Source organism: Staurois parvus, unplaced genomic scaffold (assembly GCF_062004578.1).
Source record: "Staurois parvus isolate SC_StPar_1 unplaced genomic scaffold, SC_StPar_1.0 ptg000292l, whole genome shotgun sequence".
NCBI classification, from domain to species: Eukaryota; Metazoa; Chordata; class Amphibia; order Anura; family Ranidae; genus Staurois; species Staurois parvus.
The window spans coordinates 1,719,044-1,863,222 of NW_028318088.1; the positions used below are offsets into that span (position 1 = coordinate 1,719,044).

At 41.9% G+C, this 144,179-nt stretch overlaps 1 protein-coding gene across 2 annotated transcripts; it reads right to left on the reverse strand.

Moving 5' to 3' along the window:
• Positions 1-46,939: 46,939 nt before the first annotated feature.
• MTAP (methylthioadenosine phosphorylase) lies at positions 46,940-112,197 on the reverse strand. 2 transcript variants are annotated; one of them, XM_089682600.1, is made up of 8 exons: positions 112,101-112,197; positions 100,088-100,174; positions 89,249-89,307; positions 86,533-86,700; positions 60,331-60,433; positions 58,370-58,609; positions 56,388-56,510; positions 46,940-48,677 (listed from the first exon to the last, which is right to left on the reverse strand). In XM_089682600.1, the coding sequence occupies exons 1-8, from the start codon at positions 112,119-112,121 to the stop codon at positions 48,639-48,641; spliced, it is 840 nt and encodes a 279-aa protein (XP_089538726.1). In that variant the 5' UTR covers positions 112,122-112,197; the 3' UTR covers positions 46,940-48,638. The 2 variants fall into 2 exon arrangements, 1 of the variants encoding a protein (XP_089538726.1); XR_016313493.1 differs by lacking the exons at positions 46,940-48,677; positions 56,388-56,510; positions 86,533-86,700; ... (1 more) ...; positions 100,088-100,174; positions 112,101-112,197 and adding an exon at positions 66,565-69,901 and having other exon boundaries at positions 58,590-58,609.
• Between the last annotated feature and the right edge of the window lie 31,982 nt (positions 112,198-144,179).

Below are 144,179 nucleotides of genomic sequence, written 5' to 3' on the forward strand. Positions count from 1 at the left end.
CAGCCCCAGTGTCATCAGACCAACGCTACCAGCAACAGTGTTCCTGATCACCACCACACCAGCCCCAGTGTCATCAGACCAACGCTACCAGCAGCAATGTTCCTGATCACCACCACACCAGCCCCAGTGTCATCAGACCAACGCTACCAGCAACAATGTTCCTGATCACCACCACAGCAGTGCAGTGTTGCCTCTGCCTGGTGCCTCTACTGACCTTGGCCTGTTTATTGACCATGTTTCTTCCTGCTGCCTGAATCACAACTCTGCCTGCCGCCTGAACTGATCCATTTGCACATTCTACTGACTATGTTTCTGTGAGACACAAGTCCCTGCCATCCTCTTCAGACAACCACACTTCTGGAACCACAGGTACTCCTTTGTTCACCCTTTACCAGTAGGCTAGGCGTGCTTGGCTTATAGGTATAGGGACTGCTACAGGTGATACAACATGTGTGAGACTTTTTCACTATTTGGACTGATTGTCTGATATTGTATCACATAAATCAGCCAACATTGTATCAAAAACAGATAGATCAACTTGTTTACAACCAGCCTGCACATACATGGATAGAAATTTAGCAGGGAGCTATCAAATTTCGATCCATGTATGGCTGGCTGGCTTTAGTGTTGCATCTCCTTACTCAGGGGGAGTAGCAGAACGTGTTTTGGTGTGTAATTCTATATATTCCTATATTGTGTGTGAGAAATATCTGATTAAATTCATGACTTTGTGTGAAAAACACATTTTTTCCCCACATTTTGCAAAAATGTATGGCAAAACAATGAAATCGGCAAAAGACTTACCAAGTCTCTTAAAACTACCTTGAAGTGTTTACTCTCTAAAATGTGGCCATTTTGTGGGTTTGTCAGCTGTCCTGGCCCCCAGTGCCTCCAAAAATGTGATAGGTAGCCAGGAAATCTCCTTTGATTGTGGGCCCCTCTCACATATGTGCTATCTCCATCTTAGGAAAAGTAGCAGAGAGTGTTGTGGGTATAATTGTTAGCATTATTCATTCTGTGTGTGAGAAAATCCTATTGACAGTTGTGTGTAAAAAAATGCACTTTCTTTTTCTTTCTTCATTTTTCAAAAACTTGTGGCAAAAAATGTGATCCTTAAAAGACTGACCACACCTCTAATTAAATACATGGGAGGTTCTGCTTTGCAACATGGGGTCATTTTGTGGGTGTTTCTCCTGTTATGTATGCTCATTGAAAGTCAGAAGGTGCTTCTTGGATTTTGGGCCCCTCAAATTTCACACATGGTTTTTGTAAATAATTGTAAATATGCCTATGCTGTGTGTGAGAAAAAACTTGTTAAAATGACAACTTTGTGAAATAAATTCTAATTTTATTTACTTTATTTTCCAAAAGATTGTGGAAAAAAATTACAACTTCAAAAAACTCATCATGCTTCTTATTAAATACCTTGGACTGTCTACTTTCCAAAAGTATGTAATTTAGTATTTGTACTGTTCTGCCATTTTAGGCTTTAAGAAATTATATAAGCAGTCTGTACATTGGGGTTGATAAATTTCAAATATATATATATATATATATATATATATACAGTGGGGATTGAAAGTTTGGGCATCCCAGCTAAAAATTGTATTAATGTGCATAAAGAAGCCAAGGAAAGATGGAAAAATCTCCAAAAGGCATCAAATTACAGATTAGACATTCTTATAATATGTCAACAAAAGTTAGATTTTATTTCCATCATTTACACTTTCAAAATAACAGAAAACAAAAAAATGGCATCTGCAAAAGTTTGGGCACCCTGCAGAATTTATAGCATGCACTGCCCCCTTTGCCAAGCTGAGACCTGCCAGTGTCATGGATTGTTCTCAATCATTGTCTGGGAAGACCAGGTGATGTCAATCTCAAAGCTTTTAAATGCCCAGACTCATCTGACCTTGCCCCAACAATCAGCACCATGGGTTCTTCTAAGCAGTTGTGTAGAAAACTGAAACTGAAAATAGTTGACGCTCACAAAGCTGGAGAAGGCTATAAGAAGATAGCAAAGCGTTTTCAGATGTCAATATCCTCTGTTCGAAATGTAATTAAGAAATGGTAGTCATCAGGAACAGTGGAAGATAAAGCAAGATCTGGAAGACCAAGAAAAATATCAGACAGAACAGCTCGCAGGATTGTGAGAAAAACAATTCAAAACCCACGTTTGACTGCACGATCCCTCCAGAAAGATCTGGCAGACACTGGAGTTGTGGTACACTATTCCACTATAAAGAGATACTTGTACAAATATGGTCTTCATGGAAGAGTCATCAGAAGAAAACCTCTTCTACGTCCTCACCACAAAAATCATCGTTTGAACTTTGCAAATGAACATATAGACAAGCCTGATGCATTTTGGAAACAAGTTCTGTGGACCGATGAGGTTAAAATTGAACTTTTTGGCCGGAATGAGCAAAGGTACGTTTGGAGAAGAAGGGGCACAGAATTTAATGAAAAGAACCTCTGTCCAACTGTTAAGCATGGAGTTGGATCAATCATGTTTTGGGGTTGTGTTGCAGCCAGTGGCACAGGGAACATCTCACGAGTAGAAGGAAAAATGGATTCAATAAAATTTCAGCAAATTTTGGATGGTAACTTGATGCCATCTGTGAAAAAGCTGAAGTTAAAGAGAGGATGGCTTCTACAAATGGATAATGATCCTAAACACACCTCGAAATCCACGGGGGATTACATCAAGAGGTGTAAACTGAAAGTTTTGCCATGGCCTTCACAATCTCCTGACCTCAACATAATTGAAAATCTATGGATAGACCTTAAAAGAGCAGTGCGTGACAGACAGCCCAGAAATCTCAAAGAACTGGAAGACTTTTGTAAGGAAGAATGGGCAAAGATACCTCAAACAAGAATTGAAAGACTCTTGGCTGGCTACAAAAAGCGTTTACAAGCTGTGATACTTGGCAAAGGGGGCAGTACAAGATATTAACTCTGCAGGGTGCCCAAACCTTTGCAGACGCCATTTTTTTGTTTTCTGTTATTTTGAAAGTGTAAATGATGGAAATAAAATCTAACTTTTGTTGACATATTATAAGAATGTCTAATCTGTAATTTGATGCCTTTTGGAGATTTTTCCATCTTTCCTTGGCTTCTTTATGCACATTAATACAAATTTTTAGCTGGGGTGCCCAAACTTTCGATCCCCACTGTATATATATATATATATATATATATATATATATATATATCATAGTTTGTAGACTCTATAACTTTCACACGGACTAAATAATATGCACTGATTTTTTTTATAACCAAAGAAATGTAGTAGAATACATTTTGGACTAAATTTATGAAGAAGGATATTTTTATTTGTAAAGTTTTATAGCAGAAACTGAGGGAAAGTGTATTTTCAAATTGTCCAGACTTTTTTCCTTCATTTAATAAAAAAATAACCCAGTGATGATTAAGTATTACCAAAATAAATCTCTGTCTCAAAAATTGATATAAAATTAATTTGGGTACAATGTTGCATGATTGGGTAATTGTCATTCAGTTCCGGTTTACATATATGTGGATTGTATGCGGTTTGAACTGCATCCAATCCCCATGACGTGTAAAATAACATTGCTTCCTATGGTGCCTGTTCACATATGTCTGGTGCAGTGGCAGTCTCAGTGCGGATTGAAAAAGAGTCATGTCAGATTTCTGAGCAGTGCGGTCTGGTGCGGATTACAAGCTATTGACTTCTATTGGACCCATTTCTAAACTGCACATGCCATCAGTTGTGAACAGGATAAAATCCTGTCCTGAACCTGATCTAAACCTGTCACACAGGTGTAAATCAGCACTCAAAGTGTTAAAATGCTGAAAACTGGAAAATGTCCTGTGCAGGAAGGGGGTTTAACATGCCGGTTTACAAGTGGTTAAAGTATAACTAAAGGCAAAACTTTTTTTTACTTAGTGTTGGGTAGAGTGGAGAGCGATTAGAATACCTGTCAGTTTCTTATTGCTGTCTTTGCCCCCAGTAATCAGAGTCACCCTCTCTATGTGTCCTGTTGTCCGTTATCACCAAAAGTTAAAGTGATACTAATCAGAGAAGTCTTGATTACCATAATTCATTCACATAAATCATATAAATGTGTATTTTTCTTTTCAGTTTTGAAATCCTTTAAGTACCTTATTCCTGCAGCACTGTCAGGCTCCACCCAACGGGATCTCTAGTGGTCCACGGCACGGGGTTTCCCAGGGCGCGGAGTCTAAGTCCCAGTCTGCCTTTTCACCAGGGCCCCTGATGGTGGGGATGGACTTGGTGCAAGACTGAAACCAGGTCGCGTTCCTGGGCACCCCCGGCGGTGGCAGAGGGGTCCCGCTGGGGGTATGTGCCCGGGTTGAGCCTGCTGTGAAGGGGATGACAGGTCCTGATCTGAGCGGGATGGATGGGATGACAGATCCCGATCCGAGCGGGATGGATGGGCAACTGTCAGGAGTGGACGAGGTCAGACTAGCCGGGTCGGAATTGTGCGGGCAGCGTGGTACAGGGGGAGTAAGCGGAGAATAGTCGGGGTCACAAGCCAGGTTCAACAGGTAGCGGGCAACGAGGTACCGAGGGTCAGGCAGAAGGATGGTCAGGGACAAGCCGGGGTCAGAGCAGGAGAAGGTAAGCATAAGTCAGAACAGGCAGAGTTTGGCAACTAGGAAGCGTACTTACAGGACTGGAACAAGACCTTGCGGCAACTTGGAGATGCACAGGCAGCTTTAAATAGGGTGCCCTGCTCTCCCATTGGTGCGGCCGCGATCGCTACTGCGCATGCGCGGCCGCCGCGATCGCCGAGGATTCTGCGCTCGCCGGCTGGGACGGATCGGCGGTCTGCGCATGCGCGCGCCGCCGAGGACCCGGGATCCCTGACATTGCCCCCCCCCTACGGGCAACCTCCGGATGCCCAACCGACCCCCACTCAACGGCTGGTTCCGAAAAAATTCCCGCACAAGCCTTGGGGCGTGCACATTTTGGGCCGGCTCCCATGAATTCTCCTCCGCCCCATATCCTTTCCATTTAACCAGAAACTGAGTTTGGCCTCCCCTCTTCCTGCAATCTAAGATAGCTTCAACTTCAAATTCCTCCTCCCCATCCACGTCTACTGCCTCCGGTGGCTTAGACCTTCGATCCGGGAAGGGGTCTGGAGTTGCCGGTTTCAACAGGGACACATGGAAGACCGGATGAACCTTCATAGAGTCGGGCAGTGCCAGCTCGTATGCCACCTCGTTGACCTTACGTTTGACCCGGAAAGGCCCCAAGAACTTGGGAGCCAATTTCTTTGAAGGGCAGGACATTTTTAAATTTGCGGTGGACAACCAAACCTGGTCCTCTGGCCGCAAACTCAATTCCCCTCTTCTCTTCCTATCAAACGCCCTCTTGTTGTCATCCTGGGCCTTTGCCATTGCTTCCTGCAATACCTTGCTATTGGTTGACAGAAAGGTCAACATATCCTGCGTGGCTGGGACTGCGACCTCTGGGATTAGATCTGGCAGGAATACAGGGTGGAACCCATAGTTTGCGAAAAACGGGGACTGTCTAGTAGCAGAGTGACTCGCATTATTATATGCGAATTCCGCAAGCGGCAGGAGAGTAACCCAGTCATCTTGGAGGAAGGTGGTATAGCACCTGAGGTACTGCTCTAGGGTCTGGTTTGTACGCTCCGTCTGGCCATTGGTCTGTGGGTGATAAGCAGAAGAGAACGATAACTTAATCCCCAGGGTTTCACATAGAGCTTTCCAGAACCTGGACGTAAACTGAACCCCTCTGTCAGATACAATGTCCCTGGGAATTCCGTGGAGTCTTACTACTTCCTTAATAAACACACGTGCTGTTTCAAGGGCCGTAGGTGTGTCCTTTAAGGGTACAAAATGGGCCATCTTGGACAGGCGGTCCACAATCACGAAGATTGCTGTGTGGTCCTGAGAGGGTGGAAGTTCCACGATAAAATCAATGGAAATCATGGTCCATGGCCTGTCGGGTATGGGTAATGGGCGCAGGAGACCCCAAGCTTTGTTCCTGGTGGGTTTGTTTCTCTGACAAACGGGACAAGTCTTTATGTAGGTTTCGCACTCTCTGGCCATATTAGGCCACCAGAAAGTACGCTGCAGCAGTTCCAAGGTCTTACGTACCCCAAAGTGCCCGGCCAGCGGGTGATCGTGGCAGTATCCTAATACCAAGGTACGGGCCTCCTCAGGGACCACAATCAGATCCTCCTTCCAGAAAAGTCCTTCCCTATTTAATAAGGGGACACCGGGTGGGCCTTGCATCCCTACGGACGCGGTCTGCAGTTGCGAATGGAGCTCCGATTGGAGGGCTAGGAAATTCCCTGGGGTCAGGATAGTGTCTGGCCTGGGATTCTCCTCGGGATCCCCAAACATGCGGGAGAGTGCGTCTGGTTTTGTGTTCTTAGACCCTGGCCGATAGGTTATGTGGAAAAAGAACCGTGAAAAGAACAGCGCCCACCTGGCTTGACGTGGCCTCAAACGTTTAGCTGTCCTCAGATATTCTAAGTTTTTATGATCCGTAAAAATCAATATTGGGTGTACCGCTCCCTCTAACAAGTATCTCCATTCCTCTAGTGCCACCTTGATTGCCAAGAGCTCCCGATCCCCGATATCGTAATTCCTTTCCGCAGGAGTTAGTTTCCTGGAGAAGAAAGCCACCGGGTGCATGAGCTCTTTGATGCCCTTCCTCTGGGACAGGATCGCCCCGACCGCATTCTCGGATGCGTCCACCTCCAAGACATATGGCAAGGACGAATCAGGGTGGCTCAAAATAGGAGCTGCCGTAAACAACTCCTTTAAGGCTTCGAAAGCCCTTTGTGCCTCAGGTGTCCATTGGAAGCGAACCCCCTGCCTGGTCAGCTGGGTGATCGGGGACACTAGGCCTGAAAAGTTCTTAATGAACTTTCTGTAAAAGTTAGCAAAGCCGATGAAACGTTGGACCGCTTTCTTGTCGGTGGGCGCTGGCCAATCTAAAATGGCCGAAACCTTTTGGGGATCCATGGCTATTCCCGTGGGAGAGATGGTTAGACCCAGAAACGAAATACTACTTTGTTCAAAGCAGCATTTGTCTGCCTTGGCATATAAGCTGTGTTGGCGGAGCCGTTCCAACACGCGCCTCACGTGACCTCTATGGTCCTCCAAGGTTGGGGAAAAAACAAGGATATCGTCTAGGTATACGATGACGAAGATATCTAGGTAGTCCCTGAACACATCGTTTATGAAATGCTGGAAGGTGGCAGGGGCGTTGCATAGGCCAAAGGGCATAACCAAATATTCATAGTGCCCGAATCTGGTACGGAATGCTGTCTTCCACTCGTCCCCCTCTCTGATACGGACTAAATTGTAGGCACCTCTCAAGTCTAGTTTAGTGAAGACAGATGCAGACTTCAGCCTCTGAAAAAGTTCGGGGACCAGTGGTAGCGGGTAACGGTTTTTTACTGTGACCTTATTCAAGTCCCGGTAATCTACGCAGGGCCGGAGGGACTTGTCCTTTTTCTCCACAAAGAAAATGCCCGCCCCGGCTGGCGACGTGGAGGGTCTAATAAACCCCTTATGGAGGTTTTCATCTATATATTCCTTTAGCACCCCTAACTCCCGTTCGGACAAGGGGAATATCCGCCCAAATGGGATTTCCGACCCTGGGAGGAGATCAATTGGGCAGTCATAAGCTCGGTGCGGGGGGAGAGAGTCCGCCCCCCGCTTGCTAAACACATCCAGAAAATTATGGTAGACTGAAGGAATGACTCGCGCCAGCTCCGCATCTGTCTCTAGACACAACACGGTCGGCGGTATCGGGGAGATCTTAGGGAGGCAGTGCTGCTGGCAGTATGTGGAGAGGAACTGGATAGAACCCGCTTTCCAGTCCACCTGGGGATTATGGGCACGTAACCACGGGAGCCCCAAAATAATGGGAAATAATGGGGATGCTATGGCGTCCAACCGAAGGAGTTCCTCGTGATGGGTCGATACGGTAGTACGGATAGGTGGGGTCTCGTGGTCCACCACCCCTGACTTAATGCGTGACCCATCGGCTAGAAAAATATTCAATCCCACCTCCTTGGTTTGTAGAGGAATTTGTTGCTGAACTGCAAAGTCTAAATCTATGAAGCAACTACACGCCCCAGAATCCACAATAGCCGTGGTCACTACTGTTCTCCCTGGTAGCTGAAGTGACACAGGTACCGCTAGGTAACTAGTGTTGCCCACACTGTTAGAAGATACCGTAGAGAAAATAGCGGAGCACTTACCCCTCTTGGCTGGACAGGTACATACCATATGGCCTGCTCCCCCACAGTAGAGGCAGAGATGGTAGGCAAGACGCCTCTGGCGTTCCTCGGGTGTTAGTGTCGGCCGGATTCTTCCCGATGGACCGGTTTCGGGTGTATCCATAGCATCCTGATTCTGGCTTGCCGGCTGGAACAGGGTTGAAGCCTGAGGAGGTGTTCCCGTTGGGCCTCGTCCTTGGTTGCCCCTTTCCTGCCTGCGCTCCCGCAACCGGCGGTCAATTTGTATAGTCAAAGCTATTAAGGCCTCCAAAGTGCTAGGTATGTCTATTCGGGCCAATTCGTCCTTCAGGGATTCAGCTAACCCTACGCGGAACTGGTGGTGCAGAGCCGCCTCGTTCCATTGGCAGTCACTACGCCAACGCCTGAAGTCGGCGGCATATTCCTCCACTGTCCGGTGACCCTGCCTGAGCGTATATAGGGCCCTCTCGGCCGTTGCGGTGCACAGGGGGTCGTCATACAAGAGGGCCATAGCCTCAAAAAATACCGTTACCGACTTTAACAGGGTGTCTCGATTCTCTTGGAGCCGGTGGGCCCAGTCCTGGGGTCCTCCCTGTAGTAGGGAAATAATGAACCCTACCCTCACCGATTCGGAGGAAAAGGTCCGGGGCTGGAGGTCAAAGTATAACTGACAGGAGTTACAAAAGGCCCTGAATCTCCCTTGGTCTCCAGAAAAACGTTCCGGTGTGGGGACACGGGGTTCTGGTGCGGGTTCCCCAGGCCCCCTGGTAGAGGTAGCTAAAGTCTGCATGCAACTCTCCAATTCCGTATAACCCTCCTGTAGGCCCCTAATTCCCAGTGTAAGGGTCTCCATCCGTTGGCAGATGTCGTCCAGAGGGGAAGTTCCCCTTCCAGGCTCAGTCATGGCCGCAAGGTACTGTCAGGCTCCACCCAACGGGATCTCTAGTGGTCCACGGCACGGGGTTTCCCAGGGCGCGGAGTCTAAGTCCCAGTCTGCCTTTTCACCAGGGCCCCTGATGGTGGGGATGGACTTGGTGCAAGACTGAAACCAGGTCGCGTTCCTGGGCACCCCCGGCGGTGGCAGAGGGGTCCCGCTGGGGGTATGTGCCCGGGTTGAGCCTGCTGTGAAGGGGATGACAGGTCCTGATCTGAGCGGGATGGATGGGATGACAGATCCCGATCCGAGCGGGATGGATGGGCAACTGTCAGGAGTGGACGAGGTCAGACTAGCCGGGTCGGAATTGTGTGGGCAGCGTGGTACAGGGGGAGTAAGCGGAGAATAGTCGGGGTCACAAGCCAGGTTCAACAGGTAGCGGGCAACGAGGTACCGAGGGTCAGGCAGAAGGATGGTCAGGGACAAGCCGGGGTCAGAGCAGGAGAAGGTAAGCATAAGTCAGAACAGGCAGAGTTTGGCAACTAGGAAGCGTACTTACAGGACTGGAACAAGACCTTGCGGCAACTTGGAGATGCACAGGCAGCTTTAAATAGGGCGCCCTGCTCTCCCATTGGTGCGGCCGCGATCGCTACTGCGCATGCGCGGCCGCCGCGATCGCCGAGGATTCTGCGCTCGCCGGCTGGGACGGATCGGCGGTCTGCGCATGCGCGCGCCGCCAAGGACCCGGGATCCCTGACAAGCACTGTTGTGTGGTCACATGATCTTTCCCTGTTCTTTGGCATCTGCAGGGAAAGATCTTTGGGAGGGGCTTCTATTACTCTTCTGATATACGCTCCCCTCCCTTCAGTATGAGTCTGTTTGGCCAGCACTAATTGGTGCTGTGCCAATCTCCTGATAAAAAACAGTTTCAGAAGAGCAATTCAGATTAGATGGCAAATACTGTATAAAAAACTGTTTTACAGCTCCCAATAAATCTTTATTGAACATCAAATGTGTATTGATTGTGCATTAATATAGTGTAGGCCATAGGTGTCAAACTGGTGGCCCTCCAGCTGTTGCCAAACTACTATCCCATGAGGCACTGTAAGATTGACAATTACAAGCATGACTCCCGAAGGTAGAGGCATGATGGGGCTTTTAGTTTGGCAACAGCTGGAGGGCCACCAGTTTGACACCCCTGGTGTAGGCAGAATCAGAGATGACTGACACTAGCTTCCGTTGAATTCAGAAAACATTTGCATCCAAGGCCTTTTTTAATTTACAGGTATTAGTGATAACATTTGATACATTTAATACTAATTTTCATTAAAACTAAGCTTTTATGTGAGTTTCTTAGTGAATGTAATCAATCAGCATATTATATCTTTCCCCCACAGTGTTTAGCAATAGGAGGACACGAGGGAGAGAAGTGTAATTTACCATTGTGTATAGGCCCACAAGTGTGACTGTATAGTCATGTGGGCTGTATAGATAAGAAAAAAGGAAATGAAGAGCTCAGAAAGGAATTGAAATTGAGCATGCTCAGTAGATGACACCAGCTGGTCTACACAATCTCAGCCTGCAGTACGAGGGAAAGCTGAAGGCAGGATCAGCCAGGTATATTACATTCTACACATGCAAAATGATTTAGTGGCTTTGTGAGTATGAACACTGTGTTTTATAGCATGTAATGAGAGTTTTTCATAGCCTGGGTTTAATGACACTTTAAGGTAAAAGAGAATCTCAAATAATGGGTTGTCACCAGAACAAGAATAGAAGGTGAATCTTCCAATGGGGAAACTAGTTCTGGTGACTCTGGTGACAGCAAGGGATTTCTGCACTTTTGATGTCTCATGGAACCCATGATTTCAATGAAAAAAATGGCCCCTTTAAATGATGATCTTTGAAAGAATTGGTGATGTCAACAGTGACACAGGACCTGGCAATGGCAATCTTTCACAGAACCAGTGATGCTCTGATAGCTTTGACCTCAACGTAGATGTGGCAGGTCAGTCCCTTACTGTCTCCTATGCCGCAGCAAAAACTGCCGTAGGCAGCTCTCCAACACAGCAACCTATTCAACCTTTCCCCATGTGACTGCCTGAGCTCTAGCTTCTGCTTCCTTCATCTCCTCTCTCCAGCACATGGCTTCTGGGCTTTGTATTCCCACATAGATCTAAACATTTAATCCAGTCTCTCGGGGCACTACTTCCTGTCACGATTGCGGCGTCAGACCTCAGCCCCTGTCACCAAACTCGTGACCGAAGGACTAGCCGATCTAAAACTGCGATGTCACGTGTGTAACAATGCCACACCCAGCTGCACCCTGCACAACGATTTTCCAGCTAATTGGACCACAATCAATGTACCGGCAGCCTGAGCGATTAGTACTGGGTCAGGTTAATTACACAATTAACCCTTCACACTGCACCACCTCCTTTTTGTACAGAGAAAGAGGAAACTCGGCGATATCAGTTATAACATAATGGTTGAGGTAATCGTCTGTATAACATGGGTTTACAGAGGGTTAAACAAACACAGTAGCGTTCTCTTTAGAGGCAGGAATTCGTAAATTGCAATAAAGCGCTATAGAAACAATTCAACAGTTTCAGAAGGAAAGATTTATTACTAAAAGGTCAAACGGGTGCAATAAAAATATTTAGAGAAAAGATGTAACTAAGATATATACAGTATATAAACATACAGAGACCAACAGTACAGCAAAGAGATATCAGAGAGAGATGAAAGGGTTAAGGTACTTGCCAAAGTCTTGGGTTAGCAGATCCAAGTTTCAGAGCAAAAGGGCACGGGTCTCCCCAGGTGGTATTGATGTTAAACTGGGAGACGTCTTCAACTTAACTTTCTCTTAGGCCTGACAGCCTAATTTGTAGTTCCCCAGCAGGGGGTGTCTCTGAAGTCAAGGACCAATAGCCCGTTTAGGGCGTGGAGGTCTGGGCGTGGACCTAAACTAGAGCCAAAATCTCCCATACCATATATTATGGCCCATAACTTTCCATCTGCACAAGTGACATTCCACCCGTGGGTAGATTATTATGCAGACACGTCTGAGGATTGATTAGATATGAATGATGAAATTATACACTGAACGGTTCACGAGATCTATTTTTCGGCTTTCTTATGTATTTGAGACAAGGCGAGTAACCCATCAAATTGTTCGTCTTCTCTTAGCCAATCTGACGATATGTCTGGTTTTTATGTAAGTGTCTCATATTCCAGGATATGAGACATAGGGGAAAATTTGATTTTTAAAAAAGTTAGCTGGTCCCGCCTTCCTTGGAATGTCTTGAACTCCAGGGAAAGCTTGCCTTATCTTATATGAGGTGTTACATTTTACAGGTTCTTTGGACAGCTAGGCCCCAGCTCCCTTGGGGACTTTATAGCTCCTAGCACCCTGCTGGGATCTGGCCTCCTGTGCCATTTCTAACACACATACACACTGGCCAAATGTCGCTGTGACTCTCAGAAAGAGAGGGGGAGAATGAGGGGGAAATATGTTTGTCAGGATGGTTAATCCCTTTGCCAAGATGGAGGTTGAAGACAAAATGGTTGAACCGCGTCCATCTCTGTGTGTACGCAGTTATACCTCCCAACAAGTTTTTGCTCTTCTCAACTATCCTCAGGCAAGGGGTGTGTATGCAGCCCTGTCACAGTGCCTATATTTTTTTTCTCCTCCTCTCTAGCCATCGAACCATTCCACGCACCTCCTTTAGGGCCAAGAAGAGGGGAGAGATAGGTGCAGTACGAGGGCAATGGTGACCGTATGGTCCATGCAGCTGTAGTCCAGGGAGTGCCATGGATTGGGGCTGCATAAATATACCATATGATGGGAAGAGGGCCATTTTAATGTGGTTTAGAAACATCATAGAAAAAACACCAGGCCTTTAATCCTTTTCCTGCCAGACACATTTTCGCATTTTTAGCACACATGTTTAAAAAATCATTTTAGGCCTGAAGATTATGTAAATCTCCAAACATTATACTCTTTCTGAGAGCAGGCACCCTCGAAAATAAGAGTGGTAGTTCTAATTATTTTATGCGACACAGTATTATTACAACTGTTTATTAAATGCAAAATTTCAGTAAAAAATACATTAAAGTTAATTTTAGGGTACATATATGCAATATATTATCATGTTGCATGATGAGGTTGTGCTGAGTAAATAGATACTCAACATGTTAAGCCTTACCATTGCATGCGCCTGTGAAATGGAAACAAACTTTGGTACCCTATTTTCCATAGGAAATGTTTAAGTCCCTACAGGTCATCAGTTCAAAGTTAAAGCAGAGATACAGTCAAAATGTAAAAAAATAAAAGTGAGCAGTTACAAAAACTGTAGCTGCTGACTTTTAAAAGACACTAACCTGTCCCTTGATCCAGCGGTGTACTCACTGCAGCCAGTTTCACCAGCTGTCCTCTCTGCCCGGCGCTGACATCTTGAGTGTGAGCACTGTGATAGCTTGCAACTTCACAGCCGGGTGCTCACTGTACATATGTGCGAGTAGCACTGCACCTTGTGAATGGTCCCATAGTCTTCTGGGACCTGTCACATGTCCCAGAAGACTACAGGGAGGGAGGATAACTTCCACTTCTGACCGCCTAGACGATTGCTGTGGAAGTGGGAGCAGATACAAGTCAAAATAGGGTACCTGCGCCCCCCCCTGTTCCCCAAAGATGCCAATCCTTAACAGGGAGCGGGGGATGAGGCCTTAAAGTGGAACTTCCCCTTTTGGGTGGAGCTCCACTTTAACTGTGAAAACTGGCTCTAGAATTATTGCTCTCAGTCTGGTGTGCATATCTAACATGTGTAGCACAATCGATGTTTCATGTGTAGGCAACCCCAGTGGAGGGCTCAAAAATCTTTTTTTTGGGGGGGGGGGTTAAGTGCTTGGGTGTAACGTCAGTTTTTACACTTTTTACAAATTGTTTTTACTAAACTTTTTTTTTTCTTCACATAAAAAATAAAAAGTCCCATATTTGATTGGAGACTTTATTCAGTGACAGGTTCTCTTTAAGGAAGCTAATGGAATTCAGAGCTGGCCAGTGGCACAGCAGTTTCAAAGTATAGTTTGTTGGGATTTTTTTTTTTTCTTTCAGTACCACGCTACACAGTCTTAAACGTTTTTTAAAATGTTAAAGCAACATACACAAAAGCATTTTAAAACCATTACCCCACAATGACTGTACAACTCCTATCCCTGTATCCCTAACTATGAAAATATAGACTTGAGGTGTTAGGACCTGGATTCCCTGCTGGTGGCACTGTGGTTCCCAGAGCTGAAGGATGCAGTCCTAGTCAGAGTCATAGTCTTTTGACTAAAATGCCATTTTAATTTTAGCCTCATTTTAGTCATCTGCAATTCTTTTAGTTGTATTTAGTCGCATTTAGTCATCTAAATACTCCAGTACAATTTAGTTGACTAAAATCTAAAGGGTTTAGTTAAATTGCAATGCATTATTTAAGCATTTCTCTAGAATTTCCAAACTCATTATATACACCTGGAGTAAAAAATAACTAACATCATCTTATTATTTATGATATTAAGGTTTGAACAAACTACACAGACACAGATTTAGCCATTAACATCCCTACTCTTTGTAAGTAAAACCAAGTTTCGTTTCAAGAATATTGCTTTTTTGACAGTAGTGAATCATTAAAAAAAGTGTGCTACCATGCACAGTTACATGAACTTTGACAGTTCAAGTAAATGAACACAACAAAACATTTCAGCAGCTACAAGCACAGACACTGCCACTGGCATAGCATAATAAACCAATACTAGTGGGTAATGCTTATTTCTACCATAAGACTCAGTTTACTGTTTACAGATTATTACTTCAACAGTTCTATTTCTCAGATACATTCAGTGTATGGATTACAACATTCACCACTTTTTTTCAACTCCCTCTCTCTCTCTCTTCCTCTCTCTCAGCGTTGATAAAAGAGATAAATATCACAATAAGACTGTGCTGGACAGGCATTGTATAGGGCAGGCTTAGGCTGACATGCATGGTGTCCTGTCAATGTCGTCTATGGAGGGCGCTTAAGCATGTGTCTACTCTGCCTAATTATAAATCCAACCCTGCATATAGGCTTAGGAAGTAGTAAATACGTTTCACTGTATTCATTGTGTAGCACTACCCCCTTAGGAGTCGCTAAATTTTGGTTCCCCCTGAAGCTCTGCACAGCCAAGCAATACAGATTTTTCACACTTTGGAGTCAAAGAACAGTCGTTGAGCTTGGTTTTTGTAATTTTATTAAGGAGTTAAGAACTTGGATGGGGTCTAGGGGTAAATGGGATGTTCGAGGCACTGTAGAACTTGAAGACAAAAATGTAATTTTGATAGAATTGACTCTGTCAAACAAAGATAAGGAATAGTTCACCCAATGACGAAGGTCTTCCTAAAGCCTTTGAAACAATGGAGGATAGTTGAATCTATAGAAGGTCCCAACTGAAGGAGTCAGTTTAATACCTAGGTATGGAGGAGGGTGTTGTACCCATTGAAAATTGTATGTTGTTTGAAGGGCCTGTACCAGGGAGGGTGCCAGGGAGACATTAAGTCCAGTTGTCTTTTGGAAATTCAGGGATAACCCAGAAAGGTGAAAAAATTGGCGCAGCAAATTGGGCAACGTGTCTTGAGGGGCAGTGACGTACATGAGGATGCCATCAGCAAATATTGCACATTTATGTTCCTGTGGTACACAGCGAATTCCATGAATTGCAGGGTGGGCTTGGATCGCCAAGGCTAGTGGCTCAATAGCTATAGCAAATAGCAGCGGGGACAGCGGGCAACCCCGTCTCGTACCTCATCGGCTAGAAAAAGATGTAGACCAATAGCCTCAGATGGAAACTTGAGCTAGGGGGTTGCTATATAGAGTTTTCTCAAGTGGTAAATGCAGGACCAAGGCCTTACTGTTTTAAATGACTGCCTCACACACTGGTCAAATAATACATTCAACATGATTGCAAGTCTCCTCAAACTGAAAGCGTTGTTCTGCCAAATCGCAAACAACATGGGATGGGACAGCTTTCTCCCTAGTGAATGGCAAAAGCTCATATCATTGCATGACCTACTGCTGCCTTTTGTGGAACATACTAAAACCATCCTGAATGACACCGTATCCCTGGCTGTCCATGCCCTCTTTGATAGCCACCTTGAGGACTTTAAACACTAGTTACCAAGACCTTACCACAATTGCACATAAATAAATGAAAGGGAATGTGAACCAGATTTTTGCTTCATTCATTCTTAGATCCAGCTGATGAAATGTTCTTGCCACTTGCAGCAGCTGCTTGTCTTGTCAACCCTACTGTCTTTAAACCCTGGTTGATGTGCTGATGATAATATCCAGGAATTGCTTAAGAAGACAGAGGAGCAGGGGCGGACTGACCATTTGGAAACTCGGGCACTGCCCGAGGGCCCGGGGTCAGTAGGGGGCCCCATGAGATGCCCCTGGTACCTTTTTCATAGGCTTTTTTGAGTTTGGGCAAGGACACAGGGGCCCCATGATCCCCTATTGCCTGGGGGCCCCATGAATTGTCAGTCCGCCCCTGCAGAGGAGTATGCCTGTGCTGTAAAAAAATCTGCATTGTCCCACACACAACATGATCACAAGTCTCCTCAAACTGAAAGCATCGTTCTGTCAAATCACAAACAACATGGGATTGGATCTGTCTGACTCTGAAGATGATGTGGAAGAGGAGAATATTGAAAAATCACAGAAAGTGGAAGAAGCAGAAGCAACCATCCATATCAAAGCAGCCAGTCGTTTGGTTTCTTTCAAAATGCTGCAGAAGACCCAGGCAGAGGATCTCCCCAAACAGCATAGAGCAGCAGGTCAGTCTGATTGGTAATCTGGCATGCACAATCCATTTTGCAATGTCCTCCTCCCTGGCCTCAGTGGCTGGTTGTTCCTTAGAGTCAGTTATGTATTTTGAAGCACTTAAAAGAGCAGTACAAATAGTTTGCTGTGGTGCACTGGCTTGACTTGGTCCATCATTGGTGGTTTCCTGTATCTGTGGGTTGAATTAGGGGGAACTTGGAAGGCTTGGAACTTTGCTTTGTTCATGATCTGTTGGTGTTGCATAGGTATTATGTGCATTTAAAAAAAACTTTATTTTAATCTTGCTCAGTCTGATTATAGTTTTCTGAAGTGTAGCCCACAGATCTGGTCATCCCTGGTGTCACTGGATAATTGCATTTGGTATGCCTAACATAACACTAAAGTCCATAATGACCAGATCAGCTGCATTTAGGAACTGAGAGGTATCTGCTCATAGTATTTGCTGTCCTTTAACATTTTCCTGCCCAGCCTATAGCAGATTGACGGCCGGGTGGGACATTCGCCGTTGTGACTGGGCATCATATGACGTCCTGTCAAAACGAGCCGCTTACGCAGCCGCGGGGCGGCGCAGCGGCATGATCTGTCACCGACTGTGTACATGGGACACAGCCGATGACATATCGCTACACCGACCCGTTTCCAGTGTCATATGACCGCTGTGACCAATCACGGCAGATCACATGACAGTTGTATACAATGGATGGCTTCCTGTCATGCCATCCATTGTATACAATTATGTTGTTAGCTGTGACTGGTCAAGGCAGTCACATGATACAGACCGGGCCAATCACAGCCCATCTGTATCATGTGATCAGCTTTGCCCAATCATAGCTAATCACAACAAAAGACTGAATCAGTTTCATTCAGTAACAATGATTGCAAATATCAATGAAATACATTGGTATTAGCAATCATAATGTGTAAAAAAAAAATCCTGATCACTTGCCCAGAGTAGTTCAATGTTACTATGGTAGCATTGTATTGCTTTGGTCACAGGGTGCTGAAAAATAAAAAAATTAAAAATGTAATGAAAAATAAAAAAAATAATAGAAACATTTGAAAAAAAAATACAAATTCAATTATTATTATTATTTTCACCAAAGAAATGTAGCAGAATACATTTTGACCTAAATTTATGAAGAAATGTTATTTATTTGCAAAATTTTTTAACAGAAACGAAGAAAAGTGCATTTTTGTTCAAAAGTTTCAGGTTTTTATTTTATTTAGCAAAAAAATAAAAAAATTCAGTGGGGATTAAATATCACCAAAAGATAGCTCTATTTGTGTGAAAAAAAATGATAATAATTTCATATGGGTACAGTGTTGCATGACCGCACAATTGGTATTCAAAGTGTGACAGCGCTGAAAGATGAAAATTGGCCTGGGCAGGAAGGGGGTATAAGTGCCCGGTATTGAAGTGAATAATGTAAAGATGCTAGGGGGTAATGATTGTTGCCACATGTTTTTCCAGGATTGCAGTAGTGAAAAGCTGCTGGAATACAATCAGGTTGTGGGGAACAGTTTTTGTCAGGTAACTTCTTATATACAGTCCTGTGAAAAGGTGCTCTAGTGCTCATAGGGTAGTAATACCTGAGTATCAGTAAAGAGCCCTTAGAAATTCATTAAAGGCTAAGTTCGCCTTTTCAATAAAAATAATAAATGCACATTTTTTGCAAGTTACAGACAGTTACTGAAAGACAGGAGGAATCAATGGACTGCTGGAGTACTTGCCAAACACCTTTGTAGTCCATTGAGAACTGCAAGCTGTCAGTTGTAAAGGCTGTCGGTACTTGTAGTTCATTCATTCACAGAAATCTGTGAATGAAAGACTCTGCAATGTGGACAGAGCCCTCCTCAGCCATGTTCTTTTCAAATTATTACAGCACATGAAAGGGGAAGATCCCCGGCCCACTTTCATGGGGGACAGAGGATCGGGGAGAGCTTTAGGAGTGGGAACATGTTACACCCTAAAAATGGGTTGAACATGTAACATGTTCCCAAAGGTGAACTTAGTCATACTTAGGCAAGTAATCCAAAAACGTGGCAAGAATCCATATAGTCCATAGTTGGCAGCAATCCATAAAAGGCAACCAGTCCCTATTAGGTACCAAAAAGTGCAGCAAGTCTCCAGGTTCCCATCCCCTCATGGAACCCTGGCTAGACCCAGACTGGTGCTTAGCCCAGCAGCATAACAGCCTACATTTTGGCAGTATTTTTAGTAAGCATTCCTCCAGGGGATACCCCTGGAGCACAGAAAAAAGCCACTATTCATATGGGACGACATGTAGGGGTCAGTGGATCTCAGGATTGTGGTGGTAAAACATGGCCTGCAACATTAACCCCTTCCTCTGGTACACTTCCACCTAGCAGGTCATCCGGAGGACTCAAAACAGCATTGTTACAGTTTCATAGGAAAGACAGCAGACGTAACCCACATAACTGAGAAACTTGAGTCAACATAGAAAAACACATTAACCCCATGGTGCACTACTTAATCAATAAGGACAGGTTTCTGTTTAGTGAAGTACAGCTTTTGATTCAAATTTGTTCTGAGCTAACTTTTTCTGGTATTCCTCAAGACCATGATGGATTTTTTACCTCCCTTTATTATGTCTATGAAAGATAACAAGGCTTACTTTCTTGAGCAATAAAAAGATAGATTTTTTTTGCAAAGGACTCTGTTAGATTGTATTGCTGCTGTGCAATTTTCAGACAAGGAAAATGCAGACTGGCCTTAGTATGGCCCATCATTGCACCAACTATAGGTCAGCACTCTGGCCTTCCTCTACAGCATATGTATCAAACACAAGGCCCGCAGGCCAAATCCAGCCTGCAAGGCCATTTCATGCAGTTCTCCCACCCAGGGGGAGAGGTGGAAGTAAGAAGTGGACAGCCTGTAAAAAAGAGCTGAACCCTACATACTGTGCATAGCACACCCCTAAACCCTGCTTTCTGTGTGTAGTGCACTCCTCAACACTGCACTCTATACACACCCCTGAATTCTGCATTCTGTACATAGTGCACCCCTGAAACCTGCACTTGGTATGTAGCGCTTCTGTGAAATCTGCACTTTGTACGTAGTGCACCCCTGAACTCTGCAATCTGTATGTAGCGCACCCCTGCACTCTGTACATAGCACATCCCTGAACTCTGTACATAACACAATCCTGGTATTTATTGCCTATTTAAGATTCTCCCACTGTTGCAATGCAATTTGGCCACACCCACCGTTCAAAACCATTCAGGGGGGGGCATGCTTGAGTTCCTGCACCTGTTCACTGAGGAAAAAGCCCTGCATACATTTACATAGTCTTACAGATACAACCAACCCTTTGAGGACAACCATATTGCTGATTCGGCCCAAAATGAATTTTGATTCTCAGGACTTAGATCACCTGCTGGTGGCACTGTGGTTCCTGAAACAGAATGGCACAGTTCTGGTGGCCACCAGCGGGTGTCTCCCACAACTAGCAGATCCCAGTAATTAGGCCTGTTAGCCATATACCTGCTGAGCGTAACTCCGTTTTTACATGCATTACAGGCAGGTTGCTGGTTTGGTTTAGCTTCGCTGTCAACGTAATTTTTCACTTTTGCTTTGTTTATGGTCTGTTGGTGTTGGATAGGTGTTGTGTGCATTAATAAACTTTATTTTAATCATACTCAGTCTGATTCCAGTTTCCTGCAGTGTAGTCCATTGATCTGGTATCTCTTACATTAGGTATAATTTGGCAGGAATTGGTCAGCATCAGGATGGTATGTGAGCACTTAAAGTGGAGTTCCACTCACACTGCAAAAAATAAAAGTCAGCAGCTACAAAAACTGTAGCTGCTGACTTTAAAAAACAGCCACTTACCTGTCCCATGTTCCCGCGGTAGCCTCTCCTCAGCCTGTTTCATCAGCCGTCTGGTGTTCCAGGTGCCGGCATTTTCAGTGTGGGCACCTTGCTGTGACAGCTTGCGGCCTCACAGCTCTGTGCACACTGTGCTGTGCATCCTGAATGGCCCCGTAGTCTTATGGGACCTGTCACGTGTCCCAGAACACTACGGGGAGGGAGGGTAGGAGGACAACTTCCGCTTCAGGTCACCTAGGCGATCGCAGTGGAAGTGGGAGCGGGTACCTGTCAATTTCGCCGCTCCCCCCGCTCCCCAAAGGTGCCAATCCTTAATGGGGAGAAGGGGACCAGTCTTTAAAGCTGAACTCCCCCTTTTGGGTGGAGCTCCGCTTTAAATAGGCTAGAACCAGAGCACCTGAAGAGGGGAAAAAATTGAGACACAAAGCAAGTGATACTCTGTAGCAAAAATTTTAAATTTTGCTGCCAAGACTTAACTACGCAAACATTGTACAGTATCTTTAGAGTGCCTGAGCATCTGAATAAGTCACAAACTTTAAGACATAATACAGGTGTTACCACACACCAAAATTTACAAATTTTGCCACGAAGGCCAAGATAAAGAAATGTGTGGTGCCTCTACAGTGTCAGAGGTGCCAGGGGCTGGTACTGTTGACAAATTCTTCTTTTTTTTCTGTAGGATTACATTTTAAACTAGTCTGTAGTATCAGCAGCCAGAACTTTGGCATTAGTTTTTTTAAGCCAGTCCACACTGTCAAGTGTGTGTTGAAGGCCATCTCTGGGTTAAAGCAGAACTATACTGCATCTGAGCACCACAAACTAAAAATGCTATTAATTCATTTTTAATATTCAAAGCAAACTCCCCCATCAATCCATGTCTGCATGCTTTATTTTGTTGAGAAGTCACTTTGATAAACACTCCCATAGCATTCTGGCAGTGGTCATCTTGAGTAAGGGTAGATAATTCATATAGCATTTACTTCCTGATGTCCATCTTCTCTTAGCCCAGGCATGCAGGCAAGAGGATGTGCTTAGCTGAGAACCCCACCCCTCCTGAAGACTCCTGGGATGTATGACATCATTTGCCTAGGCATGGAAACCAGGAAGTAACTGAAGTTATGTAAAAAAAAATATATGATATCATTTTCTATCTATTTACTAATGATAGCAGCATGATAATTAAAAATAATCGATGTTGGATAGGAAAGTGAAGTTCTGCTTTAAGAACATCAGAGATACATTGCTCTTCAAAGGGAGCTCTGCCACCAACAGAATGAGGCTTTTTACACAGCATATCCTCAAACATTCTCATTTTGCACTCCCTATGGGATGGCATCAGGGAACTGACAGGGATGGTGTCAGGGATCATTTTGCCCTTCTGTCAGGGATCTCCCATAGGCTAGTTGCCCACTGGTCGTCCCTCTCTTTGATCGCCCAAATCTGAGGTCCTTTGCAAGCATTGTAGCATAAAGGACCCCTTCTGTCACAAATTGCCTGCAGCAGAGGACCAGAAGTCCTTGTGTCACTGAGGCAACATTATCCTCCAAAATCTCACTCCACCCATGTTTAACATCTGGGGTTACACCTGGAAGTCTGACTGATTTCCTCTTCCCCTCCAGCACCCCAACATTCCAACTCATATTCTTCTCCAACCTTATGTTGCTTCTGCTTTACAGGGATGTAGGTAGTGGGAAAAGGCTACTGTTAGCCCCAGGGGCGGACTGACCATTTGGAAACCGGGGCACTGCCTGAGGGCCCAGGGTCAGAAGGGGGCCCCATGAGATACCCCTGGTACCTTTCTTAGGCTTTTTTTGCTGTGCTTTGAGTGTGGGCAAGGACACAGGGGCCCGATGATCCCCTATTGCCCGGGGGCCCCATGAGTTGTCAGTCCGCCCCTGGTTAGCCCTAGGAAAGCAGCATCCTCCTGCTGTTGTACCTCCAATGCAAAAACTATTATGCAAAATAGTTTGTGCTCCAAAAGGAACACAAGAGGAATTGTGCCACAAAACACCTGCATTATCAGGACCATTGTAGTTGCCATCACAAGAGAGGCCTAAAAAGATAAAGTTATCTTGAATGATGAGACATTTTTGTAATAAAAATATCCCCAGCTTTCCAGTGACTGTTCTTATGCCATAACTGCAGAAGTACTCATTAATGGCACATTGTTTCTGATGCAGCCTCTGCAGCACGGTCAGCATAGAGCACCGGCAGCTAGGGATGCCACAGATGAAATGGTTGGCAGGCAGCTGATGTTGGCACTGTATTTTTACCAGACAACCCATGGCTGGATATGACCACCAAATTGAAATGCTGCTTTACTAGTCTATTGACATGCTACAGGCAAGGAACATGTGTTAGTCTACCCTTGTAAAGGATGAACAGCAGATTGGTGCTGTTGTCACACAAAATCATGCCTGGCTAAAGATGGTGTGTGGTCGGCCCCCTTTCAATCAAGGCCTGGAGAGCTGTACTGGTCCAGTGTGGCTATTGTCAGCCATGCATACTGTACAGTCTGCAACATACAATAGGTCTGGACATTGCATATGTTCTGGGACATTTTGGGAGCCAAGTTGGTCTTGAGGAGCCAGAGGATCAGGAGGTCAGTGAGGGCAAGGGGTACATGACCATGTTTTGACCATCTGACATAACATGCCGTTGCACAACTAGCTCCAGTGGTATGCCCTGTCCTGTATCTATACCAGCACCAAGTGTGCAGTGAAATACTGTATTTGTAGCATTTTGTTCTATGTGTCACATGTGACTTGCCACTGTGATGTAGCACAGGCCATTAGCTAGCAGAAGGGGGATTATTCCACCAGCTGGAATTAGAGGAACAACATTGGTAGCAGCTTTGTCAAACTGGCATTAAGACACCGGACATGGATATTGTATGTTTGATTGCTGTACTATGTACTTTATGAAGCTATGTAAGCATACCAATTTTTCACTGTTGTTTTTATAAAGCAGTTTACTAAAGCATTTATTTGAAAAAAAGATACTGGGCATGTGAATGGTTTAGAGACTTTGTTCTTCCTCTGCAGTAACTGTCAAAGAGAAACCTGCCATATTAAGGAAGCTGCTGAGGATAGTGAGATGGCTGTTGAAAAATGCTGTTGAGGTTCCAGCCTATACTTTACCCTGCTCAGCATGGCTCTTTGATCCTCTCAACTGCTTGATATTGAGTAAAGGAAGCCTCTGAGCCCCCAGAAGTAAATTTAGCTGCTGGAACATTACTTGCCTCTTTCTGCTCCCTGCCTGATGTACCCAGACAGCTGTGTGGCAGAACCCTCCTCTCATTTTCCAATTTTGCAGTCTTCCTCAGTATCAGAAAGGAGAAACACTTGTGATTCACTCTTTCTCCTTATGAAAGTCACAAACCATATGACCAAAAAATTCTGCTGACTTCCTATAGCCAGCTTGTGGAGGAAGAAGACGGTCGATTAGCAGTGTTGGTAGACAGTTATGTGTGTGGAAAGATGAAGAAGGTTTTTCAGCCACTCAGCTACTGCTGCATTGTACTATGGCTGTATAGCTTGGCTATTTTGTTAAAGAAAAGGCCGGTGTGCCTTCTGGATGGTGCAGCATTGGCCTGTAGAACCTATGCTCCCCCTACTACCTCCTCAAAATGCACCTCTGCTTCCCAATGTAGGCCTGTACACCTCTGCCTAAACAGTAATTTATACATCATAGCATCATTTAGCACCATATAGCACAATACTACTCCCACTTCTTAGACCATTATCTCCCCAACACTGCTCCAACACGCAATGACAAATTGCTGCTTGGAAATTACCCTTTTATAGTGGGGTTGCTGGTCCATAACACAGCCCCTGTTATTAGCAATTCTAACTCTGATGACCATAGTTAAGGTCGGGTAGGGCATTGTGGCTCCTTTAAAATTTGGTCTGGTAAATTCTCCCATAAATTCACTAGTGCTTGGAACCTCAAACCCAAAGGATTAGCAGTGAACCTGAATATTATTCCTAGTGGCTAGCACCATAACTGTGTAATGGTGTCTTTGGATCAATTTTTAATGAAGGTATAATCTCAGTGGTGTTTGTAAGTTCTTGCTATATATGTATTGCTTTGCTGGTGATTCCTCCCACAATCCACACATATTTTGGAACATGAATTGGGCATATTAGATTACAAGCTCCTTTAGGACAAGGCAGATGATTGCACTGTTTGATTAGCACTATCACTATATAATAAGATACATACAATTTAAAAAAATGTATTACGAAAACAGAAAATATTTGCCTGAAGCAACACTGTTTAGCAAAAGAATATTTAACATACCGATTGATAGACCCTGACAAAGCACTAACAGAAGAAGCCTTTTAGTAAGATTTATAATACATTTAGGATTGCTTTGGATTAGTGTTTCTGAAAATTCACACTGTGACCCTTGTTTTTTTTTAAACTGTTTAATCACTTACTGAGTATGCAGCATCTTTATCTATTAATCCTTGCCTGTGCTCCAATTTAAGTCGGTGACAGGACTGCTGTCCCAAGTTTCTTCTTTCAGGGTGGCTCCATTCTCTTGCAGTGTCCTATGGAACCACCCCTGCATGCAGGAACTATAGCTGTGTCTCCCTACACTGGTTGCATCAATAGAAACACCATAGTTCCCAACTGTCCCTGATTTCGAGGGACTGTCCCTGATTTGGAACAAAGTCCCTCTATCCCTCTTTCCTCCTCATTTGTCCCTCATTTTGGTCTAATCTATATAGTTGTAGGTAAATGCACTATTTATTTATATTTCAAAGTGTTTCCCAGTGCTAAACCTTTCATCCAGCTTCTAAATTGTTGCATTTATAAATTTCAAAAGCCAGTATTAAGGAAGAGTACTGGTAAAAAAAAAAAAACATTTGTGAGTCTGTCTTTTGTATAATTATTCTTTAAGGCAGATGGCAGGGGTGTGTCCTATGCCTACATACTTTTGCTAATAGGTGTTCCTCATTCTCATCTCAAAATGTTGGAAGGTATGGAAACACAGCCCCATAGCCTAGGATGGCAAGGTACTCCCCTGGTCCTCATTCCCAAAGCTTAGAATGGCAAGGTACTCCCCTGATCCTCCCCCTCATTTTGCTAACAACTATCAGTCTGACTCAGAACTAAGCAAGTTGTCCACTGTTAACTCCTGTAAAGCCCGGAAGTCCAGGGAAGCAGCACTGAGAGTTAAAAAATGCAAGTAGTGTGATAAGAATCTCAACAAATAGTTTACTGGGTAATGTTTATTTTATTGTGCTTGTTGTGTTAAGCTACTTTTTCCAAACCACTTCTTCAGTTCCAGTGAGTGTCAGGAAGATACCTTAGCATTTATATCCATAGAGATAGCACAGACACCGTAATCCAAACACCATGGAATGTGGAGATGGTGATAATTCATGAAGAGGATGGATTGTGTGAAAATTATGGAACCACCCTGTTCTAGTTACATAACCCTATCCTTCGTGTCAGGAAGTCTGTATGGGTGTTAGTTATTTTACCTACATGGCAACTGACTCACTCACACTAGGCCGCTCAGAAAACAAGACAATTAGCTACATATTATCAGACAGTTCCCATTTGAAGAGATGGCTAAGCCAAGTCCATAGGGCATGGGTGTCAAACTGGAAGCCCTCCAGCTGTTGCCAAACTACAAGTCCAATGAGGCACTGCAAAATTGACAGTTACAAGCATGACTGCAAAAGGCAGAGGCATGATGGGACTTGTAGTTTTGCAACAGCTGGAAGGCCGCCAGTTTGACACCCCTGCCCTAGGGAGTCAATACAGGAGTCTATAGAAAAGACTGCAGTAATTAAAATATATAATTCTCATACTGTGTATCTAAGATACAATATACAGAATAAAGAAACACTGGAGCATTTTGAAAGGAGATACGATGCTGGGACCTATCCTATCAGACAGACTGTCCCTCATTTTTAACATCAAATCTACCAGATGTGGAGTGCTGCTGAAAAAGGGGCAGAGAGCTGCTCTTTGTGCAGAAAAGCGTGCGACAAAACACTTGAAAAACACTAATGTCGTGTTTGTCAAGGTATTTCCATTAAAGTGTATGGGGACAAAAACATCCAACACATCCAAGACTCACTTTTGACAAGTTGTCCTGACATCAAGAGAAAAATGGTGATGGGGAGAGCACAACCTGTGACTGACAGTCTCAGCTCTGTTACGGTGTGCTGTGTGAAGGGGGGGGGGGGTTCCTCCCATCCAATCATCTCTCCTCACTGATGTACAGCAAGCCTGCCCATACACTATACAATTTTCTGTCCAATTTCTGCCAAATTTCCTTTAGATTTACCTTCAACTATGTAGTGCAATGGCCTGCCTAATTGGATAGAAATGAAAGTGTCATTTAGGTTTTATCTCATTAAATGGTTTTTGGTAAATCTAAAGCAAAATTCTCAAGAAAATTGTATAATGTATGGCCAGCCTAACTGCAGCTCCCTGCCCCCTGCTTTTCAGAACTGAGAGATCCTGTGTAAATTCTGCACTTTGAATAGATGTAGGAGACAGACAGCTATAGATAAACTGGTACAACTTACACAGGAGGATTTGTTTCATCTCTATGTATCACCTGAGGCCAATCACTTCACTGGGTATAGGTAAGGGTTTACAACCACTTCAAGTTATAACAAAACTGATCAGGTGTGCTTATGGATTGGTGGCCCTGTAGTGATTGGGCCCTAATGTAGTTAGAGAAAAATGGGGCCTCCCTTGCTAATTGCCTTCTGAATATGCCATTTGCCTGTATTTTCAATAAATTCAATGAACCAGTAGAAGCATACAGATCAGGGAAATAGCGATGATATCTGACTTCCTGATCTTCAAGTAGAACTATAGGCAAAACAGTGTTTTTTTAAATTTTGGATAAGGAAGGGTTATAATCACTGTCAGTTTTCTGCCATCTGTGACCCCATTGGGTAGATCTCCCTCCATAACCAAAACATGGTGAGTGGAAATCCCTCAAAGTGAGGCAAACCCTGCTAGTCTCCAGGACTAGTGTCCCCATTAGAAGATTCCTTCTTGGTGACAACCCAAAATATGGGAATTTCTTTCATTTTTCATGTTTGATGATAACTATAAAGCAAGACAAATAAATTGGGTACATTTCCTTAGCAGGGGCACAGACTACAGTAAAATCCTGAAAGGTATTCTAATCCCTCTCCACCCTTTTTAAAACTTAAAAAAAAAGTTTTGCCTTTTAGTTATGCTTTCATACTAGCACTGGGTCAGTGCACTAAGGCCATTGGATCATCATGGCTGCCAGAGAACTAGTATGCTTGGAAGGGTAGGTTAACCAAGGCATCTTCCATCATATCATCCTCAATACAAGTCCCTATTAAAATGGAATTAGGCTGGCTGTAACAACTTTAAGCACAAAGCCTGCATCAATGACCTGTATTGTTAATTTTAGCAGCAAGTCAACACTTTACCATCATTTGCATCATTATTTACCTTTTTCTAAAAGCAGCACAGCAGTTCTAGAGCACACACATAAGCAGCATAGAAAGCAGAAGAAATATAACCTGATGTTACAATACCTCCTTGAATGACTGGGACTTGGAGCTTTGCCACTGGCCAACCAACGAGTGAAGACGCAGTCTGGGAGCATGATACCACCAGAGGAACAGTGGTCCCCACACTTCTGAACAGTATGTATGTTTTGTTTTCATATAAGGAGTATTCTTCCAGCGAGGTGGTATAGATTTCTTAGAATTCATATGCGCACATAGTCACCGCCTCTGCAATGTTCCAAAAATCCCCTGATGACTCAGGGAAGTCTGTAATTTTTCTGTCTATAGAAACTACAGTATGGATTCCGCAAGGTTAAATACAATGTTAGGAAAGTGGAAGTAAACTCTAAATACTAGTAAATGTCAAATAAACAGAAATAAAAAGTGCAGCACCTACATTTTCTCATTTTATTTTGAGGTTTGCATACTTGCCCTACTTGCTAGCTACCTTGCACTTGTCTGATTTTGGGGAGCTAAGCAGTGTCAGGTCTGGTCAGAAGACTGCCTTACCTTATTTGCTAGCTATATAAATATTCTCTTTTTCCCTTTTTCTCTTATTCCTTTTGAGTTTAAGCCCTGGTTTACACTGATGTGGATTGTCATTTGACCGTTCAAATCGCATGACAAAATGCATCCAATGTTCGGAAATGGAACCATTCTAATTTTTTCTAATTGAAAAGTAGCACTACTTTGGCTGATTTCAGGTGCAACTTGCATAGATGTTTGTACATGAAGTCACACAGATGTCTATCAAGTCGCACCTGAAGTCACACTGCCATCCAAAAAGTGCGACTTCTAGGGAAGTTGCACAATTTTAAAGATGGATCCAGTGTGAACCGATGCTAAATAAATAGATGGGAGTACAGCAGTACCTCTGCTCGTGTATATTGGAAAAATCAGAGTTTACACAATACAGGCAACAGTTATATTCTGATAAGTTTTCATGAGGCTATATTCTTACCTGACCTAGTTTTACTGATATAACCAATATATAGAAAGTGCAGTGCTAAAATAAGTGAATGATATTATAGTGAAAATAAAGTGCAAAGTCAATCTGACATGGCAAAAAAATAAATAAAAAAAAATTGATCAGCGGAACAGTCAATTGCAGCATATAAAAATCAAATATAAAAAATGTTCAATAAATGTGAAACAGTAAAGTGCAGCATAAAAGTGAGAATATATAAAGTCCATAAAATATCAGTGGAGTAAGAGCTATAAATTGCCCTTAAGGATACAAGTACAGCAATTACGGTGAAATATTGTGAAGTGATCCAATAGAGAATCCACCACCTCTGTCAGATGTACACTCACCAGACATCTACTGGTAAACAGCATGTAAGCACATCTCATCTGGGTACAGGTAACAGCAATGAAGCCTCTACAAGGGATGCTCAGCCAAGGGCAAAAAACACAGATGGACCCTCTCCTATGAGGAATAGCTCATCACAGGAGCCAAGATGGCCACCATTCCAACCTTCGGCAACTGCGGCGTGACATCAGCAAGTGCGGCTCCACCCAATGTGTTTCGTGTGCATTTACGTCTTCAGGGGTACGCTCAGAGTGAGCGTACCCTTTTTATGCTGTACTTTACTGTTTCACATTTATTGAATGATTTATTGAACTTTTTTTATATTTGATTTTTATATGCTGCACTTGACTGTTACGCTGATCAAGTTTTTTTTTTTTTCGCTATATGTCAGATTGACTTTGCACTTTAGTTTCACTATAATATCATTCACTTATTTTAGTGCTGCACTTTCTATATATTTATCCATAAGGAGTTGTTTCCTGTACCTTGGTGCTAGCTGCTTTATAGTTCCAGCGCTCACCTACGCTTGATATTTATATTTACTGATATTACAGATCATTCAATAAGGACAATGTAGATCCTGGATTATCAATGATAAGTATAGACAGTGAGATCTGCAGAAATTCTGGTATAAAGTACCCCAGTAAAAAGAAATTCAGACATACTTAAATTAACTAGAATTATTTAAATAAAGATATTCTGCTACAGGGAGGCACAGGATCACGTGTGTATATATATATATATATATACGTGATTTCGCATTTCCGGGTAGAGGGAGCATGTGATCACCAACAGGGAGGAGGGTTGCTTTGTTTACTAGCAGTCCTCCTCCCTGTCAGTTTGGGCACACTGCTCTGGATGGCTGAGCAGAGCCACCCAGAGCAGTGTGCTTACAGTGAAGCACACACCCCCCGCCCCCTAGTAAAACACTCCCATCACACAGTTAACCCTTTGATTGCCCTTCATGTTAACCCATTCCTGCCCAGTGCCATTAGTACAGTGTCAGTGCTTTTTTTTTTTTTTTTTAGCACTGATCACTGTATTGGTGTCACTGGGGATGTCAGTGACACCAAGTCAGTTCCCCCCAGTGTCAGAATGTCCACCGCAGTCCCGCTATAAGTCGCTGATCGCCACCATTATTAGTATAAAAAAGAAGTATCTATACCGCCATTTGTAAACGCTATAACTTTCATGTAAACCAATTAATTTACACGTATTGGGATTTTTTTTTAGCAAAGACATGTCGCAGAATACATTTTGGCCTTATGACAAAATTTAATTTTTCAATTTTTTTTACTGGACATGTTTAATAGCAAAAAGTACAAAAATATATATTTTTTTTCTCAAAATTGTAGGTTTTTTTTCTTTTTATCGCAAAAAATAAAAAAAACGCACAAGCGAACAAATACCACCAAAATAAAGCTCAATTCATGGGAAAAAAAGGACGTAAATTTCTTTTACAATGAATTTTATTATAGACAGCACAACAACAAACAGTTAGAGACAAGCCAATTGATACAAAAAAAGTAAGGTGTACAATTCTGTTAGTGAAGGACATAACAAATGCACTGAAATATTGACATGGAGAGAAGTGAAGTACAAAAACACAATCTCAAAAGGGATGGAATAAGACCCTATAAATTGCGTTAACAGCAAATAGTAACCAATGAGCTGGTGGGCATAGACCAAGGATAGTTACCAAAGTCGCATACAGATGATAGGAAAAGCTGAGCATAAAGTCTCACTGGACGCACATCAGAACTCTACACCAAGGACTTCCGAGAAAGTCCGACCGATGTATAAGACATTACAGGCACAATTCTCCAGGGGTATCGCAATCAGTGCATATAACATAAAAACTGACAGAAACAACAAAAAAAAGAAAGGGAAAGAAAAGAAAAAAGCGGAGAAAGAAAAAACATTAATAGTAAAGACAAAGAAAGGGCTCCAGGGGATCCATCAGGAGAATCTTATATCGACAGGAGAGGCTGGTCAAATCTAGATGGTTGAGCCACATCAATCCAAGGGCGCCAGATCTGCAGAAACTTAGTGTGGGTGTCTAACAGCATAACCATTATCTTCTCATTAACCATTATAAAATTCATCCGATTCTTAATGGCTTCAAAGCTAAGAAGAGAGGTTTTCCAAGCTCTCGTCAATTTGCTAGCCATAAATAGATGCAATGCTAACGGCTGCTCAGGATGGAGTAGGCCTACTAATGGTTTAAATAATAGTGCCTCATATGGGTTATGCTTAATATGTGTGTGTAGCACAGTGCGGAGAAGGGCATAGACCCTAATCCATAGTCTGCATACCTTGGGGCAAGTCCACCAAATATGGGCCAGGGTACCTATTTGTTCACAACCCTGAAATCAAGTCGGAGAATACGAGTGAGTAAAATGAGCCAGTCGGGAAGGCGTATAATACCATCTATAAAGGACCTTGTAGGCATTTTCTAATATAATAACATTCCTCTAGCATTTAGACAATGCTTGAGTCATGATCCGCCAGTCTTGCTGATCTACACAACCCCCGAGTTCTGATTGTCACTGCTGATAGGAGCAAAAAGGACGTAAATTTAATTTGGGTGCAGCATTGCATGACCATGCAACTGTCAGTTAAAGTAACGCAGCGCCGTAACGCAAACCGCTTCTTTAACTGTTACCTGACCACCCTATAGCAGAAATATTGCTACAGGGTGGTACGGCTGCGCAAAATCATGTATATATACGTAATTTGTGCTCCAGTGATTTTCACGCCCCTCCCAGATAGCGTCAGATTGCCCGTCAGTACACCAGTAATCACATTTAACCCCTTGATTTCCAGGAACAGGCTCATACACAATAAACCTCCATTGCTAGTAGTGTCTGAATGGATCAATATCATTGATCAGATCAGCACTATACCAGCGTTCACATTAGTATAGTGTCCCCAAAAACACAGCGTTAGCGGGATCAGCCCCGGCACCTGCCAGCACCCTACACTTATTGCCACAAGTTTTTGGAAAATGAAGAAAGAAAACAAAAACATTTTTTATTTTCTTTTTTTATATTTCAAAACCTTGTGAGAAAAAATGAGATCTGCAAAATACTCATCATGCCTCTTTTTAAATTCCTTTGGGTGTCCGCTTTCCAAAAATGGGTCATTGGGGGGGGGGGGGGGTGCTATCCTGGCATTTCAGGGCCTCCGAAACTGTGATAGGTAGTGAGGAAGTGAAATGAGGAAGTTACGCACCTTCAAGCTTTCAAAGTGGGGTTGTTGGACTTCCGGCTCCTGTATGTGGCTAGACTCCCAAAAAGTCTCACACATGTGGTATCTCCATATGCGGTAGAAGTAGCAGAATGTATTTTGGGGTGTAATTCCACATATACCCATGGCTTGTGTGAGAGATATAATTTAAATGACAACTGTGTGTGTTTAAAAAAAAAAAATGTTTTTATAATTTTTCCAAAAACTTGTGGACAAAAAATAAATCATCCATGGACTCAATATGCCTCTCAGCAGATAGCTTAGGGTGTCTACTTTCCAAAAAGAGGTTATTTGGGGGTGTTTGTACTATTCTGGTATTTTAGCACCTCAAGAAATGTGATGGGCAGTCAGAAAGTAGAAGCTGTGTAAATTCCATTATCTATACCATAGTTTGTAGATGCTATAACTTTCACACAAAGCAATCAATATACACTCATTGGGATTTTTTTTAACCAAAAACATGTAGCAGAATACATTTTAGCCTAAATCTATGACGAATATTGAGTTTTTTGGATATTTTTTATGACAGAAATGATAAAAGTGTTTTTGTTTCAAAAATATTTTTTTTTCAAAAGTTTTTGTTTATAGCACCAAAAATAAAAAGCGCACAGGTGATCAAATACCACCAAACGAAAGCTCTATTTGTGTGAAAAAAAGGACATAAATTTCAATTGCTTGACCTCCCAATTGTCAGTTAAATTAGTGCAGCATGTATAGCAAAAAAATGGCGTAATTTGCAGTATCTATACAATAGTTTGTAGATGTTATAACTTTCATACAAAGCAATCAATATACACTTATTGGGATTTGTTTTACCAAAAACATGTAGCAGAATACATTTTGGCCTAAATTGGTGATCAAATACCACTGAAAGAAAGCTCTATTTGTGTGAAAAAAGGACATAAATGTCATTTGGGTACAGCATTGCATGACCGCGCAATTATCACTTGAAATATTGCAGCGTCGAATAGCACAAAGAGGCCTGGTGATTAAGTGGGGTAAATCCTCAGGATGGCAAGTGGTTAAGCTATGAGGGCCTCCGTATTTAGGCAGAGGTGCCTGCTTTACCTAACCACCCCCAGGTACACTAGTCAGAAGCCTTGCTCCTATATTTGTATTGCTTCAGCATTTTAATTTGAAAATAGGAAATAGGGAAGGAGGATAGCTGAGATGCCAAACATTGCCTATATCTCTTACAGGGGGAAGCTATTGGGCCAGAATTCATACCCTGAATGGAGTATGCCAAAAGCCATGGGAGGGACCCATCAGACCTGAGATTGTAGCACGATCTTTCAAAAAAAAATATACTCTAAAATCCATGGGTAGCTTTAGGCTGACATTACCTATGGGATATGATTCGGGAAGATCTAATAAGAGATTGGAATAATGAAGACATTCTTGGTTGTGCTCTTAGCTAATAGCCCTAAATTGGACAACAGTAATTTATTTGGTACTTTGAAACCGTTACAGTAATAACTACATAATGAAAATACAAAAGGGTTTTGTTTATAGCCAAATAAAAAGGCAAAATGCATACAAAAAATTAAATACCTCTATCGCAAGATTTTGTAAAAATGAGTTGGCAATATGTAACATGTCTTTAACCGCTTCCATACAGGGCACTTTTACCCCCTTCCTGCCCAGGCCATTTTTCAGGTTTCAGCGCTCTCACACTTTGAATGACAATTGCGCGGTCATACAACATTGTACCCAAACTATCATTTTCATTCACACAACTAGAGCTTTTTTTGGTGGTATTTAATCAACACTGGGGTTTTTATTTTTTGCTAAACAAAAAAATAACGAAAATTTTGAAAAAAAAACGCAATTTTCTTTGTTTCTGTTATAAAAGTTTGCAAATAAATAATTGTTCTTCATAAATTTAGGCCGAGATGATTTCTACTACATGTCTTTGGTGAAAATAACTCAAATCAGTATTTATTATTTAGTCTGTAGGAAAGTTATAGAGTTCACAAACTATGGGATAGATCTGAATATTGATCAATCCTGAAGTACTGACGGCCAATCTAATTTCTTGAGGTCCAAGAATGTCAGAACAGTACAGATATCCACCAAATGACCACTTTTTGCAAAGTAGACAGTCCGACATATTTCATAAGAGGCATAGCGAGTTTTTTGAAGTTGTAATTTTGATGTCATAATTTTTTGGAAAATAAAAAAATGAAAAAAATGATTTTCACTATTTTTGTTTTTACATGCTGCCACTAGTGCAGTACAGCGTCATCATATAACTGGCATGGCGGTGATCAGGGACACTGACTGGTGACAGTACGAAGAAAAAAAAAGTATAATTTTTTTAAATTTTTTATTACATTGTTTTCTTTTTTTAAATTTTTTTTCATATTTCACTATGACCAAAGTAGTATAATGTTACCATAGCATTTACCTGAATGACATTGATTCATTCAGGGTTTTTTTTGTGCTTAGCTGTGATTTGGCCACGGCTAATCACATGACACAGCTGGGCTGTGATTGGCCCAGCTTGTGCATGTGATCGCTGTGACCATTCACAGCTAGACACACTAGTATACAATGGATGGCATGAAAGGAAGCCATTCATTGTATACAACTGTCATGTGACCTGCTGTGATTGGTCACAGCAGGTCACATGGTATTGGAAACAGGGCCGGTACACAGATCTGTCATGGGCCGTGTCCGAGGTAGAGGCAGAGTGGCCCTGCGGGCAGGCGTACTGCGCATTTCTGAAAGGAAGCCATATGGCATCCACCCGGAGGGACGAGGTGTTTTGCCAGCCACCTTTGTGCTATTGATATATCTATTTCTGGCAGCATTAGGATTGGGTAATATTAATCGTGGACAGGTTACTATAGGACAGGTTTTTCACAAAAAAATGTTTTCTTTTTCTATCAGATTCATTCCTGCGGAGTTGCTGTGTGCCATACAATTTCTACATTCCAGAGATGTCGCACATTGGTAAGGAACCGTTCCATCATATTTTATTGTTCTGGCTAATTGGTTCCAAACCGCGGCCTTTTTGCCCATTGGCTCAATTGCAGCCTTTATTCAGCCCTTGGTAAGTTTTCCTCCCACTGACACCAACGGTGGGGCACTATTCCTCCCACTAATACCAATGATGAGGCATTATTCCTCCCACTGACATCAACGATGGGTCATTATTCTTCCCAATGACACCAAAGATGGGTCACTATTCCTCTCACTGACACCTATGATAGGGCACTATTCCTTCCATTGAAACCAGCAATGGGCCCTATTCCTCCCACTAGTACCAATGACGAGTACTGATGATGATGGGGCACTATTCCTCCCACTGACACTAACAATGGGGCAATATTCCTCCTATTAATATCAATGATGGGTCACTATTCCTCCCACTGACACCAGTGATAGGGCCCTATTCCTTCCACTGACACCAGAAATGGACTCTATTCCTTCCACTAGTACCAATGACGGGGTATTATTTCTCCCACTAATACCAACGATGGGCTACTATTCCTTCCACTGGCACTAACAATGGGGAACTATTTATTTCACTGATACCTATTCCTACTTCCTACTATTCCTCTTCCTACTGACCACAAGTGCCATGTAATATTCAGCAGGGTAACATGGACAGTTTTTTTTCTTTTTTTGTACAACCAGCGGGTTGCACAAATAAAAAAATACAAAAAACTGACTGATTCCCACATCCACACAAAATATATGGATCCCTGTATCCGCCATACTATTGTATCCTGGCAGTGTGGTCTCCCTGCAATCAGAATACACAGGTCAACACTTCAGCCATTGGCTGCAAGTGTTGGTTGAATGCTGGCTTTCCAACTGGACTGTTTGACTGAAGCTGATCCAACGACCAGCTTCTGTTGAACAGTACACACAGCACAGAGCGAAATTCGTCCAATTCAGATTTTTGGTCTGTGCATACTAGCCTTTACTCTCGTTGACCACCAAGCCTGAAAAACTGTTTACTCCTAATGACACCAGGGGATTTCCTACTCCCACTGGCCTCCAGTGGGAGGGAGAGGGGGGAGAGGAACTTAAAAATGCCTCCCTTTTTTTTCTCGTCTCTCTTTTCTGTCACCTGTCTCTCTCTCTTCTCCCTTTCCTCTCTCTGCTCCTCGCCTTGCTTCGCTCCCTTTGTTCCCTAAACTCCTTGGGTCCCTTCCTTTGAATTATAATTTAAGGTGACCGGCGATAGATATAGACGCTCAGGGTAAGCAAAGGGGTCAGGGAGGGGGTAGTCCTGAGGAAGACAGAGATTTCAAAATTGGTGGGAGGTTGGGGAAGCGGACACGCAGCCAAATTTGTGACCCCAAGATGGGAACCAGGGGTCTGTTTGGACGGCTGTGCTTTTGAGCTCCTCCCCGTAATAGGAATCAGGGGTGGTAATACACTACGGCAGATTCCAGGGCTAGTAGTAAGCCAGAGAGTTTTTAGGGGTAGGGAAAGAGGGAGTGTAGAGAGTTGGGGAAAGTTAGGGGGGGATCACTGGGAGGGAGGGAGAAAAAGGTCACTCAGAAGACAGTTTCCTGTTCCAAAAGGTTTACACTTGCTTCCTTTTAAGTGGATATGGACGATGGAGGAGAAAGTTAGTAGTAGTGTTGTGTTGTGTTTTCGCAAGAGACATTTATCACAGGAGACAAATGTCAAATTATATTCTAAACACTACCCAGTGTGGTATTATGTGGGTTCACCAATTAATTCAATACCGGGCAATTTTACACCTTCCTGCCCAGGCCAGTTTTAAGGTTTCAGCGCTCTCACACTTTGAATGACAATTGCACGGTCATACAACATTGTACCCAAACTAAAATTGTATCATTTTCTTCACACAACTAGAGCTTTCTTTTGGTGGTATTTAATCAACACTGGGGTTTTTATTTTTTGCTAAATTAACAAAAAAAGACGAAAACGTTTGAAAAAAAAAGTTTTTCTTTGTTTCTGTTATAAAAGTTTGCAAATAAATAATTGTTCTTCATAAATTTAGGCCGAGATGTATTCTGCTACATGTCTTTGGTGAAAATAACCCAAATTAGGATGTATTTTTTAGTTTGTAGGAAAGTTATAGAGTTCAGAAACTATGGTATAGATCTGAATATTGATCAATCCTGAAGTACTGACAGCCAATCTAATTTCTTGAGGTCCAAGAATGTCAGAACAGTACAGATATCCCCCAAATGACCCCTTTTTGCAAAGTAGACAGTCCGACGTACTTCATAAGAGGCATGGCGAGTTTTTTGAAGTTGTATTTATTTTGTCATAATTTTTCGTAAAATGAAAAAATTAAAAAAATTAGTTTCACTATTTTTTTTTTTACATACTGTCACCAGTGCAGTACAGCGTCATCATATAACTGGCATGGCGGTGATCAGGGACACTGACTGGTGACAGTATGAAAAAAAATATATACGGTATTTTTCGCTCCATAAGACGCACTTTTTTTCCCCCCAAAAAAGGAGGGAAAATGTCAGTGCGTCTTATGGAGCGAATATAGAGCGGCCGGTCCGGTATTTTCACCGCCGCCGTGTCAGAATACCGGGCCGGCCGCTCAGCTCTGCAGTGGGACCTTACTTGTTCCTCTATCCAGCGGCGCGCTGTCTTCCCGGCTTCTGTAGTGTGCGTGACAGCCGGGTCCCAAGTGCGCATGCACAAGAAGCGGTGCTCTTTGTGAATGGTAAGGCGGTACCTGGGACACATGACAGATCCCAGAAGCCGCCGGACCAATCACAAAGCGCAGCGCTTCTCGCGCATGCGCACTGTGCATCGGGCTGTCCGCCGAGCGCCCACACTACAGAAGCCGGGTAGACAGCGCGCGGCTGGATAGAGGAACAGGTAAGATCAAAGAAAAACTCTCAATTTCAGGTACCCGCTCCCCCTCCCTCCCCAAAGGTCAGCAGTCATCTCCTGTACTGTCCACAGTCTCTGGTCATCCCTGTACTGTCCGCAGTCTCTGGTCATCCCTGTACTGTCCGCAGTCTCTGGTCATCCCTGTACTGTCCACAGTCACTGGTCATCCCTGTACTGTCCGCAGTCACTGGTCATCCCTGTACTGTCCACAGTCACTGGTCATCCCTGTACTGTCCGCAGTCACTGGTCATCCCTGTACTGTCCGCAGTCACTGGTCATCCCTGTACTGTCCGCAGTCACTGGTCATCCCTGTACTGTCCGCAGTCTCTGGTCATCTCCTCTACTATGTCTGCAGTCCATTAGTTCAGAATTTTTTTTTTCCTGTTTTCTGCCTCTAAAACCTAGGTGCGTCTTATGGTCAGGTGCGTCTTATGGAGCGAAAAATACGGTATATATTTTTTGGTTATTTTTATTAAATTTTTTTTCTTTTTTATTCAATTTTTTTTCTTTTTTTTAAGATTTTTTTTCATATTTCACTATGACCAAAGTAGTACAATGTTACCATAGTAACATTGTACTACTTTGGGGAAGTGATCAGTATTTTTTTATTTTTTTTTTTTACACAATTTGCTTATAGCAAAGAATTACTTTGCTATAAGCAAGCATTTACCTGAATGACATCGATTCATTCAGGATTTTTTTTTTTTGTGCTTAGCTGTGATTTGGCCACAGCTAATCACATGATATGTGCATGTGATTAGCTGTGACCATTCACAGCTAGACACTAGTATACAATGGATGGCATGAATGAAGCCATCCATTGTATACAACTGTCATGTGACCTCCTGTGATTGGTCACAGCAGGTCACATGGTACCGGCAACGGGGCCGATACTCAGATCTGTCATCGGCCGTGTCCGAGGTACACGGTCGGTGACAGATCGCGCCGCTGCGCCGCTCTGCAGGAGCGCAATCTACGCATGTGCGAGAGGATGCCATATGGTGTCCACCCGGAACGCTGATGACATTTGCCGCCCGCCATTCGGCCATAGGGCGGGCGGCAAATGGTTAAACATGCAAAAGGGGTTGCAATTGGGTTATCAAAAATATGATTCACCATGGAAGATAGATTAGTTGACCCAGAAGGTCGCTTTCTATTTCTGAAAGTAAAATTACATGGAATACAATGTACATTAGCAAATAAATATTGCCCAAATAAGAACTCAATGACTTACTTTTAAAGCCTGTTAAGAAAACCTCTAATTTTCAAGAAGGATTACCTGATAGTAGCAGGAAACTTTAATTTTTGTATGGATCCCTCGATGGATACTTCATCATGTGTTTGGAGAGAGGGAGGAAAAAATTTGAAGATGGTAAAGAAAATGTTACATAAATGCCAATTGATGGATTCATGGAGAATAAAACATCCAAGAGATAGATTATACCTTTTTCTCTCCGGTGCATGGGATGTATTCAAAATTGGATTATATAATGATAGACCACAGGCTCCTGGAGTCTCTGGTAAAATCCAAAATTGAAGTAATGTCGTTATCAGATCATGCACCTATAGTAAATCTACCCAATTTAATAAAAATGTTTAAATACTATGGAGGTCTATCAAACTTGAAAATTAACCCTACGAAGTCAGAGATTAAATGTCAATGTTTCAAAGACAGAAAAACAGATTTTACAGAAAACCTTTCCCTTCGTATGGAGGGAGAAGGAAACAAATTACTTAGGTGTAAAATTAACCACCGATGATAGGAGTATTTATCAGGCAAATTATATCCCATTAATAAATGAGCTGAAGGAAATACTGAGGAAAATAGCCATTGGATCAATTTCATGGATTAGCCGTATAAGGGTAAGCAAAGGGGTCAGGGAGGGGGTATTCCTGGGGAAGACTGAGAGATTTCAAAATCGGCGGGAGGTTGGGGAAGCGGGAAACAGTTTCCTGTTCCAAAAGGTTTACACTTGCTTCCTTTTAAGTGGATATGGAAGATGGAGGAGAAAGTTAGTAGTAGAAATGATTGTTAGTAAATTCATGACTTATAATGTGAAAGGTCCGAATACCCCAACTAAAAGGCATAAGATATTAAGGGAAATCCATCAGCACTCCACTGATGTAGTGTTTTTGCAAGAGACATATTTACAAAATGTCAGTGTTTCAAAGACAGAAAAACAGATTTTACAGAAAGCCTTTCCCTTCCTATGGAGGGAGAAGGAAACAAATTACTTAGGTGTAAAATTAACCCCCGATGATAGGAATATTTATCAGGCAAATTATATCCTATTAATAAATGAGCTGAAGGAAAAACTGAGGAAAATAGTCATTGGATCAATTTCATGGATTAGCCATATAAATTTGGTAAAAATGATAATAGTCCCGTTGGTCCTGTATAAATTTAAAATGCTTCCAATATTTTTACCAAGGTCATTCTTTGATATAATAAAAAAGATGATATTAAAGTATATATTGGCAAATAAAAGATCAAGAGTCAGTTATGAGGTATTGTGTAGGAACAAAAATAATGGGGGTCTGAACGTTCCGGATTTTAAGAGATATTATTATGTGGTGTTGCTTTCACGAATAGCAGATTGGATATATAACTCACAGGGGAAAAGTTGTGTAAAGATGGAAAGTATATTTAGTGAGACACAGTTAGATAAGATTATATGGCTCCAACAACAGTTTAGAAAATTATCGAAAAGTACAAGCACATTAACACGTAATGTTTTTAGGATACACAAAAGGGGTGGGAATATAATTCACTGTTAATACCATTGTGGAGTACAGAATTTTTCCCCCCGGGAAATGAGAATATTTCAGGTAATTGGATAAGAGACAAATGCATGTTCAAAAGATATTATGGATAAAGGGGAACAGAGCACTTACATAGAGTTAAAAAATAAGAAGGAAATATTTTATGTGTTAGACAAGTGGCGTTATTATTAACTAAGACACTTTGTCACAACTCTCCCGCAGCCACTGAGGACAAGGGAAGAGATGAATCCATTCTAACAACTTTTTACTATGGATATAATGAGAAGGCATGTGACCTCTCGCTTATATAAGACTCTTACTGTGATGTCTGGAACTCTCTCTCCATTGTTCTTAGAAAAGTGGGAAAAGGAATTAGGAACAAAATTAAATGATAAAGAAAAAAGAATATTTAATTTAATACATGGCACAGTGGATATGAATACAATAGAAGCTAATTATAAATGTTTAGTTAGGTGGTATGAGTGTGGCTCATAAACAACGGATAGAGAATTCACCCTATGTTGGAGGGGACGTGGAAAGAAAGGAACAATGGGTCATAGATGGTGGGAATGCTCTAAAATACAGCAATATTGGGAGGGAATAATACAACAAATACCAGAAATAACGTAGATTAGCGTACTGCAGGACCCCTGGGTAGGTATATTTCATAACACTGTCTTCACGGAGAAACAAAACAAGACTTCAATGACTTTTCATTTGGTTAATGCAGCAAAGGGACTGATTCCCAGGTTCTGGCAGGCTCAGGAAGCCCCTAAAATTATGGATTGGATAAATAGAGTTTATATATAGGATGGAGGAGTTGTATTATAGGGGAGAGGATAAATTCGATAAATTTAAGACTATCTGGGAGAGATGGGTAGCCTTTAAAACATCAAGGAGAGATTTAAAACTGACTAATATAATTATAGAAAGGATAAAGGAAGGGGAAAATAAGAGGTGAGGAATAGAATAGAAAAGTGGAATAAGAAAGAGGTGTAGAAATAGGGGGTGACCATCGGGAGGGGGAGGGCGAGGTTGGAGGGAGATGGGTATATGTTGATATATATGTTGATATGGAGAATGTACAATTAAATACATGGAAAATTGTTATATTTAAAAATCAAAAACAAAACAAAACATAGGAATTGGGATGCAAAAAAAAATGGCAACAGGTGCTCTGGACTGAGTCAAAATTTGAAATATTTGCCTGAAGCAGGAGGCAGTTTGTTCACCAAAGGGCTGAAGAGCAGTACAATAATGAGTGTCTACAGGCAACAGTAAAGCATTGTGGAAGTTCCTTGAAAATTTGGGTCTGCATTTCTGAAAATTAAGCTGGAGATTTGGTCAGGATCAATGGTGTCCTCAATGCTCAGAAATAGAGGCTGATACTTATCCATAATACCACACCATCAGGTAGGAGTGTGCTTGGCCCCAATATTATTCTGTAGCAGGACAACGACCCGAAACTTAAAGCCAATGTCATTAAGAACTTGTTCAGCCTGCATTTACATGTGCGATGCGTTATATCGCATGTGATTTGCACAGGAACCGCACTTGCCCTCCTGTGCAAATCACATGCGATTTGTGTGCGGTGCGATTGGAGCCATACATTTTGTATGGCTCTATTCGCACCGCAAACAGACTAAAAACATACAGGACCCTTTTTTGGGTCTGCACTAGAATCGAATTGCATGGGTATTCACACCTATGCGATCCTATTCTGCACATCGCACCGCGTTTTGCGGACCGCTTTCAAGATGTCAACATACACACCCGCAGCGGTTCACATGAACTGGGTGCGATTCTGATGCGGTGTGGAATTCGCACTGAAAATGCTGCAAATTCCGCACCGCATCAGTGTGAACCAGGGCTAAGTCATGGAAGTGATGGTTTGACCCACACAGAGCTCTGATTTCAACATCGAGTCTGTCTGTTTTACATGAAGAGACAGAAGGATTTGAGACTGCCTACATCCACAGACAATCTGTGGTTATTACTCCAAGATGTTTGGAACAACCTCGCTGCCAAGTTCCTTCAAAACCTGTGTGCAAGTGTACCTAGAAGAATTGATACTGTTTTGAAGACAAAGGGTGGCAACAACAAATATTGATTTGATTTCTCTTCTGTTCATCTACTTTCCAATTTGGTAATTGATAAAAGTAAACTATTAAAACTTGAATTTCTGAAAGTTTTTTCAAACCTGCCTAAAAATTTTGCACAGTATATACGCTATAGTGATTCACTTTCTTCATTCTTCAGGTATGCAACAGTGGCCTTAGATGTGTGTTTTGGATCATTGTCATGTTGGAAAATTGAACGACGACCAAGGGCACTATGCATTTTTCTTAGTACTCCCAAGCTTTGCAACGCCATACAGTTTTGAAGCCAACAGTTCCAAAAACATTTATCTTGGTCTCATCACTCCAGAGTCCCAGTAGTCTTGTTCTTTTCCTGCATGGGCCCTGGCAAATTCGAGGCGGGCTTTTTGTGCATGGGCTTTAGGAGAGGCTTCCTTCGCAGACGAAACCCATGCATGCCATTCCTCTGCAATGTACGCCATACTGTGTCACAGGAAACAATCACCTCAGTTTGGCTTTCTACTTCTTTAGCTAACTGCAGTGAACTGACATGGTGATTTTCTTCAACCCTTCTCATCAGAAGACGCTCCTGTCGAGGTGTTAACGTCTGGACGTCTCTGTGAGATGGTTGCAGTTCCATCTTTGTATCACTTTTCCTACAGTATTCTGACTGATAAGTAAAGCTTGAAATGGGAAGGAGTTTTCTTTGTTAAGTAACGCCCTTTTATAAATGTCTGACACCTGTTTAATGAATAATTAGACTCACTTGTAGTTGAATTCTTTTTCATTAAAATTTTGGTGTCTACAAATTTAGCTTTGCTCCTAAGACTTTCATTGGTGTGTATTCATTTTTGCAACATGGTCTCGAATGAATTTGTTATTTTTGTGTGCAAATGAACAAAACTTGTTTGCAATCAATGGATCACATTTGTGGGAGTATTTTGTAGTATAGTGTCCCATAGAAAATGTTGATTCTGAAAGGAAAGTAAAGGTTTTCTGACAAATCTATTGGGGTGTACTAATTTATGCTGAACACTGTATATGGGCCCCTTCCTGAAAATCAATAGGATGCACTTAGAAATATTTCTTACATAGCTGTACTCACCTCTCTAGTCTTACTGCAGAACAGCTCAGCCATAGGAATGTGACACACACCTGCTAAACAGTTAGGTCCTCCTGACAAATCTGTTGGAGTGTACTCATTTATGCTGAGCACTGTGTGTGTGTGTGTGTGTGTGTATATGTGTGTGTGTATATATACAGTGGATAAAAAAAGTCTACACACCCGCAGAACATTTTCCACCTTTAATGTGACCTAAAAACTGAACAGCTCAATTGAAAAACAAACTTAAATCTTTTTTTGGGGGGGGGGGGGAACATAAAAAAACTAAAATAATGCAGTTGCATAAGTGTGCACACCCTCTTATAACTCGGGATGTAGCTGTGTTCAGAATTAAGCACTCACGTTCAAAATCATGTTAAATGGGCGTCAGTACACACCTGCCATCATTTAAAGTGCCTCTGATCAACCCCAAATAAAGTTCAGCTGTTCTAGTAGGTCTTTCCTGACATTTTCTTAGTCGTATCAGCAGCAAAAGCCATGGTCCACAGAGAGCTTCTAAAGCATCAGAGGGATCTCATTAATAAAAGGTATCAGTCAGAAGAAGGGTACAAAAGAATTTCCAAGGCATTCGATATACCATGGAACACAGTGAAGACAGTCATCAAGTGGAGAAAATATGGGCCAACAGTGACACTACCAAGAACTGGACTTTCCTCTAAAGTTGATGAAAAGACAAGAAGAAAACTGGTCTGGGAGGCTGCCAAGAGGCCTACAGCAACATTGAAGGAGCTGCAGGAATATCTGGCAAGTACTGGCTATGTGGTACATGTGACAACAATCTCCCACATTCTTCATATGTCTGGGCTATGGGGGTAGAGTGGCAAGACGGAAGCCTTTCTTACGAAGAAAACCATCCAAGCCCGACTAAATTTTGCAAATACACATCTGAAATCTCCCAAAAGCATGTGGGTAAATGTGTTATGGTCTGATGAAACCAAGGTAGAACTTTTTGGCCATATTTCCAAGATTTGTTTGATGCAAAAACAACACTGCACATCACCAAAAGAACATCATACCCACAGTGAAGCATGGTGGTGGCAGAATCATGCTTTGGGGCTGTTTTTCTTCAGCTGGAACTGGGGCTTTAGTCAAGGTAGAGGGAATTAGGAATATTTCAAAATACCAGTCAATATTGGCACAAAACCTTCAGGCTTCGGCTAGAAAGCTGAACATGAAGAGGAACTTCATCTTTCAGCATGACAACGACCCAAAGCATACATCCAAATCAATAAAGGAATGGCTTCACCAGAAGATGATTAAAGTTTTGGAATGGCCCAGACAGAGCCCAGACCTGAATCCGATCAAAAGTCTGTGGGGTGATCTGAAGAGGGCTGTGCACAGGAGATGCCCTCGCAATCTGACAGATTTGAAATGTTTTTGCAAGGAAGAGTGGACAAATATTCAAGATGTGCCATGCTGATAGACTCATACCCAAAAAAGAGTGAGTGCTGTAATGAAATCAAAAAGTGCTTCAACAAAGTAATAGTTTAAGGGTGTGCACACTTATGAAACCATAATATTTTAGTTTTTTATTTTTACTTCCCTCCACCAAAAGATTTTAGGTTGTTGTTCAAATAAGTTGTACAGTTTATAGGTTACATTAAAAAAGTGGAAAAAGTTCTGAAATGATCTTTGTCTAATTTTTTTACATCACAGAAACCTGACATTTTAGCAGGGGTATGTAGACTTTTTATATCATATATATATATATATATATATATATATATATATATATATATATATTTTTTTTTTTTTTTTTTTTCTTCTGCAAAAGCTTGGCAAATGTGTATTGGAGATGCACAGTCTAAAGCTATAGCATGAATCTGGCCTAAAGAAAGCAAATAATGTGTAAAATGCAATAAATGCCAGTATTCATTCAGAGCGGTTTCTGTCAGACCATAGAAAAATGAAGTATGTTCATATGACTTACTAAAATGTAACCACCATTGTTACTTATTGTGTTGCTTTATTAGTACAAGCTGCAAACGAGTTCTCTTTCTGCCAGATACTGTGAATTGCTTATACTACCATTTAAAATGTTAGGACCCATTTGACCAGCTGAAAAATATTCACACATCCAATATGGTGAACACACTCAATGCTACAATTAGCTTTACTTGGAAAATTTAGTTGGTGAATACTCCAACACTAACCTAGACATCTAATTTGCAAACTCGCCTAATGGAATAACAGGAAACAATTAGCAAATAGTTGTTTTATTTCAGAAAAAAATATAAAAAAATGCACATAAATTTATAATTCTCTACAGAACATATTGAAGGAAACTTGTGATAAAACTAATATAAGACCTGCCTCTGCTGACTTCCTGAATGTTAGTAAATACTGAACATTTTGTCCATGTAAACAATTATTTATTGGAATTATCATTCATTTGCTAAAAGATTGAATACAGCAACATAAAATGTTTATCTTACAGGTACTGGTGCTCAGCAGATAAAAGAACACACAACAAAGTCTGAAGAGGAATCCAAATTGAGGTAGTTCAAAGAATAACCAGTAGCAATATCAAACAAGATGCATTGCAGAGGGAAGCGATATGGCTCTCTAGGACAGAAGTGCTTTGAAGATATTAGGCTAGACTAGCCCTAATGAAGTGAATGCATGTTTATAAATTCTGATGTTATATGCAGCCAGAGAATTGTAATAAGAAAGGGAGAAAAATGTTTGAGCGATCATTTGTACACATATACTAGAAGGGGTTAAAGTGTGACTGACACTTACTTTGGTATAGTATAGCATAATAGAGAGGTGTGTCTTATTATCCATGAAGAAGGATGTGAAGAACAAAGGTAAGTTTTAGTAGGTGAGTGTAATCTTGTATTTGTTTTCTCTCTGAGCCCATCAGAAACTTCCTATAACTTACATGTTTACAATCTGAGCATCAAGCAGCTTGGGTGAAACCAAAAGACAGGGTATTGTTTGAGCTGCTTAATGTCAAAATTTTAAATAATTGATTACCTCCAAGAAAACAGCTACATGAACCTGCAACATTAATTCGGCAAAAGTAAAATTGAGCAGCTGCTCGCCTACTTGTTCTGGGTCAGTGTCTCAAAACATACAAAAGGTGAACTTATCCTTTAAAACAAAACAAAACGCACATTTTTTTAAAGGTAAAAAAAATATGCTTTTTTTTTTTTTTTACTAGGAGCCTGCAAAGCATTGTACTCGTGATCTCAGGCTCCTGCAGACTGTCAGTGTATCTGTTTGCTCATAGCTCGTATGGGCAGGCAGTTACACGATGACAGGAAGCATCAATGAACCACCTAGAGTGCCAGCACCCTAGTAGATCATTGAGAACTACAAGCCATCAGCCGCAAAGGCTGCCAGTACTTGCAGTTCTCCCATTCACAGAACTCTGTGAATGAATGGTGCAGCAGGGTGGGCAGTGTACATTAAAACTGTGACAGCAGGTGCAGGGAGAGGATCCCCAGCCCATTGTCATGATGGGGAATCGGGGGGTGGGGGCAGCTGCAACAGTAACAATTTACACCCTGAATACGGGTGGAACATGTTATAAAAGGTAAACTTATCCTTCAAACTCAAAAGCGCATGGCTGCCAGGCAAAAAGCATGATCAGAAAGAGGTCAGCAGTGAAAGTCAGTGTGCTTTTTTCTTCTTGTGACAGGCCTACTTTAATTCTACTGCACTATGGAATTTAACATTACTGACATGTCAGGGTTTTCTGGTGTTACATGCTTTATTTTTACATACAAGAAAACTTTATTGAGAGTATTGCAACCCCACTATGTACATATGACTTATGCATGCTGTTGTCAAGAGTTGGAAAAAATACGTTATAGGTTATGCAGAGTACCATGAATGTATTAGTCTTCTAGAGTTGGTGTCCAGATCAGAAGTCTCTTAGCTTCTGTAAGCCATCAATGTTTCGGCAGCATGACTGACATTTCGATAGTGCTCTGGAAACACAAAGTAAAAGCTGTCAAACTACAATTCATATTTGTCAGCTATTATAGATCATTGTTAGACATATCATTAATATTATGACCTCAGGTATATCTATAAACAAATGTTGTTTACCAGAAACAGGTCAGCTAGGTGTGTTTGCTGTGCTGGTAGATGCAACAAACAATAATCACCCAATCTGTATAAAATTAACATATCAATCTGCAGCTGGCCTTTTGCAATGTAACACAGTGATGCGCACTGAGTGACTTCACAAGATACAGTAACTAATGTACTGACTCAGGCACAAAATGGCCAAGAACCGGGATGTCAGAAAAACCTATATCTTACAACTACTTGTATTCAGGACTATCTGTGCTCACTGCTCTAGATCATACGGTAGTGCAGTTCAGCAAACACAAAATAAAGAAATGCATGGCAAAAGAGATCACGGTGGATGCATATTACCAAAACTTTGTCACAAATTGGCTTTTTCTACCACCCTCTCCTCCACTAGCAGCTTATATTAGCATAGGAGGCAACTGTCTTGTCTGCCTCATCACCCCAGAAACTGCAGCCTAATCAGGATGCCACTATGGAATGAATCTGACTTCAATGGCCTCCCCAACCCACTCCTTGATGACTTCTCCAGCTGCAATACACATGGAGCAATGAAAAGAAAGGTCTTTGGATGACTAAATAACAATTTTGCTATCTTTGTCCTGGATGAGAGACTACACACACATACAGTCTCCACAGAGGTTGGTAAGCTGACAGGAATTAAGAGATGTGATAGCTCTCATAGGTGAGGGTACCGATCACTTTGAGGCACAAGTTGATCACCTTATTCAACGTGTCCATGTTTTGGAGGAGGAGAACATGTCTATTAAAATGTAATGTTTCCCAGCTGCAACTTCAGCAAGAGTACACAGGGAATGGGGACAGACGTCAAAACCTCCACATTAGAGAGGGCCCTAAATCTATCAGTGACACTGAGCTTAAGCCCAACCTATTATACAGGGTCTATAAATTGCCAACAGTTTGCACAGTGCTTTACAATATAACTTATAGGTTTTTGGCCCCTAATGTACCTGATATAGACTGACACTTGAACTGTGCATAACTCTTTCTGATTAAACCACCAGCGGGTGTGCATCTGAGGGATATAATTGAAGATAAATAGACTGTTATCTTTACTACCCGTAACAAATCTGTAGTTGAATACAAAGGTGAAATGTTGCAAATATTAAAGGACACGTTCACAATTGGGAACGTGTTACATGTTCCACCCATTTTTAGGGTGTAACATGTAGCATGTTCCCACTCCTGCAGCCTCTCCCTGATCCGCTGCCTCCCTGTGATAGCAAGTCGGGGATCGCTGCCCACACTCAGTGTCACTATTTTTAAAAAAACGTGGCCATGCTGGGCTCCACCATTCATTCACAGAGTTCTGTGAATGGAAGAACTACAACTACCATCAGCCTTTGCTGCTGATGGCTTCTAGTTCTCAATGAACTACCAGGGTGCTGGTGAGCACTCAAGGTATTTCGCAGATCCTTCCTCTCATTCAGTACCTGCATGCCCGTATGATGTATGGACAAACAGTATACTGACAGTCTGCAGGATCCAGGTATTGCATCCGTGATCTGGTAATCGCAGGTGCAATGCCTTACAGGCTGAAATGTAAAAAAATAATAAATGCACATTTTTTACCTGCAAAAAGATGTGAATTTATTATTTCTTTTACAAGGGTGAACTTATCCTTCAATCAATTTATCTCCAACCACTCTTACCAAATGTAGACTGCCTAAACCAATCACTTTCCACCTACATAAACATTAAGTTCCATACAGATGTGAGCTCACTGTGTCCAGAGATGGCTGCTAGCGTGGTATCAGAAACTGCCAAGAATGTGAAGCATCTGTCAAGAAGCTAAGCTTACCCCCATTACAAGAAGATATTGCTGGTAATGCTTCTCTCAATTAATGCAACGCATTCTCCAAATGATGCCCGTGCTGAGTGGCCAACCTCCTGTGTTCTTAATACAGTAGGACGGTCGCTCAGTGCAGGACCCAGATGCTAGTGGAGATCACTGAAGTAGCTGTATCTACTACAGTGATTTCCATCTTCTAGAGGGATCCCACAGGTACTGTATATACAGTTGTGTTCAAAATAATAGCAGTGTGTTGAAAAAAGTGAATAAAGCTCAAAATCCTTCTAATAGCTTTTATTTCCATACACACAAATGCATTGGGAACACTACACATTCTATTCCAAATCAAAACATGAAGAAAAATAGATCAAATTTGTGTTGTTCCTCTAAAAGAATTGAAGAAAAGTGAATATTAGACTGTTCAAAAAATAGCAGTGTTTGTATTCTTCTTTACAAACTCAAACAAACATTCATTATATAAACTGAAAAATGTTTGAAGATTTTGCTTTCCTTTGAATCACTTAATATTTAGTTGTATAAGCACTGTTTCTGAGAACTGCTGTACATCTGTGTTGCATGGAGTCAACCAACTTCTGGCACCTGTGATCAGGTATTCCAGCCCAGGATGATTGGACTACATTCCACAGTTCTCTATTTCTTGGTTTTGCCTCAGAAACTGCATTTTTGATGTCACCCCACAAGTTTTCTATTGGATTAAGATCCGGGGATTGGGCTGGCCACTCCATAACGTCAATCTTGTTGGTCTGGAATCAAGGTGTTACACGTTTACTGGTGTGTTTGGGGTCGTTGTCTTGTTGGAACACCCATTTCAAGGGCATTTCCTCTTCAGCATAAGGCAGCATGACCTCTTCAAGTATTCTGATGTATTCAAACTGATCCATGATCCCTGGTATGCGATAAATAGGCCCAACACCGTAGTATGAGAAACATCCCCATATCATGATGCTTGTGCAACCATGCTTCACTGTCTTCACAGTGTATTGTGGCTTGAATTCAGTGTTTGGGGGTCTTCTGACAAACTGTCTCCGGCCACTAGACCCAAAAAGAACAATCCTACTTTCATCAGTCCACAAAATGTTGTGCCATTTCTCTTTAGGCCAGTCAATGGGCTCTTTGGCAAATTGTAACCTCTTCAGCACATGTCTTTTTTTCAACAGTGGGACTTTGCGGGGACTTCTTGCAGATAGCTTGGCTTCATAATAGGCGTCTTCTAATTATAACAGTACTCACAGGTAACTTTAGACCTTCTTTGATCTTCCTGGAGCTGATTGTTGGCGGAGTCCTTGCCATTTTGGCTATTCTTCTATCCATTCGAATGGTAGTTTTTCGCTTTCTTCCACGTCTTTCAGGTTTTGGTTGCCATTTTAAAGCATTTGCCATCATTTTAGCTCAGCAGCCTATCATTTTCTGCACTTCTTTATACGTTTCCCCCTCTCCAATCAACTTTTTAATCAAGGTATGCTGTTCTTCTGAACAATGTCTGGAACAACCCATTTTCCTCAGAATTTCAGAGAGAAATGCACTGTAACCAGCATGTACAACATTTGCTGCCTTCCTTCCTTAAATAAGGGCAATAATTGCCACCTGTTTTTCAAAGAATGAATGACCTCACTAATAGAACTCCACACTGCTATTATTTTGAACATGCCCCTTTCAATTAGTGATTCAATTACACAGAATCAGCAGCATGCATGTCATGACTGTTGGGTCTGTTGGATTTCTATTACACCCACTAGAAAATTATTTGCCATGTAGAAATATCATTTCTACCAAAAAGAGTGATTGATCAGGTTAGTGATGTCTGACTGCTATTATTTTGAACACAACTGTACATTGTTACATTGGTCAAAGCAGGACCAACACAACTATGTAAACATTGCCATAGCTGGAACTCTTCTTTAATTTCTACAACATTTCTTGTTACTGATGTATAATGTATCCATTGGCCTGCAGCTATAGTCTATTGCTTACTACTGTAAGAAAGGCTAGACCACTTTCATATCTCAGTTCCAGTGGTTACACCTGTGGTACAACTAGAACTTGTCATTGGAGGTTAAACAAAACTATTCTTAAACCCTTTCGCTGCCACAGCCTTTTTTCATTTGTTTAAAAAAGCCTGAAGATTACACAAAACCCCCCAAACATTTTATATTTTCTGAAAGCAGACACCCTAGAGAATAAAATAATGGTTAGGAAACACAAAATTCAGTAAAAAAACACACTAAAGTGAATTTTAGGGTAATTAAATGCAACAAATACCCACATTTTTGGTAAAATATAAAAGACGAGGTTGCACCGAGTAGATAGATATCCAACATGACAAACCTTAAATTTGTGTGCAACCATGAAATGGTGACAAACTTCAGTACCCTATATTTTCTACAGGCGACACTTCAAAAGTCCCCTATAGGTAATCAGTTTAGTGTTACGGATGAGGTCTGGTGCTAGATTTATTGCTCTCACTCCAGGGTGAGTGGCAATATGTAACATGTATTGCAATCAAAGTTTTCGTGCATAGGCGCCCCTGACGCATGCGGTTTTTTTGTTTAACTTTTTTTTTTCATCACATAGGGGACAAAAAGTCCCCATGTGATAATTTTTGGTGACATGTTCTCTTTAATGAGACATACAGGGTTTAAAATACACTGCATATCACTTCTGGGCTCTATTCAATGCACTGCAATGCAAATTCTCAGCTGTGCTAGCCGTGAAAGTGACAGGGGTGGCCCGGAAGTGGCGTTATACACGTCGCTTTCCCGGTCAAAGGAAAAAGGGGAGGAGAGCAGACGAGTGACTGCTCTCCTTCCTCCCCTCCACCTTCTGGTACCCATCATATCGGCCCCGGGCCAGAGAATGGGCAACCAGAGCCCAGAATACATGGCAGGGGCGCTGGTACCGGGGTGTGTGAAAGCAATTGGGTGGCAGTGAAGCTGCCCGACTGCTTCCATTTGACAGGCAGGAGTCTGCCTGTCAATTTTAGACACAATCTCAGCTGCTGTAGCCACCAGATTGTGTGTAAACCCCCCCCCTTCCTCCACTGGCAGCAAAAGGGTTAAAGCAGAAATCCGGGAATTTTTTTTTTCTGCCCGTACAGTGGGGCTGTGCTAGCACTGCATGGGTTAAATGCTCATTTTGTTCCAGGGAGAGGACACCAAAGATATACTTACCTGATCTGCACAAGACTGGCCCTTTCGTTCCTACACCCCAACTCATTTTGTTGACTCTTATAGAGCCTTATCCATTCTTCCCTCCTTCGCTACCTCATTACTTTACAAGCATTGTTAGACAAATTTAGCTATATATCTGGATACAAGATAAACTTCATGAACATAGAGGCCCTACTGAAGCATAAACGCAGCAGCTTTCTCTACCTGTACTCAGAAGATAGAAAAGTTTGGAATCACAGAACTTCATTGGAAAATAATCGTTTACACCTTTCACAGGAATTTCACTTAACTTCCATAGGACTATTCATATTAATTTTCACATTGGTTTTTTTAGGCACTTATTATAGATCATTTACAATTGGTGGTTGATATTTGTATATATTATTTATGTGTGTTGAATAGCAATGATCCGTCGGGATATATTTACTGTTAGAGAGCTGCACTGATTTAGATTATTATTATTCTTATACAGGATTTATATAGCGCCAACAGTTTGCTCAGCGCTTTACAATATAAAGGGAGACAATACAGCAACAATACAGTTCAATACAAGAGAGTTAAGAGGGCCCTGCTCCTTGGAGCTTACAATCTAAGAGGGTGGGGATGGTGGTACAAAAGGTAATAACTATGGGGGATGAACTGATAGGAGGAAGAAGATTCAGTTATTGGCTGAAGGCAGGATAGGCTTCCCTGAAGAGATAGGTTTTCAGAGATCGCCTAAGAGTGGGCAGAATAGACGATAGTCGGATAGATTGGGGTAGAGAGTTCCAGAGGATGGGGGAGGCTCTGAATAAGTCCTGGAGATGAGCAAGGGAGGAGGAGACAAGGGAGCTAGAGAGCAGGAGGTCGTGCGAGGAGCGGAGAGGCCGGTGTGGGTGATATTTGGAGACAAGATTGGTGATGTAATTTGGGGCAGAGTTATAAATGGCTTTATATGGTATTGTTAATGTTTTGAATTTTATTTGTTGGGCAATGGGAAGCCAGTGGAGGGATTGGCAGAGAAGGATGGCAGATATGGAACGGTTAGTAAGGTGGATGAGTCTGGCAGCAGCATTCATGATAGACTGAAGAGGGGATAGTCTGAGATGAGGTAGGCCAATGAGGAGGGAGTTACAATAGTCAAGGCGAGAGACAACCAGGGAGTGAATAAGTTGCTTAGTGGTTGGAGAGATTAGGAACGGCATATCTTGGAGATGTTGCAGAGGTGAAGTCTACAAAATTTGGACAGTGATTGGATTTGGGACTGAAAAGACAGGTGGGAGTCCAGGATTACACCTAGTACCCTGGTATGAGGGGAGGGACTGATGGTTGTATTATTGATCTTGATGGACAAGTCAGAGGAGGGGGCACGGGCTGGGGGGAATACTAAGAGCTCAGTTTTAGAAAGATTTATTTTGAGGAAGTGGAGTGACATCCATGCTGATATGTTGCTTAGTAGGTTAGTAATACGAGAGAAGACAGAAGTGGTAAGGTGAGGAGTAGAAAGATAGATTTGTGTGTCATCAGCATAGAGAGGGTACTTAAAGCCATGGGAGTTTATCAAGTGACCAAGGGAGGAGGTGTAGATGGAGAAGAGAAGGGCTCCAAGGACAGAACCTTGAGGGACCCCTACAGAAAGAGGGAGTGGAGAGGAGTAGACAGAGTTATAGGTAACGCTGAAAGAGCGCTGCGATAGGCAGGAGGAGAACCAGGAGAGAGCAGAGTCTCGGAGGCCAAGAGAGTGGAGTTTCTTGAGGAGGAGGGGATGGTCAACAGTATCAAAAGCCGCAGAAAGGTCAAGTAGTAAGAGTATGGAGTAGTGGCCATTGGTTTTAGCAGTTAGTAAATCATTAGAGAGTTTTAGTACGGCAGTTTCAGTGGAGTGTAGAGAGCGAATGCCAGACTGTAAAGGGTCAAGAAGGTTGTTGCCAGTGAGGTAGGAGCTCAGGCGATTGTAGACTAAGCGTTTTAGGAGTTTAGAGGTAAACAGGAGCAGGGAGATGGGTCTTAAATTGTTCAGGTTGGTGGAGTCCAGGGAGGGCTTTTTAAGTATAGGGAATGATGTGTACATGCTTTAGAGGGGAGGGGAAGGCACCATTAGAGAGGGAGAAATTGAAGATGTGAGTGACGGAGCATAGGATGGAAGAAGAGGGTGACCGTAGTAGTTGAGAGGGGACCAGATACAGGGTGCATTTGGTGAGCAGCATCGAGGGAGGAATTTATATAGAGTGAATGCTTGCCGAGATTTGGTTTTACGCCACAATCGCTCCAGTGCACGACTATGTCTCAAGATTTCTGGTTTTGTCAGTCTGCCACGGTTGTAAAGGTCGGGGCCTGATACTTCATATAGTTAGAGGAGCACGTGAGTCTAGTGTGGATGAAAGCGAGCTGTAGGAGACAGCTTCTTAGAGGGATAAGTGTTTGAAGATGAGGACACTGTGAAGGTGATGAGATTGTGATCAGAGAGAGGAAAGGGGTGTTTGTGAGGTTGTAGGGAGTGCAAACATGGGAGAAAACAAGGTATAATGTATTCCCATCAGAGTGAGTAGAGAACTGTGTCCATTGTGTTAAGGCAAAAGATGAGGTTAGGTTGTTATTGCAATACATATTTTGATAAACAGTACCTTCATGCTTTGAAGAGTATCACACCAATCCATGGCTGCAATCTGAGGGATGGCAGTCAGAAGAATACTAGTTGCTTTATTTGCATTTTCTTTTAATGTTTTCAACACTCTATCAACAGACACCTGCAGACAAAAACAAAGCATTATTAACAAGATATCATCCAATATGGGGAATCCGAAATAACAACAAATCTTCCAAAACATGGATATTGTTCCTTTTTATTAAGGTTGTCAAAGCCGAACTATCCTCAAAGGGCATACGGCATATAGACAAAAAAAAGGGCATCCAGTGTAAAAAAAGCAATACAGGCATTTTTCCTCCAATATCAGTCAATAACTCAAAATTTCCTAATTGTATTCATTGATCCTTTATTCCATTTGGCCACTACTATGAAAATACTGAGATACGTGATAGCCTATAGAGGTATTTAGATTACAAATATTGCACTCAAGTGCAGTTATTGACTTCACAACCTATAAACTAGAAAGGTTTCAAAAATCAGATGTGGAGTTCACAAATGTAATACTGAGAAGGAAAACCCGAGCCACACTATTACAAAAGAGGACATAATTCAAGAAAGTTACAGTCACAATTAGACACAAATCAGACTGCCTCTCAGCAAAGTCTACAGTGTGTTTTTCACCCCTGTAATTTTGGGCAGCCATCTGCGACAAATTAGCACATTTCTGAGACAGATGTACTTCTTTGGATGAGACAGATTTTCAGAGGTACATTATGTCACAGAACTACTTCATACAACAAGCTATAACCTTTGGTATGTGTCAGAACTGATATATATATATATATATATATATCTCTCTATATCTCGTACAGGCAGATATCCATCTTAGAACTTGAAGAAAAAAAGTCTGCAGTTCCATACTGCATAGAGGTTCAAAAAACTTTGTGATCTATTTAAAATGTTTTCATACAATATTTACACAACTTTTATTCAGGATTCCTAAATTTTTCCATCTGTATTAAACTAGACAAAATCTAAATCTTGTGTGAAATCTGTGTGAAAAAATATAAATAGATCCTTTTGTGACTGAGTATGCCTTGCAGCACTGGGGTCATTGGTTCAAATCTCAACAAGGACTTTATCCGCATGAAGTTTGTATGCCCTAACTGTGCTCAAAGTGATTTTTTCTGGGTATTCTGGTTTCCTTCCACTCTCTAAAAAGTCATGCTGGTAGGCTCAAATAGGTTCTAGTACAGTATGTGTGTATAAACTGGCTTTGCATGTGTTTTCAAAATCTGCATGACAGTCATGTCATATCACAGTCATGAGCAATTGGTGAAAGTTGATGATAGACCTAGCAAGTTAACCTGTAAAAAATTTGCAAAGAAAATTTGATGGAAAAAGTCGATCAGGCATATAAGACATAGCTGGCTGGCTCATAGAACCGCCAAGCATCAAACACAATTTAATGGATTATATGCACACATACAAACTAGCAGTAAAACTTTAAAACAACCTCTTGTTGACTTCAGCAGCTGTAGGCACCATGGAGCAATTTATCCTTAATCTGTACAGAATAGCTAAAGATGTTCTCTCTCAGCAGCTCAGCTACCCCAATGTGCCCCATTCCAGCAGTGACTGTCCAGTTTTCTAATCCCCAATGAAAATACAGCGCAAGCTGCTTTTGGACAGGAAGCAGAGTGAGCCGAGACATTTATTGAACTTCAAGGATGAATTGCTTAACAAAACTTGCAGCTCAGGGTCAGTAAGGGTTTATTTTAAATTACATAAATGTCTATAGCCTAGCTGCCAGTCAACTTTAAAAAGGTGATCTTGCTCATGTGAATGCTAGGATGTCAGTGCTCAGCGCTAGCAGATCAGAGATTCTCCCTCAATGTTGGTATTGAAAAACTTTGTTTTTCTTTTGGAATTTATTAATTTTTATAAATTAATACTAGTATATAGTGTACAAATGTAACATGTATGCAGTCATGTGTATGTAGTTGAGTGCTGACATACCGCTTCTTCGTGTTCCTTCCAGCAGTCATAATCAGTCGCCATTGCAACACTGGCATAACAGATCCCAGCTTCTTTTGCAAGGACCACTTCTGGAACAGTGGTCATATTAATTACATCAGCACCCCAAAGACGAAACATGTTACTTTCTGCTTTGGAACTGAACCTTGGTCCTTCTATTGTGATCATTGTACCTTTTGTATGGCATTTAATACCAAGTTTTCTGGCAGTGTCTATCAAAACCTACAAGACAAAATGCTACAATAAATATCTGTAACAAATGTTTACAATGTGCAATTTGTTAATTTTATATATCATGTTTTCATAAATATAAGCTACATCATTTCATCCTTTTCTGTTCAATAACATATATACAGTTATCAGCATAAATTAGTAAACCCCTTTTGAAAAGTAAGATTTTAATCAACAGCTCAATGAACATAAGAACAATTTCCAAAATTTTGACAAAACTGAGTTTTATAGAACATTTGTTTAGCTCATTACATCAAAGTAAGGTTAACAATATAACTTTTACACAAATTAGTTGATGCAAAATGAATACACCCCACAACAAAAACTACTACATCTAGTATTTTCTATGACCTCCATGATTTGTAAGGGCAGCACCAAGTTTTCTCGGCATGGAATGAACAAGTTGGTGACATACTGCAACATCTATCTTTCTCCATTCTTCAAGAAAGACCTTTTAGAGCCTGGATGCTGGATGGAGAGTGATGCTCAACTTGTCTCTTTAGAATTCCCCATAGGTGTTCGATTGAGTTCAGATCAGGAGACATACTTGGCCACTGAACCACTTTCACCCTGTTCTTCTTCAGAAATGCAACAGTGGCCTTAGATGCCTGTTTTGGAAAAGTGCACGACGACCAAGGGCACGTACTGATGGTAGCATCTTCTCTTTCAATGTAGAGCAGTATATCTGTGAATTCATAACACCATCAATGAAATGCAGCTCCCCGGCACCAGCAGCACTCATGCAGCCCCACAGAAGGACACTGCCACTACCATGTTTCACTGTAGGCACCATACATTTTTCTTTGTACTCCTCACCTTTGCAACGCCATACAGTTTTGAAGCCATCAGTTCCAAAACATTTATCTTGGTCTCATCTCTCCATAGTCCAGAGTACCAGTAGTCTTCTTTTTCAGCATGGGCCTTGGCAAATTCTAGGCAGGCTTTTTTGTGCATGGGATTTAGGAAAGTCTTCCTTCGTGGATGACACCCATGCATGCCATTCCTCTTCAGTGTACGCCATATTGTGTCATGGGAAACAATCATCCCAGTTTGGCTTTCTACTTCTTTAGCTAACTGCAGTGAACTTGCATGGCAATTTTCTTCAACCCTTTTCATCAGAAGACGCTTCTGTCGAGGTGATAACTTCCGTGGTCGGCCTGGACATCTCTTGAGATGGTTGCAGTTCCATCTTCATTAAATATTTGGATCACTTTTGCTACAGTATTCTGACTGATAAGTAAAGCTTTGCTGATCTTCTTGCAGCCTTCACTTTATTTTCTTTCTCAGGCCTTTTCCATGTGGTGACAATGCTGACAGCATGAAATGGGAAGTAGTTTTCTTTAAGTAACACCCTTTTATAATTAGCTGTCTGCTGGACACCTGTTTAATGAATAGACTTACCTGTAATTGAATTCTTTTTAATTAGGATTTTGACTTTCATTGGGGTGTATTCATTTTTACAACATGGTCTTCAATTAATTTGTTAGGAAAAATACCTTTTTGTGTGTGCATATTAACAAATCTTGTTTGCAATCAATGGCCCGCAATTTTGTAGTATAGTGTCCCAAAGAAAATGTTGATTCTGAAAGGAAAGTAAAGGTTTTCTGAAAAATCTGTTGGGGTGTACTCATTTATGCGGAATATGGACCCAGCCCCTTTCCTGAAAATCAATAGGATGCACTTAGAAATATTTCTTACATAGCTGCACTCACCTCTCTAGTCTTACTGCAGAACGGCTCAGCCATAGGAATGTGACACACACCTGCCAAACAGTTAGGTCCTCCATCATAAAATGTCTGCTCTCTTTTGGTTGTCCTGTAATCAGAACGGGAATAAATTGAGCATTCTTCAAGGGCCCAGTCACTAAAGCAATTTGTTGCAGAGCAAAAACATGCTATCGCATGTGCTAACTTGTGTTGTATTAAAGCACCCCATTTATAATGAATGGGCTGCCAGCACAACACAACGAATGAAAAAACATGCATGAGTCTTCTCAAAGCCCACCACAATGCATGGAATATGTGTTGGGGTGCTCTGCGGTGCTTTGTTAGTTACTGTAAAATGCGTTGAGGTGCCATTTACAATGTATTGTACTGCAAATAGAGCAGGTGCATTGTCAAGTTTTGTCCTAAATGCATGATCGTGTGTTTTAGCATTTGTTGCCAAAAAAGTGTGAATGGACTCTTAGACATACTATCAGGGTCAAAGTCCACTAAGATTTGAACTCCATTATTTTGTCCCATAATAAAAAATGATTGCATTGCAAAAAAATATCATTTAGCTATGAAGTTTGTTAGCAACATAAAAGAATTTATTAGTGTAAGCTTTGTTTTCTCATAAGGCATTATTTTATATCAGAAAGTTTTTTATCTCCGACTTGTACTTTTCATGCTGGCTTCATTTGATTCCTCACAGTGACAAGCCACCTAAAGTAAGTATTTAACCACTTTGCTACCTAAGCACATTATTTATTGTGTGCATTCATATTGAAATCAACATCTTTGGCTAGAAAATTATTTTAAACCCCAAACAATTCTATATTTTCGGAAAGCAGAGGACTTGTAGAATTAAATGGTTATAGTTGCATAAGATTTGTGCAACTGTCCAAATATTTGGGAAAAAATACATTTAAAATTAATTTTGAGATCCAAGATGGCATCCGGAGTGGCCGCATGATCGCCAGCTCTGGCGCCCCCAAACAACCGCCGGAGGTCCTGCCAACACCCTGAAGGGGTGCTGGGCACTCTCTCCCTCCGGCGGCTTGCAGCCTACCGCAGCACCTAAAGCCGCAGTCTTTCCTGCCGGCCGCGACGTACCAAGTCGCCTCCGAGACACCTCCGCTCCAGCAAAAGGGATGAAGGGACGCAACCACCCCCCCACCCCCGTCGGTACCTACAACCACTGCAGTGACCCATGACGCCGCCGCTCTGGAGGTCCTGTTGTCACCCAGGAGGGGTACTGGGCCTACCGCGGCCTGCGAAGCTGCGGTCTTCCCTGCCGACCCAAGAAGCCACCGTCCCGCGCCAGAAAGAGGGGAACCTACCACCACCCCCACCCCACCGGTACCTACAGCCACCGCCGCTGAGGGAGCCCCTGCCTCCTACTCCTGTACCGTGAGGAGAAGCCACCACCGCCGGCACTGAGAGTGTAACCACCAGCACGGCTCCCCTGCTCCCCACAGTGCCACACAGCCGCTCCCCATGCCCCGCTCAGCCCTGAGCCCTGTCACGTGAGCCTGCCACGCGGCCTACAACACCCACAGACGCCGGGCCCTACAACACCCACAGGCTCCAGACCCTACCGCTCCCACAGACACTGGGCCCTACAGCACCGACTAGCACTGACCCACAAGTGCTGGCCCGCATCACCTACAAGCGCCGGCCCACAACACCCGCAGACGCCGGGCCTTACTGCACCTACCGACGCCTAGCCTACAGCACCTCCAGACGCCGGGCCCTACAGCACCTCCAGACGCCGGGCCCTACAACACCTCCAGATGCCGCGCCCCACAGCACCTCCAGACGCTGGCCTACAGCACCCACAGACTGCCTTGACTAGCCAGCAGCAGATCCAGCTGCCCACCACTCTCCCTCCCCTCCCACAGATGAACTCCTCCGCCACTGCGCAAAAGACTCTCCGCATCTATACGGCCTGATGTGAAACCATTCACCTCCCTCAATTGACCAGCACTCCGCCCACCCTCCTAATATGCCACCTGTACTCCTCCTCATCTTACTCCTGTCCTCCATTCACAAAATCTCCTCCCTCTACCCCCCTACTCCCCCAAAACAACTATACATTGGACCCTCACTACTCCCCACTACGGCTCTCACCACCTCCTCCTGATACTCCACTCTCCCACCGACCCACACGCCACCACTAACAGACCCTCACGCTCTTGCACATCCCGCTCCCATGCCACCTTTCTCACCCTTCTCCTCCTCCTAACCGCCAGGGATATCTCCCCGAACCCTGGCCCCTTACCACCTCACTCGGCACCCTCCTACTCCCACAAACCGCCGCAACCCCCTCAACCTTATACCTGTCCCCCTCCTCCCCGCATCCACCCCTCCACTCTCGGTTGCACTCCTGAACGCCCGATCGGTTTGCAACAAGCTCACCGCCATCCATGACCTCTTTATCTCCCACTCCCTCAACCCCCTAGCGGTTACCGAAATCTGGATCCAAGCCACTGAATCCACCTCCCCTGCGGCACTCTCCTATGGAGGTCTCGTCTGGTCCCATTCACCCAGACCGAGCGGCCGTAGAGGTGGTGGGGTCGGCATGCTCTTGTCACCGCTAAACACCTTTTAGGTCTTCCCAAACCCCCCTCTCTATCCTTCTCCTCCTTCGAGGCCCACTGCATCCAACTCTTCTCCCCCACCCCTCTGAGGATTGCAGTAATTACAGTAATTGATCTGCCTCCTGGACCCGTATCCTGCTTCCTTGACGACTTTTCCACCTGGCTACCCTTCTTCCTCTCCTCTGAGCTACCCACCATCATCCTTGGAGACTTCAATATCCCTATCAATGTCAACAACCCGGCTACATCCCAACTACTCCATTTAACCTCTTCTTTTTCACTCACACAGTGCACACAGTCCTCCACCCACACCGATGGGAACACCCTGGACCTCGTTTTCTCCCATCTCTGCACCCTCCACAACCTCACAAACACCCCTTTCCCTCTCTCTGACCACAACCTCATTACGTTCTCCATCTCCCTGTCCTCTAACCCCCCCCCGGACCTCAAACCATCACCAGCCGTAACCTCCGCAACCTGAACCCGGCCTCTCTCCACTCTCCCACTGTCATGCCCTGACCTGGCCATTTCTGCGTACAACGACTCGCTATCAGCTGCCCTAGACTCCTTAGCACCCCTGACCACACATAGCATTAGACCCCGACCGCTTCAACCCTGGCAGAACGACCACACTAAAAATCTTAAACGACGCAGTCGTGCGCTGGAGCGATTATGGCGTAAAACCAGATCCCCTCGAGCTTTCTCCCTCTACAAATCCGCCTTCCTCACCTACACCTCCTCCCTCCACGCCGCCAAACAAGCCTAGTTCGTTACCCTCATCAACACTCTCTCCACCTGTCCTCGCAGGCTCTTCTCCACTTTCAACTCCCTACTCTCCCCCACCCAGTACCTCACTCACCGCCCACAAGATTGCCACTCACTTCCAAAATAAGATCGACGCAATCCGTAAGGACATGGCTACTGCTCAACCTATCTCCCCACCTAGCCTCCCTCCCACTATAACCCCATCAACTCTCCCCTCCTCTGACCTCGCAACCACCCTGCCCCCCACCACACCTAACATCCTGCACACCTCCTCCCCAACACTCCGCTCCTTCAGCAGTGCTACCACTGAGGAGGTCACTAAGGTCTTCTCAGAAGCCCGCCTCACCACTTGCCCCCTTGACCCTGTCCCCACACAACTCCTCCAGTCACCCTCCTCCTCCATCCTACACTCCCTCACCCACATCTTCAATCTCTCCCTCTCCTCTGGCACATTACCCTCCCTCCTAAAGCACGCGCACATCACTCCCATACTCAAAAAACCCTCCCTGGACCCCACCGACCTGAACAACCTTAGACCCATCTCCCTACTGCCATTTATTTCCAAGCTCCTTGAGCGCTTAGTCTACAATCACCTAAGCGCTCACCTCACTGACAACAACCTCCTCGATCCACTACAGTTTGGCTTCCGTCCCCTACACTCCACCGAAACCGCCCTACTCAAAATCACGAATGACCTGCTAACCGCCAAAGCTAACGGCCACTACTCAATCCTTGACCTTTCCTGCGGCCTTCGACACAGTTGACCATCCGCTCCTCCTTAATAAACTACACTCCCTCGGCATCAGAGACTCCGCTCTCTCCTGGCTCTCCTCCTATCTATCCCAACGCTCCTTCAGCGTTACCTATAACACCAACACCTCCCCCTCTCTGTTGGGGTCCTCTGGCCCCTTCTCTTCTCCATCTACACCTCCTCCCTCGGCAAACTGATACACTCCCACGGCTTCAACTACCACCTCTACGCCGATGACATGCAAATTTACCTCTCCACCCCTCACCTCACCCCCTCAGTCTCCGCCCATATCACCCACCTACTGAATGACATATCAGACTGGATGTCGCTCCATTTCCTCAAATTGAACCTTTCCAAAACCGAGCTCCTAATTTTCCCCCCATCCTGTGCCCCCCCCCCACCTTCTCCATCACGACCAACAACTCCACCATCAGTCCCACCCCACAAGCCAAAGTCCTAGGTGTCATTCTTGACTCAAACCTGTCCTTCCAACCCCATGTCCAATCGTTGGCAAACTCATGCAGGCTCCATCTCCACAACATCTCCAAAATACATACGTTCCTAACCCCAGACACTACTAAACAACTCGTTCACTCCCTTATTATCTCACGACTCGACTACTGCAACTCCCTCCTCACCGGCCTACCTCATCACAGACTATCCCCGCTTCAGTCTATCCTGAACTCAGCGGCCAGACTCATCCACCTCACCAACCGCTCCGCTTCTGCCACCCCCCTCTGTCATTCCCTCCACTGGCTTCCAATTGCCCAACACATTAAATTCAAATTACTAACACTGACATACAAAGCCATTCATAACGCTGCCCCAAACTACCTCATCGACCTGATACACAAATACCACCCTACCCGTAATCTTTGCTCCTCACAAGATCTCCTACTTTCTAGCTCCCTGGTCTCCCCCTCCCACGCCCGACTGCAGGACTTCCCCCATCCTCTGGAACTCACTACCCCAGTCCATAAGACTGTCACCTTCCCTTCTCACCTTTAGACGCACCCTGAAAACCCATCTCTTCAGCGAAGCCTACCCCACCCTGACCTAACAGCCGATCTACACTACACTCCTCCTACCACTCCATCCTCCTCAGCCACTTCCTCCTGTACCACTCTCCCCTCCCTCCTAGATTGTAAGCTCAAAAGAGTAGGGCCCTTGAAACCCTCGTGTTTTGTCTAGTTACTGTATTGTCTCATGTACTGTCCCCCACTATAATGTACAGCGCTGAGCAAACCTTTTGGCGCTATATAAAGTATAATAATATAATAATTTTAGTGCACCCAAACACAATACAGATTTTTTTGGCAAAATATTAAAGATGAGGTTGTGAACAGATACCAAACAGATCAAGCTACAAAATTGCACACCCTTGAAATGGCAAAAAATACAGTACTCAAAATTGACTTTTTTTTTTTTTGTATTTCAATGGTTTTTATTAATTTTAAACAGTATAAAACAGAGGCAACAAAACACACCCATGCAGGGGCTATCAATTGCACCTATAAAAAAGGCATAATAGAGCAGACAACGCTCTAATTCCAATAAGGCAAAACGCATGCCCACGCAGGGGCTATCAATGGCACATAGGTTACAATAACATCAGTGAAACGCTGACTAATGCAACTAAAGGCAGCTGTCCACTGTCACACCAAAACAAACAAAAAAGAGAGAAGAGCAGAGAGGAAAGAAAAAAAAAAAAAAAACAACAAAAAAAAAAAAACACACACTAAAGAGCAGGGGTCCACGAACGCCAATACCAAACTTCATTACCTCCCCACACTGGCCGGGGGGAGCGTGGGAAAGGCGTATTGCAACCACGGCTCCCATATTTTCAAAAATTTATGTTGAGAGTCGTTGCATATACTCGACATCTGCTCGTTGAGCATCATAGTAGTCATACGATCCCGCACCCCCTGAAAAAGTACAAACGGACTCTTCCAGGCCTGAGCAATTGTCCTAGTGGCCGATAAAAACAAATAAGAAGCCAACCGCTGCTGAGGAGCCAAGAGGCCCGGTATGGGGCAATGAAGCAAAGCATGCCGAGCATCCCGGCGTATGGAAAGATGGAACAAAGTGAAAAGGAGGCCAAACACACGAGACCAAAAACGAACCAACCTCAGGCATGACCACCAGACATGCAGTACATCGCCACGATGGCCACAACCCCGAAAACATCGATCACTACAGGCAGGGTTAGCCTGGGCCAGACGAGCCGGAACCCAGTACCAACGAAACAATACCTTGTAGGCTGCTTCCAGCGTGGTCGTATTAAATGAATATTTAGCTATGAGTGACCAGGCCCTATTCCAGTCCTCCGGATCCACAGCCACTCCCAGGTCACGTTCCCACTGAGCAACATATGAAAGAAGTGTGCAACGAGCGTCTGTTCAAAGCTGCGTAAAGAAGGGAGATAAGGCCCGGGGCACCTGGACGCTGCTGGCAAAGCCGTTCAAAGGCAGATTTCTGATATGGGAAAGCAGAAGTGGCCCTCAGCGAGAGTAGCCAGTGCCGCAATTGAAGGTACCGAAAAAATTCCGCTGGGGGAACATCTTGAGACTCCCGAAGGACACTCCAGGTGGGAAAGGACCGAAAAATCAAAAAGTGTTGCACCTGTGAGAAACCATGAGCCACCCACCAAGAAAATGCCCTCGGGTGATCTAGACCCGGCGGGAAAAGAGGGTCGTTAATGATTGGAGGCAAGGGCAAGAAGGGTGACATCAGGCCACTGGAGTAACGTACCGAGTCCCAGACTTGTAGGCCATGGAGCAACATCGGACTCAGCGCCATAGGGCGCAGAGCAGGGGGAAGCCATAGAAGTGTCAACAGTGCGATAGGGGCACAATTAGGTAGTTCCAGCAGGACCCAGAGAGGAACATCGGAGGAAGCGTGCAACATAGACAGCGGAGCAATCTGGCTCACCTGATAATACTTTGTTACATTAGGTACCCCAAGACCACCCTGGAGTCTATGAGCAAAGAGCGTATTTCTAGAGACTCTGGGGTGTTTATTGGCCCAGATAAACCGCATAAACTTCGCCTGAAGCAACCAAAGAAAATGAGGGGGAACCCGCACTGGGAGGGTGCAAAAATAATATAACAATTTCGGCAAGATGGTCATTTTCACTGAATGGACCCGTCCTATCCAAGACAGGTGCGGAAATTGCCAGGAGTGCATAAGGGAAGATAAAGAGCTAAGCAAAGGATAGTAATTTGCACCAAAAAGGGAGTCATAGGTGGGGGGTCAAGTGAATGCCCAAGTATTCAAGAGAAGAGGAAGCCCACCGGTAAGGGAAGTGGGATTGTAGGTGCGAAACCAAGTCTGAAGCCAAAGTAATATTGAGAGCGACGGTTTTATCCAAGTTGATACATAGACCCGAGATCAAGAAGCGCTCAAGAACCCGTTGCAAGTTAGGAAGCATCGTCAGAGGATTAGTAAGGGTCAAGAGGGCATCGTCCGCAAAGAGGCTCAGCTTAAACTCCTGTCCCGCGTATGGAACCCCCGATACATTGCAATTGGTCCGGAGCGCTAAAGCCAGTGGCTCAAGCGCCAGGACAAAAAGCGCCGGGGACAGCGGGCAGCCCTGCCTCGTCCCTTGCCCAACAGGAAAGGGATCCGAGAAATACCCAGTGTATTTAACGGAGGCCGAAGGGAAGGAATACAAGGCTTGAATCCAAGAGAGAATAGAATCCCCAAAACCCCAACGAGACAGCACAAACCGCAGATAGTCCCAGAATAGAGAATCAAAAGCTTTATATATGTCCAAGGACAGTAAGAATCCTGGGATTTTCCGTTGTTGCAGAAAATGTATAAGATGGACCACCTTACGGACGTTATCACCCGCCTGCCTCCCGGGGACGAACCCTACTTGGTCCCTGTGGACCAGGCTACACAAATATTTATTGATGCGAAAACTAAGGATCTTGCCCAATATCTTCAGGTCTTCATTAAGAAGAGAAATGGGCCGGAAGGCTTGCGGTTCCTGGACATCATCGGTCGTTTTAGGAATCATAGAGATATGTGCCCTAAGTGCGTCCGGAGAAGGCAAGGAGCCCTGTCGTAACTCATTGAAATAGGCCGCTAAAAAGGGCGCCAATAGGACTGAGAATTTTTTATAATAGAGACCGGAGAAGCCGTCGGGACCTGGGGCCGCGGAGGACCGTAAAGATTTGATCGCTTGGAGCACTTCCGGTAAGGTGACACCAGCGTTGAGGGCCGCTTGTGCTGCCTCGGTTAATCCAGGAAGATGGAGGTCTTGAAAGAATGCCTCTGCCTGGGCCACAGAGAAGGGATCTGGGGCAGCATAGAGGCGCAAAAGGAAGTCCGAGAATCGGGAAACAATCTGCTGGGGATTAGAAGTACAGCCACCCGTGGAAAGTCGAAGTCGAATCGGTTTATGGGGTTTCCCCACAGAATTGAGTTTCCTGGCTAGCATGGGACCGGGCTTATTAGCACAGGAATAGAATTTATGTCTGGTGCAACGCAGGGCCCTTTCGGCCTCCGAAGAGGCGAGGAGGTCCAATTCTGTCGCCAGAGCGTCCCGAGCGCGTTTATGGGCCACGGATGGAGATGACTTCCAACGCGCATCCGCAGAGGCCAGGAGAGAATGTAGCTCCAAGAGTCGGCGTTCCCACTCCCGCTTCCGAACTGCAGCCAGCTGTATAACATGACCCCGCACCGTGGCCTTATGCGCTTCCCATAGGGGCACTGCTGAAGAGACCGATCCCGAGTTTTCCGTAAAATATGTTCGTAAAAAGAATTCTATTTGTTGGCAGGTAGCCTGAGTGGTCAGCAAAGAGTCATTGATGCGCCAATGAAAAGGGCACCGTTCTGACCCAGAAAGGGCAAGGAGGAGTACCAAAGGATCATGATCTGACCAGGGTGAGGAGGGAATAGTTATCCGCCGGACCGAGGGGAGCTGCTGTACCTGCATGAATATATGATCAATTCTACAAAAGCTGTCATGAGGATTGGAATAGAATGTAAAGTCACGTTCAGTTGGATGAAGTTCCCTCCAGACATCCGCTAGCCCCGCCGTCCGCAAAAGAGAGCGCATACGTTCCTCCAGCACTAAGTCATGAGAGGGAGTCGCTCCCCGTGCGTAGCGCCTATCCAATGTGAAATCCAAGGTAACATTCGAATCCCCCATAACAAGAAGAAGACCCTTAGAGTGTCGAGAAACAATGGTGCAAAGATGCAAAAAGAATTTATGCTGGAAACGGTTAGGCGCGTAGTAAGAGACAAAGGTAACCTCCTGATCCCAGAGGGTGCCTTGCAGAAGCAAATACCTGCCCGTGGGGTCCGCTATATGCCTAGAACAGACAAAGGGGAGATTGCGTTTAAAAGCTATCAGAACACCCCGACGCTTTTCAGGAGCCGAGGCCGTGTAAAAGATGGGATTGTGAGGTGAAAGATAACGCGGAGCGGAGGACTGGGAAAACCTGGTCTCCTGTAGACATACCACATCAATTTGTTGCGATTTGAGGTGATGAAAAACTTTAGCCCGTTTCTGAGGCGAATTGAAGCCTTGAACATTTTGTGAATGTATTTTCAAAAGGGGCGAGGCCATGGCGGTATCAACACAACACGCTCAGCAGAAAAAAGCCCAAAGCAGCCAGCAATTTCCACTCCCAATGGCGATCGGACCATGGCGTCCCGGAACCCTGCAGAAAACAAGACTTTTTTTTATTTTTTAACAGAAAACATTTTATTAACCACTTGACCTCCGGAAGATCTACCCCCCTTCCTGACAGGAAATTTTTTGCGATACAGCACTACGTTACTGTAACCAACAATTATGTGGTCATGCAATGCTATACATAAATTAAATTTATGTCCTTTTTTCACACAAATAGAGCTTTCTTTTGGTGGCATTTGATTACCTCTGCTTTTTTTTCCTTTTTGTCCTATAAACATAAATAGACCAACAATTTCTAAAAAACACAATATTTTTTGCTATAAAACATATCCAATAAAAAATTTAGAAAGTCAAATTTCTTCATAAATGTAGGCCAAAATGTATTTTGCTACATATTTTTGGTACAAAAATCCCATTAAGCGTATATTGATTAGTTTGTGCAAAAGTTATAGTGTCTACAAATGGCAATATATATATATATATACATATACTGGAATTTTTTAATTTTTATACTAGTAATGGCAGTGATCAGTGACTTATAGCAGGACTGCAATGTTGTGGCGGACATTTTTACACTAACTGACACTTTGTGGGAACCAGTGACATTAATACAGTGATCAGTGCTAAAAATATGCACTGTTCACTGTACTAATGACACTGGTTGGGAAGGGCTTAACATCTAGGGCAAAGGGTTAAGTGTGTGCCTAGCTATGTGATTTATGTACACTAGGTGGCACTGGTACTATGGGAAGTGAAAGATTGTGTTCCCAGCTTCACAGGGACACACAATCTTTCATTCCCCACATGACAGAAGATCGGGGGCTGCTGGCGAACATACGTTTGCAGTTACTCGCAGACTAGCTTTTGCTGTGAGAGTGTTCAGAGCAGGACTGAGCAGCTGGCTATGGCAGAAGTGCAAAATCACACAAACACACACAGATATACATGTATACACACAGACAAGTGATTTTGCAAAGGAGGGCTGCCCTGTAGCAGTAAAAGTGCTATAGGGCGGTCCTAAAGTAGTTAAAGGTTTGTCCAAGAAAGTACAGCTCACAGCAGTACAAAAAAAATTGCAGCAAGTGGTACAGTGAAAATCATACAGTAGAAATCTCAGTTGAAGAACTGATCCACCTCCACATACAGAGCATAAACCATCAAGGGAGATCACTGAATAGGATAGTACTAATTTGTATTCAATTACAATATTACAGAGAGATTGAGACAAAATATCAGTACAGCTAACTACAGCACTGTTACAATATATTCTTAGGAGAGGGATGGAGGGGAGGTAAGGACAATAGGGAGAGGGACTCAGTGGGGTGAGAAAAAAAAATAAAAGGGGGGGGGGGGGGGGGTGAAAGACAGGCAGAGGGGGATTTAATAAAAAATAGGGGGGGGGGGGGGGGAGGAAGAATAACAAGCTCTCAAATTCAATTTAAAACATTCTCTCCACATGCATCTATCCAGGCTGACCACAACTTGTCAAATTTCCTAGGACAATTCTTACTTTCATAGGTTAGTTTATAGAGGGGTAGACAACATTGGTTGAAGACTTACAGCATAGTAAGATCTCCCTTCTTGCACAAAACAAAGCATAGGTGAGAAAAAGCTTAGTGTACTGATCTGCCTCCACATGGCCCAACAGTTGAAAGAGCAGGTCGGAGAACCCCGCTGACAGCTGAATGAGCGATTGGTTATTAACACGGTGGCCTTGCTCTTTAGCCACTTTGGCTCTCACACCTATTCAATTTGTACATTTCTGCTATGGACCTGTTTATTCGGCGATGATTTTGTCATTAGCTCTGACTAGCTCAGCCCCACAGCAGAAATACTGCTACAACGCGGCAGCTGTGCGCAATATCACATATATATACGTAATTTTGTATTTCCGGGTAGGGGGCACGCGCGGTGCCCGGTGATTGCTGAGGATCTCTGACAGGGGAGGGAGAACTATTAGTGAACAAACAGTTCTCCTCCGTCAGCTCCTGCACACTGCTTTGCATGGTTGCGCATAGCACAGCCATGCAAAGCAGTGTGCTTACAGTGAAGCACAAACACAGAACTTAATGTAAAACAGCACACAGTTAACCCTTTCATGCCCAGTGCCATTAGTACAGTGGCAGTGCTTTTTATTAGCACTGATCACTGTACTGGTGTCACTGGGGATGTCAGTGGCACCAAGTCCATTCCCCCCAGTATTAGAATGCCCGCCGCAGTCCCGCTATAAGTCGCTGATCGCTGCCAATACTAGAAAAAAAAGCCCAGTATATCTACTCCACTTGTAAACGCTATAACTTTCACGAAAACCAATTAATTTACATGTATTGGGATTTTTTTTTTTTAGCAAAAACATGTAGCAGAATATATTTTGGCCTAAATTTATGATGAAATTTGATTTTTTTACATTTTTTTTTACTGGACATGTTTAATAGCAAAAAGTAAAAAATATTGTATTTTATTCAAAATTGTCTGACTTTTTTTTTTATAGCGCAAAAAATAAAAAACACACAGGCGATCAAATACCACTGAAAGAAAGCTCTATTCGTGGGGGAAAAAAAGAATGTAAATTTAATTTGGGTGCAGCATTGCATGACCACGCAATTGTCAGTTAAAGTAACGCAGCACCGTACGCAAAAAATGACCTGGTCAGGAAGGGGGATAAATTCTCTGGAGGGAAAGTGGTTAAAATAACAACGTAATACATATGTTTGTTGTTTTTTCAAGGACAAACAAGGCTTTCTCTTCATGAATACTGTCCTGCAACAATAATATTTTTTTCACAATCCTTAGACAATTAAATGTAACAAACTAAAATAAACCGCACTCTTGGGCAGTGTTTAAAAATATAAATAGTGTTACTGCACAAAAAGAGTACACATTTTATTCTGTAATTTGTCATGTTTATATGGACACTAAAATTATGATTCTGGTACAAAAATTTGAAAAGTTGTTTTCAAATGAAATACGTTAATTTTTTTTTCAATTTTGCACTTTTTTTCAGCGTAAAATGTGTAAATGCATGTTAAAGGTATAAAAATATTAACCAACAAAGCAAACAAAAAAAGTTTGAATTATTAATAGTTTATAAAACAGAAATGAACAAAAAAATAAATCAGCAGGAAAATAATAATTAAATGGAGAAGGAGAATAAAGAGCTAACTAGTGCTGATTAGAAGAAATTAAGGGTTAATAAGGGGTTAAACAGGATAAGTTAATTCAAAGAAAAAAAACTTTTTTTTTTTTACTTGACAAGTTGCTTTTAATTGACTTCATCTGCAGATGAAGTTCATCCCTTTTGATCTGTAGATGAATAAACAGAAATATAAAAAATAAACATTATTCCATTTTGTATCTTTCTGTTTTAGTGGATGAGCAATGTTGTTGATAAACATTGTCAGGCTTTTTTTTTTTTTTTACAACTCCAACTGCCATGACTAGTTTACAGCTTTTAGCAGGGAAACCTGCTGACTTCTGAATGAGTCATCAGTTGTTAAGGACACAGCCACCCCACCCCACCCCTTAACAACAGGTAATTGCCAGCTTTTTTCTTTATTTACATTTCAGCTATCAGGGGGAATCCCACTGACAGCTGAGAGAACCAAGCCTGAAGGTACAAGTTTCAGGTATTGGAGCATTTGCAGGAGTACCAATATTCATGCAAATGCTTAGTATGGATGCAACCCTAGTTGTTACCCCTCAAAGCACCCACAATTGTGGATCAGAGATTGAGTAGACAAAATTGACATATTACAAGGCTTTACAGGTCATCAGTTTATTGTTAACAGTAAATGATTGGCATAGAATTATTGCTCTAACTCATGACCCAATATGTGTTGTGCAATCACCATTTACATACATGTGCAAGCCCTACGTGTATGTTTGCATTTTGTGTATGTGCACAGTACCAGAGTTGCTTTTACTTTTTTTTATGTGATTATAATTTACATGTTTTAACACTTTTTTCATTTATTCATTGATTGCTATCATAAGGCCACTAAGCCCCTATTTGATAGCATTGACAGGTTCTCTTTTTGAGACATAAGGGGTAATGTCTCCTTTGCCCTCTGCTACAGCTGACCAAGTATGAACGGCTAATTACTCTGTATTTCAGCTGGAATTCTGGCAGCTCTGAACCTGGAAATATTCAATGATTCAATAAGGAAGAAGGGGGAAACAGGTGTACCTTTAGTCCCATAAACGTCATCCTGTTGCTGTAGAGAATCACTTTCACATAAAAGCATGCATCTGCAGCTTTGTGCTTGAGTACCAGGATGATTATAAATGTATCTTGGTAGACAAGTAAGAACTATAACTCACACAATATTCTTTAATTTAGTGCTTACAGACCAAACCTCTGCAAAATTGATAACATGCATGCATGGGTAAAAAAGTGACCTGATCCAAACACTTTATTGAATTTTAAGAATCCTTTTTGAGAATAAAAATGCAAATACAAGGTAATGAATATAACATATAGATTATGCTTTTGTGAATTGAGCCTACAGTGTTGAAGTTACAGACATAAATGGACTGTCATATGAAATCCAGGCTGGCAGCATTCCTTTACTGTGGTTTAAGAGATAGCTGACACAGCATCAGCTGCAGTGTCCCCTCCCTGGAACTGGCTTCTCTTCTAACAGAAGAGACAAGTCCAGGCATGCTTTAGACAGAGGAAACTAAGCAAGCATAATGCTGATATACGTTTACTTAACAAAGACTAAAAAAGAAATTCATTGGCAAGTGTTACAAAGGTACAGTAAACACATTTCCACTTAAAAGGAATATATATTATTTCAATTAGTATTAGAATTATTGTTTTTCATCTAAGAGGCCACCTTCATATAAATAATATTTTTATGTATGTTTAACGTTTAAAAAATATATATATTGATTTTGTGCACACATTTTACTGTATATGCGCAGGCTCCATTTTCTGCTATGCAGTGCTAAACAATGATTGTGTCTGCTGCTCCTTCTTAGGCCTCTTTCATACAGGGCGGACACTTCACAGGACCTCTCCGCTGATCCCCGCTAAGCAAGCAGATAACAGGTCCAGGTCTGCTCCGCTGCAGAGCGGACACAGACACAGCCCGCTGTCCTCTATGGGAGGTCAGATAGAAACAAACCGCCTGTGCGTTTCCATCCTACTGCCATCCTAACTGATTCGACAGATGTAGGGGGAATGGATCCCCATGCATCTCTTTTTGGCGGATTGGAATGGATGTCAGCGGGTGTAAACGGATACATGTCCATTTACACCCGCCACTCCATAAAGGAGAATAGAGGTTCCGATCGGGTCCACCTGACAAAAGGGCAGGCAGATCCGATTGTTCCGTCCGTGTGAAAAGGGCTTTACAGTACAGGGCTATGTACCAACTGACTCAGTGAAAATCTGGCTTTTTATTTTTTAAAGAAATGCCTTTTTCTGTGAATGGAACCTTCACTTTTGCATTATTATCCTAGGCAAGGATGCCTCCCGGGATATTCACATCATGCATCCCTGTGTAGCTTCATCAATAGGTTGGTTGCTAGGATATGGAAGAAACAGCTGACCCATTAAAGATGACGTTACAAAGAAAACGGGGGTGCGGGACCCAGCCTGCAGACAATAGAACACAGTATGACACAATCACATGTATATTTAAATTTAAGCTTCAGCTACTGATCTCTGTAAATAACAGGCTTTTTATGAGAAAGGTGTCAAATAGACAGAGGAACACAAGTAAAAATGAACCTAATGTTTGATGACTGGATGGGAGGCTACAACATTTTCATATTCATATGAGAATTTATTTTTTACTTTTTTAGTCCTGTCTGCGTTCATTTGCTATACGTGTAAGTTTGCGCTTGCAGCATTTTTTACTTCTAGGAAGTTCACAAAATACATTTCTGTTTTAAATCTGCATAAAATGTTATGCAATATACTTAATTATTTTTCTCATTTAATCATGATGTGATGATGTGATTCTTTTAGTAAAACCAAAAGAAATACGACATTACATAGCAATAATGAAATATAGTTAAAGGAAATCTTGACAAACTTTGATCACCAGGTGAAAATAAAGCATAAAAAGGAAAACAAATGCAGCCATCACATCTAAGGATTGGTAAACTGCAATATAACAAATGTTTAATACAGAGTTAAATCAATGGGCTTTGTTTAGCTTTAAGAAGGGATTCTAAAGTCAAATACAGAGCTCCCTCTAGTGGTTAATCTAGAAATACCTCTATTTAAAGTGCCATTAAACTCACATTTTTTATAAAAGAAATGCAGTATGTTTATACATTTGTGCTCAAAAGTTTGCATACCCTTGGAGAATTGGTAATATACAATATGTACCATTCTTAAAGGAAACATGAGTGAGCAGGCAAAACACATTTCTTTTACTTCTTATAGGATTCATATTCAACCGTAGGTCATAAGAGAATGGCACATCATCATAAAACAAAACATGGCAACAAGTAAACAAATGAAATTCCCCCACATAGTGGCTCTATGATAAGGTCAGGAGACTGATGGCCACTCCAGAACCTGCACCATTTTCTGCTGTAACCACTGGTGGGTCAATTTGGCCTTGTGCTTAGGGTTACTGTCGTGCTGGAAAGTCCAAGAGCGGCCCACATGCAGCTTTCATGCAAAAAAACCTGACAGATCGCTGTACCAACACAAGCAATGTTGGTGTTGCGATCTTCCCCACTGTGCCTTTGTGTTCTGACAGGGGGACTCCCCCCACACTGATCTGGACTTATTAACAAGTTCCTGAAACTGAACTTTTTCATAAGTAAGGGACTTAATTGTACAGGCAGTACACACAAGAGGAGTGCATGTGCAAGACGTGGCCAGAGGTGGCAGTAATGAGCCTGTGTGCTCAATGACACAGCAGCAGCTGCGGACTCCTCTTTTGGTGTGCACCTATATAGAAAGGCAGCACGCAGCAACCCTCCATCCACATGAAACAAAATGCACCAGGGGCAGCTGCCGCTCCCCTCCCCTGCTTACAAGGACCAGTATTAACTAGCCTGGACTTAAGGTGTACCACAAATGCCCTGAAAAACTTCATCCAAATACTTTGAGGGTGAGTGATATGCCCTGCTACTCCACCTTCTCGGCTGCATCCTGACCGAATTTACTGGCAAATCCCAGCTGTCAATGCAATGTTACTGCTCCTGTATGAATTGACACTCAAAGAACAGTGCCTGAATTGTTAACAAGAATTATAATGTGGCAATGTTATAACATCCAAATTGTAATAACACTGGTTCATTCTTGGAGAACTTTTTTATATAATGTCTCTTAGATTGTAAGCTCCAATGAGCAGGGCCTTCTGGTTCATTCTTGGGAGAACTTTGATTTTTATATAATGTCTCTTAGATTGTAAGCTCTAACGAGCGAGGACCTCTGTTTCCTCTTGTACCAATTTGTATTGTAACTGTAATGTCTGCCTCCATTTTGTAAAGCACTGTGCAAACTGTTGGTGCTGTATAAATCCTGTATAATAATAAAAGTTAAAGCAACCTCGCAAGTTAAAAAATAAGAAACATAAAATTTGAATTCACTTTTTTTTATTTTACCCCTGATTTACCTTGAGTTAAATCTAATCGGCCCTATTAATGCTGGCTTTATTTCCATTTGTTTTGTTCCTTAACCCCTTCCCACCGAGCGTAACGTGGCACCACTGGACTGGGCTTTTTTCCACATATATGTGTATTTGCTGGGAGCTCTCTAAATGAAGGTGATGTCACATGAGGTGGGGTCTCATGCATAATGTCCCCGGGTGGCCCCGCCCCTTACCTATTTAAGAACTGTCAAACCACTGGAGCAGGCAGACGGCGGGAGCCATCATCGAAAGCGGAGCCTTTTTATTTAAATTATTTTCTTCGGGTCGGTGGTGGCAGGCATTGTGATTTACGTTGGATGTACTGCAGGGGACATTTTTTAGTTTTTGCTTCTAATAAAGGACTTGTCAAAGACCATGTCCTGTCTTTTTTCACACTACACTTTTTGTTTTTTTTGTGAAGGAGTATCGGGACCATGTTTTTTTGTGCATGAGTATTGGGACCATGTTCCCCATACTGATTCACATGGGGGGGGGATCTGGGTGCCCCCTTCCAGATTCCGATAAGCGCCCTGCCCGCAGACTCCCACAACCACTGGCCAGGGTTGTGGGGAAGAGGCCCTTGTCCCCATCAACATGGGGACAAGGTGCTTTTGGGGGGTCTGACCTGATGTGCTGCATGCTCGGATAAGAGTCTGGTATGGATTTTGGGGGGATCCTCACGCCATTTTTATTTTAATTTTGACATAGGAGTTCCCCTCAAAATCCATACCAGTCCAGAAGGGCTCGGTATGGATGAAAGGGAGGACCCCACGCCATTTTTTTATTTATTATGGTGCCGGTTTTTAAATGTAATTACCGCTTTTTTTTTTCTTCACTATAGCTGAGAGATTCAGCTGTCACTTTCCCCCCAGATAAAAGAGTTTATTTTTAGTTTCCGTTTAGTTTCTTAAAAGAAACAAAGCTTCCTTTAACTCCGGGGAAAGTGACAGCTCTGTGAGCTATAGTGAGAAAAAAAAAAAAGCTGGCAATTGCATTTAAAAATCGGCAACGACATACACTTCGTATTGAAAAACAAAATTTGTAAACCGAGGCATTATTTTCAATGGATTTTCATTCGTAAACCGAAAATTACGTTAACCGAGGCGTTTGTAAACCGAGGTACACCTGTGTGTGTATATATATATATATATATATATATATATATATATACACACACATACACACACACACACATATATACATACATACACATATATAAATAAAATAATATTGACAACTTAAAAAAATACCTAGATCAAGGTTTGATCTAGGTCAGTGCCAAGGCTAGTGTTTGGGTCAAGGTCGGGGTCAGTATTTTTTTGGGCGGGATTTAATTTTTTTAATTACTGTCACTTAGGGGTTTATTTACTAAAGCTGGAGAGTCCAAAATCAGACTCACTTCTGCATAGAAACCAATCAGCTTCTAACCTCAGCTTGTTCAATGAAGCTTTGGCAATGAAACCTGGAAGCTGTTTGGTTTCTATGCAGAAGGGAGTCTGATTTTGGACTCTCCAGCTTTAGTAAATAAACCCCTTAGTGTCTGTGTGTTGTATGTAGGATAAAAGTAAGCAGAAATGTGCACCATTGTTTCTATGCTATGGGTACATACAACAATTAACATACACATATGTGGTATCGATGATTTGTCAGGAGCAGAATTTATTTTAAGTTGTTTTTTGGTGGTAGGCTATATTAGTAGAAATATGCCGCTAAATTAAGAAAATATATATATTGTTTTACTATTTTGGGCCAGTTTTCCTTTGATAATACAAACATTAGGAGATATTCAATACCAGTTACCACCAAATGAAAGCCCAGTTTATCCTGAAAAAAAAAGGTATAATCCACCTGGATGCACAAAGTAGTTGTGATGACATGTACAGTTTTATTAACACATGTCAAAGTTGCAAAAAAAAAAACCCCCCCACAAACCTAAGAAAAAAAGTCCCCTTTTTTAGCTAAACAAGAAAAGCTATAGAGCTTTAGTGAGCATACTTACCTATAATGAAAGATGCCTCACATCGTGCAGGCAGTGAGATCCTGCAGAAAACATTTGTGCGCAGATGTCCTGTCTTCTTCCTGTCTCTGAATGCTGGTCTTCTGTAAAGCTGCTGTGAAAATGTTCCCAAAGAGGACCTGTGCTATAGTCCCTTCTCCTCCTTTCGAAATGCTCTTTCACTCCTATCACTGCCTGTAACCGAATCTGTGAATGTTGGAAAGAATCTTTTCATCAGACTCCACCCATTCAGAGATTGTGTTACAGACAGTGAAAGCAATGAAAGAACGTTTCTCAATGGAGTAGGAGGGAGTACAGGGTTGATTCTCCTCAGAAACTTTCTCACTTCAGCTTCACAGAAGACCTGATGCTATTAACTACTGCAGCCATTAGCCAGGTCTAAGCAACTTCACAGTTCTCTGAGTTTCGAGCCATTTAAGGTGGAGTAGTACCTCTGGTGCAAATCGATACAAAGTGGTTGGAGTCGCCAAAGGATCTATCCTTGTGTCCCCGTGTGCTGGATTGGTTTGGAGTGCTGTCCAGTGTGTGTGTGTGCCATTGGAGCCCCCCTTCCCCAGGTTGCGACCAGATCCATGATGACTACCAGGGTCCCCATTTTGGATTTGATATTTATGATATGCGCATTTAACGTGCGCTTCTGGTAAGTGCAAGCACACTTCATTCCTTATTTCACAAGAAGTCACCTGCACCGAATCCTGATGTTACTGGAATTCTTTATTGGATATTTAGTGGTTCTCATCCATTCACAATTTCACTGGACTTTTATTTACAATATTTTATCTTATGTCAATATTGACTTGTTTTATGATTCTTTTTGGTTACAAATCATTGTGTCACTTTAATTATTGATGTTACGTTCATCCATTCACTTTTGCACTTGTCACCTTGTTCACATTGTTGGAATCCACCAATTTTACGCAAATTTCATACTTGCGTGTTATGCACATAGTCACTTTATTATTAGCGCTGCATATATATTCTATGGTCTTTTTGAGGATTAAGGGGTTTATCCTTCTATGCTAGCAGCTGTTTTTTTTCTACACTCACTCTTATTACTTATTTTACCTGACGTTCAGAGACAGGAAGAGGACAGGGCATCCCTGCCTAGAGGATTTCTACAGGATCCAGCTGCCTGCACAAAGTGGAAAATCCTTTACTGCAGGCAAGTTAGCTCAATAAAGCTTAAGACAAAATGTATTTTTTTTGCTAAATGTCGTCTTTCAATTGCAATATCTTTGTGAAACTTTGTAATAGCAACATAAAACATACATTTCTTTTATCGTTTTACATATTTTGTCTAGATGGCATAGATAATATCATTTTTTACAAAGAGCAATTTGGTGCAATGCGCCCTGTGCCAATGTCCTTTAATCACCTCCTGCCCGCCATATAGTCCAATGACGTGCGCAAGGTGGTTCTCTCATTCTGGGAGGACGTCATATGACGTCCTCCCATTCTCACCATGCATGTGCGGCTCAGGGAGCACACAGCGCCGCAATCAGCAGTGTGCTGTGTCCCTTGGACACAGCGGATCACCGATCCACAGAAAGAGCCGAAGATGTCGGCTCGGTCATGTGATCAGCTGTGTCCAATCACAGCTGATCACATGTAAACAGGGAAATGCCGGTTATTGGCATTTCACTCCTCTCGAGCGGTCACTCTGACAGATTGAGAGGAGAGCCAGTAATCGGCATTCCGCGGAGGGGACATGTACACTGATCATCAGGGCACTGATGATCAGTGTGCCCCGATGATCAGTGTGGCCCCAGAAGTGCCACCTGTCAGTGTCCATCAGTGCCAGCTGTCAGTGCTGAACAGTGCCACGTGCCAGTGCCCATCAGTGCCACATATCAGTGCCTACCAGTGCACATCAATGCCACATATCAGTGCCCATCTGAGCTGCCTTTCAGTGTCACCCATCAGTGCCAGTCAGTGCCACCTATCAATGCCAATCAGTGACACCTATCAGTGTCACCTATCAGTGCCAGTCAGTGCCGCCTATCAGTGTGCATCAGTGCCGCCTATCAGTGCCCATCGGTGCCGCCTAACAGTGCAAGTCAGTGCCGCCTATCAGTGCCGCCTATCAGTGCCAGTCAGTACCGCCTATCAGTGCTGCCTTTCAGTGCCCATCAGTGATGCCTGTCAATGCCAATCAGTGCCTCCTCATCAGTGCCCATCAGTGCAGCCTATCAGTGCTCATCACTGCAGCCTCATTAGCGCACATCAGTGAAGGAGAAAAATCACTAATTTACAAAATTTTATAACAAAAACTAAGAAAAAACTTTTTTTTTCAAACTTTTCAGTGGTTTTTGGTTTGTTTAAGAAAAAATAAAAAACCCAGAAGTGATTAAATACCACCAAAATAAGGCTCAGTCACAAACAAATCATAAAAATTTCATATGGGCACAGTGTTGCATGACTGCGCAATTGTCTTTCAAAGTGTGACAGCACTGAGAGCTTGAAATTGGCCTGGGCAGGAAGGGGGTATAAGTGCCCTGTAGGCTAGTGGTTAATCACAGTGGCTGTTTATTTATTTAACCAATCTGCTACCTGGCAGCCCATTTAAATGAATAGACTTCTTTAATGCCACATGTATTAATGCAACACACCAGAGTGTGAAAGTCTGAATGAGCCCAAAGAGGGTCAGATCATTTGTGTTCTTTGAACTTATGGTAAGCTTGACTGTAAGAAACCATACCTACCGCTGGTTGAAACTTCAAATACTGGATAGAATTATTTTTTAAACTTCCTCCAACTCATTTCTTTAAATAATCCATTAGGTCACTGGTTAAATGTAGTTTACAGAACAATTACACTGTTCTAATAAAGTTTGGCTTTACCAATATCACTTCAGCCATCAATTTTAGCCTTCAAAGTATTTTGCAATGGTGACATCTAGTGGATAGCATGCATTACTTTACCATCTGTTATCAGGGTAACAACCTTCAGCAAATGTATATTTGAATGATTTAACATAAGATAATTGTTTTATATTATTAAATAAATGTTTTGAAGTTACACGTCACACAGCATTTTTTGTTTTTGACAGAGTGGGAAAAGGTTAGAGGCTCGGTCAAGGTTTTATTGCTGTCTTTGTACCATCTGGGAAGGATTTCTTTTATGTCCTGTAACAGTGAGGGTGGTCACAGAGAAAGGACATCTCCCACAGGAAGACATACAGCACTAGAACATACATAAAATATATATATATATATATATATATATATATATATATATATATATATATATATATATATATATATATATATATATATATATATATATATAACAGAATGTGATAGAGATAGAGTCTTTCCCATAGTGGACACTGCCTCCACTTGCTAGTCCAAAGCATGTGGTCACTGGAAAGAAAAAGAGGGAGTATCTACCCAGCAAAGACCCAGACAGTAGTAAATCCCTGACAAAGGTCCTACATGTTCCCCCTCTGTATCCAAAACCACAAACAAAATGTGGCGAGAGTTGAACGTTAACAAATACAAATCTAATAATGAAATAAAACAGCCTGTTAAAGAGGGCTCAGCTACAATTTTAGCACTGTATATGATTAACTTCTACAAATCACTTGGGCTAAAATTATAGTTCTTTCTTTAGCTTACTTTTCTGCTGTTCTTTGGTTTACCATTTAGCATTGGCTTCTTTTCAATGCCTTTTCCTTCTCAGTATTGCAGGGTCCCACTTCACGACTGACATTGTATAGCACTTTTGTGGACTGAAAAGATCCAATTTACTTTACTCCACTATCCTCAGTACATTGCAATGTTTGCTCCACATTACAAGTAATTTATAAAATGCAGGGTGGGTTGTGAAGACTGCTTTTGGTATAACACTCTGTGACAGAAGATTTTGGTCACATGATTTCATCAAGTCAGGTGATTCCCTTTTTTACCCCTATTAATGAAGCAAGCAAAGTTTTATTTTTTGTTTAAGTATGCCCACTGCTTTTTAACCAGTCCCTTACATTTCTCACATAATTTAGGAACTATACACTCATACTGCTCTGCAAATATTACTGCAACTGAGCAACTTCTAATTTCCATGGAAACACGGCTGGAGAAAAAATAAATGCACAAAAGATTGTTGGAGAAACTGCTAGTTTAAGCTTTAGGCAATGCAACTGATCAAATGAATTACCTAAACTGTGTGCTTTGTCCTCAGGAAAGTTTAAAGGTTATTTGAAATACAGAAAGTGACATCCTGGGCTGCAGGGGCAGCAAACAGATTTGTAGACGTATTTATTAAGGGAAAGAGCGAAGTATTAGAAAACATAGTAACAATCCATCTTTCAGCTATGTAACCCAAAAAAAAAATCTGGTTGCTATAGGTTTCTTAACTTCACCTAGGCTCTTAGCATTGCATAACTGAATAAGAGTCATTTTAGAGGCAGCACCACAGAAGGCCTATTTGTAAATGCTGTGATATAATGCTCCCATTATAGGTAAGCGATGGCAATACCTCACTGCTTCTGAAATCCAAAATGTCTGCAGAAAATCAGATCCAGCTACCTACTCCAGGTTCCTCCCCAAATCTCCTAATACAACAGGCAGAGGAGAGTTAAAGCAGAGCTCCACCCAAAAGGGGAAGTTCTGCTTTAAGCCTTTGTCCCCCGCTCCCCATTAAGAATTGGCACCTTTGGGGAGCAGGTACCCGAATTTGACAGGTACCCACTCCCACTGCGATCGCCTAGGTGATTGGAAGTGGAAGTTGTCCTCCCCCTCTCCCTCCCCATAATCTTCTGGGACACGTGACAGGTCCCAGAAGACTACAGGGTCATTCAAAAAGCGCAGCGTTTCTCACGCATGCGCAGTGGGTACCCGGTTGTGAAGCCGCAAGCTGTCACAGCTGGGTGCCCACACTGAAGATGCTGGCACCAGGGCGAGAAGATGGCTGGTGAAACCAGCGATGGTGAGGACATCGCTGGACCGAGGGACAGGCAAGTGGCTGTATTTTAAAAGTCAGCAACTACAGTTTTTGTAGCTGCTGACTTCTATTTTTTTTTTTTAGGAGGAACTCCGCTTTAAGTGCACATAGGTGTCTGGGAATAGTATTATTCTGTCATGTGTACAATCTGGCACAGTGATCAACTTCAGTTTCCACAGGCACCAACTATGATAGATAGGCTGACAGTGATTGCGGATGGAAATTATATCAAAGAGATGTGCACTTAAAGTTCCCTTTAATTAACTGCCTCAAGATAATCTTTAAAAAAGCAAAGTGTTAAGTGTTCACTTAATTTTCTTACTGAAACAAAAGGTTATCTCTCGCGCTGCAGATTACCTGTTGTCAGTAGGCTCTGATGTAGGCTATCACTCTGGCCGACAAACCACATAACGGTTCTGAGGCCAAGACTTTACATGTCACACAGTAGAATAAGTTCACTAAACTGAAACAAGTATGCATGTTTTGAGTTATGGAATGTCTGCTTCCATCACAGGAGATAGAAACTTGTGATAGTAGCAGACATGGTATTGTCCTTTTACCAAAGAATACAAAACATTCAAAAAGAGTTCTATGGGCAGCAAATACACAATCATCTTATAACATCAGCTTTGTAACAACACCATTGACAAAAGTTAGTTTGGCAATCCAATACAATCTTACTTGAAAAATATCTGTTCATGTTGTGAATCCTGCCTGTCTGCTGCCCATCTCTTTTCACAACTTTCTGGATTCCCTGTATGCTTTGCAGCTTCTCCTCTGCTGTTTATTTTACATTTTTAAGGGCTACATATCCCATGGTACCTTGTTGCCTGCAAGCTCTGATTCCTGAAACTCCTCCTCTAAGCACCTCTATAGTTCAGAATGCAGGCTCTGTAATTCCTGTGACACAGCACTGACTACTCACAAGGCATATGTGTCAAAGAATTCAAGGAGGTACAACCCCAAATTCAAATTTGGGACGCTGTGCATAATCTACATAAAACAGAATGCAATTATTTTAAAATCTCATAAACCCATAGTTTATTTGCAATAGAAAACAGGTTTAAACTGAGAATATGTACCATTTTAAGAAAAAAAAAAGGCATTTTTATGTTAAAAATATGACAAAGACTGTTGAACAGCTAGAATACTAAATCAGGTGAGAATGGGAAAACATTCCCCTCCCAAAACTTCAGCGACTGGTCTCCTCATTTCCCAGATGTTTACAGAGTGTTAAAAGAAGAGGCGATAATACACTACACCAGTAAACGGCCCTTTCCCAACTTTTTTGAGATGTGTTACTGACATCAATTTCCAAAATTACCTTATTTTTTTTCTTAAAATGGTATATTTTCTCAGTTCAAGCATATGACGTTTTTTATTGTGAATAAAATATGGGTTTATTAGATTAGTAAATCATTGCATTCTGTTTTTATGTAATTACACGTCCCAACTTTTTTGGAATTAGAGTTGTAAGGGATCTTCACAAAGTAAATTTACAAATTTCAAAATCATTTAGATTAATAGGAGTAGACAATAAATAATTGAAATACAAGCACCAACTTTAAAACTGAAGCCTCTATTTAAAGTGTTCTGGGTTTTAAAGCTTGCGTAGTGCTCCAGAAGTATGTTCAGGTACCTCCGGGTGTCTGCAATTCATTTATATTACCAGCTTATTCACTTCATTATTCAGACATGGTTTTACTGACAACAGAGGCTAGTAAAAAATGCCATGATGGGATTATAGTATGGTCTGGTCCTTAATGACAGTATTATGAAGTCAGGTACACTAACCCGCTATCAAAGCAGAAAATATATCAAAAAAGTATTGTCCAATTTGCACACATTCTACAGATGCCAATCCACAAATTTAAATGAATTTCTAAACTTACCTATCAATAAACTGGTCAATTAAAACAATATCCCCAGGCTGAATTTCCTCTCTCAGTGATCCACAAGCTGTGGTGACCAGGATATGAGAACAGCCTTCAGTTTTCATAGCCCAAATATTGGCACGAAAGTTAACATTTGTGGGCGCAATCGTATGCTGCTTGCCATGTCTAAAAAAACAAAAAACAAAATTGAACTACTTTTATAAAGAAAACACATGTAGTAACATTTAGAAAATAAAAGTGTACATTTCAGGCATCCAGTAAGGCAACTGGATATGCTTTGGAAGAATCAGTCTGGGTGTGTCTCTGTCAATATGATGACCCAAAGCAGTGTTAGACTTGCAACTATTGCCCAGTATTCCTGTAAAATGTAAATAATGATCTGATGAAGGGCCTCCAAAATGCATTAGCTTATTTTATCTTTTATCATTAAAAACAAAATCTTACTGGACTCATTCAGTTTTGTGGCACTACTATCTTTTTAATGTACTCAAACTCCATGAAGCATCTAGGACACTGTGGCGGACAATGAGCTGCCTCTAAAAGTTGGACATTTGCCTGTTTTGGGGTCCAGTGTTCTACCAATGCATATGTCAGCCAATTGGGGGATATTCTGCTTGCATGTTTTTTACTAGCCTTCTGCTTTCACTGTGGCAGCATTTTGGCCCATTATCTGCCTTTATTTGCAAAATGTAAAAAGCTATGGAAAATCCAAATGTAACACTCTCCACCTAAACAGGAGGACAATCTTCCATTAGGGACACCAATTCTGGTGACAAATTGAAATGTCCTACTATGTCTCTAGGACAAATAATGAAAGTAAATCTCTCCAATTGGATAGTATGGCAGACAAAAAAACACAACAGGAGTTTTAACTTCCCACAAGTTTTGGCTGTACATCATGTTTTTTTCATAAGAGTGCCCCAAATAAGAAAATAAGAGGCTCTCACTTGGTACAAACTTCAGGCGGTATTACACCCAAAAACAAAAATGTATTAAATTGCAGCTTACCAATTCTTAGATGTGGTGTGGTCTAAAAAAAAAAAAAAAAAAAAAAAAAAAAAAAAATCACCTGATGATCCATCCAGTAAGTCTTATTTTTCAACTTCTCTAAAAGTGGAACTTTACCCATAAAAAATAACGTTCTTTAGCAAGGACCATACATTTCTCATTATTATGATACCAAAACTAGTGTGTGCTGTAAATTGCCTCCAGCATTGTTCCTGTTTCTTCTTGCTGGAGGCTGCCATTTTTGCTGAAGCCCAGAGTGCCTGAACAGCAGTAAATCATAAAGTGAAACTAAACCCATGGTTTCAAAAAACAGTTACATTCCAGGGATGCCAGATTTGCTGTCACATTTTGTGTCCTCAACCATACTGCTAAACCATCAAATGGCTGGTGTCATAACTGATCACATCTGCAGCACCATGGCAGTTGCAGATCAAGCAGAAGCTGCTTCCTTGGCTGTAATGGATAGGAGGGGTTAATTTCGATTTAAGGCTGTGAGCAGATTGGTCTCTACAGATTCGCCATTGCCCAAAAATGCCTAAAAATGGAGAGCAACTGAACATGTGCAGAGCAGGGTTAGACAGCGTATTACTGGATTTTATACAGTATAGGCACTTATTTTCAATGTTTTACAGAGCTATTCCTGCAAAAGAGGTCGGCCTGAAGTGATCTAATAGGACTTAATTTTCTGACTAAAGTTCCACTTCAACAGACCAGGCTGTAACTGCTTATAAAGTGTTAACTGGAGTTTGGCTTCAATTTGTAGACAAGCCCTTCTAAATCTGCTAGTCTAACACTACCCTCTCCGCAGATTGACAATGCTGCTGTCCAAAGGTGTCAACTTTACTACTTCATCCTAAGATAAGAAAAGTGTTACTGGCAGGATCACCAAGTGAAATAAAGTTAAAAGAGCCTAAAAAAGAAAGCTAATGCAGCCACAAAATCAAAGCATTGGTAAGCTGTACTTTATTATATTTTTGTCTTTATTACCACTTTCATTTAAAAAAAACTGGTGCATGACCCACTTGGTACCACATCTCACCCTTGTAAACATCAGGGACAGGAGAGGGCAGGTCAATGTATCAACTTCCTGGCAATAGTCAATATTTACATATACTGAATGTCCAGACTTCTATGGTTCCTTATCCTTTCACACACTCATGATTAGCACGTTATTTGAAAGAATTAAAGGAAAACTAAGGTTGTAATTTTAGCTCATGTTTATTACATTTTTTGCAAGTTCACAAATAGTTTTATATATATATATATATATATATATATATATATATATATATATATATATGAATTTAAATAAATGTATTATTTTGCAAACACCCATTAAAGCATACTTCAATGTCTCAGAGTTTGCAAACCAATAGAATGATGATCTGGATAAGCTCTGTTCTTCCTCGGAGAGGAAGAGAGGCGTGCGTGCGCTTCCTTGAACTCATTCAGCAACATGTGTGTGGATTTTTTTTCCTGCTGTTCAGTTCTATACTCACAGCATTGCAGTAGACCCTACAGAAAAAACCTGCAAGATTAAATGTGCACTCACCACATATTGGCTGCAAACAGTAAATTTGAAATACTCAAATAATACAGATTTACCTGACCTAAAATAAAATAAAGTAAAATATTTGAAAGACTTTTATAACCTACAGTATATATTTAGTCATGATCTTGATAAAGAAAATATACTATAAGTTACCTTGCAAGTAACACACAGTCCACATTCTTAATCTTTCCTAAGACCAAGGCATCAGATGGCTTGAAGGAAAAAAAAAAAACAGTTTATTGATTTTACAGACAACATTTAACAGATATATGGAGCAGGGATAACACATGATTGAATTTGATCTTAAGGGGAATTCCCATGAGGTCCTTCTCTGTAAATCGATATCAGAATTGCTTCTCCCCGAACGACAATTGTCAGTGCACCTTTTTACTGCTACCAACTGACCATAGCCAAAGCCTGGAAAACTCAGATTCTCAGCTTTGTAGTGGTTAAAAACGTCATGAACGAAATTATGGTAAATTAAAAATTGACAGCCATAGTATCTGATATTTATGAGAAATTTCTTCTGGCAACCCTGTCTGGCAACCCTGGATAGCTCATGCTTAGCCATCATAATTTGACAACATTCTTTTATCATATTTATATAGTTAGTCTGGCTGAAAAAAAGACAAAAGTCCATCCAGTTCAACCATTAAAAGAAAAAAAAAAAAAAAAGTTATAATCCTACACCCACAGTTGATCCAGAGGAAGGCAAAAAAGTCCAGCAAAGCATGATCCAATTTGCTCCTGCAGGGGAAAAAGAATTCCTTCCTGATCCCCAGAGAGGCAATTGAATATTCCCTGGATCAACTTTACCTGTAAATGTTAGTATCCAGTTATATTCTGTGTATCTAAGAAAGAATCCAGGCCTTTTTTAAAGCAATCCACTGACCTGGCCAGAACCAACTCTAGGGGTCTAGTCCACATTTTTACAGCTCTCACTGTGAAGAAACCTTTCCATGTTTGGAGATTACATTTCTTTTCCTCCAGACGTAAAGAGTGCCCCCTTGTCCTCTGTGATGACCTCAGGGTGAATAACTCTACACCGAGTTCACTATATGAACCACTGATGTATTTATACATGTTGATCATATCCCCCCTTAATCTACTCTTCTCAAGAGAGAATACATTCAGTTCCTCTAATCTTTCCTCATAGCTGATCTCCTCCATGCCTCGTATCAGTTTGGTTGCCCTTCTCTGTACTTTCTCCAGTTCCCCAATGTTCTTTTTGTGAATTGGTGCCCAAAACTGAACTGCATATTCCAGATGAGGTCTTACTAATGATTTGTACAGGGGTAAAATGAGATCTCCCTCTCTAGAGTCTAGGGGCGGACTGACAACTCATGGGACCCCAGGACTCCTCCCTCTCCATCTACACTTCCTTTTTTCCTTGCTCTTCTTTTTCTCTCCACTTGCCTCTTTGCCTATTGATCAGTTAATGAGACTGCCTGGCAGCTGGGCAGCCTCCTGGCCTTAACGGTTACAACATGCACAGCCTCTGCTTACATAACTGGTTTAAGTTTTATCCCACAATATTCTATAATTTATGTATATGTACTGTTTGTCACATACCTTGAGAACATACTACTTTTGCCAACTATGCATTATTATTCATGACTCCCATTTTGTATGGTTGAGTACACTGGTTTATGTGATATTCGCCTTTGTGCCAATTTTACATTGAATGTAACTATTATACTGATTGCTCTGTCTGACTAAATATTGACAATAAAAACCTTTGTAAAGGAATACATGGGTGAATTTACTGTCACATGACTAGAATACATTGTTAGTTAGGCAGAGTCCCATGATTAATCACTTTACCTAACTGCTATTGTGTTTAAAAAGAACCTCTTTGCAGTCAATTTAGTACAACACAGACTTTATTCACAGGGATGTTCAATTTGTATTGCCCGACGCCCGGAACATGTAGTTCCGGGCAGGTAGTTCGTTTTTTTTTCAATCCAAACAACTTTTATTGTCAAGGAAATTGAAAAGTGGAACAGTGCTTACAGAATCTTCGAAAACATGAAAGTACAATCAGAATTATATGTAGTGCTACAACTTGGATGCGCAGATCCTGTGACATATAAAAGACCAGAAGCATTGACCAAACAGAACAGAAAACATAAGGATCCATGACCATCTTGACAATACATAACATAAAAAAAAACAAGGCCAAACACAAGTAATTAGTTCACCTGAGACATCATAAAGAGGACTTTGGGTATACGTGAGCACCCCCTGAGGGGGATATGGGATTGCCTGCCATATAATAAAATGTCACACCTGCAAGAGCCTATCTACTAACAATTGAGAAGGGGAAAGCCCAGGTACATCTAGCCAGCCCTGCCACACAAGCTGAAATTTGCGGTGAGCATTACGATGTTGATATGTGAGTTGACATAGGAGTAGCGAGTTGACATAGTCTATCCACTGATTTTTAGTTGGAGGGACCGAAGACAGCCATTGCTTTGCAATTAATTTTCTAGCCAGATATAGAAGTCTAGATACCATAATATACACTCCGGGTTGTAACAGCTCCTGATCCATAGCTCCTAGCAGACAAGGTAAGGGATCCTGAGAAACAGTATACTGCGATACTAGGGAAATGATCTGAAGGACCTCACTCCAATATCAATACAGCTTTGGGCATTGCCAAAGCATGTGGATAAAGTCGCCCTGCTGGACCCTACATCTCGGGCAATCAGGGGAGTCTCGCCTACCCCACCAGTATAATTGCACAGGGGTCCTATACGCCCGAGAATAAACAATTGTGACAATTTATGGGAGGGCGAAAGAAAGACCACCGGTACAGACTCCAGGGCAGCATCCCAGGCATCTTCCCAATGTCCTGGGTCCACTGCGCCCTACCACGGAGACTAGCGTGATTCTGTACAGTGGCCAACAACTGGGAGTAGAGTCAAGAAATCATGCCCTTCTTATGTGTCGCCTGAGTAACGTCTTTAAGTAGAGTGGAGTCTGTCAATGTGAGATTAGAGAGCAGAGACTGGGCCTGCACAGCGTGACGTATCTGAATGTACTGGTAAAATTGCTTATGGGTAAGTGCAAATTCAGTTTGCAATTGTGAAAAGGACTTTAGGACCTCCACAGAATACAACTGAGCTATAAATCTGAAGCCCCGCTCCCTCCAACTGTGAAAACCCTCCAACTTAACTAATTCTGCATAATTCTTGTTATGCCATAATGGGGTACTAGGAAGACACCCAGTGACATGAAAAGATGCTTTCATCGCACTCCATACTCGCCTTAAAAGACCCACGGTAGGAGCCAGAGACGGCAGGAGCCAGAGACGGCAGGAGCCAGAGACGGCAGGACCGGAAAAGCCATTTTAAGATGAGAAAGAACCGAGAGGGTGGGATTAGGAAGATAAATTAAGCCCATAATAGGATCTGCAGTGTCAAGTATATCCCAACCAGCTAGATGCTGCAGTTGAGCCACAAGGAAATATAGTCTAGGCTCTGGAATCGCCAGCCCCCCAGAGGTAGTTTTTTAAACCTTTAGCCCTGCTGTAGGCAAGCAGCAGGGCTCACCTGTCAGGCGGATGCATTTGGACGGCAGCGCTACCACCCAATTGTTTCAACACAGCCCACTAAAGTGCCAGCCCCCTCCCCCTTGTGTACCTCCGTCCTGCCCGCGATGTCTCCCGGACTCCGCTTGCCCATCTGCGGGCCCGGGACCAGTTCAGTGGGTGCCAGCGTGTAGAGGGGATAGAGGAGAGCAGACATGTCTGCTCCCCTCCTCTTCTTCTACTGACCCGGAAGTGACGTTGTGATGGGTCCCCGTTGACAGATTTCCTGGTCATCGAAGCCGGGAAACTATGTAATGAAGTGCGATGTGCACTGCATTACATTTACTTGAGTACAGGGGAGACATGCAGGGGTTTATTTACTAAAGCTGGAGAGTCCAAAATCAGACTCCCTTCTGCATAGAAACCAATCAGCTTCTAACCTCAGCTTGTTCAATTAAGCTTTGGCAATGAAACCTGGAAGCTGATTGGTTTGTATGCAGAAGGAAGTCTGATTTTGGACTCTCCAGCTTTAGTAAATAAACCCCGCAGTGTCTTTTAGACCCTGGATGTCTCAAAGAGAACCTGTCACCAAAAATTATCACATAGGGGACCTTTTTGTCCCCTATGTGATGAAGAAATAAAAAGTTAGGTAGAAAAAAATGTTTTTTTCAATTGTAAAAATTTTAAGTTACACCCAAGCACATAATACTCCCCCCCCCCCCAAACAAAAATGTTGAGGCCCCACATATACGCACGTACAAACGTAAAAGCACATGCCGGGATACCTACGCATGAAAACCTCAATTGCGATACATGTTACACATTGCCACGCCAGAATGAGAGTAATAATAATTCTAGCACCAGACCTCCTCCACAACACTAAACTGGTGATATATGAGGGGCTTTAAAAGTGTCACTTATAGAAAATATAGGGTACTAAAATTTTTTGAGCGCACGTGAAACTCAGTGCAACCTCATCTTTTAAATTTTACCAAAACAAATGTGTAATTTATTGCTGTTTTGTGCCCTAAAATTAAGTGTATTTTTTACTGAAATGCTCCTTTCTGGTAATGTAGTATGACATAAATTGGAACTACCACTATTTTATTCTCTAGGGTCTCTGCTTACAGAAAATATATACTGTAATATTTGGGGGTTTTATGTAATCTTCAGGCCTAAAATTATTTTTTAAACTTGTGCACAAAATTCAAAAAAGGGTCTGGCAGCGAAAGGGAAAAAGGAAAAGCTTGACACTCCTCTTTACTGACAAGCATCCAATCGGTGTGCATTACACTGCAAGGTCTCTCCCCTCCCTGCTAGTCCCCAGGTGCGGTGCTGAAAACAGTCAGGGAGGGTAGGAGGGGATAAACAGTGCAATGTTAAAAATATTAAACATTTAAGTCGCCACAAAGCCCCTTTTGTTTTTTTAAAGACCCCAAACATTCCTAAAAGCACCTCACATTTAAATACGGTTTGGTTAACATTTATTTATTTTTTTATTAGGACAAGTAGATTGTCATGAGGAACAAGTAGATTGGGACCCCGATTTAGTCCCTGGACAAGTAGTTTATTCAGAAATTCAACAGCCCTGTTATTGTATTGAAGGCTGCCCCTCCCATTCAAAATTCAATTAACATAGTGACACACATATAGCAATGTTTTCAGAACTAAGAAAAACTTTACTAAAATTATTGCAGGATATAGCAGTATTATTGCGGGGTGACTTTATTTTCCTCAAAAAAACTGGGGTTATACTTAAGTGTATGTTTTTTATTTCCTTGCACATATCACCAGTAACTTCCCTCTAAAAAGTGGAGTAGAAAAAGTAGTTTTTAAATTTAAACTTTAAATTCTCCTTGTAGAACAATGGGATGAAGCTTCTCCTTCTGCAGCTAGCTACATTTTCTCTGGACAGAGAGCTGAAAGTTTATATTGTGTTTGCAGTACTCTGACAAACTCTGATATTGAAGTATGGCCTAAACCAGCAATGGGCAAACTACGGCCCGGCGGACCTTTTAATCCGGCCCGCGGAGAGTGATACTGTCAGGATGTCTGTCAGGATGTGTGTAGGCGGGGCAGCGTGACGAACGTGAGGGGAGCTAGGCTCCTCTCACAGTCCGCCCTGAAGACTGGTGTAGCATGAAAATCTGTCTCCTATGAGGATCTGTCCCCCTCGACGTATCTGCGCATGTGCCGGAGATCGCCGATCGGCTGCTAATGCCTGAAACTGGCACATGCGCAGATACGTCGAGGGGGACAGATCCTCATAGGAGACAGATTTTCATGCTACACCGGAACGGCGCGGGAACACGGCGAGAGGAACGCGCGGAGCAAAGGTAAGTGAATTGACACAGGGGGGACTTGGGGACTTAATATGGGGAATTAATTACTTTAGGGGGGATGAATTACTATATGGGGGATGAATTACTATGGGGGATGAATTACTATATGGGGGATGACTTACTATGGGGGATGAATTGCTATATGGGGGATGAATTGCTATATGGGGGATGAATTGCTATATGGGGGATGAATTACTATATGGGGGATGAATTACTATATGGGGGATGAATTACTATGGGGGATGAATTACTATATGGGGGATGAATTACTATATGGGGGATGAATTACTATATGGGGGATGAATTACTATATGGGGGATGAATTACTATATGGGGGATGAATTACTATATGGGGGATGAATTACTATGGGGGATGAATTACTATATGGAGGATGAATTACTATATGGAGGATGAATTACTATGGGGGATGAATTACTATATGGGGGATGAATTACTATGGGGGATGAATTACTATATGGGGGATGAATTACTATGGGGGATGAATTACTATATGGGGGATGAATTACTATATGGGGGATGAATTACTATATGGGGGATGAATTACTATATGGGGGATGAATTACTATGGGGGATGAATTACTATATGGGGGAATATTACTATACTTACCATGGATGACACATACACATCATTCATCTACTCTTGGTCCGGCCCCCAGGTCCAATATATGAACCCATTGTGGCCCTCAAGTCAAAAAGTTTGCCCACCCCTGGCCTAAACACATGACTGAAAGGGATACAGTATGTCCGCCTTAAAAAGGCAGAAAAGAAAAGTAAAATTTTCAGCTTCTCTCCACATTCCTCATGAAATATACCTACATGGATCATTAGGAAAAAGAAGAGCTCATAAAATTATGATTTAGCAAACACTAGATGGTGCTGGGCACATGAAAACTCTTTTATGATCTGAAGCGCGAACAGGAAACAAACTGGTATCTCGCCAAAGAGCAGCCATGACTCATTTGTCATGGGCTAATTGTTATGGCTGCTAGGCTCATCAGAGGAGGTTCATTCCTACATTGAGGACTTGGACAGCTCTCGGTATTTAGCAACACTACAAGGTAAAAAATAGTTTTAGGTGTTAGAGAATTCAGATACAAGTTATATTAGTAATTGTTGGTAAACACGCTGGGATTTCATCTGTATCGCATGCCCAAAATGCCCTTATAATTCTTCTGAGCTAAGAAAACGCCAATAATGACTAAAACTGCACCTAGTTTTATGTGAAAAGTCTACAAGCAAGCTTCTGAGACTATGGGGACAGTCACATACTTTTTAACAAATATATACTATATAATGCAAAGTGTTTTTTTGTGTGTCTGTGTAAATAAAATGAAGCGCAAAAGTCCGGTCATGTGATCTATCCAAAAGTGATACCAAACATAATTAAACTCTATTTATACCCAAAACTCTTTTATAGTTTTTATATAGGTGTTGTAATCCATCCCACTATCAACTTTAACTACCCTCAGAGGCTCTTCTGGAGAAATTCCTGTACTTCCTGTCTGGTAAAAAAAAAAAAGTGCTCCTTTAAGAGGAAATCTTAGTAGACACATACAGATGTAAAAATACTTAAAGTGACATTAAACCTAAGACACGAGTAGGCAACCTTAAAGAAGTAGAGATCTACCTGAACAACATGGAAGAAGTCAAGGATCACCAGGCACAGTGTCGCCTCCTCACACCTGAATTAAACCTGTAATTGACGTACTACTGTCTCGCAATCATGTGCACTGCACGGCAATCGTGTTAAAATGAGAAGGCCTCATTCACTTGAATGGGTCATGCTTGGCAGGTGCTACACTCGCCAACCATGGCAGGGCGTATAACTCCTGCTGTAGCTGCAACATGTGTACATCCCTGGCCACTGCAGCTAAAGGGGGTGCGGTGGGGGTGGTAAAAACACATCTTAACTATAGAGTTTTACCACACTCCAAACTGCAAATGTAAATGAACCCTAAGTGTTCTGAGTCCCCTATAAGACTGCTTTCACACTGATTTGCTGCGGTTTACCTGCACCTTAGGTGCAGCACAGTGCATTTATGACTTTCCTGGGTTAGCTGAGCTTTTCCATAGACTTCTATTATATCTTGCAGTTGTGTTTTGGTGTGCTTTCAGAAAGTGCACCAAACCTGCAGGATATAATAGACGTCTATGGCAAAGTACAGCAAACCTGCAGGAAAGCTGCAGGTACAATGCACTGCACCCAAGGTGTGGGTAAAAAACAGCTCATCAGTGTGAAAGCAACCCTATACTATTATGTGTGCAAGTGATATGCTTACTAAAAAATCAAAATCACAATCCTAATATTTCAAATAATATAAATATCAAAATAGTGCAAAAATTATCCCAAATTTACATTATGAATAGATTAAATAATGTCCTTCAAGAAAAAAAAAATTATAATAGTCACTCAAATTTAAAGTCACTCAATAAAATTCAAAGAAAAACTTACAAAAACTATTATGCCCAGTGTATTGCTTCACACCGAGCTGAAGATCTCTTCTTTCCTGCTGCTGGCACCAGTCTGGAGACCGCTAGCCAAGGTAAGAGGTGGAGTCCAGTTGGTATCACTCCACATGGGACAAGAGCCAGAACTACAAAGGAGGCATGCGGCTCTTGATCCCTACTACACCTCCAACATTACAAGTAGTCTCTCTGCATTTCACTCTTTTTGATGCCCAGGAATAGCAGGTCAGCAAGCCCACACCGTGATCTACCATTCACCAGGCCGCGACCTAATGCTTGCTGACCCCTGCCCTAAGATTTATCTTTCAAAGTGATTGTAAAGGCTTTTTCTTTTTTTTTTTAATAATGAACAGGTTATATTTACCTGCTCTGTGCAATGTCCCCAAACCACCTCCTCCCTAGGAAGCAGCTTCCTATTGTGGCACACCTGCGAGCTTGACACAGAGAGCACAGCTCAGTGCCACCACAGGATTTGACTGACAGCAGTGAGAGCCAATGACAGAGCCACTGCAGAAGGGCACATCGCTGGATTGAGGGAAGGCTCAGGTAAGTATAAGGGGGTGATACTGATACGTAAACATTTTTACCCTAACCACTTCAAGTCCGGACACTTTTACCCCCTTCCTGTCCAGGCCAATTTTCAGCTTTCAGTGCTATCACACTTTGAATGACAATTGCGCGGTCATGCAACACTGTACCCACATGAATTTTTTTTAATTTTTTTGACACTTTATTTTGATGCTATTTATTCACCACTGGGATTTTTATTTGTTTTGCTATATAAATGAAAAAGTCCAAAAATTTTGAAAAAAAAGTGTTTTTATTATAAAATTTTTCAAATAAATAATATTTCATCATAAATCTTGGCCAAAATGTATTCAGTTATCTTTTTAGTAAAAAAAAAACAAAAAAAAACAAATTAGTTTATAACCAACAATTATAATTTAAAACATTTTTTTTTAGATTTTTATATTATTATTCATGTTTTTTTTTTACATACTGTCACCCTAGCAGTACAGTGTCGTCATGGTGACACTGTACTACTTGTGGGGGGTGATGAAGATTTTTTGTTTTTATTACACGGATTGCTTTTACACCCATAAAGGCTATAAAAGCAATAATTTCTCCTCCTCTCTGGCTGCATTCTTGTAGCCATTGAGAAATACTGTGTGAGCTGTGATTAGCCACAGCTTGTCACATGGTACAAGGCTGTTGTGAATAGTCTTGTATCATGTGACCTCTGTGATCATTCACAGATTTCACACGTAGTAAGCAATGATATCAAAAGTGACATCTTGTTTACTACGCTGCGTGTGATCACTGATTGGCCAATCAGTGATCACATGATTGGGACCTCGCACAGAGGTCCCGTATGATGATTGGTGTTCCACTGTGTCCGGAGGACACAGCGGGCATCGGATCGTGGTGCTGTGCGCTCCCAGGGAGCGCGCACAAGCAGGGGGTGCGGAGGCCATTTATAAATGGTCACCTTCCCCTGGACTGCCACCGTCCAGCCGTTTATATACAATGGCCGGACGGGAGGTGGTTAATGCAGGGAATGCATTATGGAAAAAAAGTGTAGGCTTTAGAACCAATTTAATTCTTTCTAATGTTGAGTTTAAGCTGGTACCATGACTGCTGCCTCAGGTTTCCTGTATTGGGGTGGCTCCTTCCTTCTGCAGCATCTTACAGAGCCACCCTTGCATAAAGTGACTACAGTTGTGATTCCCTACACAGCAGCAACAGAATTACACAACCCCATCGCTTAGGATGCTCTTGCCTTCTCCAAGCATACTGGCTGGAGACTACACTTTCCACTGGGAGCAGGGTCTAGCAGCATTGAAAGAATGGACACAGCCGCTACCCAAATTTGACATCCGTGTGGGTGCTTGTTCCCTAATGCAGACAGTGTCAGTTCTGAGACATGTACAAACTCCTACACAGATGTCAAATTGGGAGCAGTAGCTGTGTTTGTGCAGTTGCTGCTCCCAACAGACATAAATGAGTCTGCCTGCACACAGATGATAGCTGGTCCCAAAACATCAGTATCCTCACTGGCACTGCCATCCAAGCTCAATGCCAACATGGATGGAAAGTTTATAAGGGTTCAAGGAACCAAACCAAGGAGATGAAATCTTGTAAGGCCCCAATTAATGTTCAGCCTAATCCCTTTATGTCAAGGAATAATAAAAACCTTTGTAATTAGATCAAAAATTTAGGCTAGGTTCACACTTGTATGTTGCGGAAATGCATAGAAAATCGTGTGCTTTCCTATGACCCACAAAAACACACAGCCTTTATGCATACGCACGGCGCCTTTAATTGCTAATGACACTCCTAAACGTCCTGCTAGCACCCACAAGCCAAAACTCAAAGAAACGAAGGACCCTTTTGAAAATGGGTCAGGCACTTTTTTTGCATGTTTCTTGTGCATAGGGAAGCACCTGCAGTAGTGGTGGTGTGCGCCTTTGCTTTGCGTATATAGGACAATAGGGAGAGGAGAGAGTGGGGGAGGGCTTGCCAAGAGCAATTTAAACAACTGAAACAAATGGAAGATCCCATTAACATTTAATTACATACATATAAATTAGAGAAACCTCCATTATCACTGGATCAGCAAAAGTATATACCTTGCCAAACGGTGTATCAACATACTTCTCAGTTCTGCCTTCCAAAATATCCGGATCATCCAGTCCTGATCCACCAATTATCCCAATCTGTAAAAATAATCAAAATGCAAGTCAGCTATTTCCACATCTCTTGACAGGTAATCTATAGATAGAATGTGTGAATGGGAGAAGCAGCATTAGACCTCGTTCACATGGGCGTATTTAAGCGTACACCTGTGTGAGGGCTGTGCTTTGCCTGCACAGGATGCACAGGTGCTCTGTGTATCTGTGTGCAGGCAGTCCCATTTTGTATCAGAAGATGTTTGTTTATTAAAGGCAACATTTTAACTGAACACCTGAATAAGCACTTTATCACAAAAATCAAATATAGGTGTCCGTTTATGAACCAGCGGTAATAGATCGCTGCTCAGTTCTCCGGCATTCTCGGAGAACACAGTTCTCCTGTGAATGCAGTTTATGAAGCAGTTCTCAGAACGAAGGGAGAACGGTCTCCAAACGCTGGAGAACGGTCTACAAACTCTGGAAAACGGCTGATTTTATTATAATCTTGTGAGATTACAGTAAAAGATAAGTTTACTAAACAGAGGTAAATTATCTCTGCTTAGTTTGCGGTCCCTCTGATTCTCCAGCTCTGGGCTGGAGAATCTGAAGGGAGAACACAGATCTCCAGTGAAGGGCTGACATGATCTCCTGAGTGTTATAAACTGTGAATGACCAGAGAATAGCTGAGATCCGTTGAATCGCAGCTATTCTGTGTCATAAACGGACACCATAGTAGGAAAGCTAGCAACATCTCCTAAACCCTGGTTCACAGGGCTGGTTGCGGGTGCGGGAATTGCATCGGTTAGTGTACCCGCAACCACATCACACTGCTCTTACGAAACACGTTCATTCTGATCAACACCCCCATGCATCTCAGCCCACAGCACAATTGCGGGTTTGGGAACCGCAGGGAAACTGCACTGTCAAGTGGCCATGTTTCTAAAAAGGTGAATGCACCTTATTTATACGGGAAACATGGGCACAACAGACCACTCAGATGGGTCTGTAATAGTGTGAACCAAACCTTAAGCAGAACTCCAGCACAAATTACAAGCTAAAAAAAAATAGCACATTAGGGGATAAAATAAAAAAAACAGCTTATGCTGCGCATCTGTAATCCAGAGATTTCCCTCAGAATATTTTTTCTGACACTAAGGGGTTTATTTACTAAAGCTGGAGAGTCCAAAATCAGACTCCCTTCTGCATAGAAACCAATCAGCTTTTAACCTCAGCTTGTTCAATGAAGCTTTGCCAATGAAACCTGGAAGCGGATTGGTTTCTATGCAGAAGGGAGTCTGATTTTGGACTCTCCAGCTTTAGTAAATAAACCCCTAAAGGTCCTCAGTCTACTTGCCAGCATCATTCAACCCACCTCCTCTGAGCCAAGGTCATCCTGGAATCTCCCTAGCCTGTGACTGGACAGTGATAAGGGACAAAGCACAACAATGGGCTCATCGCCCTGTCACTCTGCTTTTAGCGTTTTTCTTGTCTGCACATCAACTTGTACAGTTGGTACAGGGACTTTAAGATGTTGATTAAAGGTCAAATTCAGGTACTTAACACTGCTTGCATTAAAAAAAAAAAAGAAAAAAAAAAAAAGAAGAAAATAGATAATAGAAAAGATATACTGCTACAGGGCAGCAGGGGCGCGCAAAATCATGTATATACATATATATATATATACACACACACACATGATTTTACATCTCCGGGTAAGGGGCGCATGCGAGACGCGCCAGCGCCCTACCCGCGCCGCCATTTGCGGCTGTCAATCGCCGGGTCCCAGCCGGTGATTCCCTGCGATGCCCGGTGATTACCAAGCATCTCTGACGGGAAGGAGGACTGCATTGTTTACTAACAGTCGGCTCAGGCACACTGCTCTGGATGGCCGTTCCCCCAGTGTCAGAATGCCCGCCGCAGTCCCGCTATAAGTCGCTGATCGCCACCATTACTAGTAAAAATACAAAAAAATCCCAGTATATATACCGCCATTTGTAAACGCTATAACTTTCATGTAAACCAATTAATTTACACGTATTGGGATTTTTTTTTAGCAAAGACATGTAGCAGAATACATTTTGGTGTACATTTATGACAAAATTAGATTTTTTACATTTTTTTACGGAACATGTTTATCAGAAAAATAGTTTTTTTTCTCATAATTGTCGGTCTTTTTTTTTATAGCGCAAAAAATGTAAAAAAAAAACAGCAGAGCCGATCAAATACCACCAAAAGAAAGCTCAATTCGTTGGAAAAAAAATGACGTTAATTTCATTTGGATCCAGAGTTGCATAACCGCGCAGTTGTCAGTTAACATAAAGCAGCGCCATAACGCAAAAAAATGGCCTGGTCAGGAAGGGGGGTAAATCCTCAGGAGAGCAAGTGGTTAAAGAAAAGTGCGGGTTTATAAAAAAAACAAAAAACAAATAAATCATACTCACCTAGGTGAATGCTACATCTGTCCCCTCCTTCTCAAAGGCCAAGAACCAAGTGATCAAAGACCACTGATCACTCCATCTTCAGTGAGCAGAGCGCTAGTTACTATCAGTCACTGTTCTGCCCCTCCACCACTCATTGGAGCGCCAGACTGTTGAGGGGGTGGGAACGGCTGGCTCAGGCTCTCAGGCATGCTAAAAGGTTGAGCCAGCTGCTGGTCAGGCAGCTGGGAGGATTCCAACATTATTGTCAGGATCCCTGCAGAGCCTGGACTGGCTCTGTGATGTCAGCTGAAAACAGACTTTAGCCCACTGTCGGCTGAAAATGGGTCACAAGAGTGCAGAACAAAGTGCACTCCTGCAATCCATAGAAGTACAGCCAAATGAGCTTTGGCCATACTTCTCCTTTAATGTTTTCTCTGTCACATCTGTCTGGAGTTCTCCTTTAAAAAAATGACATTATGGTTAAAAGGGCATATTTTCCTCTTCTGGATAGAGTATGAAAGGGTTAAAATTCCTGTTGTTTTTTTTTCCATATGCATCTCATTGGGGACGTTTCTCTTTACTTCCTGTTATCTAGACACAAAAGGAAGTAAGCAAAATCTCTCCAAAATAAGGGATAAAAATCCTCCTTTAGATAGTTGTCAACACAACTGTCTTTGTTGGAAATGTATTCAGTTTATTACTCTCCTGGCCACAACCTAAAATTTTGAATCTTTCCTCACTTCCTGTGCCAGTGAGACTGACCAGCTCAAACAGATGTGCACCCAAACTCAATTTGAAGTTCATGTTTTTCTATATTCTGTTATATTGAACACACGGATTTGTAGATTACCCACAAAATGGTCTGTGATTTGACTTTGCAGTCAAATTTGAGAAAATATTTTTTTATGCGTTTCCATTCACACAGCATGACTAATTTTTGTATAATAGTTCTTACTTTTTAGATGTTTCGCAGGAGGTGTCATAGCTGACTGGAAGGTTTTTTTGAACAACGTCGGAGTGAGCCTGTCCTAAGTCTGCCCTCATTAACATACAAAGCAAAAAGCCCACACCTTTAGCACTAGTGCTTTATTTTGGCACTTTGGTGTCCCACGCTGCCATCTCCCGTACTTGTGGCTTATACTATCTCTGCTCCTGCCTGCTGCCCTGCTGGTGTTATTTCATGCTGCTTCTTCCACAGCCAGGCTGATTATAGAATACCCTGCATGTAAGTGTGCTGCTGTTTATAAGGTGTGTACTGCTTGGAATTATCCCCAGCGCCCTGCTTTTCTCTTTGCTATAGTGTGAGGATCCTTCCTTCCCAGATCCACCACAGGAGCAGAAGAGAACAACCACACATTCATCATCCTTCACTCATCCATTCATCCCTCCACTGCTGCATTTGTATGACAGACTCAGTATCACTGTACTATGGACTGGTTTACACTGCATACCCGAGAGAGGCGCTTTGTGTATTTTTCTTTGCTCAAAATGCAATTTTTACTTTTTTTTCTTTTACGTTATGTTATGTGAATGGGGAAACGTAACAAATATAAAGTACAGTTGCAAGAAAAAGTATGTGAACCCCTTGGGATTACGTGGAGTTTTGCATGAATTGGGCATTAAATGTGCTCTGAACGTCATCTTAGTCACAACAATAGAAGAACACAGTCTGCTGAACATAATACTACACAAACATTAGATGTTGCCATGGTTTAATTGCACATAACATGTAAACATTCACAGTGCAGGGAGGAAAAAGTATGTGAGGCCCTAGCTTAATGACTTCTCCCAGCTAATTGGAGCCAGGAGTGAGCCAACCTTGACTCCAATCAGTGTGATGATATTGGATGTGTTGCTGACAGCTGTCCTGCCCTTAAAAAACACACACCTCTTTTGGGTTTACTGGTTTCAAGAAGCACTGTCTGATGTGAACCATGCCTCGCAGAAAAGAGCTCTCAGAAGACCTACGATCAAGAATTGTTGACTTGCATGAAGCTGGAAAGGGTTACAAAAGTATCTCCAAAAGCCTTGATGTTCATGTGTCCACGGTAAGACAGACTGTCTACAAATGGAGAAAGTTTAGCACTGTTGCTACTCTCCCTAGGCGTGGTCGTCCTGTAAAAATGACTGCAAGAGCACAGCGCAGAATGCTGCATGAGGTAAAGAAGAATCCCAGAGTGCCAGCTAAAGACCTACAGAAATCTCTGGCACATGCTAACATTTTTGTCGACACATCTACAATAAGGAAAACATTAAACAAGAATGGAGTACATGGGAGGACACCACGGAGGAAGCCATTGCTGCCCAAAAAGAACATTGCGGCACGTTTGAAGTTTGCAAAAGAGCACCTGGATGTTCCACAGCACTACTGGCAAAATATACTGTGGACAGATGAAACCAAGATTGAGTTGTTTGGGAAGAACACACAACACTATGTGTGGAGAAAAAAAGGTACAGCACACCAACATCAAAACCTCATCCCCACTGTAAAACATGGCGGAGGGAGCATCATGGTTTGGGGCTGCTTTGCTGCCTCAGGGCCTGAACGGATTGTTGTCATTGATGGGAAAATGAATGCCAGAGTTTATCAAGACATTTTGCAGGAAAACGTATGACCATCTGTCCGCCAACTGAAGCTCCGCAGAGGATGGGTGATGCAACAGGACAATGACCCAAAGCATACAAGTAATTCAACAAAACAATGGCTGCAACAGCACAGAATACACCTTCTGGAGTGGCCCAGTCAGAGTCCTGACCTCAACCCGATTGAAATGCTGTGGCATGACCTTAAGAGAGCGATTCACACCAGACATCCCAAGAATATTGCTACACTGAAACAGTTTTGTGAAGAGGAGTGGTCCAAAATTACTCCAGATCGTTGTGCAGATCTGATCTGCAACTACAGGAAACGTATGGTTGAGATTATTGCTGCCAAAGGAGGGTCAACCAGTTATTAAGTCCAAAGGTTCACATACTTTTTCCTCCCTGCACTGTGAATGTTTACATGTTATGTGCAATTAAACCATGGCAACATCTAATGTTTGTGTAGTATTATGTTCAGCAGACTGTGTTCTTCTATTGTTGTGACTTAGATGACGTTCAGAGCACATTTTATGCCCAATTCATGCAAAACTCCACGTAATCCCAAGGGGTTCACATACTTTTTCTTGCAACTGTAGGTGTTATTCCAATTTGGCTGCAAAAGTGGAAATACACTTTAAACTTTTTGGGTTCAGCCTATAGGCTGAGTGAAAGAAATCCAATAGATTCTTCCATTCACACTAAACGGCGTTGATAGACGAATGTCACCTGTTACTATTGATTTGCACAAATGTACAGATAATTACAGTGGCTTTCAGCATACCCTAACAGTGCCTGCATTTAATTGGATGCAGGCCCTGTTTGGCTGACAATTTTGCACCCAGCTCCTTCAACCGAATGGGATCGTTCAATCAACTTCTGGTGATTCGGGTGGTTCCAACAAAAGCACCCTTAGCTCAAATTTCATCCAATTCAGCAAGAATAGGCCAACATTCAGGCTGTGCATGGCAGCCTTTACCCTCACTTACTTACCATGCTTAACCACTTTTGAGAACAGATATCAGGCACACATGGATTTGGTCAACTCCTTAGCAGGCCATACACCATACATGCAGTGAACCTTAGCAGTTACTGATGAAGTAGCTGAAATTCTCTTAGTGGTTGACCCTGTTGGCTGCCTCTGCCTGTCATCCAATCAAAGGAGCAGGGTGGAAAATTTCAACCAAACAGAGCCTGCATTCAATCAATCATATGCAGCAGATGTTGGGGGATTTTGACAGTTGGTCTATAGACACGCACAGCTCGCCTTGGCCCTGAATCCCCCCACTACAGGATTTGACTGACAGCAGCAGGAGCCAACGGCTCCTGCTTTCTCAGCAAAGCCTGCAGGAGCAGGGAGAAAAAGAGAGCCGCTGCAGAAAGGAACAGTGCTGGATCAATACAAAAATCAGGTAAGTAGACAGAAACAAATCCTCCTACTTAATATGTACCTGTTTATCTGCAGCCTTCTTCTCTATATCCAAAGTACAGAATTTACAAAGCTTGTATGAGTTTTCAGAAAAAAGGAAGAGGAGAGCTGAAGTTACATACTACAAACCTCAGTTAGGAGAGCTCTGAGAGCTGATTGGAAGGAAGAGACACACCCCCTTCACACAGCATCAAAGCTGAGAATATCATTCACAGGCTGTGTGCTGGAGCTCCCTCCATGTTTCTCTTGTGGCAGGAAAACATGTCAGAAGTGACTCATGCTGATAGCAGAGAAATGAAGCAGCAAAGTACACATTATAGAGGGATACGCTTTGTTCATATTTGTCTGAGATTTACAACCACTTTAATGCAGGGAATGCATTAGGGCAAAAAATCTACATGGTTTACAACCAATTTAAGTGTAAGGGACCGCCCGGCGGTACCACTAGCACTCCACTGGTCGGGTGTTCCCAGCGCACGGAGTCTAAGCCCCAGGGTACTTGTTCACCAGGGCCCCTGATGGTGGGGATGGACTTGGAGTACCCTAGGACCAGGTCGTGACTACTGAGGACACCCGTCAGTGGTAGGGGTATTCGCCAGGGGCTCCCACGGGAGAGAGCCAGGTATGAGGAGGTCTGGAGACCCCGTAGAGAGGGATGGATGGATGGATGGCTGAGCAGGAGCAGGGTCATACAAGCCGGGTCGGTAACTATGGGGACGGTGCGGTACAGAGCAGCGGGCAGAGAATAGTCGGGTCACACGCCAGGTCAGCAACAGCAGGTCAGATCCAATAGGGGGCATTCAGGAGAGAGGTCAGGCAAGCAAGGGTCAAAACAGGAGAAAACAGCAAGGTCAGGGCACAATCCGGGTCAGCAACTTACTTCAGACAGGTTCACAGGTTCACAGGATACAAAAGACCAAAAGGCACTGAATGACAGCTCAGGGCCGTTTAAATATCCCGCCCTGCGCTGTCATTGGTGCCAGGCGCGCGCCCGCGGTCACTACTGCGCATGCGCGAACCTGATTGCCGCGGTCGGCCAAGTCCCGGCGCTCGCGTACAGGGAGGTGTACTGCGCCTGCGCCGGGACAAGCGGCGCGGCGATCTCCGACATTAAGTGTTACAGTGGGTATAGAAAAGAATCACCCCCCTTTAAAATAATCACATTTTATTGCTTTGCAGCCTGAAATGAAGACAGTTTTTGTTTTATCCAGCTGTATGTGCAACTTATAACATCCAGGTGAAAAGATATAATGCCAACATGCCAGAAAAAATAAAATAAAACAGAATCACTGAGTTGGAAAAAAGGATCGCCCCCTTGTGTTAGTATATTGAACCACCTTTTACTTTAATTACAGGCTTTAGTCTGTTGAGATATGTCTCTACTAAATTTGTGCATCTAGACTTTGCAATATTTGCTCACTCTTCTTTGCAGAACTGCTCAAGTTCAGTTAAATTTGATGGTGACTGTTTGTGGACTGCAGTCTTCAAGTCATTCCACAGATTTTCAATGAGGTTTAGGTCTGGGCCCTGACTAGGCCATGCAAGGACATTTACCCTTTTCTCCTTCAACTACTGTGTGGTCATTGTTGCTGTGTGCTTTGGGTCATTGTCATATTGGAAGGTAAACCTTCTTCCTATTAACTTTCTTGCAGAGGGCAACTCATTTTTCTCAAAACAGACAAATTGTTTAGTGTTGAGGCCAAACAAGTCAATTTTAGTCTCATCTGAATAGAACACCTTTTTGCCATGTGGCCTCAGAATCTTCAAGGTACATTTTGGCAAAGCTCAGTCATGACTACATGTGGCCTTTCTTGAGGAGTGGATTTTTTCTTGTAACCCTCCCATACAAGCCACATTTGTGAAGAATTTGTGATATTGTTCTCACATGCATACAATGACCACGCTTTGTCATAAATTCCTGCAACTACTTCAGAGTTGCTGTAAGCGTCTTTGTAGCCTCTCTTGACCAGTTTCCTCCTGGCCCTTTCATCCAGTTTGGAGCGAAATCCTGATCCTGGGAGGGTCTGTGTTGTACCAAATACCTTCCACTTCTTAATAGCAGACTTCACTGTGCTTCTAGGCGTTGATAAAGCCTTTGAAATACACTATATTTACAAAAGTATTGGGACGCCTACCTTTACACACACATAAACTTTAATGGCATCCCAGTCTAAGTCTATATGGTCCAATATTGAGTTGGCCCACCCAAACAATAACAGCTTCAACTCTTCTGGGAAGGCTGTCCACAAGGTTTAGGAGTGTGTTTATGGGAATGTTTGACCATTCTTCCTGAAGCGCATTTGTGAGGTCAGGCACTGATGTTGGACGAGAAGGCCTGGCTCACAGTCTCTAATTCGTCTCAAAGGTGTTCTTTCAGGCTGAGGTCAGGCCACTCAAGTTCTTCCACCCCAAACTCGCTCATCCATGCCTTTATGCACCTTGCTTTGTGCACTGGTGCGCAGTCATGTTGGAACAGGAAGGAGCCATCTCCTGTTTCCGCACAGCTGAGAGCGAGAAGTTGTCCAAAATGTCTTGGTATGCTGACACCTTAAGAGTTTCATTCACTGAAACTAAGGGGCCAAGCCCAACCCCTGAAATACAATCCCCCACCATAATCCCCTCCTCCACCAAACTTTACACTTGGCACAATGCAGCCACGCAAGTACCGTTCTGGCAACTGCCAAACCCAAACACGTCCATCGGTTTGCCTGATATAGAAGCGTGATTCGTCACTCCAGAGAACACATCTCCACTGCTCTAGTCTAGTGGCAGTGTGCTTTACACCACTGCATCTGACACTTTGCATTGCAATTGGTGATGTAAGGATTGGATGCAGCTGCTCAGCCATGGAAACTAATTCTATGAAGATGTCTATGCACTATTGTGGTGCTAATCTGAAGACCACGCGACGTTTGAAGGTCTTTAGCAATTGAGCCTTGGCGAGTTCTGCGCACTGTGCGCTTCAGCATGTGCTTACCCCAGTCTGTCATTTTACATGGCCTACTACTTTGTGGCTGAGTTGCTGTTGTTCCCAGTTTTCCACTTTGTTATAATACCACTAACAGTTGACCGTGGAATATTTAGTAGCAAGGAAAAATTTCATGGATGGACTTATTGCACAGGTGGCAACCTATCACGGTACCACACTTGAATTCACTTAGCTCCTGAGTGACTCATTCTTTCACAAATGTCTGTAGAAGTAGTCTGTATGCCTAGGTGCTTGACTTTATATACCTGTGGCCATGGAGGTGATTGAAAAACCCGAATCCAATGATCTGAAGGGGTGACCCAATACTTTTGGCAATATAGTGTATGTTTATATCCATCTCCTGACTTGTGCCTGTCCACAACATTATCCAGTAGATCTTTTGACAGTGCCTTGCCACCCACAGTTCATTGTTTGCTTTGGTTGCACTATCAAGGACTGAAATGCTCCAGGAAAGCTCTTTTCATGCTGAGCTAATTGAAACGACCAAAGCTAGTCACGACTGAAAGTCAAATGGATTTGTGTGCCATTGAGAAGGTGATTAGCTACACCTGATTGAGTTTATAAGTCATTTTCAGTAGGGGGTGATCCTGTTTCTAACTCAGTGATTCTGTTTTTGATTTTAATTTTTTTTGCTGGTGTTATATCTTTCATTTGAATGGGTGTTATATCTTTCAGTTGGATGTTATAAGTTGCACTGAGTTAATACAGCTAGATAAAACAAAAACTGTGTCTGTCTTCATTTCAGGCTGCAAAGCAACAACATTTTATGGGGGGGCTTATTGTCTATATCTACTGTATATAGTACAGGTCAGAGGCGGACTGACCATTTGGAAACTTGGGTACTGTCCGAGGGCCTGGGGTCAGTAGGGGGCCCCATGAGATGTCTCTGATACCTTTTTTATAGGCTTTTTTGAGTTTGGGCAAGGACACACGGGCCCCATGAGTTGTCAGTCCGCCCCTGGTACAGGTTTAGTAATCATTTTAAGGGCTTGTGGAGGGGGTCTGTGTGCACTCATCATTATCAGTTTTCTCAAGATACCATTTGGTTAAGGCTAGGTTCACACCTATGCGGGTTGCGTATGAGCTGTTTCTGCATTGCGTTTTTGCCGCGTTTTGCTGTTTTTTTTTTCCCACATTTTTTTACTTTTTCTTGTTGCTTGGCTGATTTAAATGCAAAACACATCCAAAACACAGCAAAATTGCAATACATGCTTTTCTGCAGTGTTTCCATTGACGTCTATAGAATCAAAATGCAACTTTTTGCATTCAAAAAAGTCCCTCACCCTTTCCAAAAAACGCACCGGGTGAAAATGCAGAGATGTGAACCTGTCCCATAAGAAATCATGTTAAAAGGACTGTACTGCGTTTCTGCAAAACGCTGCAGAAAACGCTTAGGTGTTAACCTGGGGTCCAAATGTTCAGCTACCACAAGATACTAGGGTGCATTAACCCCGTTTGCTGCTGCTATGGCAGCCAGTTACATTATTTCCTGTCTGCTTTTTTATTGACGTTTTGCCTATAATTCTACTTCAACTGTTGTGATTGGACGTCAGAAGCTGTGCACTGACAATTAAATTATCGAACGATTGCTGTTATTTTCCTCTGATTTTAACATCCGTGTCTTAAGCAGGAACACTGAGCCTGGGTTCACATATGTGCATCGCATGTGATTCGCACAGGAACCACACTGTATTCACATGCAAATTGTGTGTGGTGCGATTGGAGCCATACATTTTGTATGATTCTAATCGCACCGCACCAAAAAGCTGCAGGACCCTTTTTTAAGGTCCGCACTAGAATCAGATTGCATGGATATTCACACCTATGTGATCCGATTCTGCACATCGCACCTCGTTTTGCAGACCGCTTTTGGGGTGTCGATAATTTAACATACACACCCGCATGAACGGGGTGCGATTCTGATGCAGTGCTGAATTCGCACAGAAAACGCTGCAAATTCTGCACCACATCAGTGTGAACCCAGGCTGAAACATTGGAAAAAGTGATCTGGATGGCATGAAAGTTGTTCATACTTCTCTCATACTCTCTCCCGCATTTAGACATGCTAAACACAGGAGTGATGGTGTGAATGAGGCCTATGAAGGTCACCGGGACCAATGAATGATAGGAAGATTGGTTCAGCCATGTGAAGTGCAGAATGAGAAATCCAGCAGAAAGGGTTAATAGAGCAGAGAGCACGCCATAGACTGGTAATGCAGTCATGCACCTCTATACAGAGGGAGAACCATGATAAGACGTGAGTGCACACTGGTTTTATGAGGGGAAAGGTGCCAGTCAGGAGAGGTACAATGGGTGGACTTGTACAGAGCCCGGTCAGTGTTGTATAGTGCCCGCTCTGTACTATGAAGGGGGAGAAGTGCCCTCTCAGCACGGAATGAATGCAGCATCACGGCCTCTGTACTCCCAGTCAGCGTACTACCCGGACATCTCCATTCCTCGGACTTTACACCCGAACACATTGCTAATGCGTCCACTTCCGCCCTGTAAGGAGGAAAGGAATACATATGTACACAATACAATGGCGTCACCAACCTTCATAGCGCGCCCGGCCATAACACGAGACAGACACGCACAAGGCTCTCCTCCTGATAGCGGGCCGCCTGGGCACCGCCTAGTCCAGGAAGTAGCCCTGCTGTGGTGGGGGCGTAGTACGCCTCATTCATCACCTCAGGGGACACATTTCTGCAGGGTTGCCAGGCACAACATAACTAATCAGGGGCTGTAACATTTTTCTATGAGATGTAACAGAGAACGCTGCTTCTCTGCAATTACATTTAGCACAGGGTATTTCTGGGGAAAAAAGAGTTTTTTTCTGATCTCCTGAACATATGTTTGTTTTAATCGCTTTACCACTTTGCCCCCTTCCTGCCCAGGGCAATTATCATCTTTCAGCACTTTTGCACTTTGAATGACATGACAGTTGTGCGGTCATGCAATACTGTACTCATATGACCTTTTTATCATTTGTTTCACACAAATAGAGCTTTCTTTTGGTGGTAGTTAACCTCTTCATGCCAATCATACGCAAATATGTGGCCTCTCGGCGGCTGGGCCTTGACGCCAAGCAGCCGCATATTTGCATACCATTTGTAAACAACCGCGCTGAGAGTGCAGGCCCTGTGCGCTCCCAGCATGTCGGCATCCCGATCTCCTTGCGATCGGGACCTTTCCGATCATGTGACTGCCAATCACGGCGTTCACATGACCCTAAACCCCGTCCCGCCTCCCAGTGTCAGAAACCCCTTAAAGTGCAGAGAGGCACCAGCATGAAGGGGTTAATCACCACCGGCTGGTATATTTTCTTGCTAAATAAAAGAAAAAATTCAATTTTTTTTTTAAAAAGAAAAGTTTCTGTTACAAAAGTTTGCAGATAAATAATTGTTTTTCATAAATGTAGGGCACGATGTATTCTGCTACATTTCTTTGGTGAAAATAACCCAAACCAGTGTTTATTGTAAAATAAAGTTGTATTTGTGTGAAAAAAATGATACAAATTTCCAAGTACTGCTCCTCACAAGACCTCCTTCTCTCTAGTTCCCTGGTCTCCTCCTCCCATGCCCGCCTCTAGGACTTCTCCAGGGTGTCACCCATCCTCTGGAACTCCCTGCCCCAACCCATCAGATTATCACCTACTCTCCTCTCCTTTAGGCGCCCCCTGAAAACCCATCTCTTCAGGGAAGCCTACCCCACCCCCTGCTAACTTGCCGACCTCCTCCACTCTTTCTACCACTCCATCCCCCACAGCTATCTCCTCCTGTGCCACCATCCCCTCCCTCCTAGATTGTAAGCTCGAAAGAGCAGGGCCCTCAATCCCCTCATGTTTTGCATTGTATTGGTATTGTTCTGTCACATGTTCTGTCCCCCTTTGTAATGTACAGCGCTGAGTGAACCATTGGCGCTTTATAAATACTGTATAATAATAATAATGATATGGGTACATTGTTGTTATTCAAAGCGCAACAGCGCTGAAAGGTGAAAATTGGCCTGGACAAGAGTGGGTAAAAGTGCCCGGTAGGCAAGTGGTTAAAGCGGAGCTCCACCCAAAAGGGGAAGTTCCACTTTAAGGACTGCTCCCCCACTCCCCATTAAGGATTGGCACCTTTGGGGGGCAGAAGCTGGTACCCGAATTTGACAGGTACCCGCTCCCACTTCCGGTCCGATCGCCTAGGCAATCAAAAGCGGAAGGTGTCCTCCCTCCCTGTTGAGACACTTGACAGGTCCCAGAAGACTACAGGACCATTCAGGAAGCGCAGGACTACTCGCACATGTGCAGTGGTTACCCGGCTGTGAAGCCACAAACTGTCACAGCTGGGTGCCCACAGTGAAGATGCCGGCCTCCTGCAGTACAGGACAGCCGGTGAAACGGGCTGTGGGGGACACACCACGGAATTGAGGGACAGGTAAGTGGCTGTTTTTTAAAAGTCAACAGCTACAGTTTTTGTCAGGGTGAGTGGAACTCCGCTTTAAAAGCAACACTTTTCTTTTTTAATTTTGGATAGAGTGGAGAGGGATAGAACCCCTGTCAGTTTCTATTGCTGTCTGTGTCCTTGTTAGTGAGAGTCACCCTCTCTATTTTTCCTGGTTACCATTATCATTGAAAGTAAGAGCCAGTTCACACTACATGCATTTCAGTTGCTTTTTTTCTGCATCCAAAACACACAGAAAGTAGATTAAATGGTTGTCAGTGTCATAGTTCACATCAGTGCTACCAGTTCCAGTGTGTTCCTGTTGCAGAAAAAAAAGTAGAATTGGCTGCATTTTTCCTGCACAGAACTGCACTGGAACTAGGTAAAACACATCAACGCACCAGAATGCACCAAAAATGCACTAGAACACACATGTCCCTATTTAAAATGAAGGAAAAGGGGAATAAATGAACCAGAATGCATAAAAAGAACTGCAATGTGTGAAAAACACATAACAAATGCACTGGAACGCATCAAAAACACGCATGCAGAAACGCATCCGGAACTCATGTGGACTGCATTTCTATGGTGTGAACCGGCCCTGAAAGTAAAGAAAAATGACCAAATTTTGGGTTATCCCCAGAAAAGTAATAGAGGGAAAATTTAATGGGGACACTAGTTCTGGTGACCTGGGGGTCCCCAAGGAATTCCCTTAATTTGCAGGGATTTCCTGTTTGGCTATGGAACAGGAAGTGAAGGGAAATCCCTGCAATGGGATACAGATGGTGCAAACCAAATCTGATATTATAACCCTCCCTTGCTCTGTACAAAAAGAAAAAAAAAGTTTTGCGTATAGTTCTGCGTTAATCTGTAGGAAAGTTATAGAGTTCACAAACTATGGTATTTATCTGAAAATCGATCAATACTGATGTACTGACAGTCAATCTCATGTCTTGAGGGCCAAAAATGTCAGGACAGTACAAATATATCCCAAATGATCCTTTTTTGGAAAGTAGAGAGTCTGAGGTATTTAGTAATAGGTATGGTAAGTTTTTTGAAGTTGTAATTTTTTTGTCATAGTTTTTTGTAAAGTTACGAAATTAAAAAAAATAAAATCACAATTTTTTTTTACATACTGTCACCAGTGCAGTACATCGTCATTATCAGAATTGGTGTGGCGGTGATTAGGGACACTGACTGGTGACAGTAAAAATGAAAAAATAACAATATTTTTTTTTAAATTACTAAATATTTTTTCTTTTTTTTTAATGATTTTTTTTACCACACTGTCCAGAGCAATATAATGGTACCAAAGTAGCGTACTACTCTGGGGAAGAGATCAGGGTTTTTTTTTTACACATTATGATCGCTTAAAGCAGCGAATTGCTATAAGCAAGCATTTTTACTTAATGAGGGTTTGTTCACACCATGGTGCAGAGACATCAGTTTCTTCTGCACTCGTTCTGCAAGGGCACAGCAAAATCAATTGTTCTCTATGTGCCCTGTTCACACCACAACACTGGTATCATGTGCAGATTTTTTCTGTGCAGGAATCTGCAATGTGTATAGAACTCATTGAAGTGAAAACTGCATGTCAGTTTCCATCAGTTTTTCTGCACGTATGGTGTGAACAAGGCCTTAAACTGATTCATTCATTGTACTTTGTGATTAGCTGTGATTGGCCACAGCTAATCACATGGTACAGATGGGCTGTGATTGGCCTTGTCTGTACCATGTGATTACTGTGACCAATCACAGCTAGCAACACAATTGTACACAATGAATGCCATGCATTGAAGCCATTCATTGTTTACAATTGTCATGTGATCTGCTGTGATTGGTCACAGCGATCACATGGTACCAGCAATGATCCAGTACATGGATCTGTCATCGGCTGTGTCTGCTGGACACAGCCAGTGACAGATCGCAGCTGCAGCATGGCCTGGTAGGATTTCATATGACGTCCACCCGCAATGATGAAAGTTCCGCCCGGCCGTCATTTAACAATAGGCCAGTCAGGAACTGGATAAAGCATGTTACAAGCGTTCCACAAATGTATTAAGCTTCCAGTGTTTATTTCCTGGGCTTGAAAAGGGGAGAAGAGCAGATCATCAAGCGCAGAAACATATGTGTCAGGCTCCATTCATATCTGGGCGTTTTGTATCGTTGGTAGAATCGCAATCTCAAAATGCTATGCAAAAATTACAAATCGCACCATGCGTGTTCAGGTGCCATTCATTTTCAATGGGACGTAAAACGTGGTGCGCTTCTGCCACAATTGTTGTGTGATAAATCTAACTGCAAACCCCATCCAGCGAAGCTTGCTGACTTAAAAGAAGCTCCTGCTTCTTTTTGGGCAACAATATTTACATGATTGCAGTGTGATTTATCACGCAACAATTGTGGCAGAATCGCACCGTGTTTTAGGTGCCATTGAAAATTAATGGCACCTGAGCATACATTGTGCGATTTGTGATTTTTGCACAGCCTTTTGGGATCCCGGGAGGAATCGCCACTTTAATAGGAGGCATTTACAGGCCCTCCTATTAAATTGATTGTAAAGACTTGATGTTTTTTTACCTTTATGTATTCTATGCATGAAGGTGAAGAACCTTCTGTGTGCAGCTCCCCCCTAATACTTCCCTGAGCCCCCTCTCGATCCAGCAATCTGCACGAGAGCTCTCCCGGGATTCTCCCTCCTGGTTGGCTCCCGCTACTGTCAATCAAAGCCAGTGAGCCAATGATGAGAGAGCGAGAGGGGCTGAGCCATGCTTTGTGTGTGAATGGACATGCAGAGCAGGGGCTTGGGAACAAGCCTGCGTGGGTGCCCCCATAGCAAACTGCTTGCACTCGGCAGGAGGGATATCAATTGCCATTAATATCACTTTAAAGTCTATAGGACAAAATAATGCCTGCTTGCAGTAGAACTAAATTCAAAAACATTTTTTTTTCAATTTGGATGGAGTAAGGGAGGGTTATAACCTCTGTCAGGTTTTCCTTTGAAATCTGTGTACTATTGATGAGATTTACATTCACTTACTGTTTTATAGTCAAAACAGGAAGTGAAGGAAATCCCGTACAATACAGACTTAAAATGCTTGCATTTAGGCACGTTTAGACAAAGCGTTTAGTTATGTACAATTCTTTTTCCATTCAATGGAATGACTACACATGTTCACACATATACGGATTTTAGCAAGTTTACATGTATCTATGTGCGTATACACATAAAATTTGCAGATCCATGCGATCCTGGATGCAGCTATGTGCGACTTTTTCATGCATGGCTTAACATAGTGCACTGTTGCACATGTAGACACAGCACTATAGTGATCAATGAGTCCATACACACAGCTGTGTTTAGATGCGCACAAAACTATATGTTGCGCACATATAAATCAGCTTTTTTTTCTGACCATGTAAATGAGTCCTCTGTGCTAACCCTCTCCACCCTCTTCCTGTGACAGCTTGTCATGCAGCAGCTGTCACTTTTGAATTTTGCACACATCCACAGGGATCTCTGAATGAACTGCAAATTTAATTTAATTTGCCACCATGGACTGTTCCCAATAGGATTCAAGTACAGTCATTACTGCACTGGTAGTCCATTTACACTTTCAGCTCTCCAACTGAAATTCCTAGCCTCAGTATAGGCAGGGAGCTGGAGGAAGAGTCTGCAGGAACCTAGCATTGCACCCAAGATCCAGAAATATAAATTCACTTTTTCCTGAAAATATATGTGTGTATAAACATTAAATAAATAAATAAACATAAAAATTGTTTTTTAAAAGGTGAACTTACTATTTAAGCTCCTTTTACATACAATGGATCTGTTTTGCTCAGCAGGGGATCTGCTGAGCAGAGCAGAGCGACCAGATGACAGGTTCGTGTCCGCTCCACTTATGCAGAGCAGACACAGCCCGCTGTGCTCTATGGACAGTTGGATGTAAATGGTTTGCCTGCCAGTTTACATCCGACTGCCTTCTGATGTGATCAGCCCAGATGGAAGGGAATGGGTCCTCTTCCATTTGTTTTTGGTGGATCAGATTGCATTGGAGGTAGGTGGGTGTAAACGGGCACAAGTCCGTTGACATCCGCTGCTCCATAGAGGAGAATGGAGGGTCTGCACAGCCCTCACATGGGCCTAAAGTGAACCTGTTATTGGCTGATTTCAAACAGACCTACCTGGAAAAGTGTAAGAAATTCTGTATATAGCCCTACAGAATTTCTTACACTTTTCCAGGTAGGTCTGTTTGAAATCATTGCAACAAGGAAACAGGAAACTTATTCAGAGAAAGACAGTTTACCATTGATGCAGCTTCAAACTTATCAACACTGCCATCTACTTGTTGAATAATTTATCTTTATTGAATACTGATGTAGTTGTACAAAATACACAAACACTGTATTCCAACAAAAAGAAAGGAGTTAGGGCTTACTCAGATGGCTAACGACGAATGAGATTCTGCAGTTCTGGTAGGAGAAAAATTACTCTGTAAACAGCTATAGCCAGCAGCAGGATGATCATATTTGTTCCCATGCTGTCATGAGTGATTACATATGATTAGGGCTTTAGGGGTACCAAACCATATCAATGAACATTGGTTATACAAAATAATATAAAGACAATTAATAAAATTGAACACCTTTTATTAGGTTAAAAAAAAACGCCAACAGGTTGACCATGACCATCAAACACATACATAGAAGATCATAAAATTCAATTGATGAAAAAGCCACAGTAATTGCCACTGATGTCCAAGACGCAATAGGGCATCCTGGGCATCAGCTACAAATCACCGGTAGCTACAACCTCAAAACATCAAGGCTAAATTGTGAATAGTTGCTGACACCTAAATCAATGGTGTCGCATCATAGGTAGCAATAAGCATAATGGTACATAGCTTCAGCCTAGAATCATAAATCGGTACTTAATGTTTTGGCACCTAGAAGGATGGTGTTGCATTGTAGGTATCAATAAACGTATTGGTACATAGCTTCATGAGTACTTTGTTGATATTTCCAATGCGTTTCATGGGACAATGCCCGCTTCTTCAGGGAAAACAAAGCACAAATTCCTACAATAAAGCAAAAATAGAACCAAGAGCATATAATCTATATATAACCATACAAAACATTCAACAAAACAACAAAAATTAAAGGCTTAACAGCAGTTACCAGTTGATGACACTGGCAACCTCCCAGGTGGCCCATACAGAATATTTAGGACATGTCAATCATATCTGGATGGAAAAAAGGAGCTTCCAGCAACTAATGAGGAATAATCGTCAGTCAAGAGAAGATCTAAATCCACTTGTAAACAGCAGAACTGTCATTCTAGGAAATTACAAAATACATTAGTCAAAAATGAACCCCCAAGACTTCCAACTACACCCCTACTCCCTGTATTGGTCTTAAATTCAAGCCCTTCAAAAAAAGGGAGGGCGGGGGGGAAAGATTTTTTGCAAATAATAAGTATTGACTAAATCCCCATATCAAATTCAGCTTCACTAAGCAAGCAACATTGTACAAGGATATCTATAAATATACAAACCCAGGATCCATCCAAATATTTACCACAATACTGTTAGTAATTGGCCAATAGGTGCTCTAAGGTTGGGGTACCATGAGAAGCTAAAATTGTTTTTCATCAATAGAGAAAGGGGAGAGATATACCTCACTCCTTTTTTACCCTGTGTAGTCCTGAATTGAATTAACGCAACAGTCTCTTGGGGGTTTATTTACTAAAGCTGGAGAGTCCAAAGTCAGACTCCCTTCTGCATAGAAACCAATCAGCTTCTAACCTCAGCTTGTTCAATGAAGCTTTGGCAATGAAACCTGTAAGCTGATTGGTTTCTATGCAGAAGGGAGTCTGATTTTGGACTCTCCAGCTTTAGTAAATAAACCCCTTGGCGTCTATGATAAATCCTCAAAATGATAACATAACATTTCTTTTAATCTGTTTAAACCTCAAAAAAAGAAAACTCAATATAGTGCATTATCCCACATAAATACAAAAATATCAAATAATCACCCTGTGTTACTAACATGTCACCCCACTTAGTGTCCATATCTAAATGGCTGTTATAAACACCCTTACCCTATCAAAACTTCTATATAGCTTCCAATCTCCTATTAATTCAAAACCGTGCTCAAATCTGTCCTTTTACTTTCTTCAATTTACCTCCAAAAAAAACCCAATAATAGTGCAATAACCTTTTGGATACAAAAAGTGCTTTGGCGAAAAAGCTAAACTCCCAAATCACTAAAATCTATATTATATTTTATGTATTATAGATTTTAGTGATTTGGAAGTTTAGCTTTTTTGCTGGATTAAAAGTTATATATTTTACTATGGCGTTTAAGATATATATCAATTGGGGTTAATGTAATTGTGCCTAGGTTTTATATATTATTTATAATTTTTCATATAATAAATTGTATAGTTGAAGATAGTATATAATATAGTATTTAATTAGTTTTAATATATGGGGGGATAAAATATTAAACATGAATAGATAAATTAATAAGGGTCTGTATGATGGCAAGACCAAATAAGTTCAAGATAGAAAAGGTTTAAAGCTTAAGCCATCAGGTTGTGTATGTGCTTCTTTTTGAAGAATACGTCGGTCCTAATCACTGCCTCTAGGGTCCAAGTGGACTCTTTCCAGGGCAAAAAACTTGACACGTTGTGCATTTCAGCATGATACCAAGTACCGTGTCTCCCTATAGGGGATGAAACATCTCCCGACTGGATAGCAGAGACATGGTCATAGATCTTTTTCCAAAACCAACGTTTGGTTTTGTCTATGTAGAAGCTTCCACATTCACATAGCATCATATATACCACCCCTACCATTTGGCAGATGGTATAATGTCGTGCCCTGTGGATACCTCCATTGGTACAGTGTGGTTACATCCTTGGGAGATGGACTGGCAATATGCACAGTTGCCACATTGCCACATACAAAGGTACCTTTATAATGACATGGATCTGATTTACCCGATCTGGTAAAATGGCTATGTACCAATTCATCTTTATTGGATCTATTTCTACGATATGTAATTTCAGATTGCGCCTTTACAAAAGTGGCTACCTTAGGATCCGCCTGTAACAAATACCAATATTTGCTATCATTGTGACATATCTGTTGTTGTTTATTATATCTCATGGCTAATCTGGTTGTAGTAGTTGTCCCTGTATTGCGGCTCGGTACCTGAAAGACAGGATTGCTTTTGTAAAGGCGCAACCTGAAATTACATATCGTAGAAATAGATCCATGTTTTTTAATTGTGGACCTTGATAATAATGTGTCGTTTGGAAATCTATAGATTGTTCGAGTTCTTGCTCACATCTTCATGTTGGACTTATCTGTGGACACAGCAATTTTTTCCTCACATTATACTAGCCACCATATAGTGGCACATATATGAGTGCACAGTATCACTTTACATTTTTGCATGATTTTGTGCATGTGTATATACGTTCATTTATTTGTGCTTTAGCGCTGCACCTTTTTTGTATATTATTGTGTATTGGAAGGTTTTATATGGTGCCTTTGGTGTACAGCTGCTGCTACTTGGAAGGCGCTCACTTATTTACACATTTTTAATAAGAGACTCCCACTACAGCCATTAATACAGTAGGTCAGAATAAAAATAAAACAGAATCAAACAGGTTCATTAAGTGATAAAGTTACTTAAGATGTGGGCATGCACAATACATTTATACATGCCCCTCTAGCGGAATCCTCCTGCCACAGCAGAGTACTAGTTTTTTTAAAGTAAACCCACCAATCCTGATTATCTATATATGGACTAAAGATTTTGCCTTGGTAAGGCGTCAGAAAAATACATACAATACTGCCAACATCCCAATACAATAGTTTGAAAACAGAGAAAAGTGACCCCCACTGGTCTATTTCGGCAGAATCAAGTGTACAACTATATAAAAACGTATCAATCTTTATTCCAACAGAGAATAAAAGACCAAATTAGGTCAATAGAACAAAGCTACAATAGAGCAGCCTATACTGGGGGTCAGTTTTCTCTGTTTTCAAATGATTATATATATGAATTTTTTTTGCTAGGGTAGAGTAGTAGAATGCAACTGGTAAACTGAAGAATTATAATTTATTTAGCTTAAAACAGACATCTGTATTCTTTTATAATTCTGATTCTGCAAAGTCTGCATATTGAGACTCAGCATTAGCTTAAAATGAACCTTGTGAATGGGCTCTGTAAGCAGGTATTCAAGATATTTTATTGCTAAGAGGTCAGTAGGTCAATGGCTTCCCATCCTAAAATATATCACTTGGAATGCAGTAAAGGGTTAAGTAAGAGATAAGAAAATATCTTTTATAAATATTTTTTAGAATCATTTCTAATCCATAATTTAGTTAGTTAGATAGTTATTTCATATAGCTAGTTAACTAATTAGTTAGGAATAGTGTGTGTGACAGTATATTCTCCATTATAGTTGATTATGTTTATGCATTTATGTGTCTTGTGTCCTTAAACTGAAGGTTGAACCTGTTTTAAGAAGAATGTAGTTATGTGATCCTATAGTATGGGAAGATCATATAACAGTCTAAGGTAACAGCATTGTATGTTTCCGTCTACCTAAGTATTTTGTAGATAACGTCACCTAAGAAGCATACATATGTTTAGAACACTTACCAATATGGCTATTACACATTTAGCTCAGACTGAATTAGGAAGTAACTGTATAGTGGGATGACTTCTTTGATTCTTTGAAAAAGTATATAGGAAGAGACTCATATGACAGACAGAGGCACACACACACTCATACACACTGGAGCTGACACACAGAGACATTTGGTTTACTTAAGGCCTACAAGCCTTGCTACTCCAACACTTGTTGTCTTCCGTAAGAGACTGAAATTCGCTTCATTTGCTACTTCACAATAGAACAGGGAAGAAGCTGAGTATTTTTCTAAAGCTTATTTCATTTCTATAGCTACAGGTTTTATTTCTTATACTTTAGTTTTACTACATTAAACTCTATTTTATCTTTTGTATCAGTTTTATGTTGTTGCCAAGTGTGAGTTAAATAAAAGTCACACTGTTTTAAATCAGCCTGGCAACCTAAATGCCTAAGAAGGACACTTAAATATTATAAGTGTCACGATATTTAACATAAACACATATCTTAAAGTGACTCAGTTGCTATCTAATACTTACATGTCCAGCCTCCTGCACTGCCAATCTTCTTTCACACACATCTAAACTACATGTCCAACTAAAACTAGTCCACAGGGTGACAGCACTGCAGTGATTTTACTACAGAATGAATAGCATTGTCATCCTGTTAAGGGGAATGGAAAATCAATGGATCTGCAAGGAGAATATGTATATATATGTATATATATATATACACCTATAATTCTACCTTAAAATCAAACCTATGGTTGAAAAGTTATATAACTAAAAGCTTAAAGTAGAACTTTAAAGGCAAATTTGTCTTTATTAATTTACGTAAATTTAACAAACAGAGCATAGGAAGTATAAAAAAAAACAAGTAGATAAACAAAAGAAAAACATCAGAGGAGTGGTTACAATCCATGTGGGTAAATTAAAATAGTGCAATATAACAGTAAGAGGGAAGGAGCGATAACCCATATTATGGAGGTAAAACATAACAGATTGTCAGGGGAGTATCCCCTGGCACCATGTATGAACCAGTATGAAAGAGCTCCGCACAACCAAGATGATGAACCGTAATTGAGGAGAAAGAGAGGAAAAAAAAAAAAAATGGGGGGGGGAGGAAACAGAAGGAAAAAGAACAGAAGGGATCAATGGAAAAGGTATCGAAGGAGAAGAAAGAAAAAAGAAGGCGATGGGGAATGGGGACGGCAGTAAGCAGCAATGGAATAGCTGCCCACGCGTGTCTCATGGAAGCACCCTGCCGCACACAGTACAGCATGCGCCACAGAGTCCAACCAGCAGATAAGCCAAAATGAGATCGAGTTGGGGGGACCAGGCATAACTCCACTAGAGCACAGCAAGGGTGCACATATCACGGAGAGACGTAGAGGAGGAGAAATGAAGCCAGACCGACCACAACATCTTATGTTTATCATAAGTATCATTAGTAAATGCCAGCATTTCCTCCATACGCATGGTATCATTAAGCACGGAAACCCACATTGGGAGGGGGGAGGCAGCCGATTTCCAAAAGAGAGGTATTAATTGGCGGGCTGCAGACAGGAAGAAACGCAGCAGACTTTTCTTCTGTGAAGCCTGTGAGCCCGGTAATATAGAAAGAAGAGCAATTTCCGGCGAAGGGCCCAAGGACTCCCCATAGATCTCATTATATACAGCAAAGACCTGCCACCAAAAGGGTTGTATTCAATCACAATCACACCAAATGTGGAGTTGTGTACCAACAGCTCTATCACAGCGCCAACAAAGATCAGGTGTAGAAGGAAACATTTTGTGTAGGGAGAGGGGATCCCTGTACCATTGGGAAAGGAGCTTAAAATTCTTTTCTTGTGAGTAGCAAGAAACAGACGATGTATGAGTAAAGTGAAACGACATGGACCATTCCTCCTCCGACACCTCCCTACCTAGGTCTCGAGCTCAAGCCCTAGTGTAGGAAGGGTGTTCAGAATAAAAAACATTATGGAGCACTTTATAGAGAGAGGCAAGGACATGTCTTGGCGGATCAGGGAGGGAGCACAGCCGTTCAATTAAAGTAGAACTTTACATATTGACTTCACCGGCAGGATTTGTTCATTGGCAATGCATAAAGTGGTTTTCTAAATAGAGAGGTGTTTCCTTTCAGTCTCTTTCTCCAATTGAAAGTCTGTACATATTGGTCACATAAGGGTAGAGAAATGATAAAAGTTACTTCTCTGTTGTGCATGTAAATCTCTGGTTGAGCTATTGAGCTCTGCAAACAACAAGCTTTTTAGCAAAGTACTAAAGATAACTTTGGAACACACATGAGTCTAGAGCTGCACTTGCTGGCAGGAGAAATATATGTTCATCTGCAACATACCTGAGCAGAAAACAAGGTTGTTTCACCTTATGGCTTGATTTGTTAGAAGTGTGCAATAAGAAGAAGTGCAGTCAAGTGACAAAAACATCCACCATGAATAGGAGAATTTAATATATATTACTAGAGCTAAAGTATGCTACGCTTGACCATAGACTGCTGCTAAAGGACAAAAGTTTTGCATTTCAGCATTCCATTCTATAGTTCTATTATTGGCATAGTAAGAAAGTAATTATGTATGCTGTATTTTATGCAGCTTAATGAGAAGGAGATCCTTACTGTAACATGTTATTTTATTTTTGTGGCTTCCTTAGATAAAGATCATCTTAAGCATTTTGTGTGATATAAATACTTATTTACAGGAGTTCAAAGAGTGGTAATATGAAAGGATACCAGAGGAAACAGAATGAGATTAATAATCAACCTTAGTCAGAAAGTCTAATAATAAAACAACAGCTCTCAATAGCCTAGCACAGCCTATCTCAACCATTTTTAATACAGAGGAACCCTTGAAAAAATGTTAATGTCATGGGGAACTCCTGCTAAATTATTACATCTCCTGCTCATGGTATCAAGTTTGGGTGGAAGACAGCACTAGACCGTTGACACTGGAGGCTGCCTAGCGGCAAGTTGCTGTGAGAAGGCTATAGAGGGAATTTCTTACAATGGTTATATCCCAATTGTAGGTGTTGAGTAATAGACTCCGTTGGGGTCTAGGGCTGCTACCTTTCTGATAATGACTTGGGTGATTGGAGAGAAACGCACATGTCCAATAAATGTCTCACTTGATGAAGTTTATAGTTTATTGAAGATAAAAGTAAACAAGTAGAGTTCTGTTTTAAAGTGCTGTATATGGTTAGACAAGAGCTAACTATGCAGACGTGTTTTTATGTTTCTTTCATGTCAGATGTCAAAATGTTGCTGTTTTCATGTTTTGTATGAATACATTTTGTGGGATGTATTTTTCCCCTCCAATCACCTCTCCAATCACCCAAGTGATCTCTAGCTCTTGGTACACTTGCATGGTCAGTAAATTGTAAATATAATAATACATAAAACCATGTATGTCTACCAACTCTTCCAAGGTCTTTGGAAAAGTGACTTCTTATATTGGTATATGGTGTAGTACTCAATTACATTGGCAGCCAGTGGGAGAAGGACTACTTATATTAATGGTCAGTGGGGGTAGGACAATCTCACATTGTTGATCAGGGGAGAAACTGTCCCCTTTACACAGATCTAAAGGTGTAATTGAAATTAGTGGTTATGGGGAGCTAGAAACTTTTCAATGCTCAAGAAACCCCTAGCAACCTCTGAAGGAATCTTATGGTTCCACGGAACCCTGGTTGAGAAACCCTGTCCTTGCCTTTTGTATATAGCATGCTATGTCTTTGCTAAGCTGATATTTATATGTTGAATGCTTAGGGAGCTTTAAGCACACCTTTTCACTGGATGCATTTCTCAGAACTAAGTCACACCTACCTACCATTCAACTATTCATTGATATTAGGCAACGAGTACGGTTATCTCATAAGTCAGAGAAGTAGTATTCCTTAGTAATACAAGGAGGATTTTGAATTTATATAATACAATAACACATTTCAAGGAGTGGAATTTGCATTTATTCTTCAACATACTCCCCTGCTACATTTATACACTTATCCCAGTGTTTAACTAATGCCTGGAAAGCTTCGGGATAGAAAGATTTGTCAGTACACCTGAACCATCTTAGGACAGCCTGCTTCACTTCGTCATCATTGTGTTCACTGTTCCCACAGAAAGATTAATCTTTTGTGCTATTTCACGACAGATTATGCACCAATTATCCAGGATCGGGTGTTCCATGCGCTGAATGTTCACAGGAATGACTGCTGTGGGCTGGGAATCACCATGGCCAGGATCATCACTGATGGATGTACAGCCATCTTTGAAACGTTTACACCATTCAAATGTCTGTCTGCGGCTGAGCATCTCATCACCGTACTGTGCTTGAAGTCTTCTGTAGGTATCCGTGGGTTTTACACCTTTGTTCACAAGAAACTTCATTACATGCTGTTCCATATACACACTAACACTATTGTTTGCCATCTTGCTTAATGGTCTCTGGACTAAAAAATCCCGGTTGGACTTGAACACCCCTTGTAAACCTGCGCCTAGGACTGCCAGGTGTTAAAGGAAAAAACGTTCATTGTTGTGGTACCTGCTCATAGTTTTCCTGCATGTAAACAGGTAGTTTTGAAATCAGCAAACCTCTCTTCAAATGCTGTTGACCCTCAGCTAGTGCTGAATACACAGGCAGCTTGTTCAAATGGAGCTCCAATTGGGATAAAAATTACCAGTAATATTTTATAGCATTAATCTATGGTACCTTGGTATTTCTTTTTTGAGGTGCATCTTTATTATGTACCTTTATTCACTGAGCCTAGAAAAACTGTTTCATTGCACTGCTTTGCAGTGTTTAGTGAGCAGTGGCGTAAACCAGAGTACGGCTATGCACAGCTACTCTTGTCTATGGGCAGCTGTACTTAGCGCATGAGTTTTCCAAGAATACATACAGTAAAATGACAACCTGCTTCTTAGAGCTGTGGTTTATATGTGGGAAAGTAAAAGAAGGGAAAGTTGTTTCTTGAGTCATTTAAGATTCTAGGAAATGTATGGAAGGTCTGAGAGTGTCACAACAAATGCTCTTGCTGCTGCAAAATAGTTTGAATAATGTAATAGTCGAAGTGACATTGTCTCCTACAGATCACTTTTCTCACCCTTACCATTGATGAACGTGATTTCTGCCTGGTCTTGAACTGCTTTCCTCAAATATGCAGTACTTCTTTCCATAGCATTGTGCAAAAATGACACCTTGCTTCTAAGTTTACAGACATTTCTATTTTGCCATTAGAATTATATGTTTCTTGATATTTTAAAAGTGCCTGCTGGATCCTCTATTGGTCAGACAATTTGAACCATTGCTACATGTTTTATGCTACTGTTTATTTCCCTTCTATCAGTTCCAAGTCTGTTTCCAGGGAAAGCTATGATGTTCTTTCTCATTTCATGTCATCTGTGTTTTTTATATCTCATTTCTGCCTGTTTTAAATGTATGTCATTTAGGTTATATAAGAGAAAGTTGTATCTTTGATCTGCATGAAAACAAGCTGGATCTAGTCAAGGAATACACCTGGCACGAAGAACTGTTGAATATACAGTAAGTTACTATTAATATGTTGTACAGCTTACAGGAAACCTCCAATGCCCCACCACTATGAATATGACAGTGCACATTGCTCCCTGAAAGTCTGTATTTAAACTGAAAAAATAGTGCAAACGCTAACAGGACGATTGGGACTCCTTGCTCTAAAATATATAAACCATGTAGACAATTGTTTTTCCCTACAGCCACACAATCATTAAAAAAAAAGAAATTTAACCAGTTGAGTACTTGGATGTAGGAGGTATGTGTTAAAAGCTTGGGTATCCCTGTCACTGTGCTCTTTCTTCCAATATTCGCCCTGGTCCTTCTCCTCTGCCACAGCCATTATACCTGTATTATGCAGTGCATTCAGAAAGTATTTAGACCCTCTTCAGTTTTTCAATTTTGTTATGTTGCAGCCTAATAATACAGTTGCAAAAAGCTTTTACAAACTCCAAAAGTGCTTTCATGTGTTTTGCACTAAGGATAGGCTTCCATCTCCACACAGGATCTCTGGAGCTCAGTCAGAGTGACCATTGCATTATTGGTCACCTTTCTTATTAGGGCCCTTCTCCCCCGACTGCTCAGTTTGTTCAGGTGATCAGCTTTTAGAAGAGTCCTGATCATGCTAAACTTCTTCTATTTGAGAATTATGAAGGCCATTGTGCTCTTGGGAACCTTCAGTGCAGCAGAATTTTTTTTTGTATTATTCAGATCTGTGCCTTGCAATGATCATGTCTCTGAGCTCTGCAGGCAGTTCCTTTGACCTAATGGCTTTTCCTTTGACACAGTATGCATTTTCAGCTGTGAGGACTTTTATAGAGAGGTGTGTGCCTTTCCAAATCATGTGTCCGATCAAAGTGTAGAAACATCTCAGCAGCGATCAAAAGAAATAGTAGGCACCTGAGCTATATTTCAAGTTGCATTTGTTGCAAAGGGTCTGAATACTAATGCAAATGTGATATTTAATTTTTTTTATTTTTAATAAACATTTCTAAAATTCTGTTTTAGCTACGTCATTATGGGGTACTGACTGTAGGTTAATGAGAAAAAAATGAATTTAAACAAGTGTAGTATCAGGATGCAAGATAACAACAATGAAAAAAGTGAAAGGGGTTTGAATACTTTCTCAATGCACTGTATATAAAAATAAATAGAAAGCTGATGTACTAATGTGTAACTGATGCATGCAACCAGTGATTGCAAGCATCCTCAATTAAGTGTTGTAACAATGTTATTTTTAGCAAGGTAGCAAACCTTTTTTTTTTATTTTGTAGAAAATAATTTTCCAAGACAATATTGCCAAAACAAAAATCATTATTTGTCCTCCCCAAAAAATCAATGTATGTGTTCTTTTAGTATAATCAATGTCAAAGTTGCTTAATCAGTCAGCCCTTTACTTAAATGTAATGTGCTTCATAAGGGATTACAGGCGCAGAAGCTGAAAAATTTAAATACAGTTGAAACAGATGAATACCTGAACGAACCAAGGCCATACAGTAATCTCAGCAGCAATTGAGATCTGCAAACAGGACAAAAATAACCTTTTCACAAGGCAGCCAGCCACATGGAGAGAGGCCTGGAAGGTTTTATCATGTGTTGAGTGGTATATTTGAGATGCTTACACACTCAATTTTTTATCTTTCTTTTTTTTTTTGCGTTTAAGCACTATCAGTGTCAGACACCGCCCGGCGGGATCTCTAGTGATCCACAGAACGGGATTCCCCAGGACGTGGAGTCTAAGTCTCAGTCTGCCTTTTCACCAGAGCCCCTGATGGTGGGGATGGACTTGGTGCAAGACTGAAACCAGGCCACGGCCCCTGAGTGCACCCAACTGTGGTAGAGGGGTCCTGCTGAGAATATGTGCCAGGGGTGAGCCTGATGTGAAGAGGCTGACAGGTCCAGGTCCCGAGCGGGATGGATGGATGACAGTCAGGAGTGAGCGTGGTCAGACTAGCCGGGTCGGTAACGGAGGAGGCAGATAGGTACCAAGCAGTAGACAGAGAGTAGCCGGGTCACGAGCCAAGGTTCAGCAACGGGAGGTCCAATAATAATAATAATGACAGGCAGAGGAATAGTCAGGGATGAGCCAGGGGTCAGAGCAGGAGAAGGTCAACACAAATCAGGACAGGTAGGAACGGCAACAGGGAACGCACTTCAGAAACACAGGTACAGGAACTAGACCTTGCGGCAACCTGATCACCGCCTGGCCAGTTTAAATAGTGTGCCCTGCACCGTCATTGGTGCCAGGCGCACGTCCGCGTACGCGAGTGCGCATGCGCGGCCGCAATTGCCGCCGTTGGCGCCCAGGTCCTAGTGCCTGCACATTGGTGCGCCTAGGCAATCTGCGCATGTGCAGACCTGTGCACCGCGGAGAGACCCGCAGTCCCTGACAATCAGTAGCAAAATAGAGTAGGAATGTAGTAGAATGTAGTAACCTGTACATTCTTTTTTTTAATTATATTTTTATTGAGTTTATATTATAAATACATCACATTTTTTAAAACATTAAAAATACCACAATCTCCATTTCAAATTATACAAAATCCCACCAACCCCCCCAGTCACCTCTATTTCTTCTTTTCTCCTGTTCCTCTATTTTACTCCTGAGGTCTTTCTTCGTCACACCACTCCCCTCCCTACCTACCAAAGAAACACCATCATTTCCATTTTGTCTCTACCCCACTTTTACACACTGATCAGTTCTGAAAATCTCTTAGTTGTTTCAAATTCCTTCCATCTATCCCAGATTTTCCTAAACTTTTCAATTTTATCCTCTCCATTATCCTGCAATATTTTCTTTCCCCAGAGGGAAAAATTCTGTTCCCCCTAGTGATATTAGCAGTGAGTTATACTCTCACCCCCTTTGTTTGTGGATTCTATCCCATATCCTAAAAACATTCTGTGTTAAAATACTTGTGTTTTCAGAGAGAGTTCAAAACTGTTGTGGAAGCCAAATAATCTTATCTAATTTTGATTCACTCAATGTGCTTTCTATCTGTATCCACCTTTTCCCCTGTGAATTGTATATCTAGTCTGCTATTCATGAGATCAGCACCGAACAATAGTATCTCCTAAAATCTGGTGCATTTAAACCTCCATTAATTATATCTTTACACAGAACCTCACATTTGGTTTTTTTATTTACCTATATGTATTTAAGTATCATCCTTTTAATAGTCTTAAAAAATATTGGGAGCATATGAAATTTATACAGGATTTTTGGTACTATCACCATCTTTAACATATTTATGGGACCAATCCACGAGAGTGATCCTATTGATATTTTCCTCAGTTCCTCATTTTTCTCATTTATTAATGAAATATAATATATCAGATATATATTTTTTAAGGTAGGGGTTAAATTTACACCTAAGTAGCTCAATTCTTTTTCCCTCCATACAAATGGAAAGGAATTCTGTAGTATCTGTTTATCTGTCCTCGGAACATTAATATTTAATATCTCTGACTTCGATGGGTTAATTTTAAAACATTAATTAAGTTGGGTAGAGTTACCCTGGGATTTACAATGTAAAATAGTATATCATCTGCATATGGTGCAACCTTATGTTCTATGTCTCCTATCAAGATTCCCTTTATATCTATATTCCTTCATACAGTCGCTAACAGAGGTTCCAAGGATATAATAAACAGTAGAGGGGAGAGTGGACATCCCTGCCTAGTTCCGTTATACATTTTAAAAGACTGTTACACTGTACCATTAACCTTAACTGCTGTTGATGGAGAACTATATAGCCTTTTTATCCATTGTACCATTTTAGGGCCAATTCCCAGGACCTCCAATGTGTCGATCATAAAACCCCAATCTACCCTATCAAAGGCTTTTTTTACATCAATCGACAAAACTAAAGTCGGGTGACTCCCTTTCTTACTTTTTTGTAAAAGCAGCAAAGATCTAAATCCATTATCCCTTCCTTCCCACCCTGGGATAAAACCCACCTAATTTAAATGTATCTACTCCATCATCAGCTCTTTCATCGTATTTGCTAAGATCTTTGCATATAATTTTGTATCTATATTTAATAATGATATGGGTCTATAACTGGCACACTGGGACAGGTCTTTTCAATCTTTCAGTATAATTGTAATATGTGCCTGCAATGACTCCTTTCTCATTTCTAACCACTCTCCTAATACATTCATATACATACACATTTTATGTACAAGTTGTTCTTTAAATTTCCTATAAAATCTCAACCTGTATCCATCTGGTCCAGGGCTCCTTCCTGCAGCTGTGATCTTTAATGCTGCATAGATTTCCTCCTGCGATATTGATCTATCTAGGGCTACTAATCTCTCTTCCTCTAGTCTAGGTAGTCTGCCCTCCTCTAAATATACCTGCCTTTTTTCCTTTCTTCCTCCCTCTGATTCTATCAGGTTTTTAGGTTTAATTTTATATAGTTTGCTTTAGTATTTTTTAAATGTTTTAGCGATGTCAGTGGTTGAATATACCATTTCTCCTTTCTTGTCTTTAATTTTCTCTATGTAGTTTCTCAATTTCCTATCTCTTAACCTTCTCATTAGGTATTTTCCTTGTCTATTCCCCCACTGATATCTATCTCTAGCAACCCTATTAAAGACCCTTCTCTTTTCCTGTTCCATTAAATATTTTAGCTCTTCTCTTTTTTGAATTATCTTTTGTTGTATCTCTATTCCTATTTTCTCCTTATATAGTTGCTCTAAATCATATAGTTCTTCAATTAGTAATCTTATTTTCTTTTCCCATCCTCTCTTTTTTTTTGGCCCCTATTGAGATCAGGATTCCCCTGATATATACATTATGTGTTTCCCAGACTGTAGCAACAGATACATCTTCAGTCTCATTAAGTATAAAATATTGCTCTATTTCCCTTTGTATCCTTTTCTCCATTTCAGCTTCCTCTATACGTGTCTTGTTTAATCTCCACATGCTTCTTCTATTCCCTTTCCTTCCCCATCTTAATCTCATTGTGACAGGTGCATGCTCTGATAGTGACATTACCTCAATTTTGGAATTAACCAAAGACTCCAAGGGGTTTATCTACTAAAGCTGGAGAGTCCAAAATCAGACTCCCTTCTGCATAGAAACCAATCAGCTTCTAACCTCAGCTTGTTCAATGAAGCTTTGGCAATGAAACCTGGAAGCTGATTGGTTTCTATGCAGAAGGGAGTCTGATTTTGGACTCTCCAGCTTTAGTAAATAAACCCCCAAGAGTCTATGTTCTATCATTATATAGTTCAATCTTGAATACATCCCGTGTGCTGGAGAGAAGAAGGTATAGTCTCTGTCTCTTGGATATTTAATTCTCCGAGAATCCATCAATTGACATTGATGTAACACTTTTTTGACCTACTTTAGACTTTTACCACCGTCCCACTGTACCAGCGATGAGGTGTCCATCCAAGGGTCCATGCAAAAATTAAAATCTCCTGCCACAATCAGATGTCCTTTTTTATAGTCAAAATGTTTTCTTAATAGACCCTCCAGATATACCAGTGAGTTCTTACTAGAGCAATAAATATTTGCTAATGTACCTTCTATTTCTTGTAATTTACCGTTCAGAAATAAAAGTGCCAGCCTTCCGGATCTACCATTTTGTCTTCCATACTAAATCTTAAATTTTTTTCTAGCCCAATTGCTACCCCTTTTGCTCATTTTATTGGTGAGTCCGCATAATACCACATTGGATAATGTTTAGAACATCCCAGCCAGCCTCCCTCCTTTTTGAACCTTTTGGCCCATATCCTAGCCCTGGAATCAGATGTGGTTTATTACCACTATCGGTTCCTCTTCAGGGCATGACTCGGGACATGTACACCTGTTCAGGACGCTGTCTCCAATCCTTAATCACAAAAGTATGTGACTTATTGAGCCCACGATGCCCTATTTGAAATATAGAAGACAAAGAAAGAGGAAGAGGAAAGGAAAGAGGGAGACCAGAGGGGAAGAAGAATACAAAAAAAAAACAGTTCCCCCTCCTTTCCCCTCCCTCCCCCTCCACAACCTGCCCACCTACTCCATCTACAGTACCTTTATATCTTATTTATGACATCTACTTAGAAAAAAAAAAAATTAAAGGAGAAAGAGAAAGCCCCACTGCTACTCATGGCCAGTCCATCATATTCTTTGTTTGGGTACTAGTTGCTACTTATCTTTTCTTAATTCTCCCTTCTCCTCAACCCCTTCAGACCATCCTGGAATATCTATTGTCTGTAAATCAGGTCTTTCACAGAAGGCCTTTAGATCTATTGGGAATCTCAGTCTCGCTGATCTTCCTCCTTTCCACCCAATCAAGCATGCTGGAAAACCCCAACTATAGCAGACATTCTTCTTATGCATTAGGTCTAATAGTGGTTTCAAAGTTCTTCTGGACAATGTCTCAGGCACTATGTCGGTGAAAATTGGTAGGCTCACTTCCCCCCATGTCACTGCTGTAGTTCCACGTAGCTTCTTCCAGATATTTACTTTATCTTCATAGTGATGAAAGTGAATGATCACATCTCTGGGGGCATCATGTGCCACTCCTGGGGGCCGCCTAATCCTATGCACTTTATCCATTTTCAGTTGTTCTGTCACTAATCTTCAAATTACTGGATTAAATATTTTCCTAATTTCCTCCTGTAGATCTTCTCCCGACGTCGCTTCTGGCAAGCCCCGCATCCTCAAATTGTTCCTTCTACCTCTATTCTCTTGATCTTCTAATTTATATGCAATCTTCCTTTGTTCTTTTCGCATATACTCCACCTGCGCTTCCAGTTTAAGCGAGGACCATAAGATTACGGAACGCCAAAAGAATCAATTTTTTGTTTTTAAAGTTCGTACACTTCAGTTGCTGTAACTAAGCCATTTCATGAAATAATTGGCAAAAAGCTAGATCCATTTGTTGATAAGAACTAATATTTTGACTCAAACCAAAAAAAAAAAGTATTTTAAGTTCTTAATCAGATGATACAGGCAATTAGAAACATGGGACAAATACGTTCCTTGGTCCTCAAAGGGTTAATAATCACTTGCGCATATTTCTCCAAACTTCCATCTGTTTCTTCCACTTGAGATAGCACTTGTCCCAGGTCATTATGTAAGATGGCCATTTAGTTTTTTATGGAATGCTCCAATTTGAGAACATCTTCGCTATCTCCATTTATGTGGGCATTTGTGAACTTAATCCTTATTCTTCAACATTTCTGAGATCTTTTTCGCCCTCCATATTTATAGATTCTTCAATCTGGCTCAAACTCGGTACTCCTGATGACAGTCGGCTTTGTTCTCCAAAGTTATTTCTCATCTCTAGACTTCCCCTTGTTCCCTGCTGCCTCTCAGGGGTACAACCCTCTGGCTTTTCTCCTGCGGGGGAAGATATTTTCTGATCGTGCTTGATTGGGGAGTTATTCCCCCTTTTGTAGATCTACTTTTCATGATGTTAATAATTTTCCCTTTCAAAACTCTCCTTATTTCAATTTGGATCTCTTTATAAATATACTTCTCTTGTCTGAATTAGGTATCTCAGATCATGTCATTAAGTTAGATTTAGCTTCTCCCTCCTTTTCTCCTCTCTCCTTTAATCCCACCAGGTGACCCCTCTCCTTTCTTCCTGCATCAACCTCCCCTGGATAGTTTTAGTAATTTAAAATGAGAACATTTGATTTCACCACAAGCAGCACTCACCCTTTCACTCTGAGTCCAGCCTGGAGTATAGAGGGCATCACCATCAGTCTCTTCTTCATTCAAAAGTCCTGCTGCGAGGGTGTTCATTGCAGTTCAAAAGGGGGGTCGCTAGTAGTATTGAGCGGTGACCCTCTGTAGGTGTTAAGCCTCCAGTGCTCCGGTGATCTGTATCTTCACGGTGAGATGTGTGGGACCAGCCGTGTCTCTCTGTGACACCCAGCCACCTTCGCTAGTGTGCTCCTTGCCTCCACTCCGCTCACCGTCAGCTTCCTCCCGAGTCCTCGTGGCACAGACCTCTCCTTGGCACTCCAGTGTCCTGCACCGATCCTCCTCCGGAGTGAAGCAGGGGCTCCCAGGATGCCATATGACTGTCACGTGAGCGCTCCCAGCGCTCCCCGCAGCACACAATGACCGTGGTCCCCACTCAGCCACCGGGAACCAACTCCTCCATGGCACCGCTCCAATCAGAAGCTCAAGCCGGGGACAGGTAAAGGGGGGTCTCCATAACGTTGCCTTTTAGGGTGCAGATTTAAACAGAATGTTAAGTCATAAACAGGCAAGGCTGAGGTTGACAGTGACAGATCCAATTTGGCAGGCAGGTGAAAGTTCAGGAAAGTGTGTTGCCAGCAGGATTGCCAGGTGAAAATAAAGAGAAAATGTCAGAAAAAAGGAAACAAATGCAGACACCACCTCTAAGGACTGGTAAGCTCCATTTGTTTAAATTGTTGTTCTTGGATTTAAATACACTTTAACAATATGTTTTCTTATTTTACTTTTTTAAACACTTGTCGACTGGCCAACAGTAATTTTACTGCTGGCCAGGGGCTTGAGCAGGCACCATGATGTACCAGTACATTGCCCCGCTCATGCACACTGTGCAAGCCCTCCAGAGCACACATCGGCGCTATCTGCAGCTGCTGATTTTTTGCCATACCGGATTGCAGTGCTCGGTATGAGACTGTGATCGGCCCAGATACCACGTGAACGCTATGCGATCACATGTCACCTAGTAAACAACAGTCATTAATGGAATCCAATAATTACATCATTGTTTAGTACTGTGTGATCTGTGATTGGTCACCAGTCACATGGTACCTGGGCCAGACACAGAACCCTGTACCATGTTATAGCTGTGGCCAATCACAGCATCACAATAGTAAACAATGAGTCATGGTTGAAAGCCATCAATGACAGTTCAAACGATTGCTGTTACAGTGATCATTACTGTAACAAGCAATCACAGTAAAGAAAAAAATCCCTAGTAGTACAAGAAAAAAAAGTTTAAAATATTGAATTAAAATGTATTATTATTTTTTTTTACATACTGTCACCAGTCAGTATCCCTGATCACTGCCACACCAGTCATATGATGACACTGTACTGCATGTTAAAGAAAAATTGTGAAAAAAAATCCAATTTCTTTGTGATTTTTTTTAACCACTTCAATAACGGTCACTTTTACCCCCTTCTTGCCCAGGCCAATTTTCAGCTTTCAGTGTTGTCACACTTTGAATAACAATTGTGCGGTCATGCAACACTGTACCCATAAAAAAAGTTTTAGCATTTTTTTCACACAAATAGAGCTTTGTTTGGTGGTATTTAATCACTACTGAGTTTTTTTTGCTAAATAAAAAAAAAACCTTGAAACTTTAAAAAAAAAAACCCTAATTTTTCTTTGTTTCTGTTATAAAATTTTGCAAATAAATAAAATTTCTTCATAAATCTAGGTCAAAATGTATTCTGCTACATTTCTTTGGTGAAAATTCTCCAAATTAGTGTATATTATTTAGTCTGTAGGAAAGTTATAACAAACCATGATATACAGTGAGGAACAGAAGTATTTGAAAACCCTGCAATTTTGCAAGTTCTCACACTTAGAAATCATGGAGGGGTCTGAAATTCACATTGTAGGTGCATTCCCACTCTGAGAGACAGAATTTAAAAAAAAAATCAGGAAATATTGTATGATTATTAAAGAATTTATTTGTCTTGCATTGCTGAGCATAAGTATTTGAACACCTAAGAAACAGCAAGAATTCTGGCTCTCAAAGACCTGTTACTGTGCCTTCAAAAAGGCCACCTCTACTCCACTCAATAATCTAACTTAGTAGCACCTGTTTGAGCTCTTTAAAGACACCTGTCCACCCCACAGTCAGTTAGATGCCAACTACTACCATGGGCAAGACCAAAGAGCTGTCAAAAGACACCAGAGACAAAATTGTGGACCTCCACAAGGCTGGAAAGGGCTACGGGGCAATTGCCAAGCAGCTTGGTGAAAATAGATCAACTGTTGGAGCAATTGTTAGAAAATGGAAGAGGCTAAAGATGACTGTCATTCTCCCTCGGACTGGGGCTCCATGCAAGATCTCACCTCGTGGGGTATCACTGATGATAAGAAAGCTGTGGAATCAGCCCAGAACTACAAGGGAGGAGCTAGTCAATGACATGAAGAGAGCTGGGACCACAGTTTCAAAGGTCACTGTCGGTAGAACACTACACCGTCATGGTTTCAAATCATGCATTGCACGAAAGGTTCCCTTGCTCATGTCATCACATGTCCAGGCCCGTCTGAAGTTTGCCAATGACCATCTGGATGATCCAAAGGAGGCATGGGAGAAAGTCATGTGGTCAGATGAGACCAAAGTAGAACTTTTTGGTCTAAACTTCACTCGTCGTGTTTGGAGGAAAAAGAAGGAGTTGCATCCCAAGAACACCATCCCTACTGTGAAGCATGGGGGTGGTAACATCATGCTTTGGGGGTGCTTTTCTGCGAAGGGGACAGGACGACTGCACTGTATTAAGGAGAGGATGAATGGGGCCATTTATTGTGAGATTTTGAGCAACAACCTCCTTCCCTCAGTCAGAGCATTGAAGATGGGTCATGGCTGGGTCTTTCAACATGACAACGACCCAAAGCAGACAGCCAGGATAACCAAGGAGTGGCTCCGTAAGAAGCATATTAAGGTTCTGAAGTGGCCTAGCCAGTCTCCAGACCTAAATCCAATAGAACATCTTTGGAGGAAGCTGAAACTCCGTGTTGCTCAGCGACAGCCCTGAAACCTGACAGATCTAGAGGAGATCTGTGTGGAGGAGTGGGCCAAAATCCCTGTTGCAGTGTGTGCAAACCTGGTCAAGAACTACAGGAAACGTTTGACCTCTGTAATTGAAAAACAAAGGCTTCTGTACCAAATATTAACACTGATTTTCTCAGGTGTTCAAATACTTATGTTCAGCAGTGCAAGACAAATAAATTCTTTAAAAATCGTACAATGTGATTTCCTGATTTTTTTTTTTAATTCTATCTCTCAGATTGGGAATGCACCTACAATGTGAATTTCAGACCCCTCCATAATTTCTAAGTGGGAGAACTTGCAAAATCGCAGGATGTTCAAATACTTCTGTTCCTACCTGTATATTGCCAAAAGTATTGGGACACCCCTCCAAATCTGTGGATTCAGATGTTCCAATCACCTCCATGGCCACAGGTGTATAAAATCAAGCACGTAGGCATGCAAACTGCTTTTTCAAACATTTGTGAAAGAATGGGTGGCTCTCAGGAGCTCAGTGAATTCAAGCGTGGTAATGTCATAGGTTGTCACCTTTGCAATAAGTCCATCCGTGACATTTCCTTGCTACTAAATATTCCACGGTCAACTGTTAGTGGTATTATAACAAAGTGGAATCAACTGGGAACAACAGCAACTTAGCCATGAAGTGATAGTCCACGTAAAATGACAGAGCTGGGTTAGTACATGTTGAAGCGTACAGTGCTCAGAAGTCGCCAACTGTCTGCAGAGTCAATAACTAAAGACCTTCAAACTTTGTGTGGCCTTCAGATTAGCACAACAAAAGTGCATAGAGAGCTTCATAGAATGGGTTTCCAAGGTCGAGCAGCTGCATCCAAGCCTTACATCACCCAGTGCAATGCAACTGTCGGATGCAGTGGTGTAAAGTACACCACCTCTGGACTCTAGAGCAGTGAAGATGTGTTCTCTGGAGTGACGAATCACGCTTCTCTGTCTGGCAATCTGAAAGACGTGTCTGGGTTTGATCATCTGTTTCCTAAACTACTAATGATTGGAGATCAGCAACGATCCTCAGGATCGCCGCTGATCTCTGTTTCATAAAAGGACACCTAAGACTGGGATGCCATTAAAGTTCATGTGTGTGTAAAGGCAGGTGTCCCAATACTTTTGGCAATATAATGTAACTTGCTGCTGTATCTGCAAGAATATCGATTGGGAGGAACAGTTGGCTCCTTAAAGGTTTATGGCAGGTAAGGCTTTTTTATATTGATATATTTTTCCTATCTCTTCTAAAGTAAAACATGACTGCTGAAGAATCAGACATCATTAGAAAGAAGTTATATGCCATGCAGGCAGCCAATGTACTTGTGTACAGTAGATGATTTTGTGGAATGTAGTAATGAAAGCAGTGATGAGTCATAAACTGCAGCTACATAGCACGAGGTCCCAAGATCTCCAGGTTTCAACAAGAATTAAATGTTTAGTTCTTCGATGGTGAATCATCACCTGGATTTTAAAATGATGAATATCAATGTAAGCTTGGCATTTGAACCTGGTGATGAAGTATGCTGATGTGGGCATTTTGGGAGTGCCTTTACGTAGGTGTCCTATTTATTAAGTATTTTTTTAAATGTCATATATAAAATAGGGATGGGCAAAACTATAAGTGAATCATAGATATTTATCTTTTTGGGCCTCGGTCCATTAATTAACTTGTATAATGTCACCCATTCTCTTGTAAGTGTGCCCCCTAGTAAAATTGACTTGCTGCTATGAATACAAAGAAACATAGTTACTAGGAGTACAGAAAATCTGCCGCTACCAGTTTAGGATTCTAAATTACTTGAGTGCAATATAAATTTCTTGTACATGCGGGCAGCAATACATGGTCATTAAACATGAAAGCTCTGCTTTCTACTTTGTAGTGATATATAAAGCTAGGTTCACACCTATGCAGGTTGCGTTTGAGCTGTTTCTGCATTGCGTTTTGCGTTGCATTTTTGTACCTGCGTTTTTTATGTGTTTTGATACGCTTTGCATTTTTTTAAACATTTTAAAATTTTTCTTGTTGCTAGGCATATTTAAAACGCAAAATGCATAAAAAATGTATCAAAAACACAGCAAAAACGCAATACATGCTTTTCTGCAGCATTTCCATTGAAGTCTGTAGAACAAAAAAAACACAACTTTTTGTGTTCAAAAAAGTCACGGACCCATTCCAAAAAACGCACCAGGCGAAAACGAGCAGATGTGAACATGTCCCATAGGAAATCATGTTAAAGGGACTGTACTGCGCTTCTGCAAAACGCTGCAGAAACTGCTTTGGTGTAAACCTAGGGTGATGGTTTTGCTTAAGGCCTGGGGTTCACAGCTATGCATTTTTGGGTGCTTTTAGCTTCTGCAGAGACATACTGCAGTCCATTTAACATGGTTTCCTATAGGACATGTTCACATCTATGCTTCTTTTCAGCCTCCTGCATTTGGCAAGGGACTTTTTAAAATGCAAAACAGTGCATTTTTGGTTTAATAGACTTCAATGCAGACTCTGCACGTACTGCGTTTTTAAGCACTTTTGATTGGTTTTTGATGCGTTTTATGTTTTTTTTTTTGTTTACAAACGATTTTATTGTACATGAGTAGACAGTAAAACAACAGCACACTTTAAAAGTGATATTGTCAGCAAAAACAAGGCACTTTTGAAAAGTACAATACATAAAAGTATATTAACATAACAAAGAAGATAAGAAAAAAAGAGGAAGTTACAAGTGCATGAAGTACGTAAACGACAAAGTAGGTTAGGTGATACACCTGTCAATAGTACATGCCAGCCAACTTTTACTGGGGATGTTATTAAGCATGTAATAAGTGTCTGTAATCTCTCCATGACTCCCATTTTTTGTCGTATAAGTGCATCTTATCCAGTAGGGTATAATGAATGCGTTCCATAAGCATTACAGTGTCAATTCTGTGTAAAACGGAGTCCAAGGGTACAACATTGGACCTCCAATGTAGGGCAATAGACCATAAAGTGGCAATACATAATGTGTGTATCAATCTCAGATTGGCATCAGAGACCCCTGGGATATGGGCCCCCAATAAACAGGTCTGCATGGACAATCGTATCGGGGCACCCGACAATAAGGCAGCGACCTCAGAAATCCTACGCCAGATCAAAGATATGGTCGGGCAATCCCAAAATATATGAACCAAAGTACCCGTGCAGTCACAGCCCCGAAAACATAGAGGGGACGTTTGTGGAAACAGTACATGTAGTCTTGACGGGGTATAATACCATCTGGTTAGAACCTTAAGGGCCGTCTCATGAACCGAAAGAGATCTAGAGCTCTTGCATATATTATCCACCATGGAATCCCAATCCTCATCCGAAAAAGTGACGCCACAATCCTCCTCCCATTTTCGTCTGTACAAAGGGGGAGCATGAAAAAGACAGATCAAAAATTGGTGATAAAGATTTGAGATAAGACCCCTACCCCTGGGAGAGTCACGGCTGATACGTTCAAAAAAGGAAATCGGAGAGGATGGGGTAAGGCCAAAGTGCGCCTTAAAAAAGTGCCTAATCTGTCTATAACGAAGGTACTCACGAAGAGGAACATCAAATAACACGCGCAGCATATCAAAGATAATATAAGATCCTCCTCTTTGGAAATCAGATAATCTGATAAAAGATCGATCATACCACCAACGAAACATATGAGGGGAAGACAAGGCTACAACAAAAGTAGGATCCCCAAAAAATGACACACCTGGGGGAATAGGAGAGACTAAACCCAATTTAGATTTGTGTTTGGACCAAAGCGTCAGTGAGTGAGTCACTATGGAGTTATGAAAAACAGTCGATCGGGGGGAGATGTTAGACCATAAAATTCCCGGTAAATAAAAAGGACGTATCGACTGAGACTCAAACTTGATCCACGGGATTTGAGAGTTAATAGTAGCCCATTGTGACAATTGCGCAAAACGAGCCGAGAGATAATATAGCCAAAAGTTAGGAAGACCGAGACCTCCCGACTGTTGTGAGCGATACAAAATGGATGAGGCAAAACGTGGATGTTTATTTCCCCAAATAAAATTATTAATAGTCCGCTGAAAATGATCCAAAAACGTTTTTGAGACCGGAACTGGAAGTGCTCTAAAAAGATAAAGCAATTTGGGCAAAATATTCATTTTAACCGCCGTGACTCTACCCAGAAAGGAGATATGATAACCGTGCCAGATCTTCAGTAGAGTAGAGAGACGCGATACACATGGTGGATAATTAGCCACAAATATATCCGAGTATCTGGGAGTGAGGTTAATCCCCAGATAGGATATCCTGTCCTTGACCCAGCGAAATGGGAAAGAACTACGGAGAGATGCACTTAGGGAGTCAGGAACATTAACAGGCATAACCACAGATTTGGTAAAATTAACGGTGAGACCTGACACTTTGGCAAAATCGTTCAATACAGCACACAAGTTAGGTAAAGAAGTCAGCGGGTTAGTAATAAAAAGCATAACATCATCAGCATACATGCTCAGCTTAAAATGTGAAACTAATAATGAATAGCCAGAAATATCGGAATGTGATTTAATCGCCAATGCCAAAGGTTCCAACACCAGCGCAAATAAAAGGGGTGAAAGAGGACAGCCCTGGCGGGTACCTCTACCCAATGTAAAGAAGTCAGAGTTACAGCCAGGAAGCCTAATTCTCGTTTTAGGAGAGTCATACAGGGCATGTATGCCTACCAAAAACCCCTCACTGAAGCCCATTTTCTGTAGCAAGGAGAACAAGTAGGGCCAAAGAACACTATCAAAGGCCTTGTTTATATCCAAACTCATCAACAGAACCTCTTTGGAGTGTAAATTGGCGTCTTGAATAACATTTAGAGTGAGACGAATGTTATCAGTAATAAATCTGTCGGGAATAAAACCCGACTGGTCTGGAGAAACCAAAGAGGAGATGATAGGGGCCAACCGGTCCGCCAAAATACGGCTAAATATCTTTAGATCATTATTCATGACTGAGATTGGTCTATAGTTTTGTGGCAAACAGTGGTCCTTCTGTGGTTTGGGTATTAGAGACATGTTAGCCAATAACATCTCCTCAGGGAACTTACCCCCCTGCAAAACATCATTAAATAAAGTTATCAAGTATGGAGCCAATGTAGAGGCAAAATGTTTATAATAGCTAGCGGTAAATCCGTCAGGATCCGGCGCAGTAGAGCGCTTGAGCGCGCCTATCGCACATGTTATTTCCTCTAAAGTACAGGGGGCATTAAGAGTGACAATCTGAGAGGGTGTAAGGGCAG

Excerpts from the sequence above, each read along its gene's own strand:
- MTAP (XM_089682600.1), bottom strand. The coding sequence starts at position 112,121 with ATGGCCGGGCGCGCTATGAAG. Across the intron at positions 60,434-86,532 it reads ATTGACCAGTTTATTGATAG|GACAACCAAAAGAGAGCAGA; the intron begins GTAAGTTTAGAA and ends TTCTGATTACAG. Across the intron at positions 58,610-60,330 it reads TCTGCAGTAAGACTAGAGAG|GTTTTGATAGACACTGCCAG; the intron begins GTGAGTGCAGCT and ends TTTGTCTTGTAG.